Source organism: Chiloscyllium plagiosum, unplaced genomic scaffold (assembly GCF_037043375.1).
Source record: "Chiloscyllium plagiosum isolate Xiang-an unplaced genomic scaffold, Cpla_swu_hap1 HiC_scaffold_18, whole genome shotgun sequence".
NCBI classification, from domain to species: Eukaryota; Metazoa; Chordata; class Chondrichthyes; order Orectolobiformes; family Hemiscylliidae; genus Chiloscyllium; species Chiloscyllium plagiosum.
In genome coordinates, this window is record NW_028270156.1 from 20,779,016 (window position 1) to 20,923,194 (window position 144,179).

At 41.6% G+C, this 144,179-nt stretch overlaps 1 long non-coding RNA gene across 3 annotated transcripts; it reads left to right on the forward strand.

Annotated features, from left to right (window-relative positions):
* Positions 1-18,060: 18,060 nt before the first annotated feature.
* LOC122558032 (uncharacterized) lies at positions 18,061-98,707 on the forward strand. Of its 3 annotated transcripts, XR_015760013.1 has the most exons (4): positions 18,061-18,556; positions 23,330-23,538; positions 88,892-89,058; positions 97,888-98,707. It is a non-coding gene; the product is annotated as an uncharacterized LOC122558032 (long non-coding RNA). The 3 variants fall into 3 exon arrangements; XR_015760014.1 differs by lacking the exon at positions 88,892-89,058; XR_015760015.1 differs by lacking the exons at positions 88,892-89,058; positions 97,888-98,707 and adding an exon at positions 64,206-64,303.
* Positions 98,708-144,179: the final 45,472 nt, after the last annotated feature.

A 144,179-nucleotide genomic window follows, 5' to 3' on the forward strand; every position in this document is an offset into this window, starting at 1 on the left:
TGGTCCATGCCAACCAAAATGTCCATCCACACTAACCCTGTCTCCCTGCACTTGGCCCATGTCCTTCTAAACTTTTCCTATCCATGTATTTGTCCAAATGCCTTTTATATGTTGTTGATGTACTCACCTCAAGCACTTCCCTGAGCAGCTCCTTCCATATGCATACCACCCTCTGTGTAAAAAAGTTGACCTGTAAGTTCTCCCTTTAATCTTTCCCCTCAAACCTTAAAGTGATGCCTTTTAGTCCTTGATTCCACAATCCTGGGAAAAAGACTGAGTGCATTCACCCTATCCATGTTTCTCATGACCTATAAGATTCCCCCTCAGTCTCCTACGCTCTAAAGAAAAAAGGTCTTACCTTGTCCAATCTCTCCCTATAAGTCAGACAGTTGAGTCCAGGCAACATCCAGGTAAACTTCTTCTGCACTCTTTCCACTTTAATAACATGCTTCCTATCACAAGGTGACCTAAGATGAACACAATACTCCAAATGCGGCCTCACTGCACCATGACTTCCCAACTTCTATACTCAATGCCCTGGCTGATGAAGACCAGTGTGCCAAAAGCCTTCTTCACTGCCCTGTCTACCTGTGACTCTACTTTCAGAGAACTGTGCACCTAAACTCCAAAGTTTCTCTGTTCCACTACACTCCTTAAAGCTTTACCATTCACTATGAAATTCCTGTCTTGATTTGACTTGCCAAAATACAAGACTTCACACTTATCTATATTAAACTCATTTCTCGGCCAACTTCCCCAGCTGATCAAGGTCCTGCTGCAATTTCTGAAAATCTTCCTCACTATCCACGATACTGCCTATTTTAGTGTCACCTGCAAACTTGTAAGTTGATTTGTAAGTTTGACTGCTTCAAGGATACTTTGTGGACATCCTCACAGATTTTCTGCTGTCCATTTGGAATCTCCTGTTGTGAATGAGTTGTTTGAGCAACCTTTTCCAGGATCATTCATTTGCATTGTTATTATAAGCTCCAAATCACAAATAGGACAGACAGCATACACCAAGTGGTGAAAACAAATAAATAAAGTCACTGAGTCATACAACACAAAAACAGACCCTTTGGTCCAACCCGTCTATGCTAACCAGGTTTCCCAAACTGAACTTGATCCATTTGTCTGCATTTGGCCTATATACTCTAAAACTTTCATATTCATGTACCTTCGCAGAAGTCTTCAAGGTTGTAACTTTACTTTCATCTTCCACTTCCTCTAGCAGTTCATTCAACATATGAACTATCCTCTACGTTGAAATATTGTCCCTCAAGTCCCTTTTCAATGTCTTATCTCACCTTGAAATGATGCCCTCTCATTTTGAACTCACCTGCCCTGGGAACCCCAGATGCTGCCTGAACTGCTGTGCTTTTCCAACACCACTCTAATCCAGAATCTGGGTTCCAGCATCTGCAGCCATTGTTTTTACCTGGGAAAAACACCTTTGCCATTCATCTTATCTATGCCCCTCATGATTTTATAAACCCCTATAAGGTCACCTGTCAACCTCCTAAGTCCCGTGTATAGTATTAGTCACCTTATTTAAAGGATATAAACGTGTTGGAAGCAGTTCTTTATTAGGTGAAGTTCCAGAGGCATTAACAGTAGGTGGGATAGTTTGACCTTTGATTCTCTAAAGACATGGGACACAGTGAAAGGCAGTTCCCTGTGGTTTGACATCACCTAAGTGTGTCAGGGCCTGTTGAAATGTTCAGAAACTTCTAATGGATATTGACCACCCTATAATGTCAAGAGGAAATATGTTGAAAGTCCAAAGTCAGTGCTGAAAAGGTTACTGTGATTTTAGGGTTTTTTTTTTAGTAATGGTCTAAAATGAAAGATTGAAAGGTAAAGTGAGAAAGACACAAGAAAAACCTGTGTGCATTTGTGTAGCTAAAGATGTCTAGAAATGCTGACACAAAGGTGCAATAAAGTAATGTCCCTAGGAATTGTCTTTCTCATGTGTTTATTTCAATCTGCATTAGATTTAAATGTTTCAGTATGGCCGTCGGCAAACTCTATTCTGTCAACGTCGCAAAATCGTCTTTCTAACATCTGGGGTTTAATGAAAAAGTTTGCAGAATTGTCACACAGATGAGAAAAATAACAGCCTGACATTGTCATACATCACAGACATCACCATCCTTGGGTATGTCTTGTCCCAGGGAAGGGATGCTGGCTTATCGTACTCAGCAGCTTTTCTTATCTAGGTTTGACCTGTTGCCACGTATCATCATTGGGCCCAGCGTTAATGTTGTAGACTCAACAGGACAAGGGCTTCTCTTCTTGATGCCAAAGGAAATGGTGAAGGCTGGTACAACTACAATATTTAAAAGTCATATGGATGGGTATATGAATAGGAAGGGTTTAGAGGGATATGGGCCAAGTATTGGCAAACTGGACTAGATTAATTTAGGATATCTGGTCAGCATGGACAAGTTGGACGAAGGGTCTGTTTCATACTGTTCATCTTAATGACTCTATGACTCTGCAGGGAAATTCCTTTCTAACTATGTATGCCTGTTCTGAATGTTCTGAGGAAGAATTATACAGGACTTGAAATGTTAATTCTGTTCCTCTCTCCACTGATACTGCCACAACTGCTGAGCTTTCCCAGTATTCTCTGTGTTTTTGTTCTCTCAGATTTCGAGCATCTGCTGTTATTTGCTCCTATTCATTAACACCACAATTGACTGGACTGATTGAGTTTGGAGAAGGTGGTGAAGGAACCAACAAGACAGAGGAACATACTTGACTGCATTCTAACCAATCAGCATCCATCAAATTGGTTTCTGCATGATAATATCAGCAGGGGATAGCACCACATAGCCCGTTTGGAGACAAAGTCCCACCTTCATACTGAGAATACCCTCCAGTGTGTTGTGTAGTACTGTCATTGTGCGAAATGGAATAGGCTGCAAAGAGATCTAGAAAGTCAAAACTCAACATTGTATTAAGACATGACTGAAGAGTCTTACTGCTGCAAAGGTTATGTGTCCTGACAACACCCAGAAATAACACTAACGACTCCTGCTTCAGGATTTCCCCTAACCAAGCTGTTCCTGTACAACCACAACACTGGCATCTACCCAGCAACGCCAAAACTTGCCCAGCTATGACCTGTGCACAAAAGTCAAAATGTATTCAACCCAGCCAATTACCATCTCATCAATCTACTTTCAATTATCAGTACAGTGATGAAAGGGAGTTCAAACTAGCTATCCATCAGCAGTACTTAGCAGTAACCTCCTCATTTATGCTCAGAGTGGCTTCCAAAGAACAAAGAGAAAGAAAATTACAGCACAGAAACAAGCCCTTCAACACTCCAAGTCTGCGCCGATCCAGATCCCTGAGAAGAATGTATAGGCAGTAAGAGTATACTCAAGAGGAAAATCAGGAGGGCAAAAAGGGGTATGAGATAGCTTTGGCAAATAGAGTTAAGGAGAATCCAAAGGGTTTTTACGAATACATTAAGGACAAAAGGGTAACTAGGTAGAGAATAGGGCCCCTCAAAGATCAGCAAGATGGCCTTTGTGTGGAGCCATTTGTGTCAGTATTTACTGTGGAAAAGGACATGGAAGACATAGAATGTATGGAATAACATCTTGAAAAATGTCCATATTACAGAGGAGGAAGTAAAGGATGTCTTGTATAAAAGTGAATAAATTCCCAAGACGTGATCAGGTATACCCTAGAACTCTATGGGAAACTAAGGAAGTGATTGCTGGACCTCTTGCTGAGATATTTGTATCATTGATAGTCAAAAGTGAGGTGCTGGGAGACTGGAGGTTGGCTAATGTGGTGCCACTATTTAAGAAAGATGTAAGGATGAGCCAGGGAACTATAGACTCATGAACTTGATGTCAGTGATGGACAAGGTGTTGGAAGGAATCCAGAGGGACAGGATGTACATACATTTGGAAAGGCAAGGACTGATTAGGGATAGTCAACATGGCTTTGTGCATTGGAAATCATATCTCCCAAACTTGATTGAATTTTTTTGAAGAAGTAACAAAGAGGATTGATGAGGACAGAGCGATAGATGTGATCTATATGAACTTCAGTAAGGCATTCAACAAGGTTCCCCATGGGAGACTGGTTAGCAAGGTTAGATCTCACGGAATACAGGAAGAAGTAGCCATTTGAATACAGAACTGGCTCAAAGGTAGAAGACAGCGGCTTGTGGTGGAGGGTTGTTTTTCAGACTGGAGGCCTGTGACCAGTGGGGTGTAACAAGGATCGATGCTAGGTCCACTACTTTTCATCATTATATAAATATTTTGGATGTGAGCATAGAGGTATTGTTAGTAAGTTTGCAGATAACATCAAAATTGGGGGTGTAGTAGACAGCGAAGAAGGTTACCTCGGATTACAATGAGAACTTGATCAGATGGACCAATGGGCTGAGCAGTGGCAGATGGAGTTTAATTTAGATAATTTAGGTGCTGCATTTTGGGAAAGCAAATTTTAGCAGGACTTATACACTTAATGGTCCTAGGGAGTGTTGAACAAAGAGACCTTGGAGTGCAGGTTCATAGCTCCTTGAAAGTGGAGTTGCAGGTAGATAGGATAGCAAAGAAGGCAATTGGTATGCTTTCCTTTATTGGTCAGAGTATTGAGTACAGGAGTTGGGAGGCCATGTGTGGCTATACAGGACAATGGTTAGGCCACTGTTGGAGTATTGCGTGCAATTCTGGTCTCCTTCCTATTGGAAATATATTGTAAAACTTGAAAAGGTTCAGAAAAGATTTACAAGGATGTTGCCAGGGTTGGAGGATTTGAGCTATAGGGAGAGGCTGAATACGTTGGGGTTGTTTTCCTTGAAGCATTGGAGGCTGAGGGGTGACCTTATAGAAATTTATAAAATCATGAGGGGCATGGATAGGATAAACAGACAAAGCCTTTTCACTTGGGTGGGAGAGTCCAGAACTAGAGGGCATAGGTTTTGGGTGAGAGGGGAAAGATATAAAAGAGACCTAAGGGGTATCTTTTTCACGCAAAGGGTGGAAGGTGTATGGAATGAGCTGCCAGAGGAAGTGGTGGAGGCTAGTACAATTGTAACATGATTGCAATTGTATATAATAGGAAAGGTTTGGAGGGATACGGGCCGGGTGCCGACAGGTGGGACTAGATTGGGTTGTGATATTTGGTTGGCTTGGACGAGTTGGACAGAAAGGTCTGTTTCCATGTTGTGCATCTCCCTGACCCTATCTAAATCTGTTGCCTATTTTCTAAAGATCTGTATCCCTCTGATCCCTGCCCATTCATGTGCCTACACCTTTAGCTACTTCTTAAATGATGTTATCATGTCCACTTCTACTATCTCCACTGGCAACACGTTCCAGGCACCCAACCACCCTCTGTGTAAAGAACTTACCACGCCTAGCCCCTTAAACGTTTCCCTCACACCTTGAACTCATGACCTCTAGTAATTGAGTCTCCCATTCTGGGAAAAAGCTGCTTGCTATCCACTCTGTCTACACCTGTCATGATTTTGTTGATCTCAAGCAGGCCCCCCCTCGACCTCCATCTTTCTAATGAAAATAATCTTAATCTACTCAACCTCTCCTCATAGCTAGCACCCTCCATAACAGGCAACATCCCGGTGAAACGTCTCTGCACCCTTTCCAAAACATCCATATCCTTTTGGTTATATAGCGACCACAACTGTATGCAGTATTCCAAATGTGGCCGAATCAAAGTCCTATACAACTATAACATGATCTGCCAACTCTTGTACTCAATACCCTGCCCAATGAAGAAAGGCATGGGTATGACTTCTTGATCACTCTATCGACCTACCTTGCTACCCTCAGTGTACAATGGACCTGAATACCAGAGCAACTAATAACCTAATTTCATTGCAGCCTTGGTTCAAACATGGACAAAACAACTATTCTCCAGAGGTGAGGGGCCAGTGACTGCTCTTAATATGTGACTGAGCGTAGCATCAAGGTGTCCTGGAAAGCTGGAGTCAATGTGAATCAGATAAGAAGCTCTCTGAGGAAGGATGTGTCAGATTACAGCGGGATATAGATAAGCTGCAGAGCTGGGCAGAATGGTGGCAAATGGAGTTCAATGTGGGTAAGTGTGAGGAGATTCACTTTGGTATGAGTAACAAAAAGATGGAGTACTGGGCTAATGGTCGGATACTTGGTATGTGGATGAGCTGACAGATCTTGGTGTCCATGTACACAGATCTCTGAAAGTTGCCACCCAGGTAAATAGTGCTGTGAAGAAGGCATATGGCGTACTGGCTTTTATTGGTAGAGGAATTGAGTTCCGGAATCCTGAGGTCATGTTGCAGTTGTATAAGACTCTGGTGCGGCCGCATCTGGAGTATTGTGTGCAGTTTTGGTCGCCATACTATAGGAAGGATGTGGAGGCACTGGAACGGGTGCAGAGGAGGTTTACCAGGATGTTGCCTGGTATGGTAGGAAGATCGTATGAGGAAAGGCTGAGGCACTTGGGGCTGTTTTCATTTGAGAAAAGAAGGTTTAGGGGTGACTTGATAGAGGTGTACAAGATGATTAGCGGTATAGATAGGGTTGACCATGAGAACCTTTTTCCATGTATGGAGTCAGCTATTATGAGGGGGCATAGCTTTAAATTAAGGGGTGGTAGGTATAGGACAGATGTTAGGGGTAGATTCTTTACTCAGCGAGGCGTGAGTTCATAGAATGCCCTGCCAGTAGCAGTGGTGGACTCTCCATCTTTATGGGCATTTAAACGGGCATTGGAAAGGCATATGGAGGATAGTGGGCTAGTGTAGGTTAGGTGGGCTTGGATCGGCGCAACATCGAGGGCCAAAGGGCCTGTACTGTGCTGTATTTTTCTATGTTCTATGTTCTATGTTGTTGAAATCATACCACAAATGATGCTGGTTGTGATTGTTGGATGATGTGAAGGTGCTGATGATGGACTGGGTGGACATAGTCAGAAGTCACATGACACCAGCTTATAATGTAACACAAGCTGGTGTTATTTGAAACCACAAGCTTTCTGACGAAGGTGCAGTGCTCCGAAAGCTTGAATTTCAAGTAATCCTGTTGGACCATAACCTGGTGTTTTGAGGATTCTGCAGTTGCTGGAGGTTAGTCACATCAGCTCCAGAACAATTCTCAGGAATTTCTGAGGGTAGTGTCCAAGGCTCAAATATCTCAATTGTTTTATGAAAGACCTTCCCTCCATCATTAGGTTAGAAGTGGGGAATGATCACTGATAAGAGCTGAAAATGTGTTGCTGGAAAAGTGCAGCAGGTCAGACAGCATCCAATGAGCAGGAGAATCGACGTTTCAGGCATGAGCCCTTCTTCAGGAATGAGGAGAGTGTGCCAAGCAGGCTAAGATAAAAGGTAGGGAGGAGGGACTTGGGGGAGGGGCGTTGGAAATGCAATAGGTGGAAGGAGGTTAAGGTGAGGGTGATAGGCTGGAGTGGGGTGGGGGCGGAGAGGTTAGGAAGAAGATTGCAGGTTAGGAAGGTGGTGCTGAGTTCAAGGGTTGGGACTGAGACAAGGTGGGGGGAGGGGAAATGAGGAAATTGGAGAAATCTGAGTTAATCCCTTGTGGTTGGAGGGTTCTTAGGCGGAAGATGAAGCGCTCTTCCTCCAGCGTCGTGTTGCTATGGTCTGGCGATGGAGGAGTCCAAGGACCTGCATGTCCTTGGTGGAGTGGGAGGGGGAGTTGAAGTGTTGAGCCATGGGGTGGTTGGGTTGGTTAGTCTGGGTGTCCCAGAGGTGATCTCTGAAATGTTCCGCAAGTAGGCGGCCTGTCTCCCCAATATAGAGGAGGCCACATCGGGTGCAGCGGATGCAATAAATGATGTGTGTGGAGGTGCAGGTGAATTTGTGGTGGATATGGAAGGATCCCTTGGGGCCTTGGAGGGAAGTAAGTGGGGAGGTGTGGGCGCAAGTTTTGCATTTCTTGCGGTTGCAGAGGAAGGTGCCGGGAGTGGAGGTTGGGTGGGTGGGGGGTGTGGACCTGACGAGGAAGTCAAGGAGGGAGTGGTCTTTTCGGAACGCTGATAGGGGAGGGCAGGGAAATATATCCCTCGTGGTGGGGTCTGTATGGAGGTGGCGGAAATGACGATGGATGATATGATGTAGGTTGGTGAGGTGGTAGGTGAGGACCAGTGGGGTTCTGTCCTGGTGGCGATTGGAGGGGCGGGGCTCAAGGGCGGAGGAGCGGGAAGTGGAGGAGATGCGGCGGAGAGCATCGTCGATCACGTCTGGGGGGAAATTGCGGTCCTTGAAGAAGGAGGCCATCTGGGTTGTTTGGTATTGAAACTGGTCTTCCTGGGAGCAGATGCGGCGGAGACGAAGGAATTGGGAATATGGGATGCCGTTTTTACAGGGAGCAGGGTGGGAGGAGGTGTAGTCTAGGTAGCTGTGGGAGTCGGTTGGTTTATAGCAAATGTCCATGTTGATTCGGTCGCCCGAGATAGAAATGGAGAGGTCTAGGAAGGGGAAGGAGGAGTCTGAGACAGTCCAGGTAAATTTGAGGTCGGGGTGGAATGTGTTGGTAAAGTGGATGAACTGTTCAACCTCCTCGTGCGAGCACAAGGCAGCGCCGATACAATCATTGATGTAGCGGAGGAAAAGGTGGGGGGTGGTGCCAGTGTAGCTGCAGAAGATGGACTGTTCCACATATCCTACGAAGAGGCAGGCATTTCTGGGGCCCATTCGGGTGCCCATGGCTACTCCTTTGGTTTGGAGGAAGTGGGAGGATTGGAAAGAGAAGTTGTTCAGAGTGAGGACCAGTTCAGTCAGTCAAAGGAGGGTGTCAGTGGAAAGGTACTGGTTGGTACGGCGGAAAAGGAAGAAGCAGAGAGCTTTGAGTCCTTCATGATGGGGGATGGAGGTATACAGGGACTGGATGTCCATGGTGAAGATAAGGCGTTGGGGACCGGGGAAGCGAAAATCATGGAGGAAGTGGAGGGCGTGGGTGGTGTCCCGAACGTAGGTGGGGAGTTCTTGGACTAAGGGAGACAGGACCGTGTCGAGGTATGCAGAGATGAGTTCGGTGGGGCAGGAGCAGGCTGAGACAATGGGTCGGCCGGGGCAGTCAGGTTTGTGGATTTTGGGCAGGAGGTAGAAAAGGGCGGTGCAGGGTTTTGGGACTATGAGGTTGGAGGCGGTGGATGGGAGTTCCCCCGAGGTGATGAGGTTATGGATGGTCTGGGAGATGATGGTTTGGTGGTGGGAGGTGGAGTCATGGTCAAGGAGGCAGTAGGAGGAGGTGTCCGCGAGCTGGTGTTTAGCCTCAGCGGTGTAAAGGTCGGTGCGCCAAATTACTACCGCGCCTCCCTTGTCTGCTGGTTTGATAGTGAGGTTGGGGTTGGAACGGAGGGAGTGGAGGGCTGCATCTTCCAAGGGTGAGAGGTTGGAGTGGCTGAGAGGGGTGGAGAAGTTGAGGCGATTAATGTCGTGACGGCAGTTGGCTATGAAGAGATCGAGGGCAGGTAAGAGGCCAGCATGGGGTGTCCAGGTGGACGGGGTGTGTTGAAGGCGGGAGAAGGGGTCGTCAGAGGGTGAGCGAGAATCCTGGTTGAAGAAATAGGCGCGGAGGCGAAGGCGGCGGATGAATTGTTCGATGTCTCGCCGCGTGTTGAACTCGTTAATCCGAGAGCATAGGGGAATGAAGGTGAGGCCTCTGCCGAGGACTGATCTTTCATCCTCAGAGAGCGGTAGTTCTGGAGGGATGGTGAAAACACGGCAGGGCTGGGAGCTAGGACCTGGTGTGGGGCTGGAGCTGGGAGTGGGGGCGGGGTTAGGGGTGGAGGCGGGAATCGGGGCAGGGACAGAGATCGGGCCTCTCCCTACCTTTTATCTTAGCCTGCTGGACACACTCTCCTCATTCCTGAAGAAGGGTTCATGCCCGAAACGTCAATTCTCCTACTCCTTGGCTGCTGCCTGACCTGCTGCACTTTTCCAGCAACGCATTTTCAGCTCTGATCTCCAGCATCTGCAGTCCTCACTTTCTCCTAAATGATCACTGATAAACAGGCAAATTAAATTATAATGAAGAAATAAGAAATTGACAATAAATATGGATAGTTTAGATGAATGGTCCAAAATTTGATGTTAGAAGTGTGAGGTTATCCATTTTGGTCAGAAGAAGCAAAAGGCAACTTATTATCTCAGTGGGGAGAAACCTCAAAATGTTTTGGTGAAAAATGAATTGGATGTCCCTGTGCATGAGTCATAGAAACCTAGTGCTAGTTACGGCAAGTAATATAGAAGGCAAATTAAATTTTGGTATTTATTATAAAAGGAATGAAGCATAAAAGTAAGGTGCTGATGCAACTATGAAAGACATTGACGAGACCACACCTGGAGTGCTGCTTACAGTTTTGGTCCACTTACTTGAGGAAGAACGTCAGAGAAGATTTAAGGTAGACCTGTGGAGGAATTACTTCTCTCAAAGGATTGTGAATCTGTGGAATTCACAACTCCAGAGTGTGGTGTACACTGACACAATGAATAAATTTAAGGTGGTGAGAGATAGCAATCTGATCAGTAGTGGGTTGAAGGGTTATGGAGAGCAGCTAAGAAAGTAGAGTTGGGGCTGAGATTAAAATAATCTTGATCATGTTACATGGTGGAGTAGGCTTGAGGGACTGAATTGCTGAGTCCTTTTACTAGATTTTACATCTTTATGATTGCAAAATGTTCAGAAACTTTTCTGACTCCTCAGGTACTGAAGCATTTCATGTCCAAATGCAATATGACCTGGAAGGCATCCAAGCATAGAGTTACAAAGGGTGCCAGGTAATGATCATCTTCACTGAAAGAGAATCTAACCATCTTCCTTTGATATTCAATGGCATGACCATCACTGACTTCCACAATATCAACATCCTGGGGGAGGCGAGACTTACCATTGGCCAGAAAGTGAACTGGACTAGCCGTATAACTAATATGGTGACATGGGCAGGTCAAAGACATGGAATACTGCAGCGAGTAATTCATTTCCTGACTCCCCAAAGCCTGTCCACCATGTACAAGGCACAAATCAGGAGTGTAATGGAATACTCACCACTTGCCTAGGTTCCAATAACACCCGAGAAGCTTGACACCATCCAGGACAAAAATGGTGCACTTGATTTGCAATACATCCACAAACATTCATTGCATCCGCATTCAATGCTCAATAGCTGCAGTATGTACCATCTACAAAATGCACTGCAGAAATTTACTAAAGCTCCTTAGACAGTATCTTCCAATTTTTTTCATTTGTTCACAAGGTGAGGACATCAATGGCAAGGTCAACATTTATTGCCCATCCCTAGTTGCCCAGAGAGAAATTGAGAGCAAACCACATTGTTGTCACTGTGGAGGCGCATGTAGGCCAGGCCCAGGTAAGGTTGTCCTAAAGGAGATCAATGAACCGTATGCGTTTCCATGAATCAGCAATGGTTTCATGGTCTTCATTAGACTCTTAATTGCAGATTTTTATTGAATTCAAATGGTATCATCTGTTGTGGCAGGACTTGAAATCGGGTCCCAGAACATTACCTGGTTCTCTGGATTAACAGTTCAGTGATAATATCACAAGATTGTTGCCTCCACTAGCACTATCATCTAGAAGGACAAAGGGCAGCCATTACATGGGAACATCACCATCTACAAGATCCCCTCCATGTCAGTCACCATCCTGACTTAAAAATGTGTCACTGTTCTTTCACTGTCACTTTGTAAGTTTCTGAACCACCCACCCTAACAACATTGTGGGAGGGTGATTACCAACTGCAAATGATTGCATTATTTCAAATAGGCAGATCACATTCTCATCTCAAGGGTAACTTGTGAGTTTGTGATGAAGAGGAGCTGAGGATATAAAGGAATCTATAAAGAGAGATAGTTGATTTAAATAAATGGGTAAAGATCTAAAAAAATGATTTAAAGTTGGAAAGTGTGGAATTTTCCACTTTGGCAGGAAGAATAACAAAAGAAGCATTTTATCAAATGGTGAGAGGTTGCAGAGCTCTGAGATGCTGACAGATTTTGGTGTCGTAGTCCATGACTCTCAGAATTTTGTATGCAGGTACAACAAGGGAAAGTTAATTCAATTTATTATGACTGGAATTTATTGCAACAGTAAGAAGGCTATGCTTCAGATATACAAAGCATTGGTAAGACTGCATTTGTAATGCCATGTACATTATTGGTCATCATACTTATGGAAGGATGTTGATGTTTTGGAAGCAGTTCAGAGAAGGATTTTTAGACAAATACCTGATATGAGCTTATTGCCTTCTGAGGAATGACTAGATCGACTATGCATGTATCCTCTGGAGTTTAGAAGCTGCAGAAATGACTTTGTTGAAATATATATGATCCTGAACAGACTTGATGAGGTGGACATTTAAAATATGTTTCTTGTTGTAGGAGAATCTAGAACGAGGGGTCACAGTTTAAAAGTAAGGGAGCGCCCTCTTAAAATTGAGGTGAGGATTATTTTTTTCTCTCTCTGAGGGTTGCCAGCCTTTGAAATTCTCTTCCTTAAAAGGCAGTAGGTTCAAATATTTTTAAGGTCAAGGTAATTAGATTCTTGGTTACCAAAGGGATGAAAGATTATCAGAATTTAGTAGAAATGCAGTGTTTAGGTTAAAATCAGATGAGGCATGAATTTATTGAATGGTGGATTGGGTTTGATGGGCTGAATGGCCTACTCCTGTTGCTTGTTCATATGTTCATAATGAGCAATAAATGCTGGTCCAGCCAGTGACGTCATATGCCATTAATGTATATAAAATGGCAGTACACTGTAGACAGCTTGAGCAACCGATGTGGTACTTTCAGTTGTTTTGGTGAAACAGGCGTGCTGAGTTCAGAAAGAGCATTTCATTGAAATACTTGACTTGATTTTAAAGTTCAAAAATTTGCAAGCACTGAAATCACCCTAAACGTCTGGCGCTAAGTCCCACTATTTTTATTATTATCAACAATGAAGATAATATCAAAGAGGAACTTACGATTATGTGGGAGATGACAGATCGTCCAAATCATGGAGCACAGCAGCATAAAGAAATATGAAACATTCTAATTAATACTAAACAAAATAATCTGTCATTGTCATAGTTTCATCTGTGAAAATGAAACAATGCAAAGAGCACTTTGACAGGAACAATGTCAGAGGTATCCCAGAGTTTTTTAAGGCATCAGGATTATACTGGGAAAAGTGAATTTTATTGTACTTTTTTGAGGGGTGATAAATTTGATCAGTGTTTATAGCAGAAAAGAAGCTCAAAATCATCTGAGTTTGTAAAAACCATGTCATAAAATTAATCTCTTTCTCATCTTGTTTTGGGGAAGCTACCAACATAACCAGATTTAAACGATGCTACCATTGGTGTAAATTGATATTTGACAATGCACTTTGTGCTATTTCCACTGCTGATTTACGTGCTGTAACTGCACAAAAGTCAAATAGTTTCTTCATACTTGGCACAAAGGAAGATGGTTGTCTTTGTCAGAGCTCAGTAATCTCAATCTCAGGACATCTCTGCAGGAATTCTTCAGCGTAGTGACTCCAGCCCAAATTTCTTCAGGTCCATCATAAGGTCAGAAGTGGGGAAAGTTTGTTTACGATTGCATAATATACAACATAATTCATGACTCTTCAGACACTAGAAGCAGTCATGTCCAAATTGAGCAAGGCCTAGATAATATTCAGGACTGGACTGACAAAGGAGTATTGTGTGCAATTCTGGTCTCCTTCCTGTAGGAAAGATGTTATGAACCTTGAATAGGTTCAGAAAAAATTTACAAGGATGTTGCTAGGTTTGGAGAGTTTGAACTACAGGGAGAGGCTGAATAGACTGGGGCTGTTTTCACTGGAGCATCAGAGGCTGAGGGGTGACCTTATAGACATTTATCAAATCATGAGGGGCATGGATAAGGTGAATAGTCAAGGTCTTTTCCTCAGCGAAGGGGAGTCCAAAACTAGAGGGCATTGGGTTTAAGGTGAGAGGTGAAAGACATAAAATGGATCTAAGAGGCAACCTTTCCACGCAAAGGGTGGTGCGTGCATGGAATGAGCTACCAGAGTAAGTGGTGGAGACTGGTACGATTACAACATTTAAAAAGCACCTGGATAGGTATATGAATAGGAAGGGTTTAGAAGGATATAGGCCAAATGCGGGCAAATAGGACTGGACTTATCCGGGATATCTGGTCAGCATGGGCAAGTTGGACTGAAGGGTCTGTCTCCGTACTGTATATCTCTATGGCTATATAAATGGCAAGTAACTTTGCACTGTAAGTGCCAGGCATAGACCAGCTCTAACAAGAATCATAGAATTCCTATAGTGTGGAAGTCATTCAGCCCACCAAGTCCACACAGAATGTCACACCCAGATTCAACATCACCCCCACCCCCCTCCCTATATGTAACCTTGCATTTCCCATAGCTAATCCACCTACCGACACATCTTTGGACTAACAGAAGAAACCCACGCAGATACAGGGAGAATGTGCAAACTTCACACAAACAGTCACCAGAGGGTGGAATCAAACTGGATCCCTGGTGCTGTGAGACAGCAGTGCTAATTACTGAGTCACTGTGATTACTTAGAGAATCTCAGAGATAATCTAACTATGGCTCCTTGGCAATCAAAGACATTAGCATCATGAAATTCTCCATTATCACATTCTGGGGTTTATATCTGACCAGAAATTGAAGTGCCCTAGCCATCTAAGCACTGTAGCTACAATAGATGGTCAGAGGCTAGGAGTCATACAACAAGTAACTCCCCAAAGCCTGTCTACTATCTACATGGTGCAAGTTAGGAGTGCGATGGAATATATCCCAGTTGTCTTGATGAATGCAGCTCCACAAAATTCAAGAAGCCTGACATGATGCAGGACAAAGCAGCCTGCTTGATTTTTTTCAAATACATTCACAGGACGTAAGCATTACTGGCTAGAACAATATTTATTGCACTTCCCTAATTGCCTGAAAATCAATTAAGAGTCAACCATACCACCATGGGTCTGTAATCACTTGGAGGCCAGACCAGGTAAAGACAGTAGTTTCTTTCTCTAAAGGACATTATTGAACCAGACGAGTTTTTCCGACAATTGGCTATAGCTTCATGGTCATCATTAGACTCTTCATTTCAGATTTTATTGAATGCAAATTCCAACATCTGCCACATGGTGATTCAAGCCTGCATCCATAGAATATTACTTGGGTCTCTAGATTAATAGTCTAGTCATAATACCAAGAGGCTATCACTTCTCCAATAACTCCCCATCCACAAACATTCACTCTGCCCATCACTGATGCTCAGGCATTTGTTGGATCACCTCTGGAGTACTATATACTTGAGGAGCGATATCGTCATATTGGAGTCAGTTCAGAGCAGGTTCACTAGATTGATTCTAGAGGTGACGGGTTTGCCTTATCAAGCGACATAGAGCAGTTTAGGCCTGTACGAGAGTATTTAAAAGAATAAGAGGATATCTAAGATGCTAAAGGCGATTGACAAGGTAGTCATTGAAAGGATATTTCCTCATGTGGGGAAATCTAGAATGAGATCATTATTTTCAGATAAGGGCTTATCAGATTTAAAACAGACACAAGGAGAAATTACTTCTCTTAAATGATCATAAATCTATGGAATTCACTACCCCAAGTCCGGTGGACACTGGGATATTGAATAAATTAAAAGAGGAGATAGAGAGATTTTTAATTAGCAATAGGTTGAAGGGTTATGGAAGTGGGTAGGAAAGTGGAGTTGAGGCTAAGATCCGTCATAATTGTATTAAATGTCAAAGCAACACCAAGGAGTTGCATTACCTAAACCTGTTTCCAATTCTTATGCTCTTAGTTCAGTAGTGGCAGTGTGTACCATTTACAAGAGCCACTGCAGAAGTTCACCAAAATCTTTACATAGCACCTTTGAAACTGAAGACTGCATCCATCTAGAAAGATAAGATCAGCAGATATATATGGGAACATATGAATGCCTTTTGCCCAAAACATCAACTCTCCTGCTCCTTGGATGCTGCCTGACCTGCTGTGCATTTCCAGCACCACACTCTCGACTCTATTCTCCAGCATCTGCAGTCCTCACTTTTGCCTATATATGGGAACACCACTACCTGCAAAAAGTTCTCCCCCAATTCACTCATCACCCTGACTTGGTAATATATCAGTGTCTCTGGGTCAAAATCCTTGAACTCTCTCCCAACCTATGACACAAACATGACTTGTACTCCTATGATGAAATGGAACTTTTTCCTGTTGATGAAGTCAGCCCCACTATGATATGACACTCTCAATGAATACAGTCGACATCATCTTGCATCTGAGGGAAGCAGATTTTCTGCTCTGTTGGCAAAGGCTACTGCCCAACTGTAGCATTGACTTTGTGACAGGGAAACAAGACAAAGTCACTTGCTTTGACGTAAGTTGTATCAGGAGTAGCACTGAAAGGTTCCGAACTGAAACATTGACTCCCCTTCTCCTCTGATGCTGCTTGACCTGCTGTGCTTTTTCCAGCTCCACTCTTCATCCATTCTGAAATATTTGTGGGCCAAGGGTTGTGAGATCACACACAGGTTCCCAGTGGATCCTTGGAAGCAGCCAGTTGCTCAAAATGTAGCTCAATTGTCACTTGGATGGCCACAGAGACATGATGACTCTCAAATTCTTCAGATTGTGGCTCCCATGGCAACAAATGAAAGGGTGAGTGAAAGTATCCAGGATATCAGCGATCCATAGGAGCAAGACACCTCACTCATCAGGAAGAAACAGCATCATTGGCGATTGAGTCTGCACCTCCTTAATCCCTCCTGTTTTGGGAGATGACCTTCAGCTATGACTGTTTCATGTGGAGGCTGTTGAGCAGATGTAGGAGGCTGCTGCTTGGAGTCCTGAGCATGTTATGCCTTTATTCCTCCCTGTCCCTTTATTGCCCCACAGTCACAGTGACTATCATCCATACTGTGACTGGATGCAAGGGTCAGGGTTCCAGTCAACCTGTTTGGGGAGTATCAGAAACACAGCAGGCCCTTACAAATATGAGCAGTTAGCATTCACATCACTCACAAGTTGACAGATTAAACAATACAGTGGCAAGTGCAGTACTCTAAAAAGCAGGGGCTTTTATACAGTGGACCTTGTTCAGATGAATCTCTCATGCTGCACAAATACAGTGACAGATTGTAATGGGGCGTATTATTACGTCGGTTCTGAGCTTTCACATGTTCCCACTCAATTCTTTCATGAAAGTTTTCATCTTCCAGCATTTTCCCCTTCTCCATGGACCTACAGCTTTGCTATGGCAACAATCATGATGCCTGTCCCCCATTAAAGTCCGAGTGGTCGTGACTATTGATGACAAACACTCCTGCAGTAATCCATATCTTCCAATGCACAATGAATTTTCAATCTTCGATGTTGTATTGGCCTCAGTCACAATAATTGCCTTCTTTGCATCCCAGCATGCTGCTGCTAATCACCAGAACTGACTTACCCAGATTCTCTATCACACTGGTGGCCCCTCATAACCCAGTTTGACTTTCAGAGATTAAATCTTCAGGGCTGACCTTGTTGTGACTGACTGACTGACTTGGGAAGTAACCTTAATGAGCGACCAGACCCCTGCTTGAGCTCTGTGCAGCTCCCTGACTAAACACTGGACTATTTACACTGCCGCTGCAGTACAGGTTATGGTCCACTCCATCCCTGACCATCACTGCCCCAAGAGCCAACTGACTGTGTCCAAACACAGGGACTGAGATCAGATACTACCCTTAACTGATTATGGCTGCATCCACTGACTGATAAGAGTCAGTTTGACTTGACTGAGACCTATTCCACTTAGGCTTTAAAACATGACCATTTTATGGAAGCACAAACAGCGAGTTTGCCATAGTAACTGCTGGCACATGATGTGTGTGTGGCATTGATGCAGCACTGTGCCACGTAGAGACTTGTCCATCCTCTTGACTAATCACTGCTGACAACTGAGAGACAAGCTGCTTGTCAGAGAGAGAGTGTGTATGTGTGCCTGTGACTATGTGTGGGTGTGGGTGTCTGTGTGCGTGTGTCTGTGTGTGCGTGTGCCTGTGTGTGCATGTGCCTATGTGTGCATATGTGTCTGTCTGTCTGTGTGCCTGTGTATGTATGTGTCTGTCTGTGTGTGTATGTGTGTCTGTCTGTGTGTGTGTATGTGTGTGTCTCTCTGTGTATATCTCTGTGTGTGAGTATTTCTGTCTCTCGGTGTATGCGTGTGTGTTTTTGTGTGTATCTGTGTCTCTGTCTGTCTGTGTGTGGGTGTGTCTGTGTGTATGTCTGTATGTGTGTGTCTGTGAGTAGGTTTGCACTTGTGTTTGTGTGTATGTCTGTGTGTGTCTGTATGTATGTCTGTGAGCGTATGTTTATGTATGCATCTGTGCGTGTATGTGTCTGTATATGTGTGTATGTAAGTGTGTGTGATTGTATGTGTGTGGGTGTGCATTCTAAAAGGCAAAGCAAGACTGAACAACTGAAATCCTGCAAGTTCCCGATGAAATGGACAAGTACTAAAAGGCAAGGTAAGGCAGAGATGCTGTAGCAAGTGCTAAGAAAGCAAGTGAAGAACCCTGAGTTTCTGCCCTGCTCCAAGGTATCAGTCTGGCAGCAGCATTGCAATGTTGGTGTGCTCCAAAATGGAGCATTAAAGTCGATAGCTGTATCTCATGTAGGTTGGAGATGTGTTATAATGATTAGTGAGGCTAGTGTACATCTGATGCCAACCTTTTTGGAATTAATTTACAAACAGTCATGGCCATGGAGTGTGCCCTACGGCATAGTTGGCCAAGATGGAAGACATGTGGAGAACTGGAGCCCCCAGGTGCCCCCTAAGTTTCACGTTAGCAATCGTTGAAGTTGTGTCGTTGAACTTGTGAAGTTGATTGTTTTGGAAAGGAGAACAAAAGAACACAATACTTTTTTAAATAGAGGAAAGCTGCAAAAAGCTCCAACACAAAGAGATATGGGAGGACTTGTGCACAAAACACAGAAAGCTAGCACATAGTGCAGCAAATAATCAGGAAGGCTATGGAATATTGGTCCTTATTTCAAGAAGGTTAGAGTATAAGAATAGGGAAGTCTTACTGCAACTGTACAATGAGATTTACAAGGTGCAAGGGAGGCTGTATCTGGAGTACTGTGAGCAGTTTTAGTCCCCTTATTTCAGGAAAGATAGTATTTCATTTTCAGCAGTTCAGAGAAGGTTTGCTAGGATGGTTCTCTAGTATGAGCAATGACTAAACAGGTCAGCACATTGGAATTTAGAATAATGTGAGGTGATGGCATTGAAACATATAAGATTCTCAACAGTCTAAACAGGGTAAATGCTGAGAGGATGTTATAGAAAGCAAAATTATAATAATATATATATATAAATCATTTACACTTTATCACAAAATAAAAAAAAGCAAGCACTGGAAATACACACAGGGTCTGCCAGCCTTTGTGAAAAGAACAAGTGTTAATGGGCTTAATTTTTCCGAACTTGAACAACTTGGGCAATCATAAGTCAGTTAGGAAAATATGGGGAGATCAGAAAATTAAGACTTTTGGTGTTGAGAAAAAAAAAGTCTGATTTTCTACTCAGGATTTTAACAACAAGATGAGAATCTCATGAGTAATCAGCAAGAGTGTGCAATTATGTCTCCTCATTATCTGTTCTCAAGTCATTTATACGCAGTTTACTGTTCTCCAATGAGGGAGAGGGGAAAACAGGACTAGATTGTGACTATAAGACCATGAGGGAACTAAAAACATGAAAAGGCTGAGATGAGAAGAAATTTCTTCTCTCAGAGGGTTGTGAGTCTTTGGAACTCTTTGTCAAAGAGAGCTGTGTAATAAGTTTGTGGTCTTTACAACAGCTCCCATTTTATCTCTAATGGGAAGCAGAAAACGTCTCTGATCTGTGTCCTAGAATTTCTGAGAATGAGGGAGGTAGGGGGAACCATCCTCTAATTGGGACTCCCTATCTGTCAGCAATGAGGGGGTTGTACACCCTTGTGCTTTTCTTCGATACCCCTCTGTGACCTCTGTGACCATTGGAGCATACCTTCCTTTGGTCAACTTTGCCCCAATCCCCTCACTCAACCAGCAGTGATTTCATAGCCATTACTAGAGTCTTCAATTCAGATTTCTTTTAAAGAAGTAAATTCAAATTCCACCATCTGTCATAGTAGGATTTGAATGTCTCCCCAGAACATTACCTGGGTCTCCAAATTAATAATCTAGCATTAAAAATACTCGGCCAACTCCTCTAAACCCAACTCTTACTCTAAATCAAAATCTTTTCTTACATATGCCAGCAACTTATTTTTTTCTGTTTTCTTGCCCCATTTTCCTATTGTCTGATCCTCCTTGTAAACGTTTGATCAGCAAATTCTTCTCAGCCAGACAAAGGATCATAAGCCTTGAAAATTTTCCGCATGATGCAGCCTAACCTGCTGGATGCTGCCAGAGTTTACAGCTTTTATTGCATCTGCATTATTTTGTTTTGATGCAGTCCCGCTCAAACTGTAAAAGAAGACCATAGGCATTCATGTTTTCTGCTGACATCCACAGGAACACTCTCAGCAGACTGGGTTGGAAGTGAGACTTGTAGTGGGGATGGAAGGTTACAGGATAATACTGATGAATGGGAAACCCAAGCAATTTAGTCTGCTCGACTCGGGATATTAAGTTCAACAATTACTATTCACTTCATCCTTGAAAAGTAAATTTCAATACTACATAATCCTTGCAGCTCTCTGGATAATGTTGCTGAGCCAACAGGGAGCTGACTTAGCCTGTTTTTTTTAACACTGTTGTATTAAAATCACTGATGACACCTCCGTTCTCTATGTGGTGCATTTTTAGTCTCAACAATTACTGTATATAAGCTATATAATTTTTTGATTTTTATTATGAAACAAGTGCAAAAGACAATTGCATAGCAGTGACTGGAGTAGTAATTACACCTTGCTGACAGAAAATACTATCTATTATGGCAGTTAATTTGACTTACAGTTTAAGTAAAACCTTCTGTATGCTCTAGATTGTGCAGCATGAGAACACAGCTATTTTCTGGACTTATTTTATATATCTCCTTTTTTTATTAATTTTAATAATTAGAGAAAATAATTCCTTATAATATGATTCATCATTATCTCGGGACTTTGCAATCTAGAGTAATATTTACATCCCTTTTTAAGACTAAGGAAGTAGTATGTTAATTAAAAAATTAACTCTCACAATTAAAAATGCAATAAATCTACAAAAGACAAACTTTCCAGCTGATTTACATTTTGAAAGATGATGAAAGTCAATACATTTTTCTCATCCATCTGCAGTACAATTTTGTGAAAACCAAAAGGCGCAATTTCTTAACTGTTTGAATTACTGACCCCAAAGCTTATGAATATTCCTTCAAAGGCCAAGTATGAATTTTTATCTACAACATAACTGTAAGAAAGATTTATAGTAAGACTTATTCACTGTGAAATACTTTAAAATATGAAAATGCATCTATTTCCCCTGCCAACGACAGGGACATTATACAATGAGTATTACAGATATCTTGGCCCATATGGGACTAAAATTGCAGGTGCACCTATTCAATCATTCAATGGCAAGCCACTATTTCATTTGGAGGGTAGGGATGGTAACAGCTTTATCAACTTCATTAAAAAAAAAGCTTACTGCTGAAATTGAAGCTGTTCAAGCATGATCATTTTCTTCCTGTCCAATTTGCAGATTACTGTATCTTACAGGGAGTGCAGCTTCACATTTGTTAATCACTCTGTGAATAACTCAGTTTAAAGTTAAAGAAAGAGATCCTGCAGCCAAGAATGGCAGAGCCTCAACATTCCTGGATTTGCCCAATTCTTTGACCACTAAAGCAAGTCCCTTGCCCTCTCCTGTTAACAATGCTGCTCTTGTCTCAGAAACTAACAAAACTAGAAGAGAAATTTAGGCTCTTGTTGTTAACTTTCATTCCAAAGTAGTTCCCAACCAATTTAGTTAATTTCTCTGCAGCTTGATTGAGTTTAAAAAAATGATTGGGGCGAAATCTTCTGCTTTTGTCAGGTGTCTTGCTTGCTTGCAGAAAAGGTGGTGGACATCAGCATGGGAGAGGGGCCAACTGACCTCCCTCGATTCAGGCAATCTGGAGGGCGGCAACTGGCCTGTTTCTGAAATCAAGTCCTCTCTTGTTCAGAGTGGTCAGCCGATCAGAGAAGGGTCTGGCTTCTGCTAGGATAGCTAAGATTGCAAGGCTCCAGGTATCAGGCAAGTCTGTTGTTGCTGGGGTTGGTTTCTTGGGTTTAAGGGTGTGGTGATAGGGGAGAGTCAGATCAGAAGGAAAGAGAGGATGGTAGCTTTCAGTAATCACTCCTGTGCACTATGTCTAGATCCTCACTTGTGCACAAATTAATATAGATCAAGAATCCCTCCCACACACCACCCCCTCAACAATAGGTCAATAGTTAGTTCCCAACAGCATACTCATATTAATTATCGAATAAGTGTAACCCAGGCAGGATGCAGCCCATAAATGGTTATTATTGGCCACTGAGGGATCTCAATTGGCTCCGAAGCAGAATGGTTCAGCTTGTGCCTTCCTGTCCAAGACCTAATTTGAGAGAAGATGGGAAGCTGGTGAAGTTCTAGTTTGTCACCATGCTGCCCAATTAAGTTGACTTCCAAAGCTAAAATCAACAAGCTAAAGCCCACCATCTCCAGAAATGGGAGGCTCTGACCTCGCTTTCAACTTGTCCGACTATTGGCAGTAATCAGAAACAAGAGACACAACGGGCTGAATCTTCCCAAATTTTGGCTGTCATTTTTTTAAAGGAAATTTCACAGAGGGTTTCCCTCTGCAGGCCATGGTGGATTGTTCACAAGCAATCTTCCACTGCCCATGTCCTTAATTGTGGCTCAGGGCTCCATGATGCGCTTTTCATGAGGTCATACTGTCAGCACCATCAGGATACTCTGACCATAACACTGTGAGCACTGAAATAACTCCACAGAGGCTGTTATCCCATCACCAAGTCACCCTTTATTTTACTTGTGCAGAGTCCTTGACACTGCTCCAGCTTCCTTAGCGCCGGCTCTCACAGTGAACAAAATCTTTGACACTTTTGTTTATATCTGTCAGCCAAGGCTCCCTGATTGGTGCTGTTAATCCGGTTCAATCAGGGAACTCATATTCTATGAGGTCCACCTGGCTGATCTCATTACAATCACTATTTAAACCCCAGCTGTACATGAGCTTGAACACTACCAGCCAAGAACTAAGTCTATTGCATGACTTATTATAGAGATGTCTGAGGAAGGGAAGTTGGCAATCCAATTCGTGGACTACGACATGGCGGCCCTGGTGGACCCCACAGTAATGGAGACGGAGGCCATCCTCTTTCCAGTGGACTGGCAAAGAAGGCCACAGCCTTAGACACTGCCAGCCTGGGATGAGATAACCACCAGAGATAGTGCAGTGAGTCTCCGAAGAGAAAAAAATGCCTTGCAATGGGTAAGTGTCACCATCTTTTTTCTGCTACCTTGCTATTATACACTAGATGAGACCCCCTCAAAATATATAAAGAAGTTAGCCTAGATGCTAACTTTTTCACAGTTTAAAGGTAGATGTGAAGTGTCGTTTTCCAGATGTAGTGCGACTGATCAAAATACTCAAGGTTAAGCAAAACACAACTTATTTAAACATGATAGTTAAAATACAAATGAGAAACAAGCGGAATTTAGAATAACTTAACAATTGGTAAACTTAACCGAATAATAGATCCAGTACCTATTATTAATTAACGTTCCAATATAGTAACATCCCACAAACACACCCCTTGGCAAAAAGGCAAATTCAGACAGATTCTTACATGCAGCTCTCAAACCCCGGAGAGAATAGCAGCTAAGAGAGATTTGCTGAATCTCCAATTCTTTGGCGACCCCAAACAGCTTCTGCTGCTAAAGCTAAAAAATACTAGAAAGCCTGGTCTATGAGAGATGGCCCCACACAGGCTGCTTCCATTGTTCAATCTTTAAAATTAATATGAAAGGATCATTCTTGATGAAGGGCTTTAGCCCGAAACATCCGTTTTCCTTCTCCTTGGATACTGCCTGACCTGCTGTGCTCTTCCAGCACCACACTCTTGGCTCTAATCTCCAGCATCCACAGTCTTCATTTTTGCCTTTCAAATTAACACCCCAAGGCCTCACAGTTGTTTACTTTAGTTAACTTCAGTAGCCTGTTTTCACATCTGCTTTACAAACTCTTTTGAAAAAAAGGAGAAAATAACCTTTTAAAGTGACAGCATTATCCCACTTAAACTCAATGTAACTCTGTCATTGCACAGACTTCCCTCCAAGGCTAGAAGTCTAATACTCTCATTATTGAGTCATAGAGTCCTATAGCACAGAAAAATGGTCCAAACTGGTCCATGCCGACCAAAATATCCACCCCAATTCCCAGCAATTGGCCCATATCCTTCTAAACCTTTCCTATCCATGTATTTGTCCAAATGCATTTTAAATGTCATTAATGTACCCACCTTAACCACTTCCGTCAGCAGCTCATTCCACATGCATTCCAACCTCTGTTTAAAAAAGTTGCTCCACAGGTTCCCTTTTATTCTTACCCCTTTTGTTTTAAACTGATGCCCTCTCATCCTCAGTTTCCCAATCCCAGGAAAAGGACTGAGAGCATTCACCCTATCCATGCCTCTCATGACCTATAAGATGCCCCCTTAGTCTCCTATGCTCTAAAGAAAAATGTCCTAGCTTGTCCAACTTCTTCATACAACTCAAACTGTTGAGTCCTGGCAACATCCATATAAATTTCTTCCCCATTCTTTCCAGTTTAAATACATCCTTCCGAAAACAAGGTGAACAAAACTGAACACAATGCTCCTAGTGTGGCCTCATCAACATCCTGTACAATTGTAACATAACTTCTCAACTTGTACACTCAATGTGCTGACTGATGAAGAAGACCAGTGTGCCAAAAGCCTTCTTCACTGCCCTGTCTACCGTGACTCCACTTTCAGGGAACCGTGCACCTGAACTCTGAGGACCCTCTGTTCCAGTACATTCTGTAAGGCCCTGCCACTCATCATGAAACTCCTACCTTGATTTGGCTTTTTAAAATGAAGACCTCACACTTACCTCCACTTATCATTTCTTGCCCATTTTCCAAACTGATCAAGGTCATGCTGCAACCTCCTTACTGTTCACGATACCCTCTTATTGTCATCTGCAAACTCACTAATCATGCCTTGGATATTCTCATCCAAATCATTGATATAGATAACAAATAGCAATGGGCCTAACACCGACTCCTGAGGCATTCCATTAATCATAGGCTCCAGTCTGACAAGCATCCTTCCACTATTACCCTCTGCTTCCTACCATCAAGCCAATTGTGTATCCAATTTGCCAGCTCCCCCTGGATTCCATACGATCTAACCTTCCAGAGCAGCTTATTATGCGGAATCTTATCAAAGGCCTTACTGAAAGCTATATAGACTACGTCCACCTCCCTGACCTCATCAAACTTGGTCACTTCAACAAAGAACTGTAAAAAATTTGTGAGGCATGATCTCCTACGCACAAAGCCATGCTGACTGCTCCTAATCAAACTGTGTCTTTCCAAATGCATGTCTATCTTATCCGTCAGAATCTTCGCAAGTAACTTATCCACCACAGATGTTAAGCTTACTGGTCTATAATTCCCAGACTTTTCTTTGCAGCCCTTCTTGAATAATGGCACAACACTCGCTACCGTCCAATCTCCAGGACCTCACCCTTGGCTAACAATGATGCTAAAGTATCAGTCCGCAATTTCTACTCTAGCCTCTAGCTGTGTACTTGGATATATCTGATCAGGACCAAAAGATTTATCCACCGTTATACATTCTAATACACCCAAAAACATCTCTACTGTGATATAGGTTGTCCCCAAGGTATGACCACTAACTTCCCCAAATCCTAAAATCTTCATGTCTTTCTTCATGGAAAATAGAGAGGAGATATATTCATTGAGGACCTTGCCCATCTCCTGCGGTTCTACACATACATGTCCAATTTGGTCCTTGAGGAGTCCTATTCTGTCTCCAGTTATTTTTTTTCCTTTAATATATTTAAAAGTACCTTTTTGGATTCCCCCTAATCTTCTCAGCCAAGGCTATTTCATGCCTCCTTTTAGCCCTTCTGATTTCCTTCTTCAGTAAACTCCAGTATCCCCTGTATACCTTCAGGGATACCCTTGATCACAGCTGCCTGTACCTGAAACATGCCTCCGGTTGTTGACTGGGACAACACTACCGTTATAGGGCAAGCCAAACAAAGAACAGCCAGGGAATTCCTAGAAGCATGGCACTCATCCACAAACTCCATCAACAAACACATAGACCTGGACCCAATATACCGGCCACTACAGCGGACAGCTGAAACTGACAACCGGAAGCGGCAGGGACAGGCCACCATAAATGCCAGAGGAAACACCACAGAAGCGCTTCACAGGAGGCTCCCAAGCACTGAGGATGTCACCTAGACAGGGGACGAAACGTTTGCAACAAAAACTTCCAGCTCGGCGAACAGAACCACAGCAACGAACACCCGAGCTACAAATCTTCTCACAAACTTTGAACATCTAGGGTTTCCTATTTCTGCCAACCTTTCCCTTCACCCTCACAGGAACATATAGACCTTAAACTCTAGCTACCTCACTTTTATAGGCCTTCCACTTGCTGGAGGTTCCCTTGCCTGCAAATAAACTATTCCAAACAACCCCTGCAAGCTCCTGTCTGATTCCATCAAAATTTGCCTTGCTCCAGTTTAGAATTTGAGCCTATGGACCAGTTTTGTCCCTCTCCATAACTAACTTAAAATTAATAGAACTGCAGTTACTGACCTCAAAGTGCTCCCCACTGTCACCTCAGTGGCCTGTCTTACCCTATTTCCCATGAGTGGGTTGAGTTTTGCATACTTCTTGAGGAGACTTTCCTGAATGCATTTAACAAATTCCACCCCCTTAAGCTTTGGCAGTCCCGGTCGATGTGAGGAAAATTAAAACCCCGTACTTTCACAATCCTATTGCTCCAGCAAGTCTTCCCAATCTCTCTGGATATGTGTTCCTCTAATTTCCATTGACTATTTGGGGGCTGATAATATAACTCCAATAATGTCACCATCCCCTTCTTATTTCTTACCTCCACACACAAAGCCTCACTGGATGATCCCTCAGTTATTTCATCTCTGATTACTGCTGTGATACCCCCATTAATCAAAAATGCAACTTTTCTTCCCCTCTTTCCACCACTTCTGTCCCACTTGTACCCTGACACATTAAGCTGCCAGCCCTGTCCCTCCCTTGGTTATGTTTCTGTAATGGCTATAATATCCCAGTCCCACAAACCTATCCACGCCCTGAGTTCATCCTTACTTGTCAACTCTCATGCATTGAAACAAATGCAACTTAATCCATTCCTTGCTCCCCGTCATGTTCTAGCCTCAACTGTCTCTTCACTTTACAATTTCTGATTACTGTATCTCCTTCCAGCCTCACACTTGCCTCCCTGCTGTTGAGGATAATGCACCCCTGCTAGTTTAAACCCTCCCTTTCAGCCCTAGCAAACGTGGCTTTCAAGGTATTGGAGTCTCTCCAGTTCAGATGTAATCCATCCCTCTTGAACAGGTCACCTCTGCCCCAGAAAAGATCCCAATGATCTAAAAATCTGAATCCTTGCCCCATGTACCAATTCTTTAGCCACACATTCATCTGCCACGTCCCCTGTTCTTACCCTTACTAGCACCTGGCATGACAAGTAATCCACAGATTACTAACAACGTCCTGATTTTGAACTTTTTTCCCAGCTCTCTAAAATCACTCTGCAGGACCTCATCCTTATTTCTACCTATGTCATTTGTGCCACCGTGCACAATGACTTCTGGCTGCTCCCCCTCCCTCTTGTGAACATTTTGCAGCTGCTCTGAGACATCCTGGACCCTGGCACTGGGGAAGCAAAACATCATCCTGGATTCCCATTTGCGGCCACAGAATCTCGGTCTGTCCCTCTAACGATTAAGTCTCCTAAGATCCTGTTTACCTTTACCCTTTCCCGCTGTGCGCCAGAGCCAGTCATGGTGCCACTGACCTGGCTACTGCTGCTTTCCCCTGAACAACCATCCCCCGAACAGTACCCAAAATGGTATACTTGTTTTTGAGGGGAAAGGCCACAGGGGATTCTTGCACTCTCTGTCTACTGCCTTTGCCTTTCCTGGTGGTCACTGAGCTACTCTCTGCCTGCACCGTAGGTGTGACCACCTCACTAAAACTCTTACCTATGCATGCAACATCTTTGCTTAACGCTGCACACCATATTCCCAAATCCCAATCCTTCCAATGCTCTGTGCTTTCAGCTCCCTCATTGGGACAGCTCATGCTGCACCAACACTAACAGTTCTTCTAGCCATTTTAATCTCACTGGATTTGTCCTATTTTCAAGGTAGTGTTGATTGTGAACCCCACACAGTGGATGTTTCAACCATAAACGTTTCATCAGGAATAGAAGAGCTCATGCTCAAAACATCAACTTTCCTGCTCCTCGGATGCTGTCTGACCTGCTGAGCTTTTCCAGCACCACACATTTTGACTGAGTGTTAAGAAAGCAGGCTAAGACCCCTGAGATGCATCCTGTACAGATGTGTATGATGCTTGACTCCCTGTGCGCATTGCAACCCAGGAGGAGCATTGAATATAAGGTGTCAGTGAGCTCTATTGTAAAATGCAGAAGGATCTTCTGAGGTGGTCTGAGATTGATTCAAATGTACGGTGAGGCTAGTGTTTCTCCATGGATGAAAGGTGAAATCGGTCACTTCCCATGGAGTGTACCGTGAGATTTTGGGAAATGTAAATCCATGTGGAGGCTCGAGAAGATGTAGTGGGCTTCAGTCACCCGGTAATGGCTCAGACTTTCAGATCAGGAGCTGGCTTCAGGGGAAGCTCTAAATTAATACTTTTTGGTGGTATTCACACTAGAAAATGACAATGTGGTCAAGGAGAATACTGGGATACAGGCTACTAGACTAGTTGGGATTGAGGTGCATAAGGAGGAGGTGTTAACAATTCTGGTATGTGTAAAAATAGATAAGTCCCCTGGGCTGGATGGGATTATCCTAGGATTCTTTGGGAAACCAGGGAAGAGATTGCTGAGCCTTTGGCTTTGATCTTTATATGGTCATTGTCTACAGGAATAGTGCCAGAAGATTGGAGGATAGCAAATGTTCCCTTATTCAAGAAGAGGAGTGGAGACAATGGTGAAACTTATAGACCTGTGAGCCTTACTTCGGTTGTGAGTAAAGTGTTGGAAGGGGTTATGTGAGATTTAATTTATAGAGAGAATATGTTGATTAGGGATAGTCAACATGATTTTGTGAAGGATAGGCCATACCTCACAAACCTTATTGAGTTCTTTGAGAAAGTGACCAAGCAGGTGGATAAAGGTAAAACGGTTGATGTGGTGTACATGGATTTCAGTAAGGCATTTGATAAGATTCCCTATGGTAGGTTATTGAACAAAAGGGAGGCATGGGCTGAGGGTTATTGAGTGGTTTGGACCAGAAATTGGCGAGCTGAAAGACAGAATTTGGTGGTTGATGGGAAATATTCATCCCAAGGTTCAGTTACTAATGACAAGAGACAATAGACAAAAGGTGCAGGAGTAGGCATTTCTGTCCTTCGAGCCTGCACCACCATTCATTATGATCATGGCTAATCATCCTCAACCAGTATCCTGTTCCTGACTTATCTCCATAATCCTTGATTCCACTGAGACCTCTATCCAACTTTTTCTTAAACGAATCCAGAGACTGGGCCTCCACTGCCTTCTGGGGCAGAGCATTCCATACACCCACCACTCTCTAGGTGAAGGAGTTTCTCCTCATCTTTGTCCTAAATGGCCTATCCCTTATTTTTAAGCTGCGTCCTCTGGTTCAGGACTCACCCATCAGCAGAAATATGTTTCCTGCCTCCAGAGTGTCAAATCCTTTAATAATCTTATATGTCTCAATCAGATCCCCTCTCGGTCTTCTAAACTCAAAAGTATACAAGCCCAGTTGCTCCAATCTTTCAACATAAGATAGTCCCGCCATTCCAGGAATTGACCTCATGAACCTACGCTGCACTCCCTCAATAGCCAGAATGTCTTTCCTCAAATTTGGAGACCAGAACTGCACACAGTACTCCAGGTGCGGTCTCACCAGGGCCCTGTATAGCTGCAGAAGAACCTCTTTGCTTCTATACTCAATCCCTCTTGTTATGAAGGCCAGCATGCTATGAGCCTTCTTCACTACCTGCTATACCTGCATGCTTGCCTTCATTGACTGGTGTACAAGAACACCCAGATCTCTTTGTACTGCCCTTTTACTTAACTTGACTCCAATGGTGTACCGCATGGATCTGTTTTGGGTCCACTGCTGTTTGTCATTTATATAAATGACATGGATGAGAGCACAGAAGGATGGGTTATTAAATTTGCAGATTACACTAAGGTCAGTAGAGTTGTGGATCGTGATGAAGGATGTTGAGGTTACAGAGAGACATAGAGAAGCTGCAGAGCTCGGCTGAGAGGTGGCAAATGGAGTTTAATGCAGAAAACTGCAAGGTGATTCACTTTGGAAGGAGTAACAGGAATGCAGAGTACTGGGATAATGGTAAGATTCTTGGTAGTGTAGAGGAGCAGAGAGATCTGTGTCCAGATACATAGATCCTTGAAAGTTGCCACCCAGGTTGATAGGGTTGATAAGAAGGCATACGGTGTGTTAGCTTTTATTAGTAGAGGGATTGAATTTCAGAACCATGAGATCATGCTACAGTTGTAAAAAATTCTGGTGCAGCTATATTTGGAGTATTGCGTACAGTTCTGGTCACCACATATCGGAAGGATATGAAAGTTTTGGAAAGGGTTCAGAGGAGTTTTACCAGGATGTTGCCTGGTATGGATTGAAGGCCTTACGAGGAAAGGCTGAGGGACTTGAGGCTGTTTTTGTTAGAGAGAAAAAGGTTGAGAGGCGACTTAAGTGAGACATAGAAGATAATGCAAGGGTTAGATAGTTTAGACAGTGAGAGCCTTTTTCCTCAGACGGTGATGGCTAGCACAAAGGGACATAGCTTTAAGTTGAGGGGTGATAGATATAAGACAGATGTCAGAGGTGGTTTCTTTACTCAGACAGTAGTAGGGGGATGGAATGCACTGCCTGCAACAATAGTAGACTTGCCAATTTTAAGGGCATTTAAACGGTCATTCAATAGGTGTATCGATTAGAATGGAGTAGTGTAGGTTAGATAAACTTCAGATTGGTTCCACAGGTCGACGCAACATCGTGGGCCGAAGGGCCTGTACTGCACTGTAATGTTTAATGTTCTATGACAGCATTTAATTTCCTATCACAAATCAGGGAGAATCACAAAACTGCACAGAAATGAGTGATGTAATTTCCTCTGGTGATGTTATCTCCTGTTTTATTTTCAGGGGTTGGTAAATGGGATCCAAGTCAATCTGTTTGTTGAAAGTGTTCTGGTTGGAATGTCATGCTTCGAGGAATTCTCTTGCTGTGTCTTTTTGGCTTGTCCTAGGATGGATGTGTTGTCCCAGTTGAAGTGGTGTCCTTCCTCATCTGTCAAGCATCTGTGAAGACCATGAATAATACCCTTACTGGCATAAAATTCACTAAAGAGGAAGAAAACAACAACAAACTGCAATTTCTAGATGTCACTGTAGAACTTCAAACCAGCGTCAACAGGAAAACAACACATACGTACCAAATAGTGAACTACAGAGGTTTTCATCCCAACATCCCCAAACAAAGCTGCATTAAAACATTATTTCAACGAGCCACCACACACTGCAGCACAGAAGAACTATGAAGAGCAGAGGAAAATCACCTATACCATGTATTCAAAAAGAATGGGTACCCATTGAACATAGTCCTCTGAATTCTTAGCAACAAACCCAAACAAGCAGGCAAAACACATCCAGAAACCCTAGCCACTTTCCCCTACATCAAAGACATCTCAGAAATGACTGCCAGATTACTCAGACCCTTTGGCACCATGGTAGCCCACGAAGCCACCAATACACTAAAACAGCAGCTAATGAACTTGAAAGACCCTATATAGATAAACAAAACTAATGTCATTTACAAAGTACTTTGCAAGAATTGTAACAAACACCACATTGGACAAACAGGCAGAAAGCTAGTTACCAGGATACATAAACATTAACTAGCCACAAAAAAGACATGGCCCTCTCTCACTAGTATCCTTACATAGGATGAGGAAGGACACCACTTCGACTGGGACAATCCTAGGACATCCAGCCTAGGACAAGCCAAACAGAGACACGCATAAGAATTCTGGGAAGCATGGCATTCCAACTGGAACTCTATCAACAAACATGTTAACTTGGATCCCATTTACCACCCCCTGAGAAAAAAGAACAGGAAATAACAGCACCAGAGGAAATTATGTCACAACAGGAAATGATGTCACAATAGGAAATGACATCACCACTCCAAGGAAACCTAAATACATAAATAGAAAGCAGGCTATACCACCAGTGCTTCATCCAGAAGCTCACTTAGTATGGTGATGAAATGTCTGAAAACGAACCTTCTAGCTCAGCAAGCAAACCTACATCCAGAATCTCAGCCTGAGCTACAAATCTTCTCAAAACTCACTCCTCACTCCTCACTGAGCAGATTCTCATCTAGCCATTGAAACCTTAATGGAATTTTGTTTTCTTGTTATCATGAAACCCATATTTTTTATTCTCACCTTACATTCTCCCAAATTTCTTGTAATTGTCCATTCTGTGGAAGGGCTGGGAAAATCCCACAGATAATTTAATTTCTAACTATGTCAGATCTCTCCAGAGTTCTTTCTCCTCCTCCAGCCATGTACAGGTTAGGCAGGATGACTCTTTCCAGCTTCTTCATGTTTCTGAGTCCTTTCCCTGTCAGACACAAATCTCTAGCTCCACTGATCTCATCTGTCTTTAACTTCCTCTTGCAATCCTATTCTGTTTGCACAAAGCTGTCTTGCAGTTTTAATCCTGGAATATGTTTAAGACAGTTATTTGATGATGCAACTGAGAAGTGACATGATTAGAAAACCAAACCTTTGTTTGCACAAAGGGTTTAAATTGTAAAAGGCTGGATCAAAACCATTGGAAATGGGGACCATCTCTGTGAGTGCTGTAAAACATGAGCATAATAAGGTAAGTGGCAATAACTCTAATGTCTATTAAACACATTACAAATAACATCTATCCAAGCATAAGAAATAAGGCAGTAACACTTGCATGCCAAAGCACAGCGAGATTAAAACAGCAGCATAGAATTTCAGTAATGGTCAATTAAACTGAGGGCTAATGCAGGAAAAGTGGTTTAAGGGGGAAAACAGGATCCCCACACCCTCCTCATTCCTAGATGAAGGGCTTATGCCCGAAACGTCAATTCTCCTGCTCCTTGGATGCTGCCTGACCTGCTGCGCTTTTCCAGCAACACATGTTTCAGCTCCCCCCCCCCCCAATTACCACTAACCAGAATAGAGTTCTCAAATTATCTCTAATTTCTTAAATTGCATTCATGACCAGCCTTGCACATAAACACAAATTCTAGCAGAGTCATGAAAATGAAAGTCAATTTTTAACATCATGTTGCACATATTTTTGAACATGAAAAAAATCAATGTGCATAACAAAAATAAAGTCCCAAGGCATTTCACAGATGGTTGTATTGAAGATACACATTAAGCCAAAAAAAAAGATGATTAGACAGGGTTACAAAAACTCGCATTGGGGGTGGGTAGGACAGATTTCATCTGTCAAACGTTATCTTGCAGGAACCTCTAGTTTCAATTTAGTTTTCTCCTCACCCATGGTAGTGTGATTGAGACGATGTTATGTTAGTTGTCATTGACAAACTCTGGCCGGTTTGGGTGGGTTGTTATGTACAGGGGAGGGGAGGAGGTCAGAACAGAGATGAGGCTTAAAGAATCCTTGAAACACTCTTTCATGTGAATAGTAATAAAAGAGTACTGTTTGAATGGTCTCCTCTGGTTGTAGTCTCCTGAGAACTTGATATTCCTAGGCATGAAAGATTTAGTTGCTTTCCAGCTCAGTTCAGAAGCAGAAATGAAAGACAAAGTCAGACAAGATATCAGTTGGGGAGTCAGTTCAACTTTGTCAACTGTGCTTCAGATTTCCAAACCTTTTCTCCTTTTAGAAAACAGTCGATGTCGCTATTCTCCCTACCAAAATGCATAACCTCACACTTTCCCACACTTTATTACATCAACCACTTCATTGTGCACTCTCCTAGCCTGTCTGAGTCCTTCAGCAGCCTTTGTTTCCTCAGCATTACTTCTCCCTCCGCCTACCTTTGTGTCATCTGCAAACTTAGCAACAATGCCCTCAGTTCTTTCATCCAGATCATGAATGTATAACGTGAATAGCTACAGTTCCAACACTGACCCCTGTGGAACTCTACTCGTCACTGGCTGCCACCCTGAAAAAGATCCATTTGTCCCTACTACCTGCCTTCTATCAGTTAGCCAATCCTTGGTCCACGTCAGTACCTTGCTCCAAACACCATGGACTCTTATTTTGCAGCCTCCTGTGTGGCACCTTGACAAAGGTCTTCTAAAAATCCAAATAGATCATGTCCACTGGCCCTCCTTGACGTAAATTGCTCATTATCTTGTCAAAGAATTCGAACAGATTTGTCAAGCATGACCTTCCCTTGATGAAGCTGAGCTGATTCACCCCTATTTTACAATGCACTTCCAAGTACTCTGCAATCTCATCCTTAAAAATGGACTCTAAAGTCTTACCAGCAAACGAGGTAAGGCAAACTGGCCAAGAGTTTCCTGTCTTCAGCCTCCTTCTCTTCTTAAACAGGGGTGTTGCATTAACAATTTTCCAGTAATCTGGCATCCTTCCTGACCACAGTGATTTCTGAAAGAACACCATCAATGCCCTCCGCTATCTCCTTCAAAACTCTGGCGATTAAAGTTCAAATTCAAATTTAAACAGATTTAAAAGAAGAAAAGGAAAATACCTCTGAGAAATTCACAAACAACATCAACCAACTTCAGGGCTGGAAGGGAACCTAGCAGTTTAGTAGTAAAAGTGTCAAGGGAGCAGAAGGTGGGTCATAAGGACAGCATGACACAGTGAATGTACGAGAGGAAAATGTGGAAATTTGGCTTCAGCTGGGAAACAGGAGATAGCGAGCATATTAAATGGTTAGGTCAACAGAAGAATTATGTTAACAAAAGACGTTGACTCACAGAACAGTGATTTCCTTTCCATTTCAATTCTTGGAGAGAAAGTCAATCACTCCTCATACATTGGTCATTGGCTATCACTTTATCCAGGCGACTATGGTTAAATCATCAGTGTGTGACTAGAAACTGAGACTTGAGTCACGGAAAGTGGTTTATGTAACATGAGTCCAATAGAATGGGAATTACCAATGTGCAGGATTCCTGATACATTGGAGCAGCTGGGTATCTCCAGCGACCAACTCAACACAGACACCTACTTCAAACCCACAACTCCCACAGCTACCTGGACTACACCTCCTCCCACTTCTACCTCCTGTAAAAACATTATCCCTTATTCCCAATTCCTCCACTTCTGCTGTATCTGCTCCCATAAGGAGCAATTCTACTCCCAGGCATTCCAGATGGCCTCCTACTTCAAAGACTACAATTTCCCATTCCACGCGATCAGCAATGTCCTGCAGTGCACCACCTTTACTCCCCGCACCTCTGCCCTTGAACCCCACCCCCCCAACTGCAACAAGGATAGAACACAAGGTGGGGTCGTCGCCTTCCACCCCACTAATCACCAGTTACAGCGCATTATCCTCCTCCATTTCTGCCACCTACAATCAGACCCCATCACCAGAGATATATTTCCCTTCCCACCCCTATCTGCATTCCCCAGAGATCATTCCCTTTGCGACTCCCTTATTAGGTCCAAACCCCCCACTAACCCACTCTCCACTTCAGGCACCTTCCCTTGCCATCGCACGAGGTATCCACACCTCCCCCCTCACCTCCATCCAAGGTCCCAAAGTATCCTTCCACATCCTGCAGAGATTTTTCTGCACATCCAAACACCTCATCTACAGTGTCTGTTGCTCTCGATGTAGTCTCCTTTATTTTGGGGAGACAAGACACCAATTCACAGAACATTTCAGGGAACATCTCTGGGACACACACACCAAACAACTCCACCACCCTTTGGCCCTCCACTTCAACTCCCCCTCCCACTCCGCCAAGGACATGCAATTCCTGGACCTCCACCACCGCCAAATCCAAGCTACCTGACGCCTGGAGGTAGAACGCTTCATCTTCCGCCTTGACCCTCCAACCACATGGCATCAACATTGATTTCACCAATTTCCTCATTACCCCTCCCTTCCACCTTATCCCAGATCCAACCCTCCAATTTCCCCCCCCCCCCCACCGACCTGTCCTACATGCCCATCTTCCTTCCCACCTATCTGCTCCAGCCTCTCCACTGACCAATCACTAACTGCATCCATTATTGCCTTTCCAGCTACCTTCCCCCCAGCCCCACCCCATCCCCCTTTTTGTCTCTCAGCCCCATTCCTCCTCCATATTCCTAATGAAGGGCTTATGCCCAAAACGTCGCCTCTCTTGCTCCTCGGATGCTACCTGACCTGCTGTGCTTTATCAGCGCCACACTTTTCGAAGCTGAAGAACTGGCAGATCTGCTAACGACAGTGACAGAGATCAAGACTACAAGAGTTAAAATGTTTTATCCTCCACAAAGGTTATGCATAATGCAAGAGGACAAGTAACACTTCCACAGAGAATGAACTTGTGAGAATAAAATTTCATCTTCAGCAAAGATGCCATGATACAGCCAGGATGGTCAAATGTGACATGAACCACATGTGAATAAGAGATGGTAAGAGAAAGCTAAGAGTTTACTCAGTCCTGTCAAAGACATCAAACTCCAAGTGCCATCTTAAGTTCCTCCTGTGACTTGTAAACAAATTTGTCAAATTGACCTTCAAACAGCACACTTTACAGAAATAAAATTCAAGCCACCAAATCTAGGCATTAAAACTAAATGTTTTATTATTTTAAACAATGCTCTGTTGCATTTTCAGGTAAAATCTGAGCCTTACCATGCCCTCTTAAGTTTGGTTTGTGGGATTCTGCTTTGGCAAGTATTTGTTTTGTACATTAGCATAGTTCTGTTGTATAATGCACAATCTTTTGGACAAATGGGGCATATACTCTGCAACTTGATATCTGACAAGGTAGGTCAAATGAGTCATTAAGAGGGATTTCTACTCTTGGTGAATTATACTGTTTTTTCCTTGCCTATCTGTGGTAAGGTACTTGGTTTCGATGTCAGTTCTTTCCACCACAAGGCATGATGAGGGAGGTACTTTTAAATTGACAGTCAAGTTCCAACCAGCCAAAAAGCAGAGTTGGAGGTTCAGGAGGGATTGAAGGCACCATGGCTTTTGGCAGCAAGCTGAGTCCAATCTGAAATATGTTGGCAGCAATCATTTACAAAGCTTCCATAAAGACACTTGTCCCTAAGAAGGGGTCTGCCAGTTCATTAGCAGTGAAATTGCTAGTAGTGCACTGTGCCAGCTCAATGAGATTGTCTTAATGCCATCTCCTGGGACATTTTTCCAACCTCTTTCATCCTAACCCTTCTCTAAAGTGCAAGTAGAATTCAACTCAATCTGTCTCACCACTGATGCTATCTGTTCTGCTGAGTATTTCTGATTTTATTTGAGCTTTCAGCATCTGCATTATTTTGCTTTTGTAAAAATAATCACGTGTTGTTCACAATTTTTCTAGTTTTGCAATGTAAGTTGCAAAAAAAAGAGAAAATAAATAGTCTTAACTCTGAAAATACTTCAAGAGACACAAGACTAATTTCAACAAGTATTTCCTCTTTGGAGAGTAACTGAAGGTACATTTACATTTGTTCAATGCTTTACTTTCATTCATGTCAGAAAGCACTTAGCACTTTTTTGCATGATCTAATCAGAGAAATGAATTTCTGATGGCTGACCAGTTTCTTTTTCAGCAGTTTAGGAAATTGATTGGCCCTTCAAGGGCTACAAATCTCACTCAACAGTGATCAGTTGGGTTTTTCATTTCCTTTCCAAGGAAACATTGGTCAGCAGCTGAAATATAAAATTTAAAATTATGCTGTTGACTGAAGTGCGGATTAATGTGTATTAAGGGAATTAGAATTCTAGGAAGCTTCAGTAATGAATCTTCACTGTTGAATTATATCTCTTTCATTAGATTTACAAAATAATGCAAGCAAAACTATTCATTATTGTTTGAGAAAGGGGAAGAAAATAAAGCTCTATACCACCAAATGAATATTGTTGAGTTTAATGATTAGTGCATTTGTATCAATAAAATTCACAATGTCATCCAAAACTGCTTGCAAATATTTAAAGATTAAACACAAATCAAATTGCAAAAGTGTGTTCTTCAGTTCATAAATATTACTTAAAGATAATCAAATTCTCAAGAAGATAAGCACAAAATGGGAGGAGGTATAGTAAAAGTGGCAGGAAATGAATTATTTAGATTCCGACTTCATTTTGGCAACAATTCGCTTCCTTGCTGTGAAAGTAATTGTTGTGAAATTTGATAAACACTGAAAATAGGCATAGAAATTGCACTGGGTGATTAATCACTCTTGTTGCATCTGTGCATGGGAGCATGCAAACTTCATTTAGATGGTTTCTGTGTGTAGAAAGTATAAAACGTGTTACTGAGTTGCTGCACGCTGGAACTGGAACTGCAAAGTCATGGAAAATGGCACCACTAGCCTCCATTACCTAAAGCCAGTTTTCAGCTCGGAAAGGTGAAATGTGTTGCTGTAGCAATTGCTGAGACCAGTTTGCAACAGGGACTGTCAGCTGGAACATTAAGTGACAACACAATCGACAGGATCTCATAAGCCACACAAAGGTCAAGTCAAAAACCGGGCCAGGAGAGAAATGCGAAAGGTCACTGTCGGTTAGAGGGCTGATTCATTCTCACTTTCAGGTGATCTTCCCAGAGAAAGTGGCTGTTTCGTGAACAACATTGTTCGTGCCATGGACTGTGCAATTTCACAGGCTCAAGATTACTTTGTTGTATCCTCATGGGTTCTGTGCACCTTGAGGTCTGGCCATTGGATTGACTGATTTATTGTTGTCACATTTACCAAGATACCGTGAAAAGTGTTGTCTTGTGTGCTTTACAGGCAGATCGAGCAAAGTGCATAAGGGTAACAGACTATTATAGTTGCAGAGAATGTGCAGAGAAAGAGTTCAACATTAACATTTGAGATGTCCATCCCTGATAACAGTGGGAAAGAAGCTGTTCTTGAATCTGATTGTATGCCTGTTCAAACATTTATATCACCTGCCTGACAGAGGAAAGTGGAAGAGAATATAACAGGTGGGAGGAGTCTTTGATCATGTTGATAGCTTTCCTGAGGAAGCAGTAAGTTCAAATGAAGTCAATGGATGGAAGGCTGGTTTGAGTGAAGAATTGGGCTGTATTCATGACTCTCTGTACTTTCCAGTAGTCTTTGGCAGAGCAGTTATCATACCAGCCTGCGATGCGTCCAGATAGGATGCTTTCTATGGTGCATCTATAAAAATCGGTAACAGTCTTTGTGGACATGCTGAATTTCCTTAGAATCCTGAGGAAGTAGAGATGATGTTGTCCTTTATTGACTGTTAGATTGACCAGAGTTAACCGGGGCAGGCTGTTGGCGATCATCACTCTCAGGAACTTGACAGTCTAGACCATCTTCACCTCAGCACCATTGTTGCAGACAAGGGTGTACCCTCCACTCCCCTTCCTGAAGTCAATGACCAGCTCCTTCATTTTACTGACTTCGATGGAGAGATTGCTGTCTTTATGCACTCTCTCTGTTCAGCGCTCAATCTCTTTCCGTAATTTGTCTCATGATTATTTGAGATCAGATCTACAATGGTGGTGTCATCAACAACCTTAAAAATGGAGTTAAGGTGGAATTTGGCGTCACAGTGGTAAGTGAATAAGAAGTAGAGTAGGGGACTAAGTAAGCAGCCTTGTGGGGCACCAGTGTTGTGGATTATGATGGAGAGAGTGTGATTGCTTATTCTTACTGATTGCAGTCTATGGGTCAGGAAATCAAAGATCCAGTTACAGAGGGGGACGCGGAGAGCTGGGTCTCAGAGTTTGGGGATGAGTTGATGGAATTATGATGTTAAAGTCAGCATTATATATTTATAACTTCATATATTTAAATTCATATATTAAGAGCCTGATGTAAGTATCTTTGTTATCCAGATGTTTCAGCAATGAGTATAGCGCCAAGGAGATGATGTCTGCCGTGGACCTGTTGCGTCAATAGGCGATTTTCAAAGGATCAATGCAGTTGGAAGGCTGGAATCAATGTGAGCCATGACTAACCTCTCAAAGTACTTCATGATTATGTAAGGCAGAACCACTGGGTGGTAATCATTCAGGCATGCTGCATGATACTTATTTGGCACTAGGACGATAGTGGTCTTCTTGAAACAGGTTGGGAGTTCAGATAAGAGTAAGGAGAGGTTGAAGATGTCTGTGAATACACCCACCAGCTGCTCCACACAGGATCTGAGTCCATGCGGGCCAGTTGCTTTCCATGGATTCACCCTTAAGCAGGCCAATCTAACATCTGCAACAGTAACCATTATCTGAATAATAAACAGTATCTGAATCTGCTAGGATCGTTTCACTAAACTTCTGTTCAAAGCAGGCATAGAATGAATTGAGCTCATCAGCTAGGGATGTTCTGTTGTTTGCGATTCTTTTCAACTTTGCTTTGTAGCCCGTTACTTCATGTAAGCCTTGCTACAAATGATGGGCATCCATACAATTGCCCTGGGTCTCAAGTTTACCTCTTGGCCTTACAAAGATTGTACCTATATTTCCTGTATAGGTCGGGGTTACCCAATATACGCCTCAGACTTGGACTTTAGTAGGGAGTGGAGTTCCTGGTTTATCTATTTGGACAACGTTAATTTCTTCAGCACACAGTCATCTACATACTTACTAATGAGGTCTGTAACGGTAATGCCATACTGGTTTAGATTGGCCATTGACATTTGTACTGTACCCTTGAGATTCCTGAATCCAAACATTTTCTAATCTAAAATTGCTGCATATGTAATTTTACCTTATCTAAGAGTCACTATTGTTTGGCGCTCAGTTGGTTCTTGAAGCTCTTTGATTTATATTCTAAGATATGGAATACCAATTATAATTCTCTAGTACAGTTCTTCTGATTCTCTCTTCTTGGAGTCTCGGTAACTGTGAGTGTTGATTTCAGAGTTGCAACATCATCATTAAATATTCATTCCCATTATAGGACAGTGGCCATACACAGTTGACAGGTAGTTGGTGAATGACAATTGGCTGGTCGTTGAGGTCAGACTGGGGACACGACCAGCATCATTCAGGTGATGAATTTACCCTGTGCTGTGAAGGATGCTCAGTTGGTCTTTTGAGGAAGCCTCCTCATGACAGGCCAGGAAAACAGAGGTCTTATTTATACATCCGACTTACAAGACCTGCTTCTGGAATATTGGCAGAACTGCATCCATATGCCATCCTAGGGGTACCTCATCTCTCTCCACAATGATGTCCCCACGGCCGTGACCACGAATGATATTAATAAGTTCATACATTTTCCTAGAATTCCTCCATCCTGAGGTACTCATGAATTCTGCTGCTGGTCATAGTGATACTTAACTCTCACACTGGGGCAGCTGGTGGGACATTGGTACTACATTTGAGTGCAAAGCAACACACATGCATCTACGTCGCGAAGCAAAGTATGACTGCACGTATATATTTCAGCATCAAATATATAAACCACTTTTGTAAGTAACCCATCAGTATACGTTTTATCACTTTTTTTTTGAAGTGATTACTTAGCACCGTTCAGTGTAAATGTCACCCTGCATAGGTTGACAAGATTGGATTCAGCTCCACAGGTTAAACAGGCCATTCAGTGTCTCTTTCATACAGATTGATTAAAATCAAAGACGAGCCCAGGGGGAAGCAAACAGTCGTGAAAAGATTCCATTTGTGATCATTCATCACACTTTGAGCTGTTGCTTGAATACCATTTTCAAAGAGATTACAGAGGTCAAGCTTAGTTCATGTAGAAATGTGGATTGCTCATGGTCATTGGCTTGTGCAGGCATTTGATTGCAGTATTTGTAACCATTAGAGTGTATATGTCTACAGCTGGATGCTCAGTGTAGCATAGCATTTATGCAGTTCATACATTACATCAAATATACAGAGAATTGTTTGTTGATATTGATTAATTTCTATTAGTTTAATAAGTTGCATTTAATTTTTAAATTTGAAACAACCAAAACATTTATTGTTATATAAGGCTTGCCTCTAAGCTGGTTTTCACAGAAAAAACAATATTACAGTATCTGGGTTCTTTGATAATTGAGAATGTTGAGCACATTAACTTAGCTATTGCATTACATTTTTTTGATCATCACTTGGGAGGATAGTTGCAGTGTAGGATTATTAAAAATATTCAATTTTACAAATGTGCTCAGTTAAAAGTGACAAATTAAGGCTGTCTGAAATGTATAACTAGTAAAATGAGAACATTTAAGTTCTCTGCACTAACTGGAGAAGTTTGCCAGAATCATTCAAAAAGTTAATGTAAGTATAAAGCAGCTTCTCACTTTGTGAATATTAATGCAAGGAGGAAAACACATGCTTAAGCATTAACAAGGAAATGAAGAGGATTTATCTCAACAAATTATTCCTTGCACTGCAGCATTGTCTTATTTTTTAAAGCCTGTTATGAGTTTCTTTATTGTGTCACCAATATATGAAGGCAAATACTCAAATATGCTCGGATAGCAGAATTGAGTGATCAACATTAGGTTACTAGTCGCACTCTTACCTTTGAGTTGGAAGACTGACAGCTAAAGCTTGTTATATTTTGGAGAAGTGTTAGTTTTGTTGACTATAATAGAGGGTTTCTCTCTGTGAGGCCGAACAAGTTTCATCATACTATTCGCCCAAACATGCCTCATTAATTAGGCACCCCACCCCTCTGATGATGCTCTAATCCAATGCTAGCCCGATTCTACCACTTGCTGTTCCTGGAAATCCTTTCCACTGCCAGCATATCTCGGAGCAACCTGACACCCCTGGCTTCCACACCATCTTTAAAAAGCTCCGCAGGTCTGACAGAATCTGTGATGAGAAATCGGAGTTAATGTTTCGGATCTGATGTTCTTTCCTCAGTTCCCCGAAGCATTCACTCTGATTTCTCATCACAGATGCTGCCAGACCTGCTGAGCTTTTCCAGCAACTTCTGTCTTTGTTTCTGATTTATAGCATCCTCAATTTGTTCAGTTTTTTTACCTTTAAAAAGCTGTTGTGCCACCAGACAAGTAATCTCACTCTGGATCTGCCATCTACAGTTTGTGACATTTGCCCTGGATGTGGTCGATAAGGGGAAATCAGTGTCCATCTTTGCGATAGACACCCAGAGCTTCTGGTGGTTGTGGTAGTACAGAGCAGGGATGTCCTCTATGCCATGTCCAGGGCCAGCATGGGATGCCATTCCATCAGATTCTACCACTTTGTCTGAGGTTTCCACCCTGGTCAGTGTGTTTTCAGACATAAGGATGTCTGGCCAGTAGGAAGAAGGTCAATGGGCTTCTCAACTCTGTCAGACTGAATGGCACCATCTGCTTTTTGTTACCTCACACTCACACTATCTCTGGTACTATTCTCACCTTCCACTGAGGTGCATGGTCTACCCTTTCCCTATTGCATGCAACATATTCCCTCCCTTGCTCATATCAACCCATATCTTCCACATTACTCACCTTAGGCGCTGCTCACTCACTCCCTTTGGAATACTTCATCACAATACTCTCACTTGCAGTACCTAACAGCCACTTCTAGCTCCTTTAAAACTTCCTTTTCTTATACGCCAGAAATAAAATAGCAGCCCACAGTAAAACAGAAAGAGTCAGTTTGGGTGGTGAGCTGTTGCTATACATTGGGCTTCATCTACACCAAACAAGGAGTGGGTCCTGACCCTGACTGCCCTCAGAGGCTGACTGACCTTGTCCAAATCCCTAGACTGGTATTGGAGGCTGCCTTTGACTTACTGTGCCAGGATCTGCTGCCGAAACTTGACTTGATTGAAGACTTCTGAAAGGTATGCCAAGCCTCCTGACTTTGTGACTGCGCTAAATGACAAGGTGATACAGCACTACAGTGAGCTTGGGAGCTCTAGCTGGAGATCAGGGTCGAAAAGTGTGGCACTGGAAAAGCACAGCAGGTCAGGCAGCATCTGAGGAGCAAGAGAATCGATGTTATGACCCTGATGAAGGGCTTTTGCCCAAAACATCAATTCTCCTGCTCTTCAGGTGCTACCATGACCTGCTATGCTTTTCCAAGGCCATACTTTTCGACTCTTCAAGAAGATGGCCTAGAGGAGTAAGTGGTGAACTGAAGTCATCAAGTAACCACTCTGACTTTCAGGTCTGGAATTGTCAACATCTAGTTTCCTCTCAGTGAGCGGTAGAATGGAAGGCTGCTCCTGAATGAGGTGAAGTTTGCAGTTAATGAAGCTATTAACAAACAATAATCCTCTTCAACAGGAAACTTGCCTGTCCTTGGAGACAATTTCATCCCAAACCTTAAACACTGTTTGAAAATACAATGAGTTGCATTTGAAGTTGAGAAAGGGTTCTCCCAAATTCTCACATGATTTTCCCAGATTTCCTACCGTAGCTCATTTCATTCAAGGCCTTATGAAGTTCAGCCCCATGCTTCCATATTCTAACTCAGAACTTGAACACACAGATTAACACTTTAATGCACTATTGAGGGAGTCCCGTGCTTGTAAAACAATTGCCTTTCAGGTTAAAATATCAAGCCAAGGTCCTTTTGTCTTTCCAGATGGATATAATAAAATCGCCTGATACTATTTAGTGGAGAACATAGGGAATTTACCAAAGTTCTAGTCAGTTTTTATCCCCAAAAGACATCCCAAAAATGGATTGCCTTTCCATTTATCTGACATAAATTGGCTTGTCCATTTCCCTACATCATAAGACAGACAACACAAGAATACTTCAAAAGTAGTGAAGTGTTTTGAGATATAATTGTTCATTGAATACACAATATTAATGCGTGTTGTGTCATTTTGTTTAAACTGGTAAATTTAATCTATATTCTTTATAAGTTTCATGTAGTGATACTGCAGTTTGATTAAATAACAACTTGGACCAGAATTACTGTTGAAAACGATATGTTCTCCCATCAGAAGCAATATTTAAAATATATTAGCTGTGAATTAAAGGTAACAAAGTTATTAGACAAAGTTAAATGACAAGGCTAGAAATTACTGTTGTCTTTATGCCTGACGTCTGGTGTTTGAAACATTAGATGTTGGTAATGTAAGGATTGTGGTACAGTACATTTAACTTGCCGTGACTGCTCAGGAGAAACTTGATTTGGAGGTGCCGGTGTTGGACTGGGGGTTGGACAAAGTTAAAAATCACACAGCACCAGGTTATAGTCCAACAGGTTTATTTGGAAGCACTAGCTTTCGGAGCACTGCTCCTTCATTTGGTGGTTGTGGAGTATAAGATCGTAAAACAAAGGAGAAACTTATTCCTGAAGTAGCTTGTTCAGAGATATAATTACACACCTCTGGAGCAGGTGGGACTTGAACTAGGACCTCTCAGTCCAGGGATAGTGATGCTACCACTGCACCCCTCCAGCGTTCTCTGTGTTTGGGTGTGTATCTGTTGGAGTTGAACAGACTGAAAGGTAATTTGATTGAAATGTGTAACAGCCTGAGGGGATTTGGCAGGGTGGACAGTGAGGGAATAGTTCCCCATGTTAGGGAGACTTGAAGCAGGCAACGCAGGCAAAAAAAAAAGAGCTTTCCCATTCCAGATGGAGGTGAGGAGAATGTTTTATCTCTCTGAGATATGTGATTCTGTGAAGCACTCTCTCCCAAAGACACTAAACCCAGGCTCATTTAAGGCAGAGGTAGATTTATTCTTGACTAACAAAGGAGTCAAAGAGTATTAGGACTAACGAGAAAAGTGGAGTTGAATCCACAATTAAATGTTCCATGAACTCCTCAAATGGCAGGATAGGACCGAGGGACTGAATGCACCACACTTGCTCATCGAGCATGTACTTGCATATCTGTATGATTTTGATATTTAAAGGGATGAGCACTTAAAATGCTAGCTGGAATGACCCTTTAAAATAGCAACAGCCCAATTGCCATTGTATCAGAGAAACCCAATATAAACTGGACGGTTTAAACTAATTTAGCAAGGGGATAGAAACCTGAATTGTAACTCCAGTGTACAGGAGGTTGAGAGGAGTGAGGTCATAAATAAGGTTTCAAGGTCACAAGAGTGTACCGGCAGGCAGGAAGGTGGTTTCAATGCCAGGAACATCCAGAATAAGGTAGGTGAACTCGCAGCTTGGATTGGTACCTGGGACTTCGATGTTGTGGCCATTCAGAGACATGGATAGAGCACGGACAGGAATGGTTGTTGCAGGTTTAAGTAAGAACAGGGAAGGTGGTAAAAGAGGGGGAGGAGTGGCATTGTTAGTTAAGGACAACACTATGATGGCAGAAAGGACATTTGATGAGGTCTTGTCTACTGAAGTAGTGTGAGCTGAGGTTAGAAATAGGAGAGAAGAAGTCACCCTGTTGGGAGTTTCCTATATACCTCTGAAAAGTTCCAGAGATGTAGAGAAAGGATTGCAAAGATGATTCTGGATAAGAGCAAAAGTAGCAGGGTAGTTATTATGCGGGACTTTACCTTTCCAAATATTGGCTGGAAGTGATATAGATGGGTCAGTTTTTGTCAGTGTGCAGGTTTCCTGACACAGAATGTAAATAAGCCAACAAGAGGCGAGGCCATATTGGATTTGGTACTGGGTAATGAACCAGGCCAGGTGTAAGATTTGGAGGTAGGTGAGCACTTTGGTGATAGTGAACATAGTCTGGTTACATTTACTTTAGTGATGGAAAAGGATAGGTATATACCGCAGGACAAAAGTTATAGCTGGGGGAAAGCCAATTATGATGTGATTAGGCAAGATTTAGGATGCATAGGATGGGGAAGGAAACTGCAGGAGATGGGCACAGTTGAAATGTGAAGCTTGTTCAAGGAACAGCTACTGCATGTCAGGCAGGGAGGAAGTGGTCGAGCAAGGGAGCCGTGGTTTACTAAAAAAGTTGAATCTCTTGTCAAGAGGAAGAAGGAGACTTAAGTAAAGATGAGACGTGAAGGCTCAGTTAGGGTGCTTGAGAGCTACAAGTTAGCCAGGAAATACCTAAAGAGAAATCTAAGAAGAGCCAGGAGGAGACATGAGAGGTCTTTTGCAGGTAGGATCAAGAAAAACCCTAAAGCTTTCTATAGGTATGTCGGTGATAAATGAATTGCTGGAGTAAGACGAGAGCCAGTCAAAGACAGTAGTGGGAAGTTGTGCATGGCATCCGAGGAGATAGGAGAGGTGCTAAATTAATATTTTTGTCAGTATTCACACAAGAAAAGGACAATGTTGCCAAGGAGAATACTAAGATACAAGTTATTAGACTAAACGGGATTGAGGTTCATAAGGAGGAGACGTTAGCCATTCTGGAAAGCATGAAAATACATAAGTCCTCTGGGCCAGATGGGATTTATCCTCAGATTCTCCGGGAAGCTTGGGGGGAGATTGCAAAGCCTTCGGCTTTCATCTTTATGTGGTCGTTGTCAGTAGGATTTGTGCCAGAAGGCTGGACGATGGCAAATGTTGTCTCCTGGTTCAAGAAGGGAAGTAGAGGCAGAAAGTATGGAGGCATGGGATTGAGAATGATTTAGCAGTTTGGATTAGAAATTGGCAAGTTGAAAGAACAGAGGGTGGTGGTTGATGGGAAATGTTCATCCTGAAGTTCAGTTACTAGTGGTATACTGCAAGGATCTGTTTTGGGGCAACTGTTGTTTGTTAGTTTTACAAATGACCTGGCTGAGGGTGTAGAAGGAAAGGTTAGTAAATTTCTGAATGACACTAAGTTTGGTGGAGTTGTGTACAGTGTGGAAGGATGTTGCAGATTACAGGTGGACATAGATAAGTGTAGAGCTGGGATGAGAGGTGGCAAATGGAGTTTAATGCAAAAATGTGTGAGGTGATTCACTTTGGAAGGAGTAACAGAAATACAGAGTACTGGGCTAATGGTAAGATTCTTGGTCGTGTTGATGAGCAGAGAAATCTTGGTGTCCAGTTACATAGATCCCAGGTTGATAGGGTTATTAAGAAGGCATACAGTGTGTTAGCTTTTATTGGTAGAGGGATTGCGTTTCAGAGCCATGAGATCATATTGCAGCTGTACAAAACTCTGGTACAGCCGCACTTGGAATATTGCATACAGTTCTGATCGCTGCATTATGGGAAGGATGTGGAAACATTGGAAAGAGTTCAGAGGATATTTACCAGGATGTTGCCTGTTATGGAGAGAAGGTCTTATGATGAAAGACTGAGGGAATTGAGGCTGCTTTCAGGTTGAGAAGAAGGTTGAGAGGTGACTTAATAGAGCTGAAAATGTGTTGCTGGAAAAGCGCAGCAGGTCAGGCAGCATCCAAGAAACAGGAGGATCGACGTTTCAGGCATAAGCCCTTCTTCAGATTCCTGAAGAAGGGCTTATGCCCGAAACGTCGATTCTCCTGTTCCTTGGATGCTGCCTGACCTGCTGCGCTTTTCCAGCAACACGTTTTCAGCTCTGATCTCCAGCATCTGCAGCCCTCACTTTCTCCTCCGAGGTGACTTCATAGAGACATCCAAGAAGATCAGAGGATTAGATAGTTTGGACAATGAGAGCTTTTTCCTCAGATGGTGATGGCTAGCATGAGGCGATATAGCTTTAAATTGAGGGATGATGGATATAGGACAGATGTCAGAGATAGAAAGTGAGGTCTGCAGATGCTGGAGATCAGAGCTGAAAATGTGTTGCTGGAAAAGCGCAGCAGGTCAGGCAGCATCCAGGGAACAGGAGAATCGATGTTTCGGGCATAAGCCTGAAGAAGGGCTTATGCCCGAAACGTCGATTCTCCTGTTCCCTGGATGCTGCCTGACCTGCTGCGCTTTTCCAGCAACACATTTTCAGATGTCAGAGATAGGTTCTTTACTCAGAGAGTATTAGTGGCATGGAACACCCTGCCTGCAACAGTAGCAGACTCTCCAACTTTAAAGGCATTTAGATGGTCATTAGATAAACATTTGGAGGAAAATGAATTAGTGTAGTATAGATGGGCTTCAGATTGGTTTAACACGTCAGTGCAACATCGAGGGCTGAAGAGCCTGTACTGCGTTGTAATGTTCTATATTCTATGGAGGAATTGCAGTTCATTTTCTGCTGAGGCATTCTGGACTCAACGTTGACTTCAATAACTTTAGATCATGAACTTTGCCTTCCCTATCCTGATATAAGTATGCCTACTCCTCACCACCAAACCTGACCATTGCCCAACCCCCACCACAAGCCAATAACTTTTTTGTCTGTGTTAGTAGGCAATGCCACCACTAGGTGGAGCATTGAACCAACATGCGCAACATTGATTTGGAAATGGTACATTGGTGAAACCCGGCAAAGGCTATGGCAATGGATGAATGGGCACCGCACAACAAAAACAGACAGGAGTGTTCCCTCCCAGTTGGAGAACACTTCAGCCGTCCAGGACATTCGATCTCAGACCTTCAGGTGACCATTCTCCAAGGCGGACTTCCAGACAGGCAGCTGCGAAAAGTGGCTGAGCAGAGGCTGATAGCTAAGTTCCGTATACACAGGGAGGGCCTCAACCGGGACCTTGGGTTCATGTCACACTACAGGTGATCCCACTGCACTACACACGCACGCACACACACACACACACACACACACACACACTCCTACGCACACATGCACACACACACATACAGGTACTTCTATACACAGACACTCGCACACATTCCACAGACATACACACACTTCCACACTCACACACACATACATTCTCTCTCAGACTCACAAACCCCACCCCAGACACACACACACACAGACACACACACATTCCTACAGACACACACACACCCACATTTTCACATGCATCCTCTCACAGATTTAGACACTTTACACTCACTCACACATATATATTCCCTCTCACAGACACTCACAACCCCCCACCCCAGACACACACACACACACACACTCCCTCACTCACACATGCATCCTCTCAAAGACTTAGACCACTTTACATTCACACACACACATGCATATACACTGTCTCACACTCACAAACCCCCACCCAGACACACACACACAAACCCACATGCACGCATACATATATACGTTTGTTGGGTGAATTTGTACTAGTAGAGTTACACTGTACTTTGCTCAAAAAATGCATGAATCCACATAAGACTCTGTTAACTCACTTTTTAGATTAGAATCAGTCTAAACATTATGGCACAGCCAGGGAACACAGGGGGCTAACACCTTCAACATCTCAATATCTTATCTGCGCTGACACCAAACGTTACAGTTAACCTGAGAATGTAACTTTTTAAAAAAAGTTTTGTGATTTACTTATGAAAGAAGTGAAACTATCATGGTTATTCTAACAGATGAGAGACTTAACAAACAATCAAGGCATTTTTCAATGTATAATTTCAGTTACATCATTCCTGAAGAAGGGCTAATGCCCGAAACGTCGATTCTCCTGTTCCCTAGATGCTGCCTGACCTGCTGTGCTTTTCCAGCAACACATTTCCATCTCTGATCTCCAGCATCTGCAGACCTCACTTTCTCCTGTAAACATTTGCTGTAAATTCTGTGTCTTACAATTGTGTCCTCCACAACCATCTGATGAAGGAGCGGCGCTCCGAAAGCTAGTGCTTGCAATCAAACCTGTTGGACTATAATCTGATGTTGTGTGATTTTTAACAATGTGTAACATTGTGTAATCTTGTAAGAAATTCTTTATTCTGCTATCAACACCAGTTCCACCGACACCTAGATCTGATAGTTGGATGGTTGCTACAAACATTGCTACTGTTCTTTGCCTACTGTTCTTTGCCTTTTGTTCATTGATACCTTTTATCTCTAATCATCCCTTTTAACCATCCCCTCGCCCCAGTCCTGGCCACTCAAGACAAACTCCTGGAAAATCAAATTGGTGAGTAACTTTCTAAGCCATAGTTAAAAATCACACAACACCAGGTTATGGTCCAACAGGTTTAATTGGAAGCACACTAGCTTTCGGAGCGACGCTCCTTCACCTGATTAAACCTGTTGGACTATAACCTGGTGTTGTGTGATTTTTAACTTTGTACACCCCAGTCCAACACCGGCATCTCCGAATCATTTCTACGCCATAGTATCCACCCGAGCTAAGGTTGGTGGTTCCATCTGCAGTTAATTGATCATCCTCAAAGCATTAAATACCTGAGGATCAGCTGTGGTCTGTTCGGGTGACTGAGTAGCAAGCTCTGCCATCTGAAAGTTCTCAGCTGTATTCCTGATGAAGGGCTTTTGCCCGAAACATCGATTTTACTGCTCCTCGGATGCTGCCTGAACTGCTGTGCCCTTCCAGCACCACTAATCCAGAAATGTGGTAGAGTTTAGCAACAGGGCCTTTAGCCCTGTCCAAATTCCCTTGTTACGGGATATTGACGTTATTCGAGTGAGTTCCGAAGTTAGCTATTGCACAGCTGTAAGGCCTACTAGACACAAAGTGGTAAATTGATGATGACCAGCATTACATCCAAGTAGTGCTGGATGTGCCAGATAACTATGACCTTTTAGCTAAGGAAAGTGCTCTGTTTCCCAACGGCCAGTTTCTTTATATAGTTGGATACCATAAAGAAACCACACCTTCAAAATCTTGTTAACTTCAATTTTGCCTGAATATAACCCTGCCATATTTACTGAAAATTGGGAGCAATGCGGGTGAAATTTCTGAGATTTCTGACTACTTCACTTTGCCAATTCTGCATCTTTCAGTGATGTATGAATTTGAAATATCCATTGGTTTTATTGAAAATATAATTTATTCAAAAATGCACAAATGCTCAAAATGGCATTTTTATAAATGTGTATGATATTAAACATGTAGAGGAGACTTCTATTAATTACATAGCAAATGTCCAGGTAATAAATCAAATTGTACAAAAATAATTTGCTCAAGATGATGGTGATCCCATTCAGGAAAAGTTATGTGTCATTATGTCTAGTATCTGTTTTATACACGCTGCTTTGCTCATTATAGATTAGTCAATAAACCAATTAAGACTTCTGTGCAGTAAAGGTTTCTCGAGAATAATTCCAGGATCTGAAAAGTGAATCTGACAGCGTATTTAAAGTTCTGAATTGCAGATTTAATAGACACAGACTTTGTTGCTTTGTTAGTCAGGTTTAGCTAAAATGAAAGACGATGTTGCATTCTAATTTTCTTGTTCCTCTTTAATCCTTCGGCACATCAAAATTAATTTGGGGCGAAACAACAGTTCTCCAGTGTCAGCATTAATTTGGAGCCAGAATTCCAATAGAAAGAGATTTTCAAGTCAATTTGTAATAGGTCCACTACCCTTTGCTTTGCATTTCAATGCCTTTTCTTCAAAAGCGGTATGAATTCTGCATTTGTATAGCACCATTCGCTAAATTTCACAAAACAGCTCACAACCTATTCATTATGTTTGAAGTTTTGTCACAACTGTTATGTAGCAACATGTGTTCAGCAAACTCCCATAAGCTCGATGAGATTGCTTGGAAGGAGCATGCAGTTAAAGCAATTGAGAACTATTGTGGCTTTCAATTATTTGCAAAGCACTGGGACGTGGCTTTTCATACATAGAATACACAGAGAATGTAATGCTGCTCAGAGATATTCAAGAAAGTCACTCTTGCATTGCACACATTGTGAAATGTGTAAGATCTTCCACAAGCAGCTCTTTCTGTACACCTATATGGCAAACCTTTCATTAACCAGTACCTACGGGACCAGGAGCATGTTGGTTGATCAATTATTTACGCTGAAGAAGGCTTATGCCCGAATCGTCGATTCTCCTGTTCCTTGGATGCTGCCTGACCTGCTGCACTTTTCCAGCAACACATTTTCAGCTCTGATCTCCAGCATCTGCAGACCTCACTTTCTCCTCAAGAGTTTACATAATCAATGTAAAAACACACACTGCATTATCAAAAGGTAACGCAGGAGTTACACACATCATTATCATACTGTATTTACACCATGAATCATTTAAATAATAATGCAACTTTTCTTTAAATAAAATGTACGTGCAGAGAGCCTTCTCACTCACAATCTCAACTGACTACCTTCAGAGAACATGGAGATTGAGATACTGTAAGCTTCTGGCATTTTGAGCTATATAATTTTTGCCGGTTCATGGAAAGTGACAATTCATAAGGTGCTATTAAAACAATGTTTGCTGTATATTTTCGAATCAATCTGTTTGCAGATATTATTGCACACATCTGGTCTCCTGTCTCAGACTAGGGACAGTGCCATTGTGTCATAAGAACCACATTCCCTATCATCTCCTATCTGAAAGTAAATGAGCTGCAGCTCGACCTATTTGTTCAGAGTGTTATTGCTGCTGCTCCCCTTCTTCTGACTATTTGTCCATGAATGAAGAACAAACAGTGCACACATGCTTAGTAATGGAATTGTAGTGATGGTGTTTTACATTTGACTCAGGGAGTTCAAGTTACTGTGGCGACATACATTTTTACATGCATGTTGCAGTCTGGAATTAAGAATTGCAATGGTTCTTACATGAATAATAGCAAAATAGAAATGTTGGAAATGGGGATAAAAACAGAAAATGCTGGATAAACTCAACCAGTCTGGCAGCATTTGTGGAGAGTGAAACAAAGTTCATTAGTTTTGAGTCAGATATGAATTTTCTTCACAACTCAAGATGCTGCCAAACCTGCTGGGTTTCAGTTTTCCTTCCTTCATACTTGGCTGACCAGGAATTTCTCCCACTCTTACCATTTACCAATGATGTATATTGGAAGGATTTGCAGCTTGATACTCAGTCTGTTTGCTTGTGTTATGAATGAACCTTCCTTGGCCATCTTGGAAATGGTGATAAAGCCAGAACCCCTGGTCCAGAGGTGGGGATGCTATCCATTGTTCCATCAGTCTTCTGAATTCAGATGAATAAAGGGGCAAAACTAGAGAGCAACAAAATGAAAGTTCAGAACAGCAGTTTGGTCAGAATATTGGGTGGGAATGGCCCCCAATGATCTAATACCAAAGCCACCAGGCCCTATTAATGCTGGACTGCTAATCCAGTGACCCAGATAATGTTCAGGGAACTTTCCACCACAGCAAATGGTGGGAATTTGTATTCAATACAAGTTCGGAATTTAGAACTTAGTAATGAGCATGAATCTATTGTCAATTGTCAGGAAAACCCTATTTGGTTCACTAACGTCCTTTCTGGAAGGAAACTGCCCATCTTTACCTGGTCTATATGTGAGTCCAGATGCACAGCAATGTGATCGACTTTTATTTGCCCTTCAGGATGGGCAATACATGCTGGCCCCACCAGTGAATAAAAATACAAAAATGGTCCGATTAGCCTCTGGGCCTCCCCCTTGTTTGGGAGCAGGTGGCCTCACCTTGACAGGGTATGGTGGGCCTGCAACCCAGCATCACTTTGAAGCTCACCTTTGCTGTTCTCGTTTAGATTAGATTAGATTACTTACAGTGTGGAAACAGGCCCTTTGGCCCAACAAGTCCACCCTGACCCACCGAAGTGCAACCCACCCAGACCCCATTCCCCTACATTTACCCCTTTACCTAACACTACGGGCAATTTAGCTCGTCCAATTCACCTAAACCTGCACATTTTTGGACTGTGGGAGGAAACCGGAGCACCCGGAGGAAACCCATGCAGACAATGTGCAAACTTCGCACACAGTCAGTCGCCTGAGGTGGGAATTGAACCCATGTCTCTGGCTCTGTGAGGCATCAGTGCTAACCACTGTGCTACTGTGCTACCCACATGATCACAGTTGTGTTCAAAGCCCAACTTGTAGTTTCTCCATCACAATGGTGCTCCAGCAGCTGAGGCCATTTTCCATTTTAAACATACTAAAAGTACTGAGGGAACACCTCAAGATATAGACTCACTTTCCTTCACTCTCATTCACTCTCTTGTCAACCTGGAACAGTGGGTTGAATCTCTTTGAGGATTAGACAGCAAATGTGACTTCTGAGCACAAATTGGCCAATCGCCAATTGATGTCAGGTTTGTGTGTGTGTGTGTGTGTGTTTGTGTGTCCCTTATTTCATCCTGACATCTGCATCCCAGTCAAAAAGTGTTGCCCTCAAACTGTCTCCTAAATGTACTATTGTAATGACACAAAGATTCCAGTAGCGTAGTGTCCAGTCAGTTCTTGAAATCGCACCATTATCCTGAAAGTAGTCAGTTTGCTGACTTTTTAGTCAATCAGTTAAAAGTAACAGTTCATGACCCTTGTGTGTGGCAGGTGTGTATGTGACTTCAGTGAGCTATGCAGTGCAAATAGCAGAACGAAAATTAACTCTGCAAGTGGAAATTCCCAAATTTAGCTGCTGACACACCCTATTCAAAGGAAGTCAAAGGTTATCTGAGATAGGTGGGAATGTCAAGCCACAATCAGATCAGTCATAACCTTACTGAATGGTAGAAAAGGCTTGATGGTCTTAATTGCTTAATGTACATGTCTCCATACGTATGCAATTTGCATTGGACAGGTTGTGTTAAAATCCAGAATCTGGGGTTCACAGACTTTGGTCCTGATTTAATGTGTAAACATACAAAAGTGCATGATATACCAGGAAGAAAACCTGGCAGAAGTGACCAGAGACATGTTAGATATGACATGCACGTATTGAAAAATGGCATTGAAGTGGATGTTCAGCCATGAACCAGAATGGTGGAGCAGGCTCAGAGGCCAGCTGAACGGCCAGTTCCTATTCCAATGTTGCATCGTAACCTTCAGCATAACACCAATGAATCAGAGAGTTCCTGTCTTCAATATGCTGTAGAAGTTGGAAGCAACCCGAAAGATAGCAAAAGGCGTATTTTTGAGGACCATTTTTTTAAAAAGCAGCGAATGCTGAACAATCACAACATTTTTCAGTGCACCCACTCGTTCGCAATGCCAGAGAACAGATGTGTCATGCTGAGAACTCACAGCAGAAATAGCAGGGTAGAACAGTGAGGACGTTCACAAAATCAAAATGCAAAAAGTGCTTGAGAAACGCCACAGGTCAGATAGAACACGTAAATAGAAATAGGGTTAATGCTTCAGGTTGGTAACCATTCATCCAAAAGGTCACTCAACCTTAAACTTAACTCTTACTCTCCATAGATTTGAAGCCTGTTGAGTATTTCAAGCATGTATATTTAATTCCAGATTTTCAGCATCTAGAGGACAGTGTTTTACTTTTGTTTAGTAAGAATGTTTATTCTTGATATAACTGAAAATGAAGACTATCTGAAATACGATACATTTACTGGACAACATAACAAATTGTTTGGGGTATTTTATTTGATTCCACTCACAGCTTTTAAGTAAAGCTATAAATTGCTGATTGGCTCTTTCACTGAGATGGGAATGTGAAACAGGGCAATTAACAGATTATAGAGACAAAGCTACAACTTTGTGCCCGATAATGAGGTTTGAGACAGATTCTTTAGACTTTAAGGGAAGGGGAACATTCCTGGTGAATATGATGGAACACTGGATATCTAATCTAACAAATGAAAGCAGTTACCAATGGAGACAGCTTTTGTGAATCAAATTCTCCACAAATTCTCAAACTTTTGTACTGTTTCTATAGGAAGAGGTTCCATTTGATTAACAAGCAATCTTTATGCAGTTATTAAGAAGCAAGAAGTTGCATTTTTATAATTTCTTCCATGACCTCAGGCTGTTGCAAGATGCGTTAAAGCTAATGAAGTGCTTTTGATGCATAGTGACTGCTGCAATGTGGCTCTCAACTGCAAATAAATAGCAGTGATATAAAGTCATCTGTGTTTGTCATTGCTGAGAGCTAAATATTGGCCAAGACATCCGTGATAACTTCTATGCTCTTCTTCGAATACTGACAGGTCACCCAAAATGCTCAGGCAATGAATTATGTTTTGATGTCTTAAAGAAGATAGCATTGTCTGAAAGACAGCACTTTCGAAAATTCAGTGTTCCCTCAGTAGCTCATTGAACTGTCAACCTGGAATATGTCCATACATCTGTGGAGTGGAATTTGAACCGTAATCTTTTGTCTCAGTGAGAGTATGAGAACTGAGCATACAGATGAATGCCAGGAACCCTGGAGGCTGCCACAACACATTTATTTTACAGTTGTCAACAAATTATTTAATAGAATTTCAAAACAAGACTGATGACATCTGGAAGATTGAGGATACCCCCGAGCTGTGACTCATGACATCAATCCAGGATACACAAACTGTGGCACTGGAAGAAAATATAATGAGACACATGCCTCTATGCACATACAAATAGAGCATAGCAAAAACACACTGAGACACGGGGCTGAATTTTCTGATAGATGATGGAATGCTGAATCAGGGATCATTTGCTGGTCCTAACCCTGATGGTAACCCTGTTCTGAACATCCAAACCAGAGACAAGTATAGGCCATTCGGCCCTTTGAGGCTGTCTTACTACTCAATAAAATGATGCAGATCTGATTTTTAACCTCTACGTTCCTCCATATCTCTGATAATCCTTTAATCTTGATTTGGTAATCAAGAATCGATCTACCTCTGCCTTAAAAATATTCAAAGATTCTTCATCCAGTGCCTTTTGAAGAAGGGAATTCCAAAGAGTTACAAGACTCATAGAGAGAATTTGTGCTGCAGACGTTTTGTTCCCTGTCTAGGTGACATCCTCAGTGCTTGGGAGCCTCCTGTGAAGCGCTTCTGTGTTGTTTCCTCCGGTATTTATGGTGGTTTGTCTCTGCCACTTCCGGTTGTCAGTTCCAGCTGTCCGCTGTAGTGGCCAGTATATTGGGTCCAGGTCGACGTGTTTGTTGATAGAATCTGTGGATGAGCGCCATGCCTCTAGGAATTCCCTGGCTGTTCTCTGTTTGGCTTGTCCTATAATAGTGTTGTCCCAGTCGAACTCATGTTGCTTGTCATCTGCACGTGTGACTACTAAGGATAGCTGGTCGTGTCATTTCGTGGCTAGTTGGTGTTCATGGATACAGATTGTTAGCTGTTTTCCTGTTTGTCCTATGTAGTGTTTTGTGCAGTCCTTGCATGGGGTTTTGTAACTACGTTGGTTTTATTAATGCTGGGTATCGGGTCCTTTGTCTTGGTGAGTTGTTGTCTGAGAGTGGCTGTTGGTTTGTGTGCTGTTATGAGTCCTAGAGGTCATTGTAGTCTGGCTGTCAGTTCAGAAATGTTCTTGATGTATGGCAGTGTGGCTAGTCCTTTGGGTTGTAGACTTGATGTGGCTTTCCTGTATACCTTTGTGGTGAATTCTCCGTTCGGTGTTCTCTGTCTAGGAATGGGAGTTGGTTGTCCTTTTCTTCCTCTCTAGTGAATCTCAATCTGTTGTCTTTCCCTTAGGCATCTGTTGATGAAATTGCGCAAATCCAACCCAAACTCTGGGTCAGATATGTGGATGACACCTTTGTAATCATTAAAAACACAGAAATAGAAAACACACACTGGATCATCAATGCCACACTCACAGGAATGAGATTCACTAGAGAGGAAGAAAAGGACAACCAACTCCCATTCCTAGACAGAGAACACCGAACGGAGAATTCACCACAAAGGTATACAGGAAAGCCACATCAAGTCTACACTGAACCAAATCCAATCCCTGCTCTATCCCTGTAACCCTGCTTTTCCTATGGCTAATCCACCTAATCTACACATCTTTGGACTGTGGGAAGATACCGGAGCACCAGGAGGAAACCCATGCAGACACGGGAAGAATGTGTAAACTCCACACAGACAAGGAGCTCGCCCAAGGCTGGGTGCTGTGAGGCGGTAATGCTAACCACTGAGCCATTGTACTGCGATCTCTGTGGGCGGCACGGTGGCACAGTGGTTAGCACTGTTGCCTCACAGCACCAGAGACCCGGGTTCAATTCCCGACTCAGGCGACTGACTGTGTGGAGTTTGCACGTTCTCCCCGTGTCTGCGTGGGTTTCCTCCGGGTGCTCCGGTTTCCTCCCACAGTCCAAAAGATGTGCAGGGTCAGGTGAATTGGCCATGCTAAATTGCCCGTAGTGTTAGGTAAGGGGTAAATGTAGGGGTATGGGTGGGTTACGCTTCGGCGGGTCGGTGTGGACTGTTTCCACATTGTAATGTAATGTAATCTAATCTAATCTAATCTCCACGGTTGTGCATCAAGTGGTGAAATGGGGCTGATTGTTCATTTTTCAGTAAGAAACACGACGAGCAGAATTGGTTCATTTTGAGCTGTAATTGTTTCTGCATTTTATAAGTATTCCAAATAGCTGAGGGCTAGGGAGAATCTGCAGGGATACAGGGAAGCGTGAGGGAATGGCAAATTGCTTCTCGGGGGGGCGGGGCAGATCAGTTGAATGGCCCAGTGGTTAGCACTGTTACCTCACAGCATCAGGGATGTAGGTTCAGTTATAGCCTCAGGCAACTATCTGTGTGGAGTTTGCACAATCTCCCTGTGTCTGCGTGGGTTTCCTCCAAGTGCTCTGGATTCCATCCATCATCCAAAGATGTGCAGGGTAGGTGGATTGGCCATGCTAAATTCCCATAGAATCTGGAGAAGTGCAGGTTTGGTGGATGAGCCACGGGAAATGCAGGGTTACAGGGATGAGCTGGGATGCTCTTCAGAGGGCTGGTGTGGACTTGATGGGTCAAATGGACTTCTTCCACACTATAGAGATATTATAATTCTATGCTGTAACTCTTCCATGATTCTAAGGTGTCTGCAATTAAAATGGTGAGCTTCAGTATGTATGTGGCTGTTCAGATCAATACCACTCAGGCATAGTCTTAAATGCATTGCTCCTTAAGGCTTTTCAGGCCATTGACTCAGCCCAGATAACATGGACATGGAGCAACAAACTTCCATAGCATACCTGGTTACCCTATTCTTCCAATAGATCTTTTTAATACCTGCCTGGCTTACTGAGACTGCTACCACTGATAGTTATCTCACAACTGTTGTTTCCATCCAAAATACTTCAGCAAAAGTATTTTCCATAATAAACATGATGTGGAGGCACTTCCATGGACAAAATTAAAAATCACACAACACCATGTTATAGTCCAACAGGTTTATTTGGAAATACAAGCTTTCGGAGCGCTGCTCCTTCGTCAGGTAGTTAGTGTGGGCCTAGCTACCCCAGTTACCTGAGGAAGGACCAGCGGTCTGAAAGCTTGTACTTTCACATAGAACTGTCAGGCTCTAGCCTGGTGTTGCGTGATTCTTAACCATGATAAGCTGTGAGAGCTTTCACAGTGTTGAGAAGTCAAAGGAAAAACTAGAAAAAAGAAATCTGTACTCCAAAACTCCCTTGGAAATTTATTAAGCAGAAGAGTGCACAGATTATAATGAACTGAGTGCCTGAACCCAAATGTCTCTTTAAGTAGTGAATCCAATAATTCAGTCAGTGCTTGAAAATAATCCCGTCATATTTTACTCAGCAGGAGATTTTAAGCCTTCAACTTCTTACCTGTGGCTGAACAATCTGAACAAAACCACGGGATAAAATAACAGCTGCACCCATGGAGTTTTAAGGCAAAGCAATTGATTTAATCAAAAACAGAAAAAGCTGGGAAAGCTTTCATTTCTGTGGTGCAATCAGTTAGCACATTCAGCCCTTAACCAAAAGTTTGGTGGTTTTGGCCCACTCAGGGACGCTCTTTAAATTGCAACAGCTAAAAGGCATCTGGATGGGTATATGAATAGAAAGGGTTTGGAGGGATATGGGCTGGGTGCTGGCAGGCAGGACTACATTGGGTTGGGATACATGGATGTGTTGGACCGAAGGGTCTGTTTCCATGCTGTACATCTCTATGACTCTATGAGGTCTGGCAGCATCTGTGGAGAGAAAGCAGAGTTAACATATTGGGTCCAGTGACCAATATATTAACTCTGCTTTCTCTCTCCACAGATGCTGCCAGACGGGCACAGTTTTCCCAGCTATCCCTGTTTTTGTTTCTGATTTCCAGCATCCACAGTTTCTTGCATTTCTTTGGTTCCTCCTCACATCACTCCTACTTCACTATCTGGGCAGGTGGATTAAAATCAAGCCCAGTGAAATAACTAGGTGTCAAGTTTAAAGAAAATAAAACACCAGAGCATGGTCCATTTGAAAGGAAATCAATGAAGAACCAGTACTCAGGGTTTTCAAAAGAAATAAGAAAGAAAGACAGTAGTTAATTCTGCTAATACTCGACTTGACATGGGCCAATACTGACAGCTGCTGCATGTATCTGAAGCACCAAAAGTATTTACTTGACAGAAATTTTATAGCTAAAAGCATTCAGCTGACAATAAATGCAGTAAGTGTAGACAGAAAATGGTTTAGTTTTCATGAACCATTAGGAATAAATATTTGATTAGTTTTCACATCAGTACATTTCCCAGTCACCCTCCAGCTGCAATACGCATTCTAAAAAGAAACCTGGCCCTAACTTTATGGAAGGATGAGGAGGGCACTGATATGATTGAAAATGGTCATGAAACCTGGTGTGGCTGTGGACGCAGAGGTCCTGCCAAACTTAAAGATAGGACCGCATCGATGTTTCTGAGGTCTGAAAGTCACCCGGCAGTGGAACAAAGAAACAGACTTGCTGAGGGATGGAGGTGGAGACTCCCAGCATCCTCAGCTGAGGATGCTTATGGATGGTATCCTGTAATCTGGAGGTCAGTGCAACCCATGGAAGGGGAAGAGGCCATGAATTGACGGTATTGGGGTGGAGGGAATGGGGCTAGAACTCTGATGATAAGGGGATTAGAATGGAGAAGCCCTAAGGTCCTGCAATTAGAAAGGGAGAGTATCCTGTCATCAAGGCTGAGGAAATAAGAGGCCATTGTGAATTATACCATTTGGCTCCCTGAATCTGCTCCACCATTTGATAATGCTTGGTATCTTCCTCAATCCCATTCTCCTACCTACTCCTTTTGACTCTCGATTCATTTACTAATCAAGAACATATCACTGTCTGAAATACATTCACTGACTTGTTCAGTTCATATCTTTGATTAATTGTTTAATCATTACAGTTACAATGACAAATGTTCCAATTACATTGGACCTCTATTCTATCTGGCCCCTTGCTTCTCCTCTGCCTCTGTCAAAAGTATTTTAAAAAATCAATTTACCAGTATCTTTCAGTTCTGAAGAAGAGTCTTACGAGATACAAAACCTAACTCGGTTTCTCTCTCCATGGATGCAGCCAGACCTGCTGAGCTTCTTCAACGTTCTCTGCATATGAAACTTCAATGTTTGGTGTCTCATTAATATCAAACAAGATCAAAGCAAATTTACTGAACTGAGACTAACACAAAGCTTTAGGCTATTGTAAGTCACGAAATGGCACAAGACACTTTAATTCAGAGAAAATTCAAGAAAATCTAGGTAAACAATTCTTTCTACCTCAGGAATAACATTGATCCTTTGTCTTACTGAATGTATTATACAGAGTGCTTCTTCCAAAAAATTGATTTCAAGCTCTGAGTGATACGTAATTATCACAATATCTTCAAGTTTGTGTTTTGGTTGATTAGTACTGATCGTCATCACAGCCTAGTGAAGTAACAGGAAGGCCTAATATCCAAGAAATGTCACTAATCTTGACTGAGAAGTTTTAATTTTGCTGTTTAAACTTACTCTACACCATTAATAATCAGAAATTTATCAAACTCAACCTTAAGTGTTCTCAAAGATTAAGTTTTCACAGAATCGCAAATGTTCCCAATCCTCTGAGTTTATTTTAATTAATTTGATGGGATGTGGACATTTCTGTTGGACCAGTGTTTGTTGCCCATGCCCCTTGAATCGAAGGGTTTGCTACTTCACTTCAAAGAGTAGTTAAGATCAAGCACATTGCTCTGAGTCTGTAATCACAAGTAGGCTTCCTTTCTGTCAGGGCATATTGCTCACAATCACACTGAGGACATGTGGGCATTGAGCAGATGAGATGATGGGCACGTCATATAGACAATTGGCCAAGGATTAATGATAACATCAGAAGTTAATTAGAAGTGCAAGAACTACCACCCACAACAGATGGAACCTCTGCACCAGCATTAAATTCCATCACTCCTTTGGCCCAAGGTCACCGCTCATCAATTCGACATGAATGGAGACAATTTCATCTTAGACTCTGTTTATTTCACCAAATTTCCATTTGTCACACTCGTAAAAATCAGTTCAAGCACCTAAGCCAGACATATTGAGAGTCATATTCATTTTGTTCACTGCACCTGAATAAATCATTTCTGACAATAGATTGCAAACTCTGGTCAGAACATCCAGGGACATATGTGTCAGATGGGGCATGACCATGTCCTCACCACATTTCCTCAGATCAATCTCTGAGTGAATGGTTCACACTGTTGAATTACTTGTGCTGGAGTTTAGGAAATTAAAATAAGATTTTTGTGGAATTGTAACATACCTCAGAAATACACCTCTGAAAACGGGGCGGCACGGTAGTTAGCACCGCTGCCTCACAATGGCAGAGTTCCAGGTTCGATTCCAGCCTTGGGTGACTGTCTGTGCGGAGTTTGCCTGTTCTGCTCGTGCCTGTGTGGGTTTCCTCCCAGTGATCTGGTTTCCTCCCACAGTCCAAAGATATGCAGGCCAGGTGAATTGGCCATGTTAAATTGCCCATAATGTTAGATGCATTAGTCAGAGGGAAATGGGTCTGGGTGGGTTACTCTTCGGAGGTTCGGTGTGGACTGGTTGGGCCAAAGGGCCTGATTCCACGCTGTAGGAAATCTAATCTAAAAATATTTAAAATATTATCCTCCACAGAAGACATGAGGATGACATTGTCAAGAAAAGTGGACTTCACCTGACGAAGGAGCAGCGCTCTGAAAACTTGAGATTTCAAATAAATCTGTTGGACTCTAGTCTGAAGTTGTGTGATTTCTGACCTTACCAATATGATGGGGCATCCTGTTTTTTGAAAAACAAATTGAGCCAGTTACATAAGTAGTGTGGCTAGAAGAGCAACTCAGAGGTTTAGAATTCTATGACAAGTAAATCACCTCCTGATTTCCCAAATCCTGTTCACCATCTACAAAGCACAAGTCAAGTGTGTGATGGTATAATCTCCATTTTCCTGGCTGCTCCAACTACACTCAAGAAATTTGATGCCATCCAGCACAAAGTAGCCAACTTGATGGGCAACTCATCCACCACCTTCAACATTCACTCCCTCCACCACCAACAAACAGTGACAGCAATGTCTCCTAGCTGCATTGCAGCAACTAAACACAGCTCCTTTGAGGGCATCTCCCAAATCCTTGACATCTACCACCTCAAAGAGATGGAGCAGCAGACGCATGGGACAACACGACCTGCATGTTCCCCTTTAAGTCATATGCCAACCTGACTTGGAACTATATCACCCTTGCTACTATATCACCTGGTCAAAATCCTGAAACTTCCTTCTTAACAGTACTGAAACACAATATGTTTAGACCCTATAGAAACTTCAATGGTTCAAGAAGGCACCTCACCACCACCACATCAGGAGAATTAGGGAATGACAATAAACAATGATGGCCACATCCCATGGACAACTTGTTTTAAAAAATCCAAATTTACCTGCCATAAAGATAGGTGGCATTGTAAACTTCTGATAAAAGCGCATGATTGCAGAGATATTGATACCTCAAGTGAATAAACAAAACACTTACAAATGGGTAAGAATAAGATCATTCATTTTGAACCTTAAAATATAATGTTATTTCTAAATGTGGAAAAGCTAAAATCAGTGGAGGCTTAAAGAGACTGTAGTTCAAGTACATAGAGCATTTAAATCTCATAGACATATATATAAGGTAATCAAGAGAACTTCTTGTACTTGAAACTGTAATAAGAAACGAACGTGCTGGAGATACTCAGCAAGTCCGATAGCATTTGTGGGGAGAGTAATACGGTTAACGTTACAGGCTCTTCTTCAGAGCTAATGAAATGCTGACCTCTATATCTGAAAAACAAACTTACAGGGAAATAAGTGGTATATTTGTAGGGCAGTTCCAGTTCTGTTGCCTGCCAAACAAGATCATCTAACTGCATTATTGAAAACTACAGTTAATTTTAGTGTAATTTCTAGAGTATCAATAGGATGATCATTCAGGATCATTGTTACTGCAAAATATTAGTCTTGAAAGTATTATATTAATTGTATCAGATCATTTCAGTGCTTCCATAAATGCTTTTCACCTCACCCTGCAGTATTACAATATTCCATCAAAATGAGTAGGCATGAACTCCAATAATTGCTGCCCTGAGTGCATCATTCCAAAACAAATGATATAAAGTGAAATTCCAGTTAATAGATGTTGAGTATTAATCATTATTACATCCTTTTTATCATTCGAAGCATAAATCATACTCAAGTGAATTGGTAGTTACTGATGACAAAATATTGATTGATGGAAACCTTCATGAGTATGGCTACTTTTATATAGTACTGTAAGATATTTATTTCCTAATCTTTAGCAGTTCAGAAGTGTGGCAGCTGTTATAACATAGAGTTATAGAATCGGACTATTATGGAATTTCACAGAACAGGGCCATTTAGTCTATCAAGTCCGTGCTAGCTCCTTTGAAAAACATTGAAGTTCGTTCCACTTTTTTCTGTGTATCCCTGAAATGTTTGCCCTATTGAAGAACTTGTCCCATTCCCTTTGGGAAGCCATTGTTGAATCCATCCAATCACAGCATTGCTTTCAAAAGCCTACCAAGTCGCATAAATGTTTTTCAGTGGGGGTGAACACAATCTATTAGATTCAGAGGTCTCCTTCCTTGCTGACAAGAGAAGAGAGCAGAGAGCAACTGCAATAGGTAGAAAACTCTAGGTGACACCCTGGACACCTCAGAATTGAGATCTGCATAGCAAAAATGCTGCATATTAACTTATGTTTTGGAATGACTGGCCAGTGGAGCAAAAGAAATGGTGCAGAAGTGAGGACTGCAGATGCTGGAAACCAGAGACACCTAGTGGCAGAATCAGACAGTTACATGTGTCAGAACACTCATTCATTTTCACTCATTGTCAACATTGGCAAGTATTTGAATATGACAATGTGTATACATTGCCCACAAATGCATCTTTTCCTCCTTCAAAAGGCAGAAGTCGTAATATTTGTTGAAGACTGCAAAGTATTCAACGTTATTTTTGACTCTTCAGGTACTGAAGAAATATATGCCCAATTGCAGCAAGACCGAGACAATATCCAGGTTTTGGCAGACAAGTAGCAAGTAATGTTTGTGCCACACAGTGGTAACCAGTCATTCTTCAACAAGAGCAAATCTAACCATCATTCCTTGATGTGCAATGGCATCACAACCACAGAAACCTCCACAATCAGCATTCTGGGGATTTGCATTGATTCGATGCTGTATTGAACTAGTGTCAGCTGTGTTTTAAATGGATATCGCCTTTTCCTAGCTCTTAGCAGTTAACTCCAATTCCAGTCGTGAAGGGATCAGGGAGTGTGAACTGTCTCAGGACAAAATAATAGCTTTCTGGAAATCTTGTGTTTACTTGTATAAACATCTTACTGTGATTGTCAGCAGTTGGACTTTGATGAGTGGATGCCTCTGCAGTTGGCAATTCCAGCACCACTGATCCAGAATCTGGTTTCCAGCATCTGCAGTTATTGTTTTTACCTCGTTGATTTTAACCCTACTGCGAATCCTCTTGCAAGGATGCCTGCCTTGAAGAAGTTTTCCTCCTCTCTCTACAAGAATCTCAGGGAGTCTCTCTCCCACTGCAACTCCCAGGCCATTTCCTCCTCCACCACTGACCTATTGTACTCTATGCTACTCTATCCCCACCCCCACCCTCCTCTAGCTTATCTCTCCACGCTTCAGGCTCTCTGCCTTTATTCCTGATGAAGGGCTTTTGCCTGAAACGTCGATTTTGCCTGTCCTCGGATGCTGCCTGAATTGCTGTGCTCTTCCAGCACCACTGATCCAGAATTGATACATGTGTGCAATTCTGGATGTCCTGTACTGATGGGAACGCAGGAGCGTTATTAATGCAAATGTCTTTTGACTGCACCACCACAGGAAAAAAGTTAATATGAATGACAACCCAGTAGGAAACATGCCATCAGAGACGTCATGACATTAAGAACAAAAGACTTGTGAATCACCTTTCACAACCACCAGATAAGCCAAAGTGCTTTGTACCTAATTAAGTGTTTTGACCCGTGTCACTTTTGTAATATAGGAAAGGTGATAGCCAATATGCACACAGCAAACATCAACAAACTGCAATGCAATAATGACCAGATAATCAGTTTAGTTTTGTGATATTTGTTGAGGGTTGAATGTTGGCCAGGATAGTAGAGATAACTCAACTAGTCTTCATAATGTCTTATCCAACAAATAGTACTTCAGAAAATGCAGCACTCCCTCAATACTGAACTGCAGTGCCAGCATTGACAAAGAATCAGAGGATCAGAGGTGACCAGCAGTGTTCATGTCAAATATAAGTGAGTTCCCAGTGATTCGAAGCTGTTCTGCTACTCCCACTACCCTTATGTTCCTGGCGGTCTCCCTCTTATGTTTTCACATGCTCCTGCTTTCACCCCCAGCCCTTGCTCTGTTATGATGTCTGATCTTTTCAGACTCTTCCTCACTCCCTTGCCACTCCTCTGGACCTCAGCTCACTTCTCTGGGCATTTGCTCACTCTCCTGGCCCATCCCTACCCGCTCTAGCCACTGCCCAAGACCCTTGATTATTCAAAAGAAAACAAAGATGCTGGTGTGGATGTTGGTGGTCTGAAAGGAAAAGAAAATCATTGGAAAGATGCAGCAGGTCTGAGAGTATCTGTGGAGAGAAAGCAAAGTCAATGTTTCAAGTCCATGTAGCTCATGAATGTTGAAGAAGGGGCACTGCACCCAAACATATGCTTTCTCTTCACAAATGCTGTCAGACTTGCTGAGATTTTCCAGCAAATATTTCCCCAGGAGCCTATCTCAACCTGTCCATCTCTCTCACCCACTCCAACCTCTCACCCTCGCAACATGCAGCCAACCACTCCCTCTGCTCCAACCCAAACTCACCATCAAACCAGCGGACAAGGGGGATGCAATGGTAGTTTGGCACACCGGCCTGTACACCACTGAACCCAGGTGCCAACTCATGGAAACCTCCTCCTACTGCTCCTGGACCATAGCTTCACTTTCCATCACCGCACTATCATCTCCGAGACCATCAACAACCTCGTCATGTCCAGGGAGCTCCCAACCACAGCCTCCAACCTCATAGTCCGGGAACCCCACACCTCCCGGTTCTATCTCCTACCCAAAATTCACAAACCTGACTGCCCCAGCTGCCCCATGATCTTGGCCTGCTGCGGCCTCACCGAACTTATCTCTGCATACCTTGACACCGTCCTGTCCCCGTTGGTCCAGGAACTCCCCACCTACATTCGGGACACCACCCAAACCCTCCACCTCTTCCATGACTTTCGGTTCCCCGGCTCCGAATGCCTCATCTTAACTATGGACATCCAGTCTCTGTATACGTCCATTTTCCATGACAAAGGCATCCAAGCCCTCCGTTTCTTCCTCTAACACTGACCCAACCAGTACCCCTCCACCAACACACTCATTCAATTGCCTGAACCTATCCTCACCCTCAACAACAATTCTTCAAATCCTTCCACTTCCTCCAGACCAAACGGGTAACCATGGGCATTCGCATGGGCCTCAGCTATGCCTGCCTCTTTGTCGGGTATGTGGAACAGTCAATCTTCCACAGTTACACCGGCGCCATTCCCATGTTTTCCTACGTTACATTGATGACTGTATTGACACCTCCTGTTCCTATGAGGAGGTTGAACAGTTCATAAATTTCACAAACACCTTCCACCGCAAGTTCACCTGGACCATCTTGGACAACTCCTTTCCCTTCCTGGGCCTCTCCATTTCCAGCGATCGACTCAACGTAGACATCTACTTGAAACCCCATCGACTCCCACAGCTGCCTGGACTACACCTCCCTACCCCGCCCACCTATGTAAAAATGCCAACTCTTACTCCCAATTCCTCTCCCTCCGCTGTATCTGCTCCCAAGAGGAGCAATCCCACTTCAGGACATACCAGATGGCCTCCTACTTCAAGGATCGCAAATACCCCTCCGACATGGTCAACTATGCCCTTCGGCACATCTCCTCCCACAACCCACACCTCTGCCCTTGAATCCCATCCCTCCAAATGCAACAGAAATAGAACCCCCCCCCCCCCCCGCCCGGTCCTCAGATTCCAGCCCACCAATCTCTGGATACAGAATACAGAGCACTATTCTCTGCCATTTCCGCCATCTACAGTCAGACCCAACCATCAGGCCTATGTGTCCCTCTCCACTCCATCTGCATTCCACAGAGACCATTCCCTCTGCAACTCCCTCATTAGGTCCACGCCTGCCACTAACCCACCCTCCACTCCCACCACCTTTCCTTGCCACCGCAAGACTTGTAAAACCTGTGCCCACATCTCCCCCCGCTCACCTCCATCCAAGGCCCCAAAGGATCCTTCCACATCTGTCAGAAAATTTCCTGCACATCCAAACACCTCATCTACTGTGTCCGTTGCTCCTGACATGTTCTCCTCTACACTGAGGAGACAGGACGTCAATTTGTGGAAGCTTTCAGGGAACATCTCTGGGACACAAACACCCAAAAACCTTGTGGCTGACCACTTCAACTCCCCTTTTCACTCTGTCAAGGACATGCAAGTCCTGGGCCTCCTCCACCGCCAAATCCAAGCCACCTGACACCTGGAGGAAGAACTCCTCATTTTCTGCCTTGGGACTCTCCAACCACATGGTATCAATGTGGATTTCACCAGTTTCCTCATCTCTCCTCCCGACACCTTATTCCAGATCCAACCCTCCAACTCGGCACTGCCCTCTTGAACTGTCCTACCTATCCATCTTCCTTCCCAGCTATCCACTCAACCCATCTCTCCAACCTATCACCACAACCCTCCCAACCTTCATCTACCTATTGCATTCCCATATACCTTCATCCCAGCCCCACCTCCCTCCCATTTATCTCTCAGCCCACCTGAGCACCCCACCCGACATTCCTAGATGAAGGGCTTATGCCCGAAACGTTGATTCTCCTGCTCCTCGGATGCTACCTGACCTGCTGTACTTTTCCAGCACCACACTTTTTGACTCTGGTCTCCAGAGTCAGTCCTCACTTTCTCCTACTTTTCAAGAACTTGTACTGGGTTTCTGCTCTGTGTCCCTGCTTTCCTCATTTTCTTGCTATCTCTGAGATCCTGCTGTACCCAGATCCCTAATCTCTCTGCTTTTCAGACTGCAGTGAGAAGCAGACAATGCCATTTCACTATAATGCGTAAGCAAATACATGTTTTAAAAATGAATATCAAAATATGCTTTACCAGCAACGCTTCCAATTTCTATGTATTGTGTAGTACCATCACTTAAATGGAAGGTCTGAAGTTAATAGGCCATTTGAAAAGTTGTCCTCCAAACAAAATCACTTGAGATCCAATGTTGCAGATAACATCTTTAAAGTTTGAAAAGTAATCTCTCAGTATTGTGATATGAATAAAACCTTTAAAATAAAAAGGCAAGTAAACAACAATACCGACTGCCAGAGAAAGACAACTCACAAAATCCACATCAGTAATGCTCTAATTGAGCTTAAATGTAAAGCAAATCATTTGCCAGCCATCTTCTCTCAAGAGAGTCCCACCAAACTGGAGTGAAGTATGGAAGTCTGTAAGTCTGAGCCATCTTCCCAATGTGTTTGAATTTTAACCAGATTGAGCTAGTCATCTCCAATTAGCCCTATGTAATTATCCAAATTAAAGGTGGTCCCATCCACTCTACATCAGGGTTATGGAAGGAGGATTATTTAGAACTGTAAAAATCTCAATTAGAACATTGCTCATTTTTTCCTTTATTTTAGAGAAAGAACAGCATTTGCAGACTTACCTGACAGTTATTATCTTTTCATTCTGACATCAGATTTCTTGCATTTTTTCAGGTACTTCCATGTCTTTTTTGTTGGATGGAGACAAATAACTGCATCCTACACTAAATCACGTTGCAAGTTAGCTTACACCAAAGTTTTGAATAACTATGCTGCTTTTGAATTTTCTGCCTCAAAACTGGAGTTCCAGTTGCACTTTTCAAATCAATTTTATGATCTTGACTTGTGACATGTAATGATTAATGAATCTATATTCACAGATATCTTGGCTCTTTCTTTCCCATTTACACTTTTACTTTGGAAGGAATAGGTTTCTGAATTTGTGATTGCAAATGTCATATTGGTAAGATTTTTGCAGTATTATTTGCAGCACACTTTGCTTTAAGCAAGAATATTACATATATTCTATTGTTAGAACTGTCTTGGGTTATTGATATCCAGAGTAAACCTGATGGATCAGGGAAAGTGGCAATAATAGTCTATAACACATATTCTTACATGTTCACAAGTACTCATTGTTATCAAACGACACTTATCTGAATCAGCATATGTAATATTATTATTATTGTAAGGACAGATTCACAGAAGTCAATGAACGTCATAACTAGTGTTAGTGTACTCTGTGAAAACTAGTCTGATCTAGTTCAGAAACTTTACAACATATTTCTGAATTAGTTGCTGAGTTTGAATCATGTTTTATTCACTGTGTGACCATAAAGGGAGGAAGTTTAAAAGAGATGTGTGAGGCATGTTTTTCACACAACAGGAGGTGAGTGCCTGGACACGCTGCCAGAGGAGGTGGTGGAAGCAGACACAATAACAGCATTTAAGAAACACCTGAATGAATATATGAATAGGAAAAAATAGAGGGTTATAGATCCTGTAAGTCAAGACAGTTTCAGTATGGAAGAGCAGAATGTGTCGGTGCAGGCTTGGAGGGTCTAAGGGCCTGTTCCTGTGCTGTATTGTTCTATGTTCTTTATAACTCAACTAAATACAATACTGAGCTGAAAATGTGTTGCTGGAAAAGCGCAGCAGGTCAGGCAGCATCCAAGGAACAGGAGAATCGACGTTTCAGGCATAAGCCCTTCTTCAGGAATGAGGAAAGTGTGTCCAGCAAGATAAAATAAAAGGTAGGGAGGAGGAACTTGGGGGAGGGGCGTTGGAAATGCGATAGGTGGAAGGAGGTCAAGGTGAGGGTATTTCTCCTTAAATACAATACTGATCAATATCCAATCACATCATCTACTGAGAATAATTCATACATTTATGATCAAATAATAAAGGAAATAAGTGTTGCTGAACAAAAAGACCTTGAAGTGCAGGTTCATAATTCCTTGAAAGTGGAGTCGCAGGTAGACAGGATAGTAGAGAAGGCATTTGGCATGCTTTCCTTTATTGCACTGAGTATCGGACATTGGTTAGATCAATTTTGGAATATTGTGTCAATTCTGGTCTCCATCTTATAGGAAGGATGTTGTGATCGTTGAAAGGGTTCAGAAAGGATTTACAAGGATGTTGCCAGGGTTGGAGGGTTTGAGCTACAGGGAGAGGCTGAATAGGCTGGGGCTGTTTTCCCTGGAGTATCGACAGCTGAGAGGTGAACTTATAGAGGTTTAAAATATCATGAGGGACATGGATAGGTTAAAGAGACAAGGTCTTTTTTTCTGCTGCGCGGGAGTCCAGAACAAGAGGGCAATGGTTTAGGGTGAGAGGGGAAAGATATAAAAGGGACTTAAGGCGCAACTTTTTCACACATTCCATGTATGGAATGCGCTGCCAGATGAAGAAAGGAGGCTGGTACAATTGCAACATTTAAAAGGCATTAGGATGGGTATATGAATAGGAAGGGTTTGGAGGGATATGGGCCAAGTGCTAGCAAATGGGACTAGATCAATTTAGGATAACTAGTCGGCATGGGCAAGTTGGACAGAATGGTCTGTTTGCGTACTGGACATCTCTACGACTCTAAGTTGCAAAACTCTCAGTAAATTAATACATGGAGTATCATAATTGTTCTGGAACAAGCAATGTATGTTGTGACAATGAAAGTTAGTTCAATATTCTTTGGATTTGTAATTGGAAGTGAATAAATTTAAAATTAGGTGAACATTAAATTGTAGAGAACAGAAAGAGGGTATTCATCCCCTTTGTGTCCATGTTAACCCTCTGCAATGTAACTTAGCTAGTCCTACACTGCTGCTTTATCATCATAGCATTGCATTATCTTTTCTTCAGGTATTTATCCAATTATCTTTCAAAACCATAACTGAATCAGTCTCCAGCATCCTCAAGCAGCGCATTTCTGATCTGAATCACTCACTGTGGAAAAATGTTTTGTTTTTGTCAAGTTGCTTTGGTCCTTTTTCTGTATGTACTTCATGATTGTGAACATCTCAATTATATTGCTTTTCAAAGCTTCTCACCTATAAGGGGAACAACATTCTTCAATCTATCCATGCAACTGAAAGCACCTATCACAAGTTCTATTTTTGTAAATCTCTCAGTGACACTCGCCCTTGCCTCTGGGTTCTTCCTGAAGTGCATTACTCAGAATTAAACACTGCACTCCAGATAAAGCCCAGACCAGTACCCATTCAGCCCAACAGCCTGCCTCTTGAAAACTATTACTGTCCTCTTTGCATTTCACAACACTTATAATTGTTGTATCATCTGCAATAACACCACTGAGGTAATTGATATAAATCAAGGAAAGTTTTGTGGTCTGAGTACCAATTTATTGGGAACTCCACTCAATACATTCATCCAGCTTGTAGAGCCATTTAACTCAAATTATTGCTTCTTGTTACTCAGCTAACTTTGTACTGATGCTACCACTGTCCAATTATTCTATCGACTTCTACTTTGCTGGTAACTTTACTACTATGTGATACTTTATCAAACACCTCCTGATTCCTCAAAGCCTGTCCACCAGCACAAGACAGAAGTATAATGGAATACTAACAGCATTGTGCATCTCCCCACAACACATAGACTGCAGTTGTTCAAGAAGGCAGTTCACCACCACTTTCTCAAGGGCAACTAAGGACAGACAATAAGTGCTGGCCAACCAGTGATGCCCATGTCCTACAAATGAACACAAAAAGTCCATGTACGTGTATCACCTGCCTTTCTCTTATCAACCTCCTGCTACCACATGATAAAACTGAATCATGTTACTTAAGCAAAATTTTAGCAAATTTTAAGCAAATCTTTCTTGGCTTTGCTTAATTTTTTCACAATGCAAGATCATTTCATTCTAGACTATTGTTTCCAAAAACAGTGATGTTATACTTATTGGCATGTGCTTACTAAGTTTATCTTTACTTGAGCACAAATATTACATTTGCAAGTCTCCAGTACTTAGCATTACCTCGATAAATATGATGGATTGGAAGTTAATGACCCCACAATATTCAGCGTTAAATATGTCAGCACCCTCAGATGGATTCATTCTGATTCTGATAACTTATCTACATAAATAGATTTTTAAAACCTTTTTGTATAATTTGTAGCCAAATCAACCTCTTAACTATCACATCGTGCATAGTTACGTTTGTATTTTTTTCTTGGGAAAGGTCGATGCACATTACTTATTTAGTATTTTAGCCATTGCCTCTGCCTCCCTGCCCAGATTCGTCTTCTCTTACTAAACTTTTCTTAAATGATTATAGAAAACTTTTGGATTTACTTTTACATAAACTTCCAGTGTCTTTTTGTACTCTCTTTACATCTCTCACTTCCTTTATCGCCTCCACACTGAACAATTTATAATGAACCTGATTCTCACTTGTATTATTAACCTGCTATCTCTCATATGCAGCCCTTTCCTACTTTGGCTTAATCTCCATTGCTTTTGCCATCCAGGAAGCTCCAACTTTGGTTGTCCTACCTCATGTGAATGGACCTTATTTTTAGTTGAGCCATTTCCTCTTTATAGGAAGTGCAGGGTTTTTTTTAGTTTTGCCTGTCTGTACTTTATTCCAATTTGCAATCTGTTACCATCCATTCTCACCAACCACCCAAAAGTGGTCCACCCACAAATTAATAATTCTAGTCTGGATTGCACCTTGCCCTTTTCCATAACCAACCATGGTCACTACTTCCGAGGTTTCTTACGTCACTTCTTATTTCATTTATTGCGAATATAAATTTCTTCTGACTATTGTCCCATCATAATATTTCTTCAACATATTAGTATGATACAATCAACAATTTATTCTTCTATCTGGAATACACACTACACAATTTGCACTATCAAGTTTCTTTTTTATTCAATAATGTGTGCTTTGAATGGTTCCCCAGAGACAGGTAATTATACTAATACCTTGTCTGCAGCAACAAATTTTCAAATTCATCTGCCTTGGTTTTCTTTCTTTATTCAGCACTCAACAACTGCTTCCTGAGCAACTCACATGCTGTTCTGAAGAAGACTCAAAAATGTTAACAGTGTTTTTTTCTCCACAGCTCTCCACAGCAGCTGCTGGGCCTGTTAAGTTATTCCAGCACTTACTATTTTTATTTCACATGCATTTTATTTAACAAGTTTCTTTCTAAAACTTGATACAGGGCTAGAAGCTTTGGTTTATTTTGTTTTAGCAGCCAGCAATGAATTATTCATTTCCTGACTCCCCAAAACTTGTCCACCATCTACAAAGCACAAGTCAGGGGTGTGATGGAATACTCCCCATTTGCCTGAATGGGAGCAACGTCAACCACACTTAAGAACACTCACAACACTCATGCAGGAGAAAGCAGCCCACTTAATTGGCACTACATCCTTAAGCATTTACTCCATTCAATACCAATGCTCAGTAGCAGCAGTGTGTACTATCTACGAAATGCACTGCAGAAATTCACCAAAGATCCTTATTCAGCACCTTTCAAACCCATGACCACTGTTATGGACCAGATCAAATCCCCTCAAAACATACCAAGGAGATACCTAGACCGCAACTTTTATATTATTTAAAGGCAAGCATAAGGTGCTGCATTCCAGATGTGATTCAATTAGTCAAACTGTTAGGTTGCAATCAGACATACTTAATTCTTACACCACAGTTAAAATACAAGCAAAGAAAAAAGTGGCATTGCTTAAAATCTAATAAAAGACTTAATGAAATACTATATAACTTTAAAACTTATCAGTTGCAGCATAATATAAACAAACACTTGGCAAAGACAATTTCAGAAAAAACAGATCTGCCTCACTTGCTATATCCTTCAGTTGAGGTGAAGGAACACTGATAGAATGAATCAAGCAGCAGGGAGAGAACTCAAGCTTTTTGCGGTCGCAGAAAGAGAGCTGCATCCAGCATCTGCAACTCCAAAAACCCCAACTTCAACAACTGAAAACAAAAGCAAAAACTAAAACCCTGGGTCTGTGTGGGCCTGACTCCACTCATTCATGCTTCTATTGTCTAATTAAAAAGAAACCTGAAGTTATTTACACTGCTTTCCATGGAGCAGCCTCCTCGGTGCCAGATTTAAAACACCCCTCTTCAAGAGAAGTAGAATAGAACAACTCCCTCTTCATAGCACATCCCATCACACCACCTCCACTTGGAAGCACAAGGGCAACAGATACATAGGAAGGGGGGCATGGTGGCTCAGTGGTTAGCACTGCTGCCTCACAGCACCAGGGATCCAAGTTCAATCTCAGCCTCGGGTGACTGTCTGTGGGGAGTTTACACATTCTCCCCGTGTTTGCGTGGGTTTCCTCCGGGTGTTCCAGTTTCCTCCCACAGTCCAAAGATGTGCAGGTTAGGTGAATTGGCCATGTTCAGGGATGTGTAAGCTAGGTGCCTTCGTCAGGAGAAATGTAGAGTAATAGGATGGAGGAGTGTATAGGGGTGAGATACTCTTCGGAGGGCCAGTGTAGCCTGTTACTGCATTGTAGGGATTCTATTAATTCTACTTAAAGGCCACTATCTGTAAGTTCCCCTCTAAGCCACTCACTATTTTCACTTGGAAATATATTGCTGTTCCTTCACTGTCACTGGATCAAAATCCTGGAACTTCTCTCTCAGGACATTGTGGGTCAACCCACAGCATGTGGACTGCAGCGGTTCAAGAAGACAGCTCACTACCACCTTCTCAACTAGTTCAAGCACTAAACGCTGGCCAGCCACCAACAGCCATGGCCCATGAGTGAAGAAAAATAAAACACTCTCATTTTAGCCTGAGTCAAGGATTCCAAAGACCCACTGTTATATTTTCTACTCCCAGAAAACACTTCAAAGTCATTTTCAAATTCCATGCAACAAACATCACCACAATACGGTTGTTTTATGTTCAGAACCTCCATTGATCTGTTTCTTTAGAACAGATATGGATCCTTCTTAAATTCAATGAACACACATCTTGGCAAGAATTCCCACTTGTCATGATCCCAGCTGAAGTCACCTCGAGACAGGTTAGATTCCAGAGTGAATTCTGGCTTTATCGATCTATTTTTTTCACAATGTGTTGACCTTTCACTGAAACATAAACAAACAAAATTGCCGGTTTGGTTTTGATAATAATACATGAAAAATTAATAAAAATAAAGTAAAACAAAAAAGGTGATTTAAATATAACAGGATTTAAAATATTTCAAAATCCACAGCAAAATAGAATCATACCTAATCCTCAATACCATCTCATTATAGTTAGTCAAAAATCCAGGGAGATTTCCCTTTCCAATCAAATCCATAGGTTTGATTTCACTACTTCTCTCAGTTCAGGTCCAGTGAGCTGGGAAAACTTCTTATTTGAAATCCCTGCACAACTGATATCTTAGACTTTTTCAGCTTTCTCAACCAATGTAGATTTCTAACTAAACACTCCTGGTCTGGAAGTCTCGCAAGTTACACCAATTCACTGAGATAACGTCTTTCCTGAACTGCTCTGAAAGATATGTCTTTTTTAAGGGGAGACGATGCTTACATTTGACTCCAGCCAGGTCTCCTTCAAACTGCTCTCAAAAGTTTTGAACTTAACTTTTTTTAAGAAACCTCATCCTAACTTTTGCTAAGCCAATAAGTTAATGCTTTCTCCCTCTTTCTATTACTTCCTTTAATATAGAATCTGATATTTTTAATGTTAGCTTAACATGGAGCACCATTGAGCTAACTAGCCTATAGTTACCTAATTTTGTTACCCTCCCTTTTGAATAAGGATGTCACATTCACCATTTTCCAAAATTCTCAAATCCAAGCATACTTGGAACATAACTCCAGAGATAGTGGGTGCACTGGTAGTAACTTCTTTTAAGAAACTAGGGTGCAACGCATCATATCCAGGAGACATATAGCTTTTAGCTCTTTGTGAGGTGATGGTTACTGTATTTATTTCCTCTCCCCCTTGGGCTCCTTGATTATTCAGTATTTATAGAATAATGTTAAATCAACAGTGCAGGCTGATGCAATGAGTTCATTCACTGCTTCTGCTATTTCCTGGTTCACAATATTATTTCTGCAGCCTGTTATCTGCTTTGAACTCTATTTTCCTTTTTATATATTTAAAGAAACACTATTTATTTTTATATTATTTGCTAATTTGGTCTCATAGTTTATTTTATTCCTGTTAATTATCCTGTGATGGTATATAAAGTTCAATCACATTGTGAACATGGCTATTATGATCACAATACCAACATCTGCAATCACTAATTATTCTGATCTCATCGTATATGAGATGGCATAGCCTACACTCTGGTTGGATACAGAATGGGCTGTTTTAAGAAACTGTACCAAAGACATACTATGAACTGTCTTTTCTAGGTTACCTTTGCCAATCTTATAATGCCAGTCTATATGAAATGACAACCCAAAGGTGATGGCCCATAAGATGAACTCAAGGGAAAAGACTAGTGTCATCTACGGAATTAACATTTTAGATGCAAAATTTAATGGAACAAACAGAATGTTGTATCATCTTACTAAAGTTGCTGCTAGACCTGCTGAGGTTTTCCAGCATCTACGTTTTTCATTATAGATTCTAAGATGTCTGCGAGACCTTTTTGCAACTTTAATCTTGTTTAGTCTCCAACAGTCTTAAAGTTTACAAAGAAATATACCTAGAAGGCCCTGGGACTTTTATATTTGCTAATATCAAAACTTATTCCAAGGTCAATGCAAACACTTGCGACAGTGACTCAATATTTATCAGACACAGGGTAAGCAGAATTCACTGATGCCTGCATTATAAGAAAATGCAAATTTGCCTTGTTAAGAAATAGAATGCTGCTATCTGTGATGGGAGGGTGAGGAGGAGAACCCAACTGTCTGAGGAGATTAATATTTTGTAGTTTAATGCCCACACCTATGAATTTGTGTTCAAGATGGAATTGTCAAGAAGAAGGAAATATCAAGAGTTGACTCTGGGCTTGGATGCCTTTGGAGCTCTATTCATTGCTTATTCAATGTGACTAGACATGTTAATCCAAAATACAGGCAAACATTACACAGAACATTGTATCATTGAAAGTCTAACATCTACGAGGCAGCAAGGTGGCTCAGTGCCAGGTACCTGGAGCCTCACAGTGCCACATACCTGGATCCTCACTGTGCCAGGTACTCGGATTCGATTCCAGTCTTGGGCGAATGTCTGTGTGAAGTTTGCACATTCTCCCCGTGTCTGCATAGGTTTTCTCTGGGTGCACCAGTTTCCTCCCACAGGATAAAAATGTGCAGGTTAAGTGGACTGGCCATACTAACTGCCCCATATGTCCAGGGATGTGCAGGCTAAGTAGATTAGCTATGGGAAATGCATGGTTACAGGGATTAGGGGTAGGGGAGTGGGTATGGGTGGGAGTGGGGGGTCAGTGTGGACTTGTTGGGCTAAATGGCCTATTTCTACACTGTAGGACTTTATGATATATGAGTTTCTCTCTTTAGATCTAATCAACCCCTCCCCCACTGAGCTCCTTATGCCCATCAGGAGTGCTCTGTGACATCATCACAAGGTTAATCCAGGGTCCAAGATTGCTTACACAACAATTAGCAAGGAGAGATCTAATTTCAGGTCATAACTTTGTAGTTTGAAAGCAAGATACCTAACAGCAGCCACCTTCACTGCTGAGAATGGGAAAGATGTGGCATGTTGCTTCCTCAGGAGAAGATTGTTTTAGTCTAACAGTTCAGCTTTTTTAGCTGTCTACTGAGTTGTGAACTGTGCCTACATCTCTGCAAGCAGACAGAAAATTGTATAGGAAAAACCCTTTGAATTTCTACAGCAACGTTTTCAAAAGAAAAAATGGGATATTCGAGGTGCATCTTGAAACACCATCACAGTCGAGAATCTAAAGCGACCTCCACCTGCACTGGACGACCTACCGTAAATAGTGAACTGACTCTTGTTTATTTTTCATCGTTTAGTGTTTGGCCAAACTTACCTACATCCACTTTGCATCTGCAATTGTGTTTGTGAATTTCAAATGCTTATGTGGCGTTTCGGAGCTTAGAATAACTATAATATTTTTACCCATGTCAATTTCAAAAGGATAAACTCAATCTCTTAAGGTGTTAAAAAAACTTCATAAAAACACGTCTTTACAACCAGCAGGTAAACAGGTAAATGCATATAATAGTTGATATGTCTAGTTGATCAAATTGTAAAATAAGTCAGTCACAACCAGAGAAAAAAGGGAAAGGCATTTCATCTCTCCTCAGCTGGTCATAACACTATCCACTCTCCTCCTTTTTCTGCTTCCCCAACTTTCTTGAATATCGTCTTACTGCAGGAATATCCAAATTCATTCCTGCACTTTTGAACCAGATCTCCATTACCACCAATCTCATTTACCTGCTTCTCTGTATTTTCACCTAATTCTGAATTTGTTGCATTTCCTTTTAGTCTGATTCAAGCAAATAGCTTACTTCTTATTACAGTTCCACCAATATCTCTCAATTATTTCTATAGAACATAGAACATAGAACATAGAAGAATACAGCGCAGTACAGGCCCTTGGGCCCTCGATGTTGCGCCGATCCAAGCCCACCTAAACTACACTAACCCACTATCCTCCATATACCTATCCAATGCCCTCTTAAATGCCCATAAAGAGGGAGAGTCCACCACTGTTACTGGCAGGGCATTCCATGAACTAACGACTCGCTGAGTGAAGAACCTACCCCTAACATCAGTCCTATATCTACCCCCCCTTAATTTAAAGCTATGCCCCCTTGTAATACCCGACTCAATACGCGGGAAAAGGTTCATACTGTCGACCCTATCTAACCCCCTAATCATCTTGTACACCTCAATCAAGTCACCCCTAAACCTTCTTTTCTCTAGTGAAAACAGCCCCAAGTGCCTCAGTCTTTCCTCATACGATTTTCCTTTCATACCAGGCAACATCCTGGTAAACCTCCTCTGCACCCGTTCCAATGCCTCCACATCCTTCCTATAGTATGGCGACCAAAACTGCACACAATATTCCAGATGCGGCCGTACCAGAGTCTTATACAACTGCATCATGACCTCAGGACTCCGGAACTCAATTCCTCTACCAATAAAAGCCAGTACGCCATATGCCTTCCTCACCGCACTATTTACCTGGGTGGCAACTTTCAGAGATCTGTGTACATGGACACCAAGATCCCTCTGCTCATCCACACTACCAAGTATCCGACCATTAGCCCAGTACCCCATCTTTTTGTTATTCTTCCCAAAGTGAATCACCTCGCACTTAGCTACATTGAATTCCATCTGCCACCTTTCTGCCCAGCTCTGCAGCTTCTCTATATCCTGCTGTAACCTGCCACATGCTTCCTCACTGTCAACAACTCCTCCGACTTTCGTGTCATCCGCAAACTTGCTCACCCAACCTTCTAACCCCTCTTCCAGGTCATTTATAAAAATGACAAACAGCAATGGTCCCAAAACAGATCCTTGCGGAACACCGCTAGTGACGGCACTCCATGTAGAAACTTTGCCATCAACTACTACCCTCTGTCTTCTTCCATCCAGCCAATTCCTAATCCAAACCTCCAACTCACCCTCAATGCCATATCTCCGTATTTTCTGCAGTAGCCTACCATGGGGAACCTTATCGAACGCCTTACTAAAATCCATATATACCACATCTACCGCTTTCCCCTCATCAACCTCCTTCGTCACCTTTTCAAAGAATTCAATAAGGTTTGTGAGGCACGACTTGCCCTTCACAAAACCATGCTGACTATCCTTGATCACATTATTCCTATCTAGATGTGCATAAATCCTATCCCTTACAATTCTCTCTAAGACTTTGCCCACAACAGAAGTGAGACTCACCGGCCTATAGTTACTAGGGCTATCCCTACTCCCCTTTTTGAACAAGGGAACCACATTTGCTATCCTCCAGTCTTCTGGGTCTACTCCTGTAGACAAAGAGGACATAAAAATCAAGGCCAATGGCTCTGCAATCTCCTCCCTTGCTTCCCAGAGAATCCTAGGATAAATGCCATCAGGCCCAGGGGACTTATCTATTTTCACCTTTTCCAGGATTTCCAACACCTCTTCTCTACATACCTCAAAGCCATCCATTCTACTTATTTGTGCCTCAGTATTCTCATCGACAACAATGCCCTGTTCCTGAGTGAATACTGAAGAAAAGTATTCATTCAGTGTCTCCCCAATCTCTTCCGCCTCCACACGCAACTTCCCCCTACTATCCTTGACTGGACCTATTCCTACCCTAGTCATTCTTTTATTCCTAAAAGAATTTCTGTAGCTTATCTATCTTTCCTTATCCAATACCATAATAGGAGGTGGCCAGTGAGTGTAGAACAAAGCTGAGACAGCAGCCAGTGAGACTGGAGTGATGATGGCTACTGGTTGAGAACTGGTGGAGCCTGTTCAGACCACATGAAGCCCTGACATACATATTGTAATGTTTATTATTTTAGTGTTATTTCTTACTTTGCCAACTTATACTGTAGATATTATAATGTGGTGTTACTTTTTTCTTTATTTTCTCTATGTTTTGTACCTAAGATGTGTACCTAGGTACCTCATACCTAAATGCAGAGTGTGTTGGCAACATTGGACACTATTCACTGTATTTCTATTCTTTTGTAACTTGCGTATACGTGACAATAAATCTAATTCTAACAAGATAAATACATGTGAACATATTTCAATTCAAAGTACTGCCTTTGATTCATTGTTAATTTATGTAGATTTAAATAGGATTTAAAAAAAAAACTCATCTCATCTTTACCTCACATAAAATCCTTGACTAAATAACATATGAATAACCTTGCTGATATGTTCACAAAGCAGCAAAACTCTGGGACATATTGTGCTGAGAATGCAATGGTGATGAGATTTTTAAATTATATATTTTTTTCTTAAGGCTGTAAACTGATAAATAAAACTGTATCTCTCGGTTATAAAGTTGAAGGCAGTTAATCTTGATTTCAATCACAGATTTACTTAACACAGTGCACATCTATCTCTTTGAAGTTTGGTTTGTTGCTTTAACCATTAGCAATAGAACATAGAATTGCATTGAATAACTCATAAAGAGAATTGTTAAAGTAACATTAAAATGCTTTGAGTCATCACAGTTAAAAGTGCAAATTATAAAGGGATATTTGCTAGCTTTATAGCTGAGGTAAAACAAAATAGTCTGTGGCCTGAATTTTAAATTTCAGATCCACTCAATGCAAGGACATTGCCAACATGCCAAAAACTTGAATCTTTCAGCAGTCCATTCATCCGTAGCTTTTTAGCCCAGCCATTATGTTTGCATGAGTGACAGATACGAGGATGACCCACTTCAGTCTGCTTCAGCTCCTGTATTAAAAGGGACTTTGCGAGTTATAGAAATGAAACATTGTGACTAAAAACTGCACAGAGTTTCATTGTGGCTAGACAGCACCAACATCAGTTGAAACTTTATTGCTGGAACAGCACAGCAGGTCAGGCAGCATCCAGGGAACAGGAGATTCGACGTTTCGGGCACAGGCCCTTCTTCAGGAATGAGCAGAGTGTTCAGCAGGAGAAGATAAAAGGTAGGGAGGAGGGACTTGGAGGAGGGGAGTTGGAAATGTGATAGGTGGAAAGAGGTCAAGGTGAGGGTGATAGGTCGGAGTAGGATGGAGGCGGAGAGGTCAAGAAGAAGACTGCAGGTCAGGAAGGCGGTGCCGGGCTGGAGGGATCCGGCTGAGACAAGGTGGGGGGAGGGGGGATGAAGAAACTGGTGAAGTCCAAGTTCATCCCCTGCGGTTGGAGGGTTCCCAGTCGGAAGATAAGACGCTCCTCCTCCGACCGTCGGGTTGTTGTGGTTTGGCGGTGGATGAGTCCAATGACCTGCATATCCTCGGTGGAGTGGGAGAGGGAGTTGAAATGCTGTGCCACAGGTTGGTTGGGTTGGTTCGTCCGGGTGGCCCAGAGGTGCTCTCTGGGCCACCCGGACAGCACCAACGTCAACAATACATCTCTTGGGACCAATCTATGAGACGTAAGGATCTATAGGAAATCTGTTTGCAATGGAAGACAACAAAGGCAGTCTCAGAAATCAAGCAGTGGGCTTGAGGTGACCCAAGAGGTCAGCACAAGGATGCCTTTCTCCTTCAGCTCCCAATCTCTCTGGTCCCTCAGGTTTCCTCTGGATACCATTAACCCAATAATGTTCTTTATTAAAGCATAATACACTACAAAAAAACTGCAAAAATCATACGTATTCAATGCTTATAATCACAAGTGAACTATTTTATATGGACCTGTCTGAAGAGCAGTCAGAAGAATGATTAGCCTGCTCCATCTCAACATTTAGTCATTGATCAACCTTCCTGAGCTAGCTAGGTGTTTGCTGTGAAGCTAACTGTTTTATGCTCTTTGCATGAAAAGAAGCAATGCATTTAGAGTCTTGTCAACATTCAGTCTCCAGAAAATGATCAGTTTGACCTTTGACCAACATTGCAATCATGTCATGTTTTGCCTGTCAGTTTGATCAATTACCTGATTAAGACTTGCTTGTGTTCCCTTTCTCCTGCCTTTAATAAACTTCGACATAAAACTTTAGTTTACGCTCACTGTTCACCACTTTCAAAATCCTCCAATCAACTGCAAGATATTTACATGGTGTTTTCCATGTCAATCTCAGATTTCTCGGATAAATTCTCCACATCATCACATCTGATTCACTGTGTCTGCTTTAAACAAAACTTCAGCTTATCCAGAGTTACTGCATTAGTTCAGACTATTACTAAGTTACAATACTCAATCCAAACATATACACAATCCTTCAGCAAAGCACAGAAACACTTTAAAAGAACAGTGATCTTTCCAATCATTAGGTCCTCGCCAAGCTTCATATTTTTTCTCCTCAACTTAATTTCATATAACTTCACTCCGGCTAACCCAGTAAGTTTCAGGTTGCACGTCACTCCTCATGTCAACATGCATTACAAGTGCATGCATACCGTTCTGTTGAAACACCTCCTCTTATCTTCATCTGACTGGTTATCATTGGCCCACATCCTTATCCCCATCTTTCACAGCGACTCCCTACATAGCTGTCCCTCCATTCCCCAGCAAACCCTTTTAAATCTCATTGAAGAGAGCATTGAACACCAGGGGAGAAGTGAAGGACCATGGGTAGGCCTCTAGCCACAGCCACCTTGACAGCTCCAAAGGAGGAAACAGTGCGGATGGATTGGGTCCTGACATTCCTGGCCCAACAGAAAGATTAGCTGGATTCCTGGTTGTCTTATGAAAGATCTAAATATAAGAGTATGATAATTTGTACAATGATGATTTAGACCTCCCCCCCACCACACACACACACAGACACACATCATGCTGTAGCAGTTGGTTGCGAAGGATGACAACAGCAGTAAAGTGGCAGTCAGAACTGCAGCCTTGTCAGTGGTGGCGAAGTCTGCAGTCGCTGATGGAGGTCAACAGCAGCAGTCAGTGGCAAAGGTGGCTAGCAAGCATGGGCAGGTCTGAGCCCAGCATGGGACAAAGCAAGCTCAGTGCAGGGGAGAGCCCAGCTTGGTGTATCTGCAGGCCCATAGCTTAAGAAGGGACTGTAATGTTTTAATTTGTAACTTTATTTCTTTATTTTTCTACTTTTATACTAAGAACACTGAGTGCTGAACTTTTCAACTTATTTCTTTATTTTCCTACTTCTATAACTAAGATTTTGTACCTAGATACTGTGGAGAGCAGTTTGCCCATATGTCACAGGAACGATCAAGTAAAAATGTATAACAAGCACGATTAAAGCTGTTGCTGTAGAGATCTCAACTTGTAAGTGAGTAGTCTACATATAAGAAGAAATAAAGCCGGATATTTGAAAAATCGCAGACTCATTCCTCATTTCTTAAAAACCCAACAGTAGTTAAGATGACACTTTTCTCTGTACTCTTGTACTCCATACTTGAGTACACGTGACAATAAAACATAAATCTGAATCCAGAAATGTGTGTCAGTTCTAATTCAAGTCTCTCATCTCTCACTGGCCATAAAGGCTTCTGACAAGAGGTGAGGTTGAAGGAGGACATTACTCACTTTGAAGATCCATCATCAAGTGATTGATGGCCATGCTCATGAGTGAAAATACACACAGCTCTGTAAGGCTGTCAGGAAAAGTAGCTGGAATGGCATGTGGTAATGCACCCATCACAAGTGAGCAAGAGCAGGTGGGCAAGGCAAAGGCAGCAACAAAGAGTGCCTATTGGACAGGACAGGATCCTTTGCTGTCTTAGCTGGAGGAGATCATCAATAAAGTGGACTTTTCTGGGAGCAGCAGCAGATGTGTAAAGTTTTGTTTCTGGAGACATGTAAATAATTGGAGAGGAATGGTAGGTGCCTGTTTCTGACATAAGTACCTTGAATCTCAAGTCTTTGGATCACTGCCTATACCCCAGAAGAATGGTTACGTGTATTGAGTATCAGACATGGCAGAGGGCCAAGCAATCTGGACCGATTGGTATCTCCACATTCTGACTGCCACTTCAAGTGGAAAAGCATGCCTTGATTGTTCAGTGCATCACTGAAGTGCAGGGACACGTAGCTGGGTCATGAGAGGGATAGGGGTTATGAAATTGGGCTCATTGTATTTCCACCCTTTGCAGCACGTTCCATTCCTCAGAACCCCAAATGCACCCTACAGTCCCTGTGATGGAGTTTTCCCCTTCACAGATGCAGCTGGTGAAATCTTTGACTGGGTCTTTGTGGGATGCAAAGCCAAATGGCCAGGAACACCTGAGCAGTTAGATCAGGGATTCAAGCAGTCACCCTTAACACTGCTGGAACCTCAGATTTTGCATGGTTGAGGAATAATAGAGGAAACAAGAGAAAGAATTTGAAATTGTACAAGAATAGTCACAAGGTTGTTTAATGGTGTGTTAAAATGGCACATCACTCTTTTATTCTTATTCAAAAGAAAATGTGTTTAGAAGTTCCACAGTGTGGCTTATTTGTGCTGAGGACTCACAGATACTACAATGGACTCAGAGTTGATCTGTGAGATTGACTAAAGAGTGCTAGGATCTGTCTTTAATCATCAGTATGTGACTACAAGTTTTCTCTTTCTTCCTGTCCATGTCTTCCTCTCGCTCCTCTTCCTCATGTTCAGAAAATGCAAAACCTCAGCACCCTCTCCTCCTGTAGCTCCAGAATTCAATGCTGTTCTGTGTTATACAAGGAGCAGTGTGCTGTATCAAAATGGAAACATTTGTTGATGCATCTTAAAGGGCATCCCCAGACCTTCCCAGGTATCTGAATCATATCTTCAACAATCAAATTCCTTGCTCAATTACAAATCTTGGGTCCATGTGTCTTCTGCAATACCTTCCTAGGATTTGTATATTTAGGGACTTTACAAGTGCCATCAATGTATCTTTAGACCATGTTGTTAAGGAGCTATCTATTGACTCTGCTTTATGATGTGAACATCTGTGGGTGATGAGACTATAGCAGCATTAATGGTAGACATTTTGCAAAGACAGACATAATAACGTTTTACTGGTTAAAAACTAGCTGGATGTGATAGAATAGGTCCATTGGTTGTAATGTGGTCAACAAGGTGGACCTCATAGAATATGAGCTCCCTGATTGGGCCTTAATCTGGTCTAATCAGAGAGCCCTGGCTGACAGATAAAAACAGGAGTGTCAGAAATCCAGTTCACTCTGAGACCTGGCTCTGAGGGAGCTGGATCAGTGTCAAGGACTCTCCACATGTAAATAAAAGGTGACTTGGTGACAGGATGTCAACTTCCTTTCAGTCGCTGAATATTTTGCAGTCTTTTTGAAAATTTCTTTTGTGTGATATTGGTGTCACTGGCAAGACAAGACCTTCCTGAGAACAGCAGCATATTGAGCAGAGAACTGTTTTCTTACCAAAGTAAAATCTTACTCTATGTCAATAGACAACTCTTTATTGGCTACTGAGGGAAAATTGAAGCATATTTGTGCAGCTTTAAAATCTGAAAAGGAGTAAGCAAAGATCCGATAACTCTGTCTACAAGTCTTGTTGAATTATATTCACAGCTTTAACTCAACTTTCCACCTTTTTATAAATAGTCTAACTGCTGGAAATGTGCCATGAACAGAAACAACACTTGAAAATAGTGTAATATTTATTGGCTGGCAATCATAGACTGGCGAAATTGAAGATGATGCAAAGAGAAATATTTGATGCTGACAGAGCTAATGAATTCAACAAGATTTCCTGAAAGGTCACAGAAAAGGTGAGCAATGGAATTTTTTGATTTTAAAAGGAAAAATGCATTTAGTCATGTACAATCTTATTCTAGATGGAATTGAAGTGTCTAAGGCTTCATTCAGCAGCAGCAGACTCAGTAATCAGGCCACTGAGAAAATCTTTGTGGTGCATTGTTTCCCAGAAGATATAATTTCAGGCAATGGAGCACAATTTGTGACTGAAGATTTCAGGAACTTCACTTTGAAGGCAAGCATTAGTTAGGTGACCACCCCCACCCTCCTCTCATTTATCTCTCCACCCTTCAGGCACTCTGCCTGTATTCCTGATGAAGGGCTTTTGCCCGAAACATCGATTTTACTGCTCCTCAGATGCTGCCTGAACTGCTGTGCTTTTCCAGCACCACTAATCCAGAATCTGGTTTCCAGCATCTGCAGTCATTGTTTTTACCCTTAATCAGGTGACCAGCATGGCACTCCACTCTGAAACAGAGAGGTGGAAAAAGCAGTCAAGACTGTGAAGTCACTGATGTATAAGAAAGAAGACTGAGAAGTACCTTCGCTTAATTATGGAGCAAAACGGGTGGTTGTGTAGCTGTATATGTGAGTCTAGCAATATCAAGGATGTTGTGGATGGCTTGAGGGCATTTAGAAGGTGGGGGGGGCGGGGTGGTGGTGAGCAGCCAGATATCATAGTCCATGTGATGGAGGAAGAAAGAAATGAGATTCTGCATGAACACTTTAGGGTGTTAGTTAGGAAATTCTAAGGCAGAGGTTCAAAGTAGTAATCTCTGAATTACTCTACTGTCACGTAGTAGAATGTAACGATAGAAACATAGAGCAGAAGAGCGTGTGGCTGGTGAGATGGGGCAGGAGGAATACTTTTAGATTCCTGAGACATTGAGATCATTTCCTGGGAAAGGAGGAACAGTTCAAGTTGGACAGATTACATCGGAACTGAAGTGGAACAATCATTCTCACGGGAAGCTTTGTTAATGTTGTTGGGTGGATTTAAACATGGCTGACAGAAGGACAAGATCTCAGAGAAGAGGGAAGCTGAAATAGAATTTTAAGTTAAGTAAGTGAGTCCATAAGGTAGAAGAAACAACGGGAAGAAAGTGAGGACTGCAGATGCTGGAGATCAGAGCTGAAAAATGTGTTGCTGGAAAAGCGCAGCAGGTCAGGCAGCATCCAAGAAGCAGGAGAATTGACGTTTTGGGCATAAGCCTTCCTGAAGAAGGGCTTATGCCTGAAACGTCGATTCTCCTGCTCCTTGGATGTTGCCTGACCTGCTGCGCTTTTCCAGCAACACATTTTTCAGCTCAGAAGAAATAATGGCTCAACTTGAAAGAAGTGAGTTTAGCCAGGCTAAATGGAATATATTTTAATGCAAGGAGCGTGTGGACTAATGCAAATAGATACATGAGAGTATGAAAATGTAATGCTAACAGTAACTGAGATTTGGATGAAAGAAAGGCAGGATTAGGTGGTCAACTATCCTAGTAATAGAGTATTCAGATGTAATAGTCAGGAGCATATAAGTGGAGATTACAATATTTATCAAGGAATCAATTATAGCAGTAAGGATCAAATATGTAATCAGTGGAAGAATGCTAAGGCAGTCATAGGAATGCATTTTAATGACCCAAATATTAATTGGAATGGTTTTAGTGTGTGAGGTCAGCATGGGAAAGAACTCTCAAATTGCATCCAGGAGTATGTTTTAGCAAGTACATAGAAAACCCTGAAGGGAGGGGACAGTTACAGGTCTAATATTTGGAAACAAGCATGGGCAAGTGGAAGATGTGTTAAAGGGGAGCATTTTGGAGATAGTGACCATAACACAGATTATGAATATCTATGAAAAATGATAAAAAATACACTGGGAATAAAAATCCTAAATTAGAATAGAGCTAATTTTTCTAAGATAAGATACTATTTTGCCAAAGGGTACTGGGAGAAAGTATTTGCAGGTTAAACTGTGTGGTAGCAGTGGGAGGCATTCAATGACGAAATATTGAGAATAACAATGATGATGAAGTGGCTTTAAAAGGTTATTTTGTGCTTTCTTTAGAGAGGTCAAATGAGAGATGCCAAATTGTCTGTGAGACCTTGGTTTTTTTTTAATGTTGGAACAATAGATGAAGCCTGGCTGGGTGTGGCCAGCACTATCAGATCAGGCTTTCAAGCTTTTTTTTTTAGTTTTTTTTAAATTTAGATTTAAACTGTTGCAGTTGTGAGCTTCAAGAAGTAAAAGCTATCTTTTCCATCTCTCAGTTAGAGCTAGAAGCTGGGATTTTGTTTTGCAGCTGGGTTACCTGTGAGAATTTTCTTTTTGCCAAAGGGGTGTATATGAGATGTTATTATATTGGAACAGTTTTTTTAGATTAGATTAGATTACTTACAGTGTGGAAACAGGCCCTTTTGCCCAACAAGTCCACACCGCCCCGACAAAGCGCAACCGACCCATACTCCTACATCTACCCCTTACCTAACACTACAGCAAATTTAGCATAGCCAATTCACCTGACCTGCACATTCTTGGACTGTGGGAGGAAACCGGAGCACCCGAAGGAAACCCACGCAGACACGGGGAGAATGTGCAAACTCCACACAGTCAGTCGCCTGAGGCGGGAATTGAACCCGGGTCTCTGGCACTGTGAGGCAGCAGTGCTAACCACTGTGCCACCGTGCCGCCCAGTTAAGTAGTAATCTTTACTATATCTATTATTCTGTTAAGTTTTCCAATCTAGTTAAGTTATTCTATATTTCCCTTTCTTTGGTTGTATTTTAATTAAATTTTAACAATTTAAATAAATTGTTGTTTTTAGAACATTACAGCTAAGTAAAGGCCCATCGGCCCTCAATGTTATGCCGACCTGTGAAACCAATCTGAAGCTCATCTATCCTACATTTAAATCCATAAATTTATCCAATGACTATTGAAATGCCCTTAACATTAGCGAGTCTACTATGTTGCAGCCATTTGCTTAATGTTGAGTAGTTTGACCAGTTGCATTGCAACTAGAACAAAGCACTTCACACTTGCCTTTAAAATAAGAAATATTCTTAAAATATTTCATGGAGATCTGGTGTAGTCCATAACAGTTACTATAAAAACAAAGGGTGAGATTAAGACTGGAGAACTCCAGATGTGAAGGGACATAAAGGTTAGGGTTAAGAAAAAAAGAGAAGTGGCTGGAAAATGCAGAAGGCTCAGTATGGCAGAGATCCTGAAGGACTATAAGAAAGGAATTTAAGAAGGAAGTTCAGAAACCAAAGGAATTATGGGAAAGCATTGGTGTTGTTATGGACTAGGCCAGACCCCCTCAAAACATTTCAAGAAGGTAGCCCAGCTCCTAACTTTGGTGGTTGTTTTCGGCGGGTGTAGAGTGGATATTCCGGGAGAGATGCCACTGGTCAAACCACATAGCTTTAAGCACAACAGAATTTATTTACAAGATTACAGAATGCAACACAAACATTACCGAATAACTTAACCTGTCCGAAACTCAACACATCAGCCCAAATTAATGATGCTGTTGCAATACTTGTAATTCCAATACTTGTAACAATTCCACTAAACACCCCTTGGCACAAAAGGTAAAATCAAATACAAGTTCTTACAGGAGAGAGGTCAGAGAGAGAGTACCAGCCTGGACCTGCTTCTGTGGGTCCAACAGCTTTTTCCACACTACTGTTAAAAATGAAACCAAACCAGAGAAAAGCCGAGCTGGGAGAACTGGCCACGCCCCTTTCATTGTACAAATGTTTTTTTAAAAAAAAGACTTGAAAGCCTTCTGCCTGAAGCAGTATCTATTAGCTATAACCAAATTGATCCTAAAAGCCTTCACCTCAGAGTTTTCGGAGTATGTGTCTTTTATGACCTCGCTGAAAGAGAAATCCAAGGACAGCATAACCCTGTTAAAGGAGTAGCATCATCACAGTGGGTAGAATAAAAGATAGCATAAAGATGCTTTTAAAATATATACATTACAAAAGAAGAACTAGGGAAGAATTAGGGTTCATTAGAGACCATAGAATCTCTGTGTGAATGCAAAAAATATGGACAATGAAGGCAATGGAAAGTAATTATATAGTTATGGACATTAGGGCAGAGCGCTATAAAATATTAGAATAAATTAACATGTGCTCTTGAATAATCATGTACATTGACCTTTATAAACTGCCACAGAACTCTACTGTGAGGTGCACACATTGTAGGTGGACAGCTTATGTTGACTTTAATAAAGACCTTGTTTCAAACACATTGCATTGCACACACAAAACAAAGGGAAATATTATACACTGCAAGAAAGAGTTATGAGAGACAGCTATGTACAAATATAAATACAGGAGTTGGTTACTATGCGTAAGGAATTGGACAGCCTGACATAGAGATAAGGAGCAAGCAGCCTCAAGGACAGTGCATATACAGGTGGAGATACTCCAGACCATTCTCGAGGTAACAATACTGGCGTAAAACATAAGACAAAACACTACCTAATTGAAATATCTAATATAAGAAATTTTAGTTTCTGCCCCTTTTTATTCCAAGACTAGCATTATCAGTTGTCCTTTGTTTGAAATGGCCCATGAGATTTCTGTGTTTCCAGTAAGATCAAGACAGAATTAATTGTTACTGTGATCCATGATTCTGAGCAATGTATGATGAGTCCATATGGAAACAATTGGCTGTCATGCTGTGTGCAAAGTTGCTACAAATTGTTGTTACCTTGTACACTTCATGCTTTCACTACGTAAACGTTTTAGCATGGAGCTCCTCTTCATTGCTCGTTTCATTGAAAAAAATGGCCAAGCAGCATCGATGAAGTGTGCAGTGATTGTAAGAGAGTTGTGATTGGTCACAGATGTTCAGCAATCATCAAAGGCACAACGGTCATGGCACTCAATACAGCTGATGATGTTACCTTTGCATTATTATGCAGATTGCCAATTCACGTTACAATGCTTCCTTTTATCAGAAAGGAAAATACTAGTGGTTGAATTACACATCCAAGCACTCTATCAATTACAGTATGAATAGTCCTGCAGATGGGAACAATCCACACTGTATTAATAGCATTTTGCCCTGCCTGATTTATAGATTTTAAGCAATCCTGAATTTATAAGAATTGTTTAGAAACTGATAGGATTCATTTCCTTTTGCATTGTTGTCACTGACTATGAATTCATTTCCTTTTGCATTGTTGTCACTGACTATGAAAGGCCTCAATGTTTTATTTTACAATCATCAAATGACATAGCACAAAAGAAAGCAGTACATTTAAGAAAAAAGGTTCAAAGTTTGTGCGAAGATTTGCAGCTCGGGTGATCGTTGTTGTGGTTCTGTTCACCAAGCTGGAATTTCTGGTGCAGACGTTTCGTCCTCTGTCTAGGTGAAATCCTCAGTGCTTGGGGGCCTCCTGTGAAGCGCTTCTGTGATCTTTCCTCCGGCATTTGTAGTGGTTTGAATCTGCCGCTTCCGGTTGTCAGTTCCGCTGCAGTGATCGGTATATTGGGTCCAGGTCGATGTGTTTGTTGATGGAGTTTGTGGCTGAGTGCCATGCTTCTAGGAATTCCCTGGCTGTTCTTTGTTTAGCTTGCCCTATAATGGTAGTATTGTCCCAGTCAAATTCATGTTGCTTGTCGTCTACGTGTGTGGCTACTAGGGATAGCTGGTCGTGTCGTTTCGTGGCTAGTTGATGTTCATGGATGCGGATCGTTAGCTGTCTTCCTGTTTGTCCTATATAGTGTTTTGTGCAGTCCTTGCATGGGATTTTGTACACTACATTAGTTTTGCTCATGCTGGGTATTGGGTCCTTCGTTCTGGTGAGTTGTTGTCTGAGTGTGGCTGTTGGTTTGTGTGCTGTTATAAGTCCTAGTGGTCGCAGTAGTCTGGCTGTCATTTCAGAGATGTTCTTGAAGTATAGTAGTGTGGCTAGTCCTTTGGGTTGTGGCATGTCCTCGTTCCATTGTCTTTCCTTTAGGCATCTGTTGATGAAATTGTGGGGATATCCGTTTTTGGCAAATACGTTGTGTAGGTGTTCTTCTTCCTCTTTTTGCAGTTCTAGTGTGCTGCAGTGTGTTGTGGCTCTTTTGAACAGTGTCTTGATGCAACTTCGTTTGTGTGTATTGGGGTGGTTGCTTTTGTAGTTCAGGACTTGGTCTGTGTGTGTGGCTTTCCTGTATACCTTTGTGGTGAATTCTCCGTTAGGTGTTCTCATTACCATCACGTCTAGGAATGGGAGTTGGTTGTCCTTTTCTTCCTCTCTAGTGAATCGGAGGAAGAAAATTCACCACAAAGGTATACAGGAAAGCCACACACACAGACCAAGTCCTGAACTATGAAAGCAACCACCCCAACACACACAAAAGAAGTTGCATCAAGGCACTGTTCAAAAGGGCCACAACACACTGCAGTCCACCAGAACTGCAAAAAGAGGAAGAAGAACACCTACACAATATATTCGCCAAAAAGGGACACCTCTGCAATTTCATCAACAGATGCCTAAGGGAAAGACAACGGAACGAGGACATGCCACAACCCAAAGGACTAGCCACACTACCATACATCAAAAGCATTTCCGAACTGACAGCCAGACTACTGCGACCACTAGGAGTCATAACCACACACAAACCAACAGCCACACTCAGACAATAACTCACCAGGACAAAGGACCCGATACCCAGCATGAGCAAAACCATTGTAGTGTACAAAATCCCATGCAAGGACTGCACAAAACACTACACAGGACAAACAGGAAGACAGCTAATGATTCGCATCCATGAACACCAACTAGCCACGAAACGACATGACCAGCTATCCTTAGTATCCACACACGCAGAGGACAAGCAACATGAGTTCGACTGGGACAACACTACTATTATAGGCCAAGCCAAACAGAGAACAGCCAGGGAATTCCTAGAGGCTTGGCACTCATCCACAGATTCAATCAATAAGCACATTGACCTGGACCCTATATACCGACCACTGCAGCGGACAGCTGGAACTGACAATCGGAAGCGGCAGATTCAAACCACTTCAAATGCCGGAGTAAAGATCACAGAAGCGCTTCACAGGAGGCCCCCAAGCACTGAGGATTTCACCTAGACAGGGGACGAAACGTCTGCACCAGAAATTCCCAGCTCGGCGAACAGAACCACAACAAGAAAAAAGGTCTTCCCATTGATTGATCGTTTGTAAGACGTCAGTGCAGAAGCAGGTCATTCAGCCCATCGAGTCTGCTTTGCCATCCAATGAGAACATGGCTGATCTAATAAACCTCAACTTCACTTTACTGCCTTATCCCTGTACTTTGATTACCTCACTAATTAGTAATCAATCTCAGCCTTGAATATATTTAATGACACAGCTTCTAAAGTCTTCAGTCGTAAAGAATTTCACAGATTCACTAACCTCTAAAAAGAAAAAAAAATCCTCTTTATCACTACTTTAAATGGACAGCCACTTACTTTAAGGTTATGCTCTCTGGTCCGACACTATCCCACAAGGCAAACAACCTCTCCACATTGATTCTGTCAAACCTTCTGAAAATCTTATGCTTCAGTAAGCACCCGTCTTATTCTTTAGAATTCCAATGATTCATTCTGTTCACTTTTACTGTTTTAGTCCTGGAAGTGTTAGATTATCTGTACCTCTCTTTTGATTAATTTCTTTATTTTGTATCAGGATTTAGATAGTGGGATTTTTGTTACATTTTTGTATTAGCAGGAAATAAGGATAGAGATTATATTGAACTCTTTAGACTTGCTAGATAGGTGTAAATGGTTCAATGAAAGACCTTATAAACCATTAAATAGATAATTGGATTCAGATATCCATAAGCAATTTTTACTTACATATGAGAAACCCTTGAAACAGAGAAAGAATAACATTCTGATCAGGACAAAAATACTACACACCAGTCAGAAACCAATACATAAAGGCAAAAAAAAAATGCCTTAAAAGTGTATTGAATGAATAATATTAAAAGTATGTTAAATAAAAGAATAGAAATGAAAACACAAGGTGCTGGAGAAACCCAGCATGTGTGGCAGCATTTGTAGAGAGAAAAAACAGAGGAGACATTCCCAACTCAATAATCCTTCATTGGAGTCATTGAACTCAAAATGTTAAGTATTTCACCCTCCATAGATGCTGCCAGATCCCCAACAATTTCTCCTTTTTTTTCCCTAATCTCCAGCATTCACAGCATTTTGCTTTTATTTTAGGAAAAGTACAAATATAATAGAGAAATGCAATTGGTAGAGAAAGACAACATGAAAGAGAAGTAAAAGCTAAAGGTGAGGATGAACGCTTGATCTGGTCAGTTCTGTATCCTGAGCCGCATATCACAGCTTGGAGCTGTTTCTTATTATTGCTTAGTATTTGAATAATATCCTTTGAAATCATAGTGCCATGTATTGTGGTTGAATCTGCTAATGGTTAGAACAGGTGAAAGTGAGGACTGCAGATGCTAGAGATTAGAGTCAAGATTAGAGTGGTGCTGGAAAAGCACAGCAGGTCAGGCAGCATCCAAGGAGCAGGAAAATTGATGTTTCGGGCAGGAGCCCTTCATTAGGAATGGTTACAACATACAATCAAAATCATGAAGAAACAAGCACATTCTTTGTTTTGAAGGTACATTTAAATCTTACTAGTTATTTATTAAAAATTCAGCTTTGACAGGATTTTGATCAAAGCACATAGAGTTATCTGGTATATTTATTTTGACCTCACTAAAATAATAACTACATTAATTAATGGAATCCACAGTTTTAAGGTAAACAATGTAATATGCTATTTTCTATGCAATCAGAACTCACAATAATTATGTTTCTGTTTTATTTCTCAGATATTCTTCACAGAGATTCTTGGCTATGCCACCAATATGTGGGATTTCGTCCCACTCCAGAAATCAAAATATCAGCTATCAACTCTATAGTCATCATAAACCCGATGCCAAGATTTCTGTACAATCCTGAGGTGTGTTGTACTGTCAGTTTTGAAGATGAGATGTCAACTGAAAGCATTGTCTTACATACTGCTTGTAAACAAAGCTTTTCTCTGTACTTAGGTACATGTGACAATAAATAAATCAAATCAAATTATTGATCAGAGCATTGCGTATACGAGTTGGGAGGTCATGCTGCAACTGTACAGGTGATTGGTTAGGCCACTTATGGAATGTTGTGTGCAATTCTGGACTCCCTCCTATAGAAAAGATGTTGTGAAAGGGTTCAGAAAAGATTTACAAGGATGTTGCCAGGGTTGGAGGGGTTGAGCTATTGGGAGAGGCTGAATAAGCTGGGATTGTTTTCCCTGGACTGTTTGAGGCTGAGGGGTGACCTTACAGAGGTTTATAAAATCATGAGTGGCATGGATAGGGTAAATAGACAAGATATTTTTCCTGGGGTGGGGGAGTCCAGAACTAGAGAGCATAGGTTTAGGGTGAGAGGGGAAAGACTTAAAAGTGACCTAAGTGGCAATTTTTCACACAAAGGGTGGTGCGTGTATGGAATGAGCAGCCAGAGGAAGTGGTGGAGGCTGGTACAATTACAACATTTAACAGGCTTTTGGATGGGTACATAGGAAGGGTTTAGATGGATATGGGTCAAGTGCTGGCAAATGGGGCTAGATTAATTTAGGACCTTTGGTTGGCATGGACGAGTTGGACCGAAGGGTCTGTTTCTGTGTTGTACATCTCTATGACTCTAAATCAAATCATTAAAAGTCCCATGGTCCTATCTTGATTGTGAGCAGTTCTCATTGTGTCTTGATTAATATTTGCCTCCCCATTCCCATTGCTAAAATTTATGTGATCATTATTACTGTTTGTAGAACATGTCTGATTGCAAATTGATTGCCCATTTCTTACTTTAGAACAGTGACTTCACTTCAAAAATACATCATTAACTCTAAAATGCCTCCAAGTGATAGAAGGTTGACAATGGTGCTAAATAAATGCATGCCTTTCAAATCAAAATATCAGCTATCAGCTCTATAGTCATCATAATTTTAATGCTTCTAACAGTATAAAAAAAGTTCAAGCAGAAGCAAAGAACTGCAGGCGTTGGAAATCGGAAATAACTAAATATACAAAAAGGGTATTTATTGTGGAGTAGAAGAAATCTTGTAGTATTATTCATGGTGGTCAGTCAATGATAAGTCAATGATATTATAATGGAAAAAGAATATATTATATGGTGGCAATGTATTTTTCTGCTTCTAAGATGAAGCTGGAACATTTTTATGTCCGTGAAATGTTATTATTTAGCCAACAGACTCTCAATTCAATCGGATATAACTGCTCCATTGTTGAGCTGCAGTACCTGTTGAACAATACCACTTAGTTTTAACATGAAGTGATTTTCTTTTCTATTGGAGGATTTTTCTGTGAGAAAGATTGAACTGTACGAGTGAAGACAAACATTTAATAATGTATACAGCAGATCTCCCATGATTATAAAAATTGGCAATGAATTGGAGTTGCACAGAGCCCAGAATACATTGTAGAAATAAAGTTAAGAAAACTGAAAGTTGGATCACAATAATATTGCAATACATTCATAGAACCCTGTACAGATGTAAATTTTTACAACACAAAAGGCTAACACAAAATAGCTTTAGTCTGTGCTGGAAGCATCTTTTTTTGAAGATTGCAGCAGGGAGATAAACGTGGTCAAAATTGGTGCGGTTACTGTAAAAAAAATGCAAAGGTCATTTTCACATGGAGTTGAAAGGAACACAGTTGGAGTGATCTTAAATTCTGATCTTTCCTTTATATGTTTCTAGGGATGCAGCTGAATTTGAGCACTCGTTGACACTCAGTCCTACTGGAAATCTGGCCTCCAGCTTCTTTTGATAAATAGAAAGCAGCTGGTGTCTCAAGGATAGCCATTAATCTTCTCAGGAGATGAAAGCAAACAGGCAACCTGAACAACACCTTCTAATTACTGCAGCACACTTTTCCACAATAAATTGAAATAATGCTCTTCTGAGCAATTATTTCTCTTTTTTTTAATTATATACCAAGAGTGTCTTTGTAGCCATGTACCTGCAGACATTTCCTTTCTTTGAAATGGTGTTAAAAATATAATATATGCACAATAATATTAATATTTTTACATTAATGAAGTTGAAATAACAGGCATTTGACTGGCCTTAATCTGCTGCTTAATCAATGAATAATAGCTGTTGATTACAAAGAGTATTTCCTTCATAATGGGAAACCAATCTCAGCCAATATAAGTGGTCAAGAGCATTCTGTATTTGTTTGACAGACTTAAATCTCAGGCCACTCTACTTTCTGTTTCAGATTTTATTTAGTTACCAGCCTTCATCAGCTTGGAGATGTTAACAAAATAATCATGTCAAAACTATTTCTTATTTTTAAACCAAATGTCTTAAAATTAGAACAGTTGTAAAAATGAATTATTTACAAACAAATAACACACTTTTTTAACAAATGTTTCTTTTTTTTTCAAACATAACTTTATGAAATTTGATGGAGTGGATCATGTCCTGAATGGTGTGCCCATTCCCAACTTAAAGGTAATAATGAACATGACAGCAAAATTCCACTGTAGTCTAACACATGATCTAGGTAAGAGGGCAGCACTAAGAAAGCATCCGTGGAGTAGGAAAATCGATGTTTCAGGCATAAGCCCTTCATCAGGACTCTTCTGAGCAATTATTTCTCTTTTTTTAAATTATATACCAAGAGTGCCTTTGTGGTCATGTACATTTCTTTTCTTTGAAATAGTGTTAAAAATATAATATATGCACAATAATATTAATATTTTTACATTAATGAAGTTGAAATAACAAGCATTTGACTGGCCTTAATCTGCTGCATAATCAATGAATAATAGCTGTTGATTACAAAGAGTATTTCCTTCATAATGGGAAACCAATCTCAGCCAATATAAGTGGTCAAGAGCACGCTGTATTTGTTTGACAGACTTAAATCTCAGGCCACTCTACTTTCTGCTGCACCTTCTGTTTCAGATTTTATTCAGTTACCAGCCTTCATCAGCTTGGAGATGTTAACAAAATAATCATGTCAAAACTATTTCTCCTGATGAAGGGCTTTTGCCCAAAACGTCAATTTTCCTGCTCCTCGGATGCTGCCTGACCTGCAGTGTTTTTCCAGCACTACTCTAATCTAGACTCTGATTTACAGCATCTGCAGTCCTCACTTTTGCCTGGCAGAACTGGTTGTTTGCTCACAGGAAATTCTAAAATTTCCACCTTGATTTCAGTTAATTGCCAAGAATGGCTTGCTTTCTACTTCCCTAACTGCTGAAGACTTAAACCCATTTGAAATGTGTCCACAAATAATACAAGGTCAGAAGTTACGCAACACCAGGTTATTGTCCAACAGGTTTACTTAAAATCACAAGCTTTCGGAGCGCTGCTCCTTCATCAGGTGAAGTGAAGAAAAGCATTCAGGCACAGAATTTGTAGGCAGGGAGATCAAAAGATCATATAAATGGTGTGAGTGAAATGTCAAATAATAAGTCTTTGCAGGTGATCAAAAGTGTCAGAGGGTGTGAATAAAGTGTCAACAGTAAGTGAAGGGGATGATCTATAATCTAATTAAATTACGCAGAGAGATCATTTCAAAATGTTAAAAATAAGGTAGTGCTGGAGACAAACCAAATGGCTGGAATAACGTGAGTTGCATGCCGAGGGAATAACCAGCGTAACAAATAATCCAAAACTGTACAAATTAATTAAGGTAGACAGATCATAATGAGTTATCAAGGTGATTGTGTTAAACCAAGACAGTAAGGAAAATTTTACAAATATAGAACAATCTGAACAGATCCTGCATTTATGCAGGACTTGTCCATAATGGATGGCTTCTTCAATATGTTTAGGGTGGAAACGAGAGAAGAGCAGCTTTGTCAGTTTGTCCGTGAGCTTACGGGAGAGTAAGGAACTGAGGTGGCCATCCCTGTGTATTTTTGGAAGCCAAAACATCTGGACGTCCCATCGTAACAGGCAATGGGATCCTGTGTGAGAACCTCTCTGGCTATGTTGAGAGCATTTTGAAACCCATTGCACAAGGAATCCCCAGCTTCTGTCGTACAGACTTCTTACAGAAACTCAGCACCCGTGGACCAGTTGAACCAGGAACATTCTTCATCACAATGGACATTTTGACATTCTACACTAGAATTGCCTACAAAAACAGCATTCCTGCAATAGCCTCAGTACTCAACACCAACAACTACCATCCCATAACTCATCCATTTCATCCTTGACCACGATGTCTTCACCTTTCAACAATCAGTTCTTCATCCAGACACAAGGAGCAGCCATAGGGACCAAATTTGTACCGCAATATGCCAACATTTTCATGCACAAGTTCTTTGTTGCACAGGACCTCCAACCAATGCTTTACACCAGATACATCAACAACATTTTTTTTCCTCTGGACTCTTGGCAAGGAACCACTTAAACGTACTACACAACAATAACAACATATTTCATCCCACCATCAGACTCATCATGGACTACACTTGAAACAGTATCATTCTTGGACATGTGCATTTCCAGTAAAGACGGGCACCTCAACACCTCACTTTACTGCAAGCCCACGGATAATCTCATGATGCTGCACTTAGAATCATAGAATCCCTACAGTGTGAAAACAGACCATTTGGCCCAACAAGTCCACGCCAATCCTCTGAAAAACATCTCACCCAGACTCACCCCTCTACCCTATCCCTGTAACCCTGCATTTCTCCTGGCTAATCCACCTATCTAACATTCCTGGACATCATGGGCAATTTAGTATGGCCAGTCCGCATAACCTGCACATCTTAGGACTGTGGGAGGAAACCGGAGCACCCGGAGGAAACCCAGTCATAAACAGGGAGAATGTGCAAACTCAACACAGATAGTCGCTTGAGGCTGGAATCGAACCCTGGTCCCTGGCGCTGTGAGGCAGCAGTGCTAAACACTGAGCCATATATTTCTCAACCTAAGCTACAAATCTCAAAAATTGCTAACTTCTCTAGCGCCCATGCTATCCATGCTAAATAAGCCATCCCCTTTGGACAAGCTTGTGAATGCACAGGATCTGCTCAGATGAGGAGGAATGTGATGGACATCTGACGATGCTGAAAGCTGCCCTCATAAGAAATGGATATGATGCGCAAAGCATCAATTGCCAGTTCCGAAAAACCACAATGACCTCCTCAGAAGGCAGACACAGAATGTAATCATCAGAGTGTACTCTTCGTTATCCAGTACTTCCCCTGAGCAAAGAGACTATGCCATGCTCTTTGCAGTCTTCAACATGCCATCATGGAGATGACCATCTCGCCAAGATCTTTCCTGTTCCTTTACTTCTCACTTTCAAACAACTGCCAACCCTTAAACAGACCATGGTTCACAACAAACTACCCAGCCTTCAAGACAACATCAACTACAACACCACACAACCCTGCCACAGCAATCTCTGCAAGACATATCAGATTATCAGCATGATAGTACTTTCACACACGTGGGAAGACCACCCACAAGGGGTGGTACTCATGTGACTCGGCCAATGTTGTTTACCTCATACTCTGCAGGCAAGGATGCTCTGAGGCATGGTATATTGGCAAGACCATGCAGATGTTATAGGCAAAAGTGAGGACTGCAGATACTGGAGATTAGAGTCGAGAGTGTGATGCTGGAAAAGCACAGCAGGTCAGGCAGCATTTGAGGAGCAGGAAAATCGATGTTTCGGGCAAAAGCCCTTAATCAGGAAAGATGTAATGTCAATGGATGAATGGATACTGCACAACAATCACCAGATAGGAGTGTTCCCTCCTGGTTGGGGAACGCTTCAGCAATCAAGGACGTTCAACCTCCAATCTTTGGATAAGTGCCCTCCAAGGCAGCTTTTGATATACATAACAACACAGAATCGCCGAGCAGAAACTAATAGGCAAGTTCTGTACCCATGAAGACGGCCTTTACCATGATCTTGGGTTCATGTCGCACTACATGTAACCTCACCACACTATTCTGGATCTGTAAAACTTTCCTTACTACCCTGTTTTAATGCCATCACCTTGATAACTTGTTATAATCTGTCTACCTTAATTTGCCTGTATAGTTTTGGATTACTTGTTATTTTGGTTAGACTCTTGGCATGTGTCTCTTATATCTACCAAGTTATTCCATCCACTCGGTTTGCCTCCAGCACCACCTTATTTTTAACTTTTTGCAATTATCTCCCTGCCTGAACTGATTGGATTAAAAGTCATCCTTTCACTTGTTATTCAGCTGTTGACACTTTTGATTACCTGCAGAGACTTATTATTTGACACTCCACTCACACCATTTATATGATCTTTTGATCTGACTGCTGATAAATTCTGTGCCTGTGTGCTTTTCTTCACTTTACCTGATGAAGGAGCAGCGCTCCGAAAGCTTGTGATTTCAATTATAACCTGGGTCTCTTTTGACTTTTGACCTTACCCACTCTAGTCCAACACTAGCACCTCCACGTCACAAGTAGCACATACTCTGGTGTAAATTGGATAAGCCAATGCTATTTCATAAAGCAAATTTCACATTTATTATTTCATACTTTACTATCATAGTTTGTTCCAATCTTTTTCAATAAAATATCTCCCATGCCAACCTCCAACCTTGGTCTGTGGGCTCAGTTAGGTTGGTCCATCCAGTAAAGTGATCTTCTGCATCCAGCAATTACATTCGCCAAATTTTACCTGCACATACTCACAGTAAACAGGACCCATCTTTTTCTCTTCATACTTATAATATTGATTTCACACCTCTGTCGCTCCTTTACAACCATTAGAACTCCCTTTGCTATTGACCTTGGCAACCTGTTCTACTTGCTGCTCCCTCCTCTCTGCAACAAGTTCATTTTCCAGCTCTTTTCAGTTCTGAAGGGTAGTCTCATTCAACTCAAAACATCAGTTTTTTTTTCTTTCTGCAGTTACTGTCAGACCTGCTGAGTTTCTGCACAATATTCTGAATTTAATTAAACAAATTTGAAGTCTAAGTCGGAAGACAGTCTTGACGTTTCTCCTTAAAGTCTGTAAAGAATGTAAATTCAAAGCGTGGCAAGATAAATGTGAGGTGCTGCATTTTGGGAAAGCAAATCTTAGCAGGACTTATACACTTAATGGTTAGGTCCTAGGGAGTGTTGCTGAACAAAGAGACCTTGGAGTGGATGTTCATAGCTCCTTGAAAATGGAGTCACAGGTAGATAAGATAGTGAAGAAGGCGTTTGGTATGCTTTCCTTTATTGGTCAGAGTATTGAGTACAGGAGTTGAGAGGTCATGTTGCGGCTGTACAGGACATTGGTTAGGGCACTGTTGGAATATTGCATGCAATTCTGGTCTCCTTCCTATCAGAAAGATGTTGTGAAGCTTGAAAGGGTTCAGAAAAGATTTACAAGGATGTTGCCAGGGTTAGACGATTTGAACTAGAGGGAGAGGCTGAACAAGCTGGGGCTGTTTTCCCTGGAGAGTCGGAGGCTGAGGGATGACCTTATAGAAGTTTACAAAATTATGAGGGGCATGGATAGGATAAATAGACAAAGTCTTTTCCCTGGGGTCGGGGAGTCCATAACTAGAGGGCACAGGTTTAGGGTGAGAGGAGAAAGATATAAGAGAGACCTAAGGGCCAACTTTTTCACACAGAGAGTGGTACGTGTATGGAATGAGCTGCCAGAGGAAGTGGTGGAGGCTGCTACACTTGCAACATTTAAAAGGCATTTGGATGGGTATATGAATAGGAAGGGTTTGGAGGGATATGGGCCGGGTGCTGGCAGGTGGGAATATATTGGGTTGGGATATCTGGTCGACATGGATGGGTTGGACCGAAGGGCCTGTTTCCATGCCGTACATTTCTATGTCTCTATGACTCTAAGTTGCATATTAAAATAACCATCACCAGAGATGACAGCATAATGATATAAAATGAGATACCCTGGGAGTCCTCAACATTCACCCCAGACCCCATGGTATCTTATGGTCATATTTGGTCAAATATAGGCGAGGAATCTGTTTACCTATTTGTCGTCATCCTCCTGCCAACAACCTCATCACCATTACTGTACCACACCCCCACACAACCAAAACAAGTTGATGAACTAGTTCAGTTCCACATTGAACGTTAATTGGATGATGCAAAGAATCTACGCTGAGTGCTGTAGTTCAATGACCTTGAAGATCTGAATAACATTCAGGCTTGGGCTAATAGTTGGAAAATAACAGCCATGTTGTACGAGTCCCGGGCAATGACGATTTGCAAACACCAAGAATCCAACCATCATACTTTAACATTCAATGACATTACCATCACTGAACCACAAGCGCCTAACATCCTGGATGCTACCATGAACCAAAAAGTGAACTGGATCGATCATATCAATATGGCTACACGAGTAGGGTCTAATCTAGGAATTCTGTGGTAAGTGACTCATCTCCTGACTCCTTCAAGCCTGTCCATTTTCTGAAAATTACAATTCTAGTATGTGATTGAATACTCACCAGTGGAAAGGGTGAATGCCGCTTCAACTCAATGCTATCCAGGACAAAGCAGCCTGCTTTGATTGGCACCCACCTAACATCTAAAATGCTCTCTCCACCATTGATGCCCAGTGGCTGTACCACAATGCTTCACCATAATGACTCATCCAGACTCTGTAACAGTATATGCCAAATCCGTGACCTTCACTAACTACATTAAAGGATATGGGTCAGTAAATATGTAAAGGCACCACCAACCTTAGAATCCCCTCCAAACCACACAGCATCCTGATTTGGAACCATATCATCTCTCCTTCTCTATCATGGGGTCAGAATCCTGGACCCCACTCCCTAGCAGCGCTCTGGGTGGAACTACACCAAAGGTTCAAGAGGCTAGCATACTACCACATTCTCAAGGTCAAATGGTGATGGACAGAACTGGTAGCTTAGATTGTGACGTCCATATCCTGTTAATTAATAATAATCATCACTAAAAAAAAATCTATAATCAGTATTATATGAATAATGCATTAAGGTGAAGAAACAGATCTTTAGCCACAGGCACAGTTGATAGTTCAGTGGTTTGCATTCCTGCCTCACAGCACGAGGGACCTGGGTTTGATTCCAGCCTTGGGCGACTGTTCCGTGTGGAGCTTGCACACTCTCCACAGGTCTGCATGAGTTTCTGTAGGGTGTTCTGGTTTTGTCCCATAGTCCAAAGATATGCAGTTCAGTGAATTGCTCATACCATCCAAGAGTGTGCAGTTTCGGTGGATTGGCCATGGGAAATGCTGGGTTATCTTAGGTGGCTGGATCTGGGTGGGATCCTTTTCAGACGGTTCATGCAGATACGACAGACTGAGCGACTCTGATCTGTGCTGTATGTCTCCATGAGCCATGCACGGAGATCATAGGAAATTGGATGTAATCAATTTGTAAATTTAGAAGACGAAATACGCAGTGGATCTGCAAGCATAGCCAATGTGAAAATATGTTTAGAATTTTTTTTCTTAATATCACACGCAATAATGGTTTAATGTTTCAAATATGATCTCTTTGTCAGAATGTTGCAATCCAGGATGTTTGTTTCTTATGTTTCCTTTCAAACTGTGGGCGATATTCAAAGAAACTTTGTGAGAATGAATACATTTACTTACCAAAAGTGCTGGGAAACCTCAACTAATATTTGTGTTTAGTTATGCTGCAGGCAATCCCATTCCAGCAAAACACAACGAGTTGCAGCACAGAAGGAGGCTAATTTGCCTTTTTGCACTTCTGCCAGCTATTTACTGATGCTCCAAAAATGCTCCCATTGCCCTGTTGTTTCTCACAGCACTGTATTCCCCTCTGCTTCAAATGCTTATTGACTCTTCCCTTCACAGATACTTTGCTCTGCCTTGCATATTGCCTGTGGCAAAACATTCTATTGCCCTCTCTCCCAAGGATATTTCTTCCAATTTATTACCTCATTCTCTTCATAACTAATTTATGCTATGTCCCGGTTACAAAGAAGAACTTGCACTGAACACTTCCTGACTTCAGAATATCCCAAGTTGCTTCACAGCTATTGAAATATTTTTAAACTGTCCTCTCTGTGGAGATGTAAGAAAACGTGATAGTCAACTTGAGCTCAGCGAATACTAATGACCAGGTTTGTCAGGCTTTTTTGTCATGTTGATTATGGGCTACCTATACATTACCCTCAACAGCTCCTCTTTTTCCCTTTCAAATAATACTTTTAATTATTATGTAATCCCTGAGAAGATATACATCTGAAAGCTGGCACCTGAATCTGTGAATAATCACTATATTAGAGTATCAGTCTGAATTATGTGTGCAGGACAGCAGAGTGTGGTTAACATGATCAGTTTTCTAATTTAGAAAAATTTGGAGCTAACATTGACAGTTAAATGCAAAATGGCTCGAAGGGCAGAGTGGCCTACTCCTGCACCTATTGTCTATTGTTTTAGTGTCTTTATTTACATACACGTATAACCTCTAAGTTTTCCTACAATCAACATATCTGTTGGGTGCATACTCCCATTTGTATAAAAACAAATGGGTTTTACATCAACAATGTGTTGACACATTAACATGTGAAAATCCTGGACCACTACCATTGACCAGGAGAAAGTGAGGACTGCAGGTGTGGAGATCAGAGTCGAGAGTGTGGGGCTGGAAAAGCACAGCAGGGCAGGCAGCATCCAAGGAGCAGGATAGTCGACATTTAAGGATGAAGGGCTTATGTCTGAAACTTCAATTCTCCTGCTCCCCGGATGCTGCCTGACCTGCTGTGCTTTTCCAGCACCACACTCTCGACCCCAGACATTCATAAGGGTTGGGTAGATTAGATTAGATTCCCTATAGTATGGAAACAGACCCTTCAGCCCAACAAGTCCAACTGATCCTCTGAAGAGTAACCCACCCAGGCCCATTCCCCTATCCTATATTTACCCCTGACTAATGCACCTAACACAATGGGCAATTTAACATGGCTGATTCACCTGACCTGCACATCTTTGGATTGTGGGAGGAAACCAGGAGGAAACCCACACAGACATGTGGAGAATGTGTAAACTCCACACAGGCAGTCACCTGAGACTGGAATCGAACCCAGGTCCCTGGCACTTTGAGACAGCAGTGTTAACCACTGAGCCACCATGCTGCCCCAAAGACCTTTTGATTTACATTTGTTCAGCCACTTGAGTGAGGGAGCAGCCTAAGCACACAGCTATTCTTGATCAATGCAGATATATTAACAACTTTTATGGCACTGACGGGCATATATAGTTTTAAAAAGAATATGCACTGAGTATGATTTCCCTAAATTCTTTTCATACAGTGGCAGTCTTTTTAGAGTTCAACAGCTGAAAACATCTTGGAAGTTCAGGCCAGTTTTCTTTGAAGACTAACCACAGGAGAATTTTATTCATTTTGTTATTTTCCTTTTCTGTGACAGAGATAGATTGTTATCTATTTACACTGTGTAAAATAATTAACACTTTCAGTGCATGCTAGGTTGGCAGGCTTTGAGCAATGGGGAGAGGCTGAATAGGTTGGGGCTTCTTTTTCTGGAGGGTTGGAGACTGAGAGGTGACCTTTTGGAGGGTCATCAAGTCATGAGGAGCATGGACATAGTGACTAGCCAAGGTCTATTTCCCAGGGTAGGGGAGTTCAAAACTAGAGGGCTTAGGTTTAAGGTGAAAGGGGAAAGATTTAAAAGGGACTTGCGGGGCTACTTTTTCACACAGAGGATGGCGTGCATATGGAATGAGCTGCCAGAGGAAGTGGTGGAGGCTGGTACAATTGCAACATTTAAAAGGCATCTAGATGGGTACATGAATAGGAAGAGTTTAGAGGGATAAAGGCCCAAATGCTGGCAAATGGGACGAGATCAGTTTAAGATATATGGTCAGCATGGATGAGCTGGAACAAAGGGACTGTTTCTATGCTGTACATCTCTATGGCTCTATGGTGAAAGCTGCTTAATTTGCTTTGACTTGCACTGGACACGTAATCCTTTCAGAGTATTATATCTTGTGTTAACTGTGTACACCGCAAACTGTAGTCACCCAAGAATAGTCCAGAAAACAAAAAAACTGGTCCAACTTTTTTACCTCAATAAGGTCCATATCCCTCTATTCCTTTCCTATTTATATATCTGTCACGATGCCTCTTAAACATTGTATTGGTATGCACTTCCACCACCTCTTCTGGCAGCGTATCCCAGGCACATACCATCTTCTGTGTGATTTTAAAAAAACTCCTGGTATCTTGTGGTAATTGCCACCTTTATCAGACATGATACTAGGTAAGGGTTGTTTGAGGTTATCATTGATACCAATCCTCCTTAGTCTTTGCTAAGTCTTGGGTCTATCCAGTGATTATTGGGGAGGATGCATTGGGTTAAATACATTGGGGTATCTACAGAGGAGGAACTGTTCTTCAATAACAAGAAGATCTATTGTGCAATAGTAACAAGTACAACAACATTTAGTCTGGACTAATCATTAGGACCTTACGGAGCTGGTGAAGATCTATTCTCTCAAAAGCTAAAGTCAAACTTTTTGTCTCTCCCCATAAACTCTGTGTGCCATTGGGTGGAGCCAATGTTAACATGAACCTTAAGCCCCTCAGAACCATTATGTTCTCCAGCACAAATATTTCACTAGTTTTACTGTTCTCCGTCTCATTTATTTGACAGTTTATTTTTGATCATTGTCACAGTTGCAAACATCAACAGCTGTAAATCATTACAAACATATTGCTGTAACACAAGTATTTTCCAATGGAATAGATTAGACAAGATCTTTAAATTTAAAATACCAAACAGAAAAATATAGGTCATTTGGAGAAGTATTTATTTTCCTTCCACCTTGTTGACTTCATGCTCCAGAAGTTGTGAAGTAATTTGGGTAATCATCATCTTGACTCTGCTCTCTATACAAACATCTCCAAACTAGCAACCTTGTCCCATCTGGTGTACTGGAAAATACAAAGACAGGCTTGCATAGGAACTTCATTAGCTGCAAGTTAAAAGTAAATAGTTAATCCTATTTATCAGCTAGATTAATTTTAGTTGCGATTCAATCTTTTGTAAAATTGCACTAAATCTTGGAATGTTTAATTTCAGAATGTCATGGCATTCATTGTAGAAGGCATAATTCCCTAAAGGAGAACTAGGAATGACTGCTGGCAACATTTATAAATTAATACTTAATGTGTTCATTTGACATTGCTGGGTCCATTATTTAAATGGGGCATCAAACTGTTTAAAACAAATTGATTAACATTAACGTAGCAGATGGAGAAATGTCATTCAAATATGTTTAGCAGTTTTCCTATTAATATCACACACAAGAAATTCTAGTCTGGTGCCAATTTTATAAAACACCCCCAAGGCTACATAATTCTCCTGAAATATAGACTTTAAGTACTGGATATCCCTCTTAGGAGCATTTTAGAATAAAATTCTTGCAATCTTGAAGAGCAGATCAATAACTCGGAGGCTACTTTTCATAACTGCTAAGATCATAAAGAAGTGTGGTACATAGTGAAATAGATGCTTATTGAAGGCTATACAAAAAAGGACTGCTGCATATCTTTATTTGAACGCCTATGTATTTTCATTTCAGAAACATTGCGTAATTGCTGAATAACCTGTCCTGTGACAGAATTCAAAATTGTTATACAGAGGTATTATGTTAGGAGACATTGTAGGATAAAGGAAGGTAACAAATTGGTCAAAGAAAATGAGTCACTTATTTAATTTTAATGTCAACTATCTTTTTTAAATTGAATCTTCTAGCTATAATTGTTTCATTTTTAATATACTCATAGAATCGTGGGTTTTGTTGGAAAGGTCAGCATTATTGTCCATTCATAAACGCCCTTGGGAGATGGTGGAGAGCTGCCTTCTTATATAAAGCTGAGTAGTACAGCGGGACATTTCAGAGCCAACTCCATTGCTGTGAGTCTGAGGTCCGATATTTGAGAAGGTGAGGAGACCAGATTTCATACTCCTGCTAAAAGGCACTACTTAACCAGTTGGACGCTTGCAACAAATTCATAGTTTCCACGTGGTCACAAGCGTTTCGTGCCAGATTTTATTTAAGTAACTAGATTTTGGGTTCGGTGACATTGTACTGCTGTACATCTTGATAGTACCTTGGCTTGAGTCTATTATGACTGCCACACCAACAGGGTGGATTATCCTATAGGCCAATTAAGTGATAAAAATAGATAGGATATATAGTGTTTATACTAGTGGCATGAGTATTGTCTATAAGCAATAGACTATTATGAGTTATTTATTCATTCTATATTTTCTCCCCAAAGCTCATAACATGTTCTATCATGCTTTGTGGAAGATGAGTCTGAAAACAAAGTTAAGAAAACAATTTCAACCTTCTTTGGGCTGGTTTGCATTCATTGCAATAATGTTGTAGAGCTACCAATGATCAGTGTTGGGTTCTCAATTATTCAGTCATTATTAATTATTTAGATAATGCAAGAGAAAACTAGATATCGAAGCTTGCCAATGTCAAAAAGACTGTTGGCCTAGTCATCGAGTCAAACAGGGTGGAAACAGACCCTTCATCCATGCTGGTTTCCTAAACTGACCTAGTCCCATTTGCCTGCTTATGGTCTGTATCCCTCTAAACTTTTCCTATTCATATACCTGTCCAAATGTCTTTCAAATGTTGTAATTGTACTTGCTTCTACCATTTCCTCTAGCAGCTTGTTCCATACACGCACCACCCTCTGTGTGAAGAAGTTGTCCTTCTAGTCACTTTTAAATCTTTCCCCTCTCACCTTAAACCCATGCCCTCACGTTTTGGACTCCCCAAACCTTAAGGGAAAAGTCCTTGGCCATTCACCTTATTTATGCCCCTCATGATTTTATAAACCTCTGTAAGGTCACCCCTCAGCTTCCGACACTCCAGGGAAAAATATGTCCCAGCCTATCCAGCCTCTCCTTGTAACTCAAACCTTTGAGTCTCAGTAACACTCTTGAAAGTACTTTTTGCACCCTTTCCAGTTTAGAAAGGATCATAACATTGCAAAGAGATCTTGATAGATCTCTTGCAAAGAGATCAGAACCAGCAGTTGGATTTCAAAGCAAATACATAAGAGACAATTTGTGTTGGATCAAAGTGTGTTTTAGATGATGAAAAAATTGAATTGCAAAACTATATGCATAAATCACTAAAATGTAGCAGTCAGGTACAAAACGGAAAATCGAAAAGTGCTAATAGAATATTTGTCTTCATATTTGGAATGTTGCAGCTATGGAAAGCACTGGTTAGACCACAAGTACACATTGTAATGTGTATGGTTCCATGTACTGAACGTTAGAAAAGATGTATTGGTCCTAAATTCAGAGCAATGTCGACCTCAAAAGATTAGTAGGGTACATTGTGGGGACAGATTATATAAACTAGGCTTACATTCCCTGGAACATAAAAGTTGAAAGACTGTCTTGATTGAGGTTTTAAGATTTTGAAAATTCTGATACATGTGGATAGGGTATGGGGTGGATGAAAGCCATAGGGTGAATAGAAACATTATTGTGCAGGCATCTCTGGGAAAAAAGAGACATTTGGTGGAATCTTATAGAGATCTGAGTGACATGGAGTCTAGCAAGAAGTGTGGTTATAATGGGGCTCATCTCACTGGTGGACCAACTTATGCCAACTTGTATGCTTTTCATCAGAGGCATAGCAAGATTTTCATTAGGTAGCTGCATGGTGAGTAATGATTGTTAAACAACTTTTTCATAACACAACTCACCTGATTAATAGCCACCTTCTAATCATTACAAACTCACAAAACAAGCTAAACATCAGGAAAACTCAACAAGAAACAATAGCAAAGACATAGTGAATCAGCTCACTGCCTGCTCCAAATTGACTCGTGTTGGAAACACTTCTTGGGAATCAGCCACACACCACCCATATCAATGAACATTGGCATTGAACGTGTGCCAGCCTCCAAGAACCTTCACGAACATCTCTGATTCACTTACAAGTTGCTCTGCATTCCTTTGCTCCACCTCAGGTTGCATTGGCAACTATCATTGTGATGAGACAACAAGAACACTGAACATTCATGGATACACACCCAGCTCATGGACTGGACCAGGCAGTATCTCTGGGCATTTTCTCACCCTTACAATGTACCCTCAATTTACTTACAACATTCCAGCCATGCATTGCTTGTCTTGCGTTCTTTGTACTTTCTCCCTGCAGCCAGAGATACCAGTCTCATATTCCTAATGTCTTGTTATATATTAGAGAGACAATGGTGGCACCCATGCTGACAGGATGGAGAAGGTTGGCGTGTGCTCTACCCTACAGAGCAGCCCTTCCAGGTTCTTGCCTGCACTACACTGTGCAACCGTGCAGGGCAGCTCCAGGCTGTCAGTACTTGTCAGAATGCACACCGGGCTTTTCGAGATGGCTTGGGCACAGGGGATGGGAGTATTCTGAGATATCTGCTGAGTAGCAAATAGTTCCGGGAGTGGCGCTTGGTAAGATGGGGCTAGAAGTGGATGTGAGGGACATGATAGGGGCAAGGTAGATCATTAATGAGGCCAATGTTTTTTTTAAAATGAGGTGGATCATATAGAAATCTATAAAATTCTAACAGGACCGAACAGGGTAAATGGTGGAAGGATGTTCCCAATTCCTGGGGCGTCCAGAACCAGAGGTCTAAGGATCTATCTAAAGTTATAGTGTACCCCATTTAAGTCTGAGATGAGGAGAAATTTCTTCATCCAGTGAGTGATTAACTCGTGGAATTCTCTTCTACAGAAAGCGATTGAGGCCAGAGCATTTTTTTTAAGGAGGAGACAGATATAATTCTTATGGCTAAAGGGATAAAGAGTATGAGGTGAAAATAGAAACAGTATACTCATTTGGATGACTAACTGTGATCATATTGAATGGCAGAGTAAGCACGACAGACCGAATGGCTTACTCCTGCTCCTATTTTCTCCATTTCTATATTTCTAAGTTAGGTAAGATCTGGTGAGAAAACTTATTAGACCTTTTGGTGAGCAATCTTCCAGAAACTTGGACTTAGCCATAAAAGAGCAGTAGCATTGATCAGAGACAGGCCATTAACATAGAACATCCTAGCACAGTACAGGCTCTTCAGCCCTGGACATTGCGCTGACCTGTAGAACCAATCTGAAGCCCATCTAACCCACACTATGCCTTTTCATCCATATGTTTATCCAATCACCATTTCAATGCCCTTAAAGCTGATGAGTTTACTACTGTTGCAGGCAGTGTGTTGCGCGCCCTTACTGCTCTCTGAGTAAAGAACCATCCTATGTCTATCACTCTTCAATTTAAAACTATGTATCCTCATGCTAGCCATCACCATCTGAGGAAAAAGGCTATCACTGTTCACCCTATCCAACCCTCTGATTATCTTATATGTCTCAATTAAGTCACCTCTCAACCTTCTTCTCTCTAACGGAAACAGCCTCAAGTCCCTCAGCCTTTCGTCCTAAGATATTCCCTTCAAACCAGGCAACATCACAGTAAATCTCCTCTGAACCCTTTCAAAAGCTTCCACATCCTTCCTATAATGCAGTGACCAGAACTATACACAATACTCCACGTGTGGCCACACCAAAGTTTTGCATAGCTGCAGCAAGAAAATATACATCATGCTAAAAGAATGTTCAAAAAGAGATTCTCTTCCAACAAAAACAGTCAATACTAACTCAATGAATAATTTTAAAATTGTGATGAATGAACTTTTGCCAAATACATTGATCAAAAGTTAGGGAATTAAGACAAATAATAATGAATTTAGATACAAATTAGCCATGATCCCACTGAACATCATAACTGGCTTAAGCAGCAATGATCCACTCCTGCTACTATGTTGATAGAAATACAATTTCTTGAGCTGTTAAGCCAGTGTATCACTAAATAATGTAACGGATTGTTCAGAAGCAAGAAACAGCTAGAATTTTAAGTTGTCCAGTCGAACTTTCAAAACATAAGTTTTGTTCTGTATATTAAAAGAGATTGGTTGCTCCATTGACTCTTTTTTTTTAAAAAAACAGACTATTTCTCAGAAAGAATGAAAAAATATACCCACAAATCTGGTTCATTATGCTGCAGGGAATTGAATGTTACAAGACAGTGAATTTATTAATAAGTGCACCAAAGAAATAGCTCAGGTGAAAGCTGATTAAAAGATATGAAAGCTGTGCAACACAGACACTGAAGTTAAGAATTCAGATCCACCTGACACTAATCAAATGTAGATTTTAATGAAAATAAATAGTTACTGTGTCTGCGCTGACTCTCCCAGTTTCAGTATTCCCCTGTCTCATTGTGAGTGTTGTCAACAAATGATATGTGTGCATCACAGAGAAAAGAAAAAGATGATATATGTGAATAGGTCACATTGTATAATAGAGAAGATGATAATAGGGAAAGTGTTATTTGAGACATTGACAGGTTGCTTCAGTGATCAAGAGCAGTTTTATTTTAGTACAACAGATGGGTACAGTATGCTTCCTGTATAAATAGTGCATACTATGAATTACCAAATGTGCACATGCATTTTGATTATTAAAAAGTGACATTCCTTGTCCATAACTTGAATCATCCAGATGTAACACACTGGCATATGCTGGTGATACAAAATAGCCTTGCATCCAAGACAGATATCCATTGCCAGTCTTGGCAGACCAACCCTCTCAGCCTTCTGTCTCAGTGGCTTCATGCCTATTTCTTTCATAGTTGTTTCCATACATTACTGAAATGTTCTGCCTAATGTAATTATTTCATAATTAACATTTCAAACACCACAATCATATAACCGAAGAAATAAATAAGCTCATGTGGTGAACTCCTCGATCTCATCATGCAACTTCTCTGGCTTAATGCTTGCAGAAAGTTGAATTATTGGAAGTTAAAAATCACACAACACTAGGTTATAGTCCAACAGGTTTAATTGGAAGCACTAGCTTTCGGAGTGACGCTCCTTCATCAAGTGGTGATGAAGGAGCGGTGCTCCGAAAGCTGGTGCTTCCAATTAAACCTGTTGGACTATCACCTAGTGTTGTGTAATTTTTAACTTTGTACATCCCAGTCCAACACTGGCATCTCCAAATCAAAATTATTGGAAGGTATTGTAAGGAGCTACCTTCTACTGTGACATTGTGGCTTTTAACTGGTTTACATTGGACTCCTACAAAATCGAAGAAGGAACAGATTCTACAATGTCAGCCAAAGGGCATACTTCAAATGCTGCTCACTTCAAAATTTATTATGTGCGATTTTGTTTGAGTCTGGCTCTGTTGGAAGAGTAGCCTTGAGTGCTGAGGAGGTCAGCTCTATTTGAAGGATCACTGAACTTGACCAGTCAAAGACTTGAATGTTCCATAAAACATTGGAAAACTCCATGTCAGTATTTTTATCAATACAAACATAGTTTCCCATTTAATGGTTGCTCCAATAGCAAACAAAGATCTGCTGAGTTGCATTCAAGTCATAGCGATAACCTGTTGGACAGGTGGAAGTTTCTATTGAATTCTAATTGGTTCCTAATACCATGAGATACAAAACTTTGATACTTTCTCCAGCCTCCACCTATTGCCTCAGGTTTCAACAGACGAGTTGTAACTGTTTGACCTCCACTTGACTCTCTGATCCTGTATTCTTTATATCTCCACCACTGAACTCTCACCTGCCTCCATCTCTGCCGCAGTTGTTAATAAAGTACTCATAAATATTGTCACCTGCAGAAACATACACCTATCTAGTCTCCCACCCTTAACACTTCATAAACTCTGGTTCAATCTCTACTACCACAATTGTATCATATGTCAGAATTAGAAAAGCCTTTAAGGCACAAACAGAATAGCTCTGGAGTTAATTGCAAGCAAGTAGTCCTCGTCAGACTTATGTGTTTTTGTACAACAAAATCTCTGGTCAGGTTGATTAGAAAATACGTAAGAGTCCTTCTCGTGATACAGTAGTAGTGTTCATGTTTCTCGGCCAGTTTCCACCTACTTCATACATGTGAAAATCCTCTTCCTTGATAGCATTCGGACACCCTTCCTATTAGGGTTCTTATGGCACAGTGGTAGTGTCTCTATCTCGGAGCCAGGAGATCTAGGTTCACTCCCTGCTGCTCCAGTCGTGTAATATAGCAGGTTGACTAGGAAAATATTAAATATCCTGCAGTGAACAGAGGAATCAGGGTTAAGAGAGAGGATGAAATCCCACTCACCAAAAAAAAACTGTTTGGAAGCTTTAATAAATATCCAACAATAATTGAAAGATAAAACTGTAGATTTGTAAAAATTAATTTTCAGAGCCAGGAGGTTTTTGATTTTAGCATTCAAAGGAATGGACAAACTTAAACTTTTGCTGGTGACTTTACTGCATATATAAACAAGCAAGTAAAACATTTCAAGTTATTCAATGTGATTTAAAGATGTAACTTTATAACAATGTTGTGCAGTTTCTGATGGGGTAGGACATATTGAACAGGGCTTCCAGAATTTTGCACATGATTGTAGTTTTACACATCAATAATGGTGAGCAGTGTTGGCCTCGCCATTATTTCCTATCACAAAGTCCAACCTATTATCAAACATTTTTGTTTAAAATCTAAACACTGACAGAAATGAAAGGAAAATTAAGTGGCCTTGTTGGGTCACCTTTTGTTATCAATGTATTCTATGGTTCATAAAATGTCTGAAGTTTGGTATTCTGCAAACCAAAATACTTCTTTGTTTTGCTATGACTCGTACTTCACTGGTATACATTAGTTCTATGTCCTGGAATATTGAACAAGGAAAAGGTTATAAGAGATAGGATTTATAACCATCTAGAAAAGAATAATCTGACCAGGGACAGTCAGCACGGTCTTGTGAAGGGTAGGTTGTGCCTAACGAATCGTATTGAGTTGTTGACAAAGTGACCAAACAGGTAGATGAGAGTAAACCGGTTGATGTGGTGTATATGGATTTCAGCAAGGTGTTTGATAAGGTTCCCCACAGTAGGAAATTATACAAAATGCGGAGGAATGGGATTGTGGGAGATATAGCAGTTTGGATAAGTAATTGGCTTACTGAAAGAAAATAGAGGGTTGTAGTTGATGGAACATGCTCATCTTGGTGTCCAGTTACTAACGGCGTACCACAAGGGTCAGTGTTAGGTCCACTGCTGTTTGTCATTTTTATAAATGACCTGGATGAGGGCATAGAAGGGTGGGTTAGCAAATTAGTGGACGACACTAAGGTAGGTGGAGTTGTGGATAGTGATGAAGGATGTAGTAGGTTGCAGAGAGACATAGATAGGATGCAGAGCTGGACTGAGAGGTGACAAATGGAATTTAATGTGGACAAGTGTGAGGTGATACACTTTGGATGGAATAATCGGAATGCAGAGTACTGGGCTAATGGTTTGATTCTAGTGAGTGCGGATGAGCAGAGGGATCTCGGTGTCTATGTACACAGTTCCCTGAAAGTTGCCACCCAGATTGACAGGGTTGTTAAGAAGGCATTTAGTGTTTTGGCCTTTATTAATAGAGGGATTGAGTTCCAGAACCAGGAGCTTATGCTGCAGCTGTACAAAGCTCTGGTGCGGCCACACTTGGAGTATTGTGTACAGTTCTGGTCACCGCATTATAAGAAGGATGTTGAAGCTTTGGAGAGGGTGCAGAGGAGATTTACTAGCATGTTGCCTGGTATGGAGGGAATGTCTTACGAGGAAAGGCTGAGGGCCTTGAGGCTGTTCTCGCTAGAGAGAAGAAGGTTGAGAGGTGACTTAATAGAGACGTACAAAATAATCAGAGGGTTAGATAGGGTGGACAGGGAAAGCCTTTTTCCAAGCATAGGGAAGGCAAACACGAGGGGACACAGCTTTAAAGTGAGGGGAGATAGGTATAAGACAGATGTCAGAGGTAGTTTCTTTACTCAGAGAGTAGTAAGGATATGGAATGCATTGCCTGCAACGGTAGTAGATTCGCTAAGTTTAAGTTCATTTAAGTCTTCATTGGACAGGCATATGGATGTAAATGGAATAGTGTAGATGGATGGGCTTCAGATTAGTAAGACAAGGCGATGCAACATCGAGGGCCGAAGGGCCTATACTGCGCTGTAATGTTCTATGTTCTATGTCTAATGTGGATGGAGGCAGACATGAAGAACATGATATCCAGTCACTTGATGAGTGGGATAGATTGTTACAGCTTCACTGTGTAAATTATTAAAGATTGGACAGCACAGACAAACCACAAAGCATGAGGAATGAACTCCAGTTTTATGAGTGATTAATGACCCTCAGTCTGTGAAAATATATCAATGAAAGTCATGACTATGCTTAAGAGGTCAGACAGGAATCCCGTGGTGAACTGCTTCTGTCTTGAGATTATACAAATCAGAATTGCTTTCACTTTCCTAACTGAAGCGGTTTCTTTAGTGACACATTGATCACCGTTGGTTCACATTGTAGAATTTTAGATTTGTCAAAATTGTGAGACGTACAGGAAAGAAATGATAACTGTGTTTTTCCGATACTTGTTAGTAGGTCAAGATGGATTTTTGCTGCAAAATAAAATCAGTTGAGTGACTTATGCAATGTCATAGCTCAAGTACTGGGGCTATTTTAGCATTTACTTCAGTTTGAATGGAATGTGTCTCATGGCCCTTTTGTTTTCCCTTCAAAAACACTAATGCACAAATTGCAAGTACTTACAGGCTGTCAGGGAAGGATGTCGTGGAAATGTGGAACTTTTTCAAGGAACAGATACGACGTGTCCTTGATATGTATGTACCTGTCAGGCAGGAAAGAGATGGTCGTGTGAGGGAACCTTGGTTGACGAGGGAGGTTGAATGTCTTGTAAAGAGGAAGAAGGGGGCTTACATAAGGTTGAGGAAACAAGGTTTAGACAGAGCATTGGAGGGATACAGAATTGCCAGAAGGGAGCTGAAGAAAGGGATAAGGAGAGCTAAGAGAGGGCATGAAAAAATCTTTGGCGGATAGGATCAAGGATAACCCCAAGGCATTTTATGCGTATGTGAGAAACATGAGAATGACGAGAACGAGGGTAGGTCCGATCAAGAACAGTAGTGGGAGACTGTGTATTGAGTCAGAAGAGATAAGTGAGGTCTTGAATGAGTACTTTTCTTCAGTATTTACAAACGAGAGGGACCGTATTGTTGAAGAGGAGAGTGTGAAATGGACTGGTAAGCTAGAGGAGATACTTGTTAGGAAGGAAGATGTGTTGGACATTTTGAATAACTTGAGGATAGACAAGTCCCCCGGGTCTGACAGGATATATCCTAGGATTATGTGGGAAGCAAGAGAGGAAGTTGCAGAGCCGTTGGCAATGATCTTTTCGTCTTCACTGTCAACAGGGGTGGTACCAGGGGACTGGAGAGTGGCGAATGTTGTGCCCCTGTTCAAAAAAGGGAATAGGGATAACCCTGGGAATTACAGGCCAGTTAGTCTTACTTCGGTGGTAGGCAAAGTAATGGAAAGGGTACTGAGGGATAGGATTTATGAGTATCTGGAAAGACACTGCTTGATTAGGGACAGCCAGCACGGATTTGTGAAGGGTAGGTCTTGCCTTACAAGTCTTATTGAATTCTTTGAGGAGGTGACCAAGCATGTGGATGAGGGTAGAGCAGTGGATGTAGTATACATGGATTTTAGTAAGGCATTTGATAAGGTTCCCCATGGTAGGCTTATGCGGAAAGTCAGGAGGCATGGGAGAGAGGGAAATTTGGCCAGTTGAATAGAAAACTGGCTAACCGGTCGAAGTCAGAGAGTGGTGGTAGATGGTAAATATTCAGCCTGGAGTCCAGTTACAAGTGGAGTTCCGCAGGGATCAGTTCGGGGTCCTCTGCTGTTTGTAATTTTTATTAATGACTTGGAAGAGGGAGTCGAAGGGTGGGTCAGTAAATTTGCAGATGATACAAAGATTGGTTGAGTTGTGGATAGTGAGGAGGGCTGTTGTCGGCTGCAAAGGGACTTAGATATGATGCAGAGCTGGGCTGAGGAGTGGCAGATGGAGTTCAACCCTGCCAAGTGTGAGGTTGTCCATTTTGGAAGGACAAATAATACAGGGTTAATGGTAGGGTTCTTAGTAAGGTGGAGGAGCAGAGGGATCTTGGGGTCTATGTTCATAGATCTTTGAAAGTTGCCACTCAGGTGGATAGAGCTTGTAAGAAGGTCTATGGTGTATTAGTGTTCATTAGCAGAGGGATTGAATTCAAGAGTCGTGAAGTGATGTTACAGCTGTACAGGACTTTGGTTAGGCCACATTTGGAGTACTGTGTGCAGTTCTGGTCACCTCACTTTAGGAAAGATGTGGAAGCTTTGGAGAGGGTGCAGAGAAGATTTACCAGGATGTTTCCTGGAATGGAGAATAGGTCGTACGAGGATAGGTTGAGCGTGCTAGGCCTTTTCTCATTGGAACGGTGAAGGATGAGGGGTGACTTGATAGAGGTGTATAAGATGATCAGGGGAATAGATAGAGTAGACAATCAGAAACTTTTTCCCCGGGTACAACAGAGTGTTACAAGGGGACATAAATTTAAGGTGAAGGGTGGAAGATATAGGGGAGATGTCAGGGGTAGGTTCTTTACCCAAAGAGTGGTAGGGGCATGGAAAGTGCTGCCTGTGGGAGTGGCAGAGTCAGAATCATTGGCGAACTTTAAGTGGCAATTGGATAGGTACATGGATGGGTGCTTAAGCTAGGACAAATGTTCGGCACAACATCGTGGGCCGAAGGGCCTGTTCTGTGCTGTAATGTTCTATGTTCTATGTTCTTTGAAGATATGCATTTCTAACTTTTTGAAACAAAACTATTACAGGCAAGTATGAAAGTCCATCATGTCAAAAAGATGTGGTGAGATTGTGCATGTTCAATGTCATTACCATATTTAATGTCAGTGCTGTTACCTGGTGCTGGTCTGAATATAATGGACAGCGTACAACATAACAAAATCAGGTCTATAGTCATCAAAAGATCTTGTCAGGCATTCAGCAAGGTAACTCTTGGGAGACTGGTTAGCAAGGTTAGATCTCATGGAATACAGGGAGAGCTAGCCATTTGGATACAGAACTGGCTGGAAGGTAGAAGACAGACGGTGGAGGTGGAGGGTTCCCTTTCAGACTGGAGGCCTGTGACCAGTGGAGTGTCACAAGGATCGGTGATGGGTCCACTGCTTTTTATTATATATATAAATGATTTGGAAATGAACATAGGAGATATAGTTAGTACATTTGGAGATGACACCAAAATTGGAGTTAATCGACAATAGATGCAGGAGTAGGCCATTCAGCCCTTCAAACCAGTACCACCATTCATTATGATCATGGCTGATCATCCACAATCAGTATCCTGTTCCTTCTTTATACCCATAACCCTTTATTCCACTATCTTTAAGAGCTCTATCCATCTCTTTCTTGAAAGTATCCAGAGACTTGGCCGCCACTTACCGTGTTGTAGTTGTAGTGGAAAGCGAAAAATGTTACCTCAGATTACACAGGATCTTGATCAGATGGACCATAGGGCCAAGGAGTCGCAGATGGAATTTAATTTAGATAAATGTGAGGTGCTGCATTTTGGAAAGGCAAATCAGAGCAGGACTTATACAATTAATGGTAAAGTACTGAGGTGTGTTGCTTAACAAAGAGAACTTGGAGTGCAGTTTCATAGTTCCTTGAAAGTGGAGTCGCAAGTAGATAGGATAGTGAAGATGGTATTTGGTATGCTTTCCTTTATTGGACAGGGCATTGAGTACAGGAGTTGGGAAGTCATGTTGCAGCTGTATAGGACATTGGTTAGGCCACTTTTGGAATGCTGTGTGCAATTCTGGTCTCTCTTCTATCAGAAGGATGTTGTGAAACTTGAAACTTGAAAGATTTACAAGGATGTTGTCAAGGTTGAAGGATTTTAGCTGCAGAGAGAGGCTGAATAGGCTGGGGCTATTTTGTCTGGAGTGTCGCTGAGGAATGATCCTATTCAGGTTTATACAATCATGAGGGACATGAACAGGAAAAATTGACAAGGTCTTTTCCTCAGGTGGGAGAGTCCAGAACTAGAGGGCATAGGTTCAGGGTGAGAGGGAAAAAAAATTAAAAGGGACCTAAAGGGCATACAGAGGATGGTATGTGTATGGAATGAGCTGCCAGATGAAGTGGTGGAGGCTAGTACAATTACAACATTTAAAAGGCAACTGGATGGATACATGAATAGGAAGGGTTCAGAGGCTCGCAAATGGGACTAGATTAATTGAGGATATCTGGTCAGCTTGGGAGAGTTGGACTGAAGGGTCTGTTTCCATGCTGTACTTCACTATGACTCTATTAGAGAACTCTACCAAAGAAAACCACCTGGCAAGATTCCAGAAGGCAGAATCCACAGTCAATGGTAAAAGCATTTTAGACCATGTAAGAGATGAGCTGCAACAGGAGATTTAAGAACTTCCTGGAGCTGGTGTATTCGTCACTCCCAAGGCAATTACAGATTGCATTGGTTGCTGGCAGTCTGTCTGAATAATCCTGAGTCAGGGTTTGGCCAATGAGTGAATGAACAACAGAATCTCTGTGAGTAAGGTTAAAATCACCAGTAAGAAAGATAAGCCTTTAGGTAATCACACACTGGGGAAGGTACAGTAAAGAATAGTACTGACAACTCAGACAGAACGTCATCACTATGGTGAGTGGATTCTGAGGAAGTGCAAAAGGAAGGGAAATCAAGAGTCATTGATGTAATTCAAACCAGTCATAGAACTGGGGACATCAGAAAACCAGAATTGAAGCAACAAAAGAGGATATTCAAAATGTAAACTATGTCTAACAAAAGAAGAAAAGCAGGAGATCTATTATTAAAATCCCAGTGAAGATAAAAAATATTAATTGAAACTGCAGATGGTACAAATCAGCCAAATTAAAGAGTAAGTAATCTAGACATCATTACGGAAGGTGCAGGCAGTGAGATTCATTTACTGAAGCCATTAATGAAATTGGAATTATTTATTAAGGTGACAAATATTGGTCATAATCTATAGAAGCCACAAAAAGTGGGAATTCTTCATGTTGACCACAACAATGCATGAAAACCCTTCATACAGATGAGCAGCATTGCTATTAGTGCAAGAACTAAAGAAAGGAAATAAAAAGAAAATCATAATAGGAAGGCATAAAATCTGAAGTTATATTGTCAGGAAGATTTACTTTCAGAGGTGGACTTTACAGAAAGAAAGGGTTGAACATCGAGAATTCTTCCATTATGGAAGCAGGCTGTTTGATCCATCAAGTCCTCACTGACTCTCCAAGCATCCCACCGAGACATGCACCCCCCCCCCCCCCCCCCAACCATCCTATCCCTGTAACCCTGCATTTCTCATGGTTAGTCAACCTAGGCTGACTATCTGTGGATTGCGGGAGGAAAACAGAGCACCCAGAGGAAACCCACGTGGACACAGGTACAATGCATGACCTCAATTTAGACAATCGCCCGAAAGTAAAATTAAGTCCAGTCCCTGGCACTGTGAGGCAACAGTGTTAACAACTGAGCCACGATGACACTCCTCAGCATTACCTTGGAGAATGTAATTCTTAAAATACAGAATAGCTCTGAAATTGTATAATAAATCGAAAGCTGAAGAAATGAATGCACATCTTGATCCAATCGGAAGTATAGTTGATGATACTGTGCTTACCTATGTGTCAAATGTGTAACAGATACTTTTGTAGAAATATCGAAATCTTTGGCAAATCTCTTATCCCCAGTACAAATAAAATTTTCAAAAGACCAAGACTTAATAAAGTCAGCATCCCAGTAAATCACAGATAATTTCATTAACAACCTCAAGAGAAACTACTATTGGAATTGCTGATGAGTCTATGTCAGACTAAGTCTGATGATATCAAACAGTCACAGATAGAGAGTTGAGGAGTGTAGCTAGAGGTCCTGATGGAGTTGAATGTGTTCTCCCTAGCTCCTGATAGAGTCAAAGAGTCATAGAGATGTACAGATTGGAAAAAGACCCTTCAGTCCAACACATCCATGCCGAACAAATATCCTAATCTAATCTAGTCTCATTTGCCAGCACTTGGCCCATATCCCTCTTAACACTTCCTTTTCACATACCCACCCAGATGTCTTTTAAATGTTATAATTGTACCAGTCTCCATACCTTCCACTGGCTGCTCATTCTATACACGTGCCACCCTCTCTGTGAAAAATTTGCCCCTTAGGTCCCTTTCATATCTTTCCCCTCACACCCTAAGCCTATGCCCTCTAGTTCTGGACTCTCCCACCCCAGGGAAAAGAGCTTATCTATTTACTCAATCCATGCCCCACATGATTTTATAAACCTCTGTAAGATCACCCCACAGCCTCCAACCTCCAGGAAAACAGCCCCAGCCTATTCCTCCTGTCCTGTAGCTCAAATCCTACAACCCCAATGACATCTTTAAATCTTTTCTGAACCCCTTCAAGTTTCACAACATCCTTCTGATAGGAGGGAGACCAGAAATGCATGTAATATTCCAAAAGTAACCAATGTCCTGTACAGCCACAACATGACTTGACAACTCCTATAGGAGAAAGTGAGGACTGCAGATGCTGGAGATCAGAGCTGAAAATGTGTTGCTGGAAAAGCGCAGCAGGTCAGGTAGCATCCAAGGAACAGGAGAATCGACGTTTCGGGCATAAGCCCTGTACTCAATGCTCTGACCAATAAAGGAAAGCATACCAAACGCCTTCTTCACTATCCTATCCACCTGCAACTCCACTTTCAAGGAGGTATGAACCTGCACTCCAAGGTCTCTTTGTTCAGCAACACTCCCCAGGACCTTACCATTAAGTGTATTAATCCTGCCCAGGTTTGCTTTTTCCAAAATGCAGCTTCTAACATTTATCTAAATGAAACTCCATCTTACATTCCTCAGCCATTGGACCATCTGGTCAAGATCCGGTTGTAACTTGAGGTAACCTTCTTCACAGTCCACTACACCTCCAATTTTGATGTCATTTGCAAACTTACTAACTATACTATTTATGGCAGTCTTAATAACAATCTCAAATTAGCCAACATAACGTGTACCTATTGCTACCACGTAACAAACTATTTGTTAAGGTAAATGCTGCTTCTTAACTGCCATTGTTAACCAAACAGGCCCATAGATCCGGTTTAGAAAGGAAGACTGGTGGTAGCACTTTACCTCAACCATTCGCAGGTCGTCATTATTTCTACAACACATATGACAGGGACATAAGGGGCTTCTTTCCTGCTACTGGACGCATTTAAGCTTTGAACAGCAAAGAGAGAATATAAGCTAGACCCTTGAGATTTGAAATGACAAATGTCAAGTCACCAATGCACACTTATTGATGTCATGATCTGATGGCTCTGCATAATTCTGGTGAATGTTTATTGTGATGCAATGCCTTCTAATATATACCAAAGCCCTTACCAAAATAGTGTCAAGTGTGGTTCACCCCATATTTTGCTGTTGGGACTGCAGATGCTTTTAGGAAACTCTGAGGGCACTTGTAGTTCACAAAACAAATGTGCCAAAAATTCCAATTCTTTACTCATAAAGTTGACTTTTCTCCTGTTAAACATGATTGTGAGAATTTGATTTCGAAATTCAAGGTAATTTTTCATTGTTACATTCTTTGCATTTGTTTGCTGAATATACAATGTTATTTAAACTAAATAATTATGTTCAATCATGGTCAGATTCTACTGCCAAATACCATACATTAAACATTGTAATAAATAATTCCAGTCAGTGGAAAAGTTGGAACCAGAACAATTACTTACATTGTTGACTGATGATAGTGTATCTTTCTCCCATAAGTATAACATCTCATGTTAAACTTTAGGATTCAAGATTGATTTTGTAACATTGACAAAGGATTCAAGCATGTATAATTCCTTGTCCTCTGAATTACGTCTTCAGTGACAAAATGATAGTTGATTTCTTCCAAATTATCAGCTAGATTCATTTGAATAGCATCATCTATACTTGAATGCATTGCATTGTACCGTGAACTCAGATTGATGGAACTAAGGCAGAAATAGATGACTGTTGTTTCTTTCATTAGTTTTTTTTAATTTCAAAAATATACTTTATTCATATATATTTAATCTATTGCACCGGTCTTTGTACATTACATCTCTTCGGACCCGGTCCATCTTTGATCTCCACATGAAGCGGAAGATGGCCCAGGTGACTGCGGCGGCACAGGTTCTGGGGATAGGCCAGACCTGTGCCACATATAACAATACTGAGAGTACCTCACACCTGATGACCAGGTTTTTACCCGCGATGGAGAGCGACCGTTGTTCCCATCTGCCCAGTTTCTGTCTCACCTTCCTGATCCGCTCCTCCCAGGTCTTGGCGCACGCCCCAGCCCCCCCGAACCAAATACCCAGCACCTTCAGGTGGTCAGTCCTGACGGTGAAGGGGATAGAGGATTGGTCGGCCCAGTTCCCGAAGAGCATGGCTTCGCTCTTGCCTCGGTTTACCTTGGCCCCCGAGGCCCGTTCGAACTGGTCACAGATGCACATGAGTCTGTGCACGGACAGCGGATCCGAGCAGAAAACGGCGACGTCATCCATGTACAGGGAGGCCTTAACCTGCAGACCCCCGCTGCCAGGAATAGTCACCCCTCTCAGGCTCACATCCTTCCTGATGGACTCGGCAAATGGCTCTATGCAACACACAAACAAGGCAGGAGAGAGAGAGGTCAGCCCTGTCTGACTCCAGATCTGACTGGGAAGCTATCTGATTCCCACCCATTGATTGAGACTGCACTGACAATGTTGGTGTAGAGCAGTCTGATCCAATTAGCGATTCCATCCCCGAAGTCTGTGTTCTTTTATGTAATGTTATAACTAAATTAATTCAGAAAGCTTTCATTGGCCTTCCATGGCCAATGAAAGCTTTCTGATTCATATACCTGAACAAAGTCTTAGAGAGCTGCAGGTACCAGTGGCATGTTACTTAGATCAGAGAAAGAAGCCTCATAAATTAATTACTCATATGGGAGCAAGTTTTCAAAGTCTTTGGGTATAAGGGGTACAAGTTCGTCTTTTAGGTTAGGCTGATTTTGCTAATCTCACGTCAGAAATGTTGAGTTAAATAGAGCAGCCGAGGGTGAGGCCTAGAGTAGGTTGGATGCATCCATAATTTCCATTCTTAACCACTTTGTATGCTGAAAAGTCTGTGTTCTTTTATGTAATGTTATAACTAAATTAATTCAAATATAATGCCTTCCATGGCCAATGAAAGCTTTCTGACTCATATACCTGAACAAAGTCTGAGAGAGCTGCAGGTACCAGTGGTATGTTACTCAGGAAGAGCTAGAGCTTTCAGGAACAAAGAAGAAAAGAAATTTTATCATTCACTATGAATGAACCATTGCGCAATCATTACTTTCCATTTAAGAATTAATCCTGGAGATTGTGAACTTTATATTGACACAATTGAACAGACACATCCCAGAAGGAGGTCAATCAATTCACTGAGTACATACTAGGTCTCTGGGGGAGTAACACAGCTGCTCCCACTTTCCTCTCTTTCCCTAATAGTCCTGTAATTTATTTCTCTTCAGGTCCTCCTCTAGTTGATTTCTGAAAGCTTTGATTGAACCTTCTTCCAAGACACTAAGACAGCACATTGCAAATCTTAACCACTCACTGAGTTAAAGGTTGTTCCCTCAGGGTGCCTTTGGCCCCTTTTTGGCTATCACCATAAAAGGGTGTCCAGTGGTTATTGACCCTTCTGCTAACGGGACCAGTTTGTTCTTAATCTGTCCAGACACCTCACAATCTTGAATCTTCATCTGTCAAATCTCCTCTCAAACTTCCCTTCTCTAAAGAAAATAGCCTCGGGTTGCCAAACCAAACTGGTTACAGTTCCCATTTCACCAATTTTGTCCTGGTAAAACTTTCCTGACCATTCTCTATGCTTCATAAAGTTTGCATCAAGAATTATCATCAATGGTTACAGAGAGACACATATTTTAATTTTACTGGACTAGTAATCCAAAGGAGAAAGTGAGGACTGCAGATGCTGGAGATCAGAGTCAAAAAGTGTGGTGCTGGAAAAGCACAGCAGGTCAGGCAGCATCTGAGGAGCAGGAGAGTCTAATGTAACTCCTGGTGAAGAACCTATGCTCCAAACGCCAACTCTCTTGCTCCTTGGAAGCCCAGGATAATGTTCCAGGAACAGACAATTCAAACCTCACAATAGCAGCTGATGGAAGTTAAAATAAATTCACAAATCTTGAATCAAAGCTAGTCTCAGTAATGCTAATATGGATCATTCATTGGTTGTTGCAAAGACCCATCTGACTCACTAAAGACATTTAAGGAAGGAAATTCACTATTCTCCATGTGACTCCAAACCAAGAACAAATAAATGTCAAATGAGACATTCTGGTACAACTCATCGTTTGCACTTCAAAATGGAGTGCCAGTATAAACAAAACAAAACACTAATTTCTAAATTTAAAAATCACACAACACCAGGTTATAGTCCAACAGGTTTAATTGGAAGCACTAGCTTTTGGAGCACTGCTCCTTCATCAGGTGGTTGTGGAGGGCACAATTGAAAGACACAGAATTTATAGCAAATGTTTACAGTGTGATGTAACTGAAATTATACATTGTAAAACACCTTGATTGTTGGTTAATGTATCATTTGGAAATGATGTGTCAGAGTGTGGTCATGGCAGGTACTCATGCGACTCAGCCAACATTGTCCATCTCATATGCTGCAGGCAAGGATGCCCTGAGGCATGGTACATTGGTAAAACCGAGCAAAGGCTACAGCAATGGATGAATGGTTAGAATGACCATGATAGTTTCACTTCTTTCATGTGTAAATCACAAAACCTTTTTTAAAAGTTACATTCTCAGGTTAACTGTAACAATTGGTGTCAGCCCAGATAAAATGTTGAAGGTGTTAGCCCCTTGTGTGCTGTTGTCTGTGCCATAATGTTTAGACTGATTCTAATTAAAAAATGAGTTGACAGAATCTTACATAGATTCATGCAGTTTTTGAGCAAAGTACGATGTAACTCTGCAAGTACAAATTCACCCCACAAACATGCGTAGATGTGTATATATGCATTTGAGTGTGTGTGTGTCTATGTGTGTGTGTCTGGGGTGGGGGGTTGTGAGTGTCTGTGAGAGTAGAGTGTGTGTGTGTGAGTGTAAAGGGGTCTAAGTCTGTGAGAGGATGCATGTGTGAATGTGGGTGTGTCTGTGTATAGGAGTGCCTGTGTGTGTGAGTGTGTGTGTGTCCATGTGTGTGTCTGTGTGTGTGTATAGTGCAATGGTGATCACCTGTAATGTGACATGAACCCAAGGTCCTGGTTGAGGCCCTCCCTATGGGTACCGAACTTAGCTATCAGCCTCTGCTGGGCCACTTTTCACTGCTGCCTGTCCCAAAGTCCGCCTTGGAGGATGGTCACCCAAAGGTCCAAGGTCGAATGTCCTGGACCACTGATGTGTTCCCCAACTGGGAGGGAACACTCCTGTCTGTTGATTGTTGCACGGTGCCCATTCATCCATTGCTGTAGCCTTTGCTCGGTTTCACCAATGTACCATGCCTCAGGGCATCCTTGCCTGCAGCATATGAGATGGACAATGTTGGCTGAGTCGCATGAGTACCTGCCATGACCACACTCTGACACATCATTTCCAAATGTTACTGATCTTTTCCCTCTGGGAAGTACTTTGGTTTTTAACTTCCTCAGAAATGTCCCAGCAAGCCATTCATTACAAGGGGAACAAATGGTGAGCAACAATAGCTGGTCTTCCCAGTGATGTTCATTTTTCATGAAAAATATATTGGTGCTGTACTGTTTGCTTCTAGTTCTAATGGCCATGTTCCCATCTACCATGTTTGTCTCCTTTTTAACTTGTCCAGACATGAATGGAAAGAAAGAATTCAGATAGGTTATGCAGAACTCGTAAATTACAACAAGTAACTGGGAATTGAGATGAATTGTTAGCAAGTTTTGAGAAGATTTGTAGCTCAGGTTGAGGATCTGGATGTAAATTTTCTCACTGAGCTGCAAGGTTCATTCTCAGACATTTCGTCACCATACTAGGTAAAATCATCAGTGAGCCTCTGGATGAAGCACTGGTGGCATGGCCCACTTTCTATTTATGTATGTAGGTTTCCTTGGGCCAGTGATGTCATTTCCTGTGGTGATACAATTTCATGTTCTTTTTCTCAAGGGGTGGAAAATAGGATCCAAGTCAATGTGTTTGTTGATAGAATGCCGGTTGGAATGCCATGCTTCAAGGAATTCTTGTGCATGTCTCTGTTTGGCTTGTCCTAGGATGGATGTGTTGTCCCAATCGAAGCAGTGTCCTTCCTCATCTTTATGTAAAGATACTAGTGAGAGTGGGTTTTGTCTTTTTGTGGCTAGTTGATGTTCATGAATCTTGGTGGCTAGTTTTCTGCCTGTTTGTCCAATGTAGTATTTGTTACAGTTTTTGCAAGGCATTTTGTAAATTACATTAGCTTTGCTTGTTGTCTGTATAGGGTTTTTCAAGTTCATTAGCTGCTGTTTTAGTGTGTTGGTGGGTTTGTGGGCTACCATGATGCCAAGAGGTCTGAGTCATCTGGCAGTCATTTCCGAGATGTCTTCGATGTAGGCGAGAGCGGCTAGGTTTCTGGATGTGTTTTGTCTGCTTGTTTGGGGTTGTTGCTGAGAAATTGATGGACTGTGTTCATTGGTACCCATTCTTTTTGAATAGACTGTATAGGTGATTTTCCTCTGCTCTGTATAGTTCCTCTGTGCTGCAGTGTGTGATGGCTCATTGAAATAATGTTCTCATGCAGCTCCGTATGTGAGTGTTGAGATGATTGCTTCTGTAGTTCAGTATTTGGTCTGTATGTGTTGTTTTCTTCCGGACATTGGTTGAAGTTCCCCATTGGCTTTCGCTCTACTGCGAAATCTCGGAATGGCAGTTTGTTATTGTTTCTTCCTCTTTAGTGAATTTTATGCCAGTAAGGGTATTATTGATGGTCTTGAAGTTTCCTCAAATTAGTTTCTTTTAGTCATGACAAAGGTGTCATCCACGTAGCAGACTCAAAGTTTGGGTTGGATGGTTGGCAGAGCTGTTTGTTCGAATCTCTGCATTACTGCCTTTGCTAAGAAACCTGATATCGGAGATCCCATGGGTGTTCCATTGGTTGGTCTGTAGGTTTTGTTATTGAAGGTGAAGTAGGTGGTAAGGCATAGATCCACTAGCTTGACAATACCATTCTTGCCGATGAAGTTGGTGGCGTTTGCTGTGGGTGTCTTTGATTTTTCTAATAATGTAATCAGTGTTTCCTTGGCCAGGTTGTTGTTGATGAATGTGACCAGGGCTGTAACGTCAAAGAAGACCATTATTTCATCCTCTTCTATCCTGGTGTCTTTGAAAGTCTTCACGAATTCTTGGATGGAGTGGATGGAGTGGCGTGAATCTTCTACCAAGTGTTTTAGTCTTTGGTGTAGCTCCTTGGCCACTCTGTAAGTTGGTGTTCCAGGTAGCAAGACTATGGGTCTAAGGTGGGGTTCCTGGTTTGTGAATTTTGCGATTTTGGGTAATCTGTAGAAGAGTGATGTGTTGCATCCATCTGGTTTCATTTTTTGGAAGTCGGCCATATTTATTTCTCCAGATTTCTGAAGTTTTTTTGAGTAGGGCTGTGATTCAGTTCTCTAATTGTGGAGTCAGGTCTATCGCCACTTGTTGATAATTATTGGTATCTGCAAGTAGTGCATTCGCTTTCTCAATGTAGTCTCTTTGATTTAAAATGACTGTCAAGCATCCTTTGTCTGCAGGTGGGATAACAATGTTTTTATCTTCTTTTACTTTTTCTAGCACTTTCCTCTCTTGTGTGTTTACTGTGTTTCCTTCCTTTTTCCTGCTTAATGTTGGTTTCTGATAGTTTGCTGGGTTTCCTCTGTGAGTTGGTTGTCTTTCAATGTTGTATCTAATGGTACTAAGAAATCTTTTTTGTCCACATCCTGGAAGTTGTAATTTAATCACCTAAGATGGCTTTCTCAGTGTCTGTTCAAGGTCAGTCAGATATGCTTTTTTTATCCATGCCACTGTGTTGTCAGTGTTGCTATTTTGTGTAAGTTTGTCTAGTTTTTTTTTCTGCAGGTCTAGGTTTTTTTATTTTCTCTGTTTTTTCTTGTCTAATGTCTATGGCTTGTTGTAATGTGTATGTCCATTCATGGTCTGTTGCATCAGTGAGTGAAGTTTTTTGGCACAACATTTCCTGGTAACTTCCACAACTGGTTATGAAGTCTGTTGTGGAAATGACGCCACCACAGGAAATGACATCACCAACCCAGGGAAACCTAAACACATAAATAGAAAGCAAGTCATGCCTCTAGTGCCTCATCTGGAGGCTCACTGATGATATTATCTAGTATGGTGATGAAACGTCTGAAAAGGAACCTTGCAGATCAGCAAGCAAACCAACATCCTGAGATGTAATGTAGGTCGATCTTCATGGACATTTGGAAAAGTGCACCAAACACACAATAAAGGAGTCTCTTTTTTTTTTAAGAGTTGTTTGAATTTCTCAATAGCAGTGAGTCTGCTGGACCCATTAAAAAAAAATCAGCTAATTGTAAATATTAAGTTTAGGCACATAGAGATTTACAGAACTGAAGTCAATTCCATCGCTTAAGAATTAAATGATAAGGGTCCTTTCAGTTTAATTAAAGATCAACTAAAAATGATTCTTTTCTGCTTCCTACTACATAATTTCATTATCCTCATTTTAATTATGACATGAGTTCGATATGATTTGTAGATTTCTTGAATATTTTGATTTCACTGAGCTATTTCTGTGCTGTACTTTTGTTCCCTTTTTCAGAAGGACATGAGACAATAATAATAGCCTGTGATAACTGTGCAGCACAGAGTCTTGTTTTCAATACTCTTCCAACTATTATTCAACAGAAAATATCCTTAATAACTAGCAACTCTGGTGGCTCAATGGTTAGCACGACTGCCTCACAGTGCCCAGGATTTGGCTTTCATTCACCCTTGGGCGAGTGTCTATGTAAAGTTTACACATTCTCCCTGTGTCTGTGTGAGTTTCCTTGGGTGCTCCGGTTTCCTCCCATAGTCCAAAGACATGCAGGCTAGGTGGATTGGCAAATATAACTGGAGGGTTATGGTTCTGCGTCCGGGTGGAATGTACTTTGGAGGGTCGGTATGGACCCGATGGGCTGATTAACCTGCTTCCATACTGTAGTGATTCGATGACCTAGTATGGGTTCACCAGAGTTCCGAAATATAGGTTCATTTCTGAACTACTATTGATAGCTGGAGTCTGTCAATGGTCATCCCTGCAATTGCTCAAAACACAATTTTGCTGTGGTCCCTCAGATATTGAAAAACTTAGGTTGAAATGTGAATTTTCTCCAATTGCCCTGACATTTTAAATTAGGGGATGATGTGTCGATCTCACACCATACGTATGAAGTAAGTATAATAGGACGGAGCCCTGTACTGCCAGGAAATTCCTTCTTTTCCATCCTTGAAAGGCTTTTACTGAGAACAGGATCCCAGGATTCGCCAGAGACATTTATTAGGTTAAGGCAATGGATATTAATGAATATTGATTGCCTTTTCTGAGGGATAATTGGCTTATTTTGTAGCGACAGACTGAAAAAAAAGATTTATTTTCTTAGTCCCATTGCAACTCCAGTTAGAAGATATTAGCCCTGCAATTAATTAGAACTGTTTAGATCAGCACAAAGTAGTCACTGCTTGATGTACCCTTAAAGAGGATAAATAACTGAGCACCAACGTTGCAATGAAGATTGCACAACAAAAGAAAACACAGGTGGAGGAGTCCATTAGCATTGCATGACTCATTGAATACTATTTAATAGTGTTGTAATCTACCATAGGAAATAGAATCTCACAAATAACATCTCTATTGGATGTCTTTGTGGAAGAAATCCAAAGTTCTTCCTTCCTCAAAATAGACTGAATTACTAAGGTTCTGAGAGAATGAGTATGTTCATCACCACTGTTTTGGGGAGGATTTGCAACAATTTGTAAACATACATCAAACAGATTAGTGATTCTATGATGCTACTACTGAGTGCGAGTTGGCCCTCTTTGAAGGTGATGTCACACTTGAACCAGACCACGCTGCTTCAGTGGCTGAAAGGGTCATTGGTCTGCGGAGTTCTTTTTCCCACAGAAAGTTGACATTTAAAGCAAGGCTGAGTTGGATAGCTTTCTGATTGACATTTAAGAAAAAGATATTGGGGGTCAGCAGGAAAATGGAGTTGAGTTCACGATCCTATCAGTCATGATGTTATTGATGGCAGAGTAGGCTCCAATCAGCCAAATGGACTACCCTTGCTCCAGATTCTTGTGCTTTTTTTGTATGATCTCTGGATTTTCCAAGTAACAGCTCAAAGAGAAATGCAAAATCCCTAGCTATTGCCAGGTGATATTCTCTCATGAAGAGAAAAATGTTTGCTTAGGTTCCTGCTGAGGTTTTGCCAAGTTGAATACAGATTAGTGACAGAACACTTCAGACCCTTAAAAGCATGTTAAGGTATAAAATGAATCAATCAACAATTTAAAAACTTTAAGACCGCTATCAGAATTACTTGACACAATGTGTGAAAGAAGCGACTTGTTAGCTTGGATGACATCGTAATGTGTTTGAGATGTACTTTTGTCCTAGTACTATCCAGGCTGCCTTTTGCATTGTCTATGTCAATGGGCAATTATAGGCGGGGAAAGAATACAATAACTATCACTGGAGAAAAAGTATTGGAGAAACTAATGGAGCTAAAGTCCAATACATAACCTTGAGCTGATGGGTTGCACAATTTTCTATTAAAGAAAGTAACTGTGGAGATAATGGATGCATGATTAACAATTTTCCAGGATTCTATAAATTTTGGAAAAGAGCTGGGGGTATTGGAAAACTGCCAATGTAACATGTTCAAAATGTAACACCTTCTTTATTCATGGAATAAATAGGGATGAAGACATACAGCAAGTAACTATTAGCTGTTTCTCAGAGAATGTTGAAAGCTGATTATAAATGCAAAGTTCTGCTGTTTCATAAAAGAACCTGGAAATCTCTGCCTGCTGAGAGTCACAGCAACCGTTTGGAAATTAGAAGCCTCAAAGTAGAAAAGCTAATGGCTCAGACAAGCTCTTTTAAGGTTTTCCAAATCATCAGATCCTCCAACTGCACGCTATTTCCCAAAACCAAGAAGCTAAACTCTCAATTAAATTTGTACCCCACAGAAATCAATCAAAATACTTTAGACCATAAAACCATAACAGATAGGCTGAATGGCCCGATTCTGTTCCTATCAAGTCTGCTCGATCATGGCTGATATGTTTCTTAATTTCATTCTCCTGCCTTTTCACCATAACCTCGTTCCCCTTACCAATCAAGAACCTATTTAAATCTGTCTTAAATAGACTCAATGCCTTCATTTCCATAACCTTCTGTGGCCATGAGTTACACAGATTTACTACCCTCTGGCTGAAGAAATTCCCCCTAATCTCAGTTCTAAAAAGTCGTCCCTCCATTCTGAGACTCTGCCCCTGGGTTGCAGTCTCTCCTAAGAGTGAAAGCACCCTCTCCTCATCCACTTTATCCAGGCCTCTATCCATTTCAATATATCCCCCCCTCATCCTTCTAAACTCCATTGAGATCAGACCCGGAGTCCTCAACTATTCCTCATATGACAAGCTCTTCAGTCCTGGATCATTCATGTGAACCTCCTTTGGAACGCTTTCAATGCCATCACATCCTTCCTGAGATATTGGGTCCAAAATTGCTCACAATATTCCAAATGTGGTCTGGCCATACCTTTATACAGACTTGAGGGGTGACAATGGCCTTGTGGTATTATCCCTAAGTTATTCAATCCAGAGACCCAGGAAATATACTTGGTACTCAGGTTTGAATCACACCACAGCAGATGGTGGAATTTGAATTCTAAAATAACTCTGGAATTAGGAGTTCAAATGATGACCATGAATCCATTTCCAATTGTAGAAAATCCTATCTGGTTCACTAATGCCCTTTAGGGAAGAAAACTGCCATCCTTACCTGGATTAGTCCACATGTGAATCCAAACCCACAGCCAATGTGGTTGACTTTTAACTGCTGTCTGGGCAGTTAGGGATGGGCAATAAATACTGCCGAGCCAAAGATGTCCTCATCCTGTGAACAAATAAAAAAAGTCTTGACAGTACATCCCTGCTCTTGTATTCTAGCCCTCTCAAAACTCCCAAGTGAATGAGGTTTAAACTGGAAAGTATTTTTATTCATAATTTGGGTGGTGCAATTGCAACCTCCCTGATGTTCAGTTCAAATCTGAACAGGCCTGAACAGATCACCCAGGAATTCCAAGAGAAAGAAATGATTTCAGGTGGTCTCTGGCTGGCAGGAAGATTGAGTAAAAAAATTGAATTCAACCAGGAATTTGTCAGTGCATGAATGCTGAAACTAGCCCAGCATTATGCCTTAGGCCTCAGTGATTAGTGAGGTGTGGCACTTGTGGCAGCTTTTATGTAAGGAAGTGAGTATCAAAGTGTTTGCCTCAATAGGCAATGACTTAATCCTGGCTGTGGGGTGGAAGGAAATCAGTGAAGGAGTACAGTGGGTGAGGGCTTTGACAAAATAAGCTGTTGGGACAATCCTGACTCTACAGCAACATATTTTTAAAAAAAAGTTATTTCATTTCCCAGAAGGAAAGAAAAATAATAGAAAGCCAGTGACAATTGGAAATAAATGGACTTCTATTTGGAAGTATACAAGATGAGTCAAATGTCTCAATCTTATTTTTACTGGTTTTGTGTTTTTGGTATGTAAGAGATACTCCATAAATGGTTTGGGTGTCTTTCAGGCATTTTCTAGTCACCTAAGTATCTTAAATCTGCCTTTGTTTACCTGTAACAACAAGAATCAATTTCAATTCCTTAAAATTGTTGTTCTGAACTATTTCTAAGATTTTGAACAAGGTAGTGTTGCTTCTAGCACATTGAAATAGAAAGAGAAGCATCTCACAGGATTTGCAGCTTGACATTATTAATCACTTTATTAATTAGTCTGACATTTAGATTTAGTAAGCAACTGCCGTTTGACCTGTGTGATGAGTTAAATGGTGATTTGGAGTGTCAGGCATACACCAATTATGTCTTACCAGTGACAGTGAAGGTGACTGTTCCTTTCACTTACATTTCAACTGGCAGCCTTCAGATTCTATTCGAAGAAACAGTGGATATGGTCCAAAAGCAGATGGTAGGTTCCTTCCTTGCATATTTAGAAGTCTTATCAAAGGTCTCATTGAGATTCCTTCCACAGTGAAGACTTGGCAGCCGTGGTCAGAAACACGTTTTATAATGTTACACATTTTCCATGGATGCCTCTATCTGGAGGTGCCCTTGCCTTCTCCTTCCTTCCTCAGCAGACAGCTGCTGGCCCTCCCATTGGGCCAGCCAGGAGTCTGTTCCACCCACTGTCCCTCACAAAACAGCACACCGCCAGATGTCCTCTTAATTAGCTGGCTACATGAAGATCTGCACACGGGTGGCATCTCCAATCATGTTTGGTCAAGACTTCAGGAAATCTTCAAAGGCTGTCTGATTCTGTCAATTTATTCAGCATTGAGTTCTGTCGAACCTCCTCTCTCTAGAAGAACCTCAGGGAGTCCCTATCCCACTGCAACTCCCAGGTCATTTCCTCTGCCCTCAAGGTCTTCAACCATGTGTACTCTATGCTACTTTCTCCCTACCCCCACCTTCCTCTAGCTTATCTCTCTACGCTTCAGGCTCTCTGCCTTTATTTCTGATGAAGGGCTTTTGCCCGAAACGTCGATTTTACTGCTCCTCGGATGCTGCCTGAACTGCTGTACTCTTCCAGCACCATTAATCCAGAATCTGGTTTCCAGCATCTGCAGTCATTGTTTTTACCCATTTAAATGAAGTGCTGCTTGTAGCTGTTCTCAAACTATCATACACATAGCTCATGACATAGCTATTCATTAGCACAGAGTTAATATGAAATCATTATCAATCCTGTATGTAAACAATGTATAATCAAATCAACGTCCTAGCATAAAAGATTATATGTTGCTCAACTAAGTTATATGCCTGGGGTGGGTTGGGATCTTCAGAGAGTCAGTGCAGACTCAATGGGCCAAATGACTTCCTTCCACATGGATTCTGTGATTCTTTGATTCTATCAACTGCTTCACATAAGTTAACCATGTACAAGTGCATAGATTCAGGTTATAGTAACCAACAGAGGACTGTCAGCTTTTAACATGAGAGTTCTTGGTGCTTCACAACTGTACTAAACAAAGAACCAAAGATGCTGGAAATCTGAAACAAGAACAGTAATTGCAAGAGAAACTCAGCAAGTCTAGCAGCATCTGATGAGAAAACAGTCGAGTTAACTCTTTGGGTCCTGTGACCTTTTTCAAACCATGCTGGACAGCCAAATATATACTGAGATGAGCTGAATTTCTTTCTTTTTATTCCTGATCTTCAGCGTCTGTAGTACTTTGCTTTATCTGTGTCAAGAAATATGCTCATTTGTATTTCTGAGTTCTTGTGTAGTCCTGAAACAATTTTAATCACACAAATTATCTCTTCCATATGAGTTGGTTCAATTCAGTGTGCAGGACTTGCGATTTAAAATCTCCATTGTTATTACATTTGACTACTGTTCTTTCCCTCATTGAAGTCATTTACATAAAAGCTGTTGCAGAAGTTTTCCAATTATTTTTGTAGATGCCGTTCTTATATTCAGTGTTTGCACTGCTAAATTACACCAATTGTATTGAATGTTCAATCTTCTTCAGTAAGCTTTGTAAAGATTGTAAAAAAAAATATTGCAGCTTTTTCCTATGGTTTAAACAATTCTAACAACATTAATTTAATAAATGTAAGATTTTAGACCCCTTTTTGGCTTCAGAGCCTAGAATTTTCCACTTAAATGCAAACATTTTCACCCCTCCTCTTCGAGATTTATTCACATTGGCTATCTAACATTGATCATTGGGCTCAGTGGTTAGCACTGCTGCCTCACAGTACCAGGTTCTATACCAGCCTCGGGTGCAGACTGTGTGGAGTTTGCACATTTCCCTGTGTCTGTGTGGGTTTCCTCCCACAGTCCAGAGATGTGCAGGTCAGGTGAATTGCCCATAGTGTTAGGTGCATTAGTCAGAGGGAAATGGGTCTGGGTAAGCTACGCTTCAGAGTGTTGGTGTAGACTAGTTGGGCCAAAGGGCCTGTTTCCACACTGTAGGGAATCTAATCCTGTGATTATGATTTGGCTTTTACCCCTTAAAGACTTTGAAAGATTCTGATTGGTCTTTACAAGTTTTTCCAAGATTTATGACTTGACATGCAGGCCTGCTGTAACTACTGGCTGCTGTTGTCACAGAAATGGACATGCTCTGCGTGCATTTAATCTACAGAAGATTTCAAGATACACTCATAGCTTTCTGACTGGGAGTAGTTTCTTCATTGATCTTCTTGGGTGGCTGTGGCTTTTATATAATGGATTTTTTTTCTCTCCCCACCCCCCACCCCTCCACTGAACCCATTGCTGTTGAATGAAATCTCCTCACTGGTGATTTTACCTACATGCAGTTGATGCTACCACTGCTTACTTTCCGATAATGTTGGCTAACAGCGCTGTCCAACATAAAATGAGTAGATCTGCTCCCACTAATCAGTTTTCTTGGAGTTAGATACGTTACTGATACCACGTGGGAAGATTGCTCAAGTGCCATATTCAGAGCTGATAGGCCTTGTCTTGATTAGAGAAAGAGAAAGAGAGTAGCTTTTACTTGTCATTTCTACCATATACAGTAAAAATGAGACAGCATTCCTCAGGACCGAGGGTGCTACATTGACAGCACAAACTACACAATCGTATATGGCATAAAGTACATAAGAAGTGCAAAACACGCAGGTTACAGTGTTGTAGAAGAATGATGAATGAAAGACATTTTTCTAGCAGCAATATGAAGGAATTTCAGATGGGAAAGAGTCTGATTATACTGTGTTAAGGAACCTGATGGCTTAGGGGAAGAAACTGCTGCACTGTCTAGCCGTGAGAGACCATATGCTCTGGTATCTTATGTAAAGGTTTATTACATAGTGCTTACCAGCTAGTTACATGACACCTATGGTACAAGATTGTCTTTTGTTAGACATCAGCTCAATCTAAGAGTAAGTGCACATCACTACTTTAATCCTCAACTTCACTTTCCAGCCTTTTCCCATAATTCTTGATTCCCTCACTGATTAAAAAGCTGTCTGTTTCAGCCTTGGAATATATGTTACTCTTCCTGTTCCTTCTTCCAAAATACACCGACTGACATCTATTTCTATTGAGTCCCAACTGCCAAATGATGTTGAATCACAATTGAGGATAACTAAGATTTTTCTTTGTTACAAACACATGCAAGCCAATTTTCATTGTTGCTGGAGATTATTAGAACATGTGTAGGTATGACAGTCAATACTATCACAACAAATTTGATATCTGAAATTTTACATTCAGTTTGTTTTATTATAGACAGCATCAACATTTCTGATAAAGGAAATGTTAACGTCACAAAAACTGTGATCTATTATAGTGATCTGAGATTGTGTTGACAGCTTTAAAACCTTTAACATGGAATTTGTACCTGATGAGGTAATACATATTTTCTCTGAAACACATAAGAATTTGACATTGGTCATGTAGCGCTGAAAGATTTAATAGATATTTGTTTTAGTGTCTGGTTAATGTTTGTGTATTGCAATCATAAACACTTCGATGTCTGGATTAATAGTAAATTATTTAGTTACAAGAAGTAACACACTTCCATCACCCTGACATGCTGCAAGTGACCCTGGTTAGATGGAGAGTGGGACCCCTATACGCTCATTTCACACATTATGATAAGGGGTGATATTGTGAGCGTGTCTATTATAGGTTCACTGCATTCTAGCTGTGACACATAACATGAATTGTAGAGACAACAATAGATAAAATTTAAATATACCTTAATATGTATACAATGAAAAAAAAGGCCAAAATATAAAAATAAGATCAGACACATGTATCAAAAATATTTTTCACTTTATCAGAAACTTTTCTGGAGATGTGAGGACCAAGTGGTAATGGAGTGAATCCAGAAACTCAATTAATGTCCCAGGGACCCAGATTCAAGTCTGCCAATGCAGATTGTGGAATTTGAATTCAACAAAACTGTCTGGAATATCTGAAACTACAGATGACCATGAAACCATTATAAATTGTCAGAAAAACTCATCTGGTTCTTTCACGTCCTTCAGGGAAGGAAACCTGCCATTCTCACCTGGTCTGGCCTACACGTGACCTCAGAGCCACAACAATATAGTTGACTGTCAACTATTCTCTGAAATGGCCTAGCATATCATGCTGTTGCATCAATCACTATGAAGAAATGAAATCAAATGAACCACCTGGCATCAACTAAGGCACCGGAAAAGACAACAGAAGAGGCAGCTCTACTGATCCAGCAATGACCTCTTTAGTAACATCTGGAATCCTAGTGAAAATTGTGAGAGCTGTCTCACAGACTAGTCAAGCAACAGCCTGATATTGTCTTCAAGGTATGATTCTATGAGTGTGACTATTAGATTAGATTAGATTACTTAGATTATTTATAGTGTGGAAACTGGCCCTTCGGCCCAACAAGTCCACACCGACCCGCCGAAGCGCAACCCCCCTATTCCCCTACATTTACCCCTTTACCTAACACTACGGGCAATTTAGCATGGCCAATTCACCTGACCTGCATATTTTTGAACTTTGGGAGGAAACCGGAGCACCCGGAGGAAACCCACGCAGACACGGGGAGAATGTGCAAACTCCACACAGTCAGCCGCCTGAGTCCCAGATGCCACAATTATTATCTCTGTACATCTTCTGTTCTGCTGACAAGACACACCCAGCACAGGTGGTGACATAGAGGTATACAGTCATGAGTGAGTTGCCCTAAATTTCTCAACGTTGACTCTGGACCTCATGAGGTCTCATGGCATCAGGTCAAATG